This window comes from Pecten maximus, chromosome 13, assembly GCF_902652985.1.
Source record: "Pecten maximus chromosome 13, xPecMax1.1, whole genome shotgun sequence".
Classification (NCBI taxonomy): domain Eukaryota; kingdom Metazoa; phylum Mollusca; class Bivalvia; order Pectinida; family Pectinidae; genus Pecten; species Pecten maximus.
Window position 1 is genome coordinate 31223750 of NC_047027.1, and position 144179 is coordinate 31367928.

A 144179-nucleotide genomic window follows, 5' to 3' on the forward strand; every position below is an offset into this window, starting at 1 on the left:
GATAAACAACAAATACCAAAGTTAGCATGACAATAAATCAGTCCGCTGTTCATATGTGTCCATAAACAGTAATACAACATAATGACAGTTTAAAGAGGCTTACCCGCAGAAGGACCGGTAAACGGCACATCTCCGATCACTAAATAAACTTCAGTACATGTTTCTATGTGACAAAATTAGAGGCTTTCCGACTTTATTTCTTGAAAACAATTACAGAATATGTATTTAAAAGACGTTTTAAAACTCAACCTGAGAGGGAAATGTATGGAATATAACGGCAAATCTTCTTTGTAAATCGCCGCTGCCTTTGAAGTTATCACTGTGCGGCACTGTGCATGTGTTTGTTTCTTTGATGTGTCAATCAAATTAGACTCCACTTTATAGCGGGGACTTATTGCGGGTTGCGATTAAATAATAATATTTAAAAAATGAGGTTTTAATATCACTTTTCAGCGTTTTATAAGGAAAATAAAATGAAAAACTCAACAATTCCGACAATCTGTCATGTTTTAAAAAATCTTTTTCTATTAGCCAATTTTTCTGATCTCTCTGCGGGCAAGCCTCTTTAAACCACACGTTTACAGCTACAACCCGTTACTAACCAGTCTAATGCATGGCAGTCATAGGTTTACCAGTGGAAACCTCCAGATAATTATCTCCAAATCTCACATTTATTACATATATTTACATATAACAAAACATAAAAAATTATCACACAGTAATTTAGAATCTCTCTGTCCAGACCAAGAATATGAAAGTACTTCTCTTTGTTACAAGAACACCTTTGACAACACGTAAACAGTAGTGTAAATTAAGTCCATGTGATATAACTACCGATAATGAACATGGACGTGGAATATTTTCTTGATTATTAAATTCCTCTGCTGGAAGTCCAGCTCCCTGATCAATGATTGTTAATTTTCATGACAAGTTCAAAATGCAGAAACTCATTTAGGAAGTTCCAGTAGACAAGTGACAAAGGGTAAAATCAAATCTCTCATTCAGCATTATATTTAAATATACATCATCAATTATAATTAACTTAATTTGTACATTTACAGTACAAAATAAAACAGAGTAAAAGCTGTGTACAATTTAGGGCTTTTCCCACCAGATTTACTGGTAGATTAGAACAATAAAACCAGGATTTCCACAGTGATCAAACAGCAGGGTGAATGAGCATAAATGAAATTGTTATGTGAGCTTTGTGAAATATAAACATTACTTGGTAATGAACTCTAACAGGAAACTGTTGTACTTGATAACCACCTCCCCAATATCTCGTAATGGAACCACCCAAGCTTCTATTGGCTGAATCATTAATTAGATAGTTTTAGGGGTGAACTATACAGTCCAAGTGTTTTAATCATAGTTTTAGGACTAAACAATAGGTTGAATTATCAATTATATAGTTTTAGGTTGAATTATCAATTATATAGTTTAAGGGGTGACCAATAGCATGAACCATTAATCATATAGTTTATGGTTAAACAATAGGCTGAACTATTAATTATATAGTTTTAGGGGTGACCAATAGGCGGAGTCTTTTAATTACAGGTTTAGGGAAGAAAAATAGTGTGATTCATTAATTATACAGTTTAGGGGTGACCAATATAGCCTGAGTCCTGTAATTATAGTGGTGCACAGCTTACTGTTACATCAATTTTCCTTTTAGGAAAGCAGACTTATAATTAAATAGAAGTGATAATTTCTTATTTTCTGAAATTTCATCGAATAAGTGAGCTTATTACACATTTATGAAAAGTATAAATTTCACAACTTTGTAACAATGTAAGCTATTGTAATTAATAATCTAGGCTACTGATCATGAAGTGAAATGTCACTTTATTGTAGTATGACAGAAATTTCTATGAATTTTGATGTTGGCAAAGTGTCGAATTCAGTATGTACATTTTCATTGCTTTCATTGAGGTGTACAGATCTGAGTCATCTTAACAGCCACAGACACATTTCTGGTACGGTATCAGAATTCAAACTAAGACATACTTCTCACGAGAAAATTAAGGCATATCATTTTATTACAAAATATTATCTTTGTCTCAGTATCATCCTATTGAATGAATAAAAATGTCAGCCATCTTATAGGACACCCTGATTTTCGCAATGCTCTGGAGTTTCAATAGAAACAGCCAATTAAAGGTAAGTTGTCCATTACCACATAGTGGAAGAGTATAGATATTTTTAAAAAATTCACTAAAATGAGGAATTAAATTAATATTCAATTTCCTCAAAATATATTCACTAGTATGCTATGTGTAAAATTGTAATCACTATTAGAATTCCTTAATACGTCCTACATCTCTGTGCTGACATTTCTCACAAACGTTTTCAGGATCTCCTCTGCCATCTGAATGTTATTTCTGGCAACACGTAGAGCATCCACAACTTGCAGTCTGTCATAGCCTTTAGAGATGAGAAAATCCACACGCACCTCGTCAACACTGTTTTCATTCATACTGTCTGAGAATTCGTTGGCCTTATCACGATTCCGCACAGGAAGTGGTATATCACCACGGATAGTAGCACCACTGTCTAGCTTCCTGCAAACATTACACAAAATACACCTTTAATGCAAAAGAATTTCACTAACATACAAGGAAAACTTCAATCCGAGCTATTTTGTTTACTTCTCAGGAAGCTTACCCACAGACCCTTAAAGGTGTCATAAAACAATGAAAAACACTTTTGTATCTGACAAACTGTTGTGTAACATATATCTAATAATTGAATTTATCAATGTTATGTTTGCACTGTGTTTACAGTGAGGGGCACCCGTGGGGTGACTATGGGGCATTGAGTGTATTGGGTAACGTAGCGCGAGATGCGCGTGCTTTACCTGTGATACAGGTGAGTTCTACAGGTGTACTAGGTACGTGGGTCATTCAAGCTTTTGCAGCGCACCTCGACAGACCAGCGTACCTCGACAGACGTTATAGTGACCCCCCCCCCCTCCCCCTCCCCGCAAGGTCAATAGGTTCCAAAGTCAAGGTCAAATTTTGTTTTTGACACTATGGAGCAAAGTTGGTTAGAATTAATAAAGGATCCAGTTGACTAAGGGTCACGATTAGATCAAAGGTTTTTAAATGACTTTTTCTTTTTAATTAATGAAACAGAATTAAACATCTTAACTTTTAAATATATCAATCTGATATTGTAAAGATATGATAAAAGAACACAGGGGATGTCATTTACAGTGTTTTTCACCCTGATCCTCAGTGATAAAAGAACACAGGGGATGTCATTTACAGTGTTTCTGACCCCGATCCTCAGTCATATTTGAAAGTTGGATTTGGCCCTGTGGTGGGGATTTGGTGAGGTACAGGTAAATGATACCCCCTGTGTGAAGACCTCTACTTGAGAGTAAAGACAGTAAACAGACATTGGAACATCTCAGACAGAAAAAGTGAAAACAACACTGGCCCTGTTATCAACTGAGTTTCTAACATGACAGATTACCTATTGAAATGTTACCTACATTTAAACGTTGGCTTAATATAAATTCACAATAACGACCATTTAGACCAAAGGCCTGGCTGCCAGTAAGCATGTCATTTCAATCACAATATCATCATGATCAGCATTCCTGGTATCAATTAGCAGAGACTTATTTTGGTAGAAACTAGATATTTTTTGTGGAATTTTAAGGTATCTTGTTTTGAGAAATAGCAAATAACAAACTCTCACAAAATTCAAAGTGGCCACATGGGCCCAGTTGTTCAAAAGGTGATTAGCTTAATCACTTGATGAGTGAAAATTTTATTTCTTATTTGTTGCGAAACCTGTGAGTATATCATCTTTTAATTGTGCCAGTTGGAAGATAATTAAGAATTACAGAATTTCATAATGTTTTGTCAAACAAGTTCTACCAGAAATTATAATATCAGGATTTGTAAAATGTTGTTAAAATGTGATTAGCCTAATCACCTTTTGAACAACTGGGCCCTGTTGGCCATATTATATTATACATTCCAATCAGTCTCCATATGGAACATACACAATTGGGGGCTATTAGGAACATGTGATATCTTCAGGTCTGACCAGTACCAAAATTGACCTTGCACAACCAGGGGCCGGGATAACTTACTATTAAATTTGATAATGGCTGATCCAGTGCTTCTCCAGAAAAGGGAGATAATCAGATTTTTTTAAGGGACATGTTTTTTCTCTTACCGGTTGTTTTCTGGTGGTTTCCTAGGTGCAGGTAACGGTGGCAAGTCATAATCTGTTGGGACACGTCTCAATGGGGCGTTAGCTCCGGAACCTGTTAGGGAAAAAATAGTTCCTGTAAATACAAGACCATGAAAAGAGGTAAGCCAAGCAAGGGTTATAGTTCAAGCAACCAGACCAATATGTTGAAGGTGAAACAGCTCATTAGTTCTGATTCTTTTGTTAATTTTTAACGACAGAGGACCCAAATCAGTTAATTACAAGTGTAAACAAACGGGCCCATCTTGTCGTCTGAATTCCCAGTCAACTGATATGCAGCTCATGAATAATTTGTTGGAAGATCAATTCAATCTATGTGAATTTCTAAGCTCATTTAGAATATAGAGCTTCATCTTATATAACATTGTATTTATCTACTGAATACTGTTAGGTATATATAGCAGTGTTAAAAACTCGCCAAATTTCCCGGTTTGACCTGGGTTATTTTTAGATCACCCAGAGCAAATAATAACCTAATTGACCTGTCTGGTTTTCACATAACACACATTTTAGATTCAAGACCCTTGATGATCTGGATTTACAGAACTTGTTGAAGGTAATCTTTATATACAGGACAAATGTACAATGTACTGGTACAAATGTTTGCCTGAATCTATAACATTACACACGGACTGTTGTAATCACCTAAATTACGTTATTGGCACCACATCTGTTTGTTGCACCGTTTTTAAAAGCCTGTGACCCAATTTTTTATTATCAGAGGTTGGCAACAATGATATATATATATATGGTGTATTGGATCACTAATGAAGTACTAAGGTGATTGAATTGTTTAGATGTGCAAGAGATGGTAGTTGTAAGTTCATGGAGTTTCAGGAGAATTGAATCATTAATAAGCAAAGACATTGTAAATCTATTTATAGTAACCCTGTGACCTCATCTTAACCACAGTGGTTGAATGCAAACTTGAATTTATTAGGATTTATTAGGAAACATTATGGACGCAGGCTGAAACCCTCTATATCCATATCCAGTAAATTATAAAGAAATAATAACTAAATAATATCAGTCCGGTGCAATGTACATGTAGCATTTGGAGATTATTGTTCTTTATATATAAATCGGTTATTTTTCCAATAATTGTCCAACAGGATTTCAAACTGATAAACAGTTTCTGCATTTATAACATGTTGGGGAAGACTGTTCCAGAGATCAACAATTCGATAGCTAAAGAAGTATTTCCTTGCATCCCGTCGACATCGTTTTTTGAAAATTTTCTGGGAGTGACCTCTAGTTCTGTTGTTATTGTCCATTTGGAAAAAGTTTTTCGTTACTCGACTATCATATATATTGTTCATTATTTTAAAAACATTGATGACATCTCCTCTAGTTCTCCAATGTGAAAGTGTTGGAAGATTTAATCTTTCCAAACGTTCCGAATACAATAGCGTTTTAAGTCCTGGGATGAGTTTAGTTGCCCTCCTCTGCACATTTTCAATCAGATCAATATCGTTAATTCTGAAAGGGTTCCAGACACTCTCAGCATATTCAAGATGGGGCCTTACTAGTGCTTTTAATAGTAATGCAAACATTGATTCATCTAAATACACAAATGATCTCCGTATCAATCCAACTATGCTTGAACAAGAGATGAAAGTCCTGATTAAGTATATAAATTTTTCACGAAAATAAAAACATTAATGGAGCGAGAAGAGAGAGGACAGATGTTTTATATTCATCGTGAAGGGATGATAAAGGTGAATAAATACGGGTCAACGTGTATAAAAACTATTATGTGTAGTTATAGTTATAAATGGTGCACATAACGCAGGCTGTAAGATATGAATGGTTATCTTTAACAAATGGTGTGCTATATTTGATTGTGGTGAGTAGAAATCAGCACCAGTAGAAATGCAGAGTTTGGTCTGGAGGGCAAGAAAGCATAATATTGACACACAAAATATAAAATAGCATGTAGATAAGAGATACAATATATGCATTGTGATGCAGTTCCCATCATATACGAAAAGTACATGTAAGTGTTAAGTGATACACATAATCTAGAATATATATAGTCTATGTGCTACACATAAACTGGTGAAAAGTACACGTAAGTGTTAAGTGATACACATAATCTAAAATATATATAGTCTATGTGCTACACATAAACTGGTGAAAAGTACACGTAAGTGTTAAGTGATACACATAATCTAAAATATATATAGTCTATGTGCTACACATAAACTGGTGAAAAGTACACGTAAGTGTTAAGTGATACACATAATCTAAAATATATATAGTCTATGTGCTACACATAAACTGGTGAAAAGTACACGTAAGTGTTAAGTGATACACATAATCTAAAATATATATAGTCTATGTGCTACACATAAACTAGTGATATCATACCTCCTTTGTGGCCAGACAACTCATTGTGGTTTTGCGTGGTGTCTGAGCTACTGTGTGGAGAGTTTGCTGTGTGGTGTAATTCAAAAGCTGAAATGGAGTCAGGAGGGAAGGAAGAGGGAGGAAAATGTCCACCATAGTTCTCGCTCACTGGAATAGCATTTGTTGGAACATCGTAGCGAAGCTCAGCATAAGAAATACCTACAGGAAGAGAGAGCGGAAGGAAAACACTGATAATAAATAGAAAAGCAGCAGAGTACATTCAAGAGGTACATCCTCCTATCCAATTATCAGTTCATGCTCTCAACAGTGAAATTCTGTTAATAAAGAGTAGGATATCGAGTGATGTGGGAAGGTCACGTAACATACTAATATAGAATGTGAGGATGGTGATATAGAATGTGAGGGAGGATGGTGATATAGAATGTGAGGGAGGATGGTGATATAGAATGTGAGGGAGGATGGTAATATAGAATGTGAGGGAGGATGGTGATATAGAATGTGAGGGAGGATGGTAATATAGGAATGTGAGTGAGGGAGGATGGAATCTAGAATGTGAGGGAGGTGTGATATAGATGTTGAGGGAGATGGGTTGTTATATAATGTGAGGGAGGATTGTGATATAGAATGTGAGGGAGGATGGTCTATTGCATGTGAGGGAGGATGGGACATAATTGAGGACGGATGAATATAAAGTGAGGGGGTGGTAATATAAAGTGTGCGGGAGGATGGTATTATGTGCCTGCGGCTTGTTAGAATGTGGGGGTGGTGATATCAGAATGGAGGGAGGATGGTGATATGTGTGAAGGAGGGTGGTAATATAGATGTGCGGGAGGATGTATATCATGTGGGGGAGCGATGGTGTTTATAGAATGTGAAGGAGGATGGTAAATAATGTGAGGGAGGGGTATATCTAATGTAAAGGAGGATGGTAATATCCGAATTCGGAGGATGTGATAAATGTTGAGGGAGGATGGTGAATCAGTCCTGAGGGAGGTGGTAATATAGAATTTTTGAGGAGGATGGAATATAGAATGGAGGGAGATTGTAATGATGTGAGGGAGGATGGTAATTAAATGTTGAGGGAGGAGGGATTATAGAATGTGAGGGAGGATGGTCATATTGATGTGAGGAGGAGGTACATAATGTGAGGAGGTGGTATATATAATTGGGGAGGGTGGTAATATAGAGTGAGGAGGATGGAAAAATGTGAGGGAGGATTTATAGAATCGGGAGATGGTAATATAGAATGTGAGGGGGATGGAAATAGAATGTGAGGGAGGAGGTAAATAGAATGTGGGGAGGGATGTATATAGAATTGAGGAGGGTTTACATAGCATGTGAGGGAGGATGGTAATATAGCATGTGAGGGAAGATGGTGTATAGAATGTATGGCAGGTGGTGATCATATCGTGAGGGAGGATCGGTAAAAGAATGTGGGAGGATGGTGTGATATAAATGTAGGGGAGGATGGTGATAATAATGTGAGGGAGGGGGTGATATAGAATGTGAGGGAGGATGGTAATATATGATGTGAGGGAGGATGGTGACATAATGTGAGGGAGGATGGTAATATATAATGTGAGGGAGGGTGGTAATATAGAATGTGAGGGAGGATGGTAATATAATGTGAGGGAGGATGGTGATATAGAATGTGAGGGAGTGGGATATAAATGTGACGGGAGGATGGTGCTCATAGAATGGAGGGAGGGGGTATTAGATGTGGGAGGATGGTAAATAATGTAGGGAGGATGGTGATATAGAATGGAAGGGGGATGGGATATATAATTGAGGAGGTGGTAATATAATTGAGGGAGGAGGTAATTATAGATGTGAGGTGCGGAGGTGATCCAGATTTGTGAGGGCGGATGGCTGCTAGAATGTGAGGGAGGATGATATAGAATGTAGGGAGGATGTAATATAGAAGTGAGGGAGGATGGTAATATAGAATGTGAGAGAGGATGGTAATAGAATGTGAGGGAGGATGGTAATATAGAATGTGAGGGAGGATGGTGATATAGAATGTGAGGGAGGATGGTGATATAGAATGTGAGGGAGGATGGTGATATAGAATGTGAGGGAGGATGGTAATATAGAATGTGAGGGAGGATGGTAATATAGAATGTGAGGGAGGATGGTAATATAGAATGCGAGGGAGGATGGTAATATAGAATGTGAGGGAGGATGGTAATATAGAATGTGAGGGAGGATGGTAATATAGAATGTGAGGGAGGATGGTGATATAGAATGTGAGGGAGGGTGGTAATATAGAATGTGAGGGAGGATGGTGATATAGAATGTGAGGGAGGATGGTAATATAGAATGTGAGGGAGGATGGTAATATAGAATGTGAGGGAGGATGGTAATATAGAATGTGAGGGAGGATGGTAATATAGAATGTGAGGGAGGATGGTAATATAGAATGTGAGGGAGGATGGTAATATAGAATGTGAGGGAGGATGGTAATATAATGTGAGGGAGGATGGTAATATAATGTGAGGGAGGATGGTAATATAGAATGTGAGGAAGGATGGTAATATAGAATGTGAGGAAGGATGGTAATATAATGTGAGGGAGGATGGTAATATAATGTGAGGGAGGATGGTGATATAGAATGTGAGGGAGGATGGTAATACAGAATGTGAGGATGGTAATATATAATGTGAGGGAGGATGGTGATATAGAATGTGAGGGAGGATGGTGATATAGAATGTGAGGGAGGATGGTGATATAGAATGTGAGGGAGGATGGTGATATAGAATGTGAGGGAGGATGGTAATATAGAATGTGAGGGAGGATGGTGATATAGAATGTGAGGGAGGATGGTAATATAGAATGTGAGGGAGGATGGTGATATAGAATGTGAGGGAGGATGGTGATATAGAATGTGAGGGAGGATGGTAATACAGAATGTGAGGATGGTAATATATAATGTGAGGGAGGATGGTGATATAGAATGTGAGGGAGGATGGTGATATAGAATGTGAGGGAGGATGGTGATATAGAATGTGAGGGAGGATGGTGATATAGAATGTGAGGGAGGATGGTAATATAGAATGTGAGGGAGGATGGTGATATAGAATGTGGGGGAGGATGGTAATATAGAATGTGAGGGAGGATGGTAATATAGAATGTGAGGGAGGATGGTGATATAGAATGTGAGGGAGGATGGTAATATAGAATGTGAGGGAGGATGGTGAGATAGAATGTGAGGGAGGATGGTAATATAGAATGTGAGGGAGGATGGTAATATAGAATGTGAGGGAGGATGGTAATATAGAATGTGAGGGAGAATGGTAATATAGAATATTGATTGATGGCGTGTTTAAGGGAGAGGGAGGGAAATATTGATTGGATGTTTTGGGATGGAGAGGGAAATATTGATTGGGTGGTGTTGGGAGGGAGAGGGAAATATTGATTGGATGTTTTGGGAGGGAGAGGGAAATATTGATTGGGTGTTTTGGGATGGAGAGGGAAATATTGATTGGATGTTTTGGGAGGGAGAGGGAAATATTGATTGGATGTTTTGGGAGGGAGAGGGAAATACTGATTGGATGTTTTGGGAGGGAGAGGGAAATACTGATTGGGTGTTTTGGGAGGGAGAGGGAAATACTGATTGGGTGTTTTGGGAGGGAGAGGGAAATACTGATTGGATGTTTTGGGAGGGAGAGGGAAATACTGATTGGGTGTTTTGGGAGGGAGAGGGAAATACTGATTGGATGTTTTGGGAGAGAGAGGGAAATACTGATTGGATGTTTTGGGAGGGAGAGGGAAATATTGATTGGATGGTTTGAAAGGGAGAGGGAAATACTGATTGGATGTTTTGGGAGGTAGGGAAATATTGATTGGGTGGTTTTGGGAGAGGGAGGGAAATATTGATTGGATGTTTTGGAAGAGGGAGGGAAATACTGATTGGATGTTTTGGGAGGGAGGGAAATATTGATTGGGTGGTTTTGGGAGAGGGAGGGAAATATTGATTGGATGTTTTGGGAGGGAGAGGGAAATATTGATTGGATGTTTTGGGAGGGAGAGGGAAATATTGATTGGGTGTTTTGGGATGGAGAGGGAAATATTGATTGGGTGGTTTTTGGAGGGAGGGAAATATTGATTGGGTGGTTTTGGGAGAGGGAGGGAAATATTGATTGGATGTTTTGGAAGAGGGAGGGAAATATTGATTGGGTGGTGTTGGGAGGGAGAGGGAAATATTGATTGGATGTTTTGGGAGGGAGAGGGAAATATTGATTGGATGTTTTGGGAGGGAGAGGGAAATATTGACTGGATGTTTTGGGAGGCTACATACCTGTTCCATCACTGGCCTCTGTACATACGTTCTTTGGCACGGGTTGGGGAATAAGATGTTTATCCTGTTGAGCATCCTCTACTGGTGGTGTAGGGGGCAGCTGTCTGCGACTGCAATATACAATAACTTCCTGCTTAATTAATCACTAATTAATAACTAGGCTTTTGTTGAAGTCAATAACAAGGAAACCAAACTCAGTTATGACAGTAAAACTAGTCATGTAAGTCACGCCAACATGACAACAGTTGGATTTTCAATCCTTTTACGTTAATTTCATCACAAACATGTCCATCTGACCCTAATTTGTTTGATGTCTAAAGTATTCTGGTCTTGGACATGATAATTGTTCCAACAAGAGATCCCAGAGAGACCTTTACAGAAGTGTTATCGTGATCCTACATTATTGAGGCATATTTAGCTTAATTAGATCTAGATGTTGAATTGAACACTAGACGTGATATCAAATTTTAAAATAAAAATGTAGCGAGCCGCCATATTGTTTACATTAAGAACCTTAACATTAATCTGGTGCTGAGGCCAACGAATCAAAACTTGAATAATGTCAGCTAAGCCTGTCAACTATAGTTGACAATGGGGAAGAGGGAGCATCTTATGTTCCAATCAGTCTCAAAATAAAACATACACAAATGGGGACCGAGGGGAACCGACATGTGAAATTTGATAAAGATCCCTGAAGAACTATAGCAGTAATAGCAGTAATAAACTTCAACATGTCAAAATTCAAAATGGCCATCTGTCAGCCATTTTGGTTCGCATCAGTCAAGATGATTTTCCTCAAACAGCACACGACAAACTGGAGAGGAAACAGTTTCACAATAAGAACTGTAAAAATGTGGAACAGCTTATCAGAAGACATTTTATCAGCTCCAAATATTAATATATCTAAAAATAGATTGGATAAATTCTGGAGTAATCATGATATTGTATATAACCATAGAGCAACCATAACATCACCGGAAAATGAACTTTAAATGATATGAATTGTTTAAAAAATATTGAGTCCGGTGTAGAGGAACATGTTGTGTTCCTGTACTGGGAATATACTATACTAACAATACTATAAGACTCTATCATATGTGGTCATGTAGGATAGGGATATTCCACCCGAGGGGTCACAAAATGTGGTAAAACCCGAGGCTCCGCCGAGAGTTTTACCACATTTTGTGACCCAGAGGGTGAAATATCCCTATCCTACATGAACCACATATGATTGAGTATTTTTCTCTCATTCCCCAACCTAAAATATGCAAAAATAGGCACTATCTGTCGATAGCTTTTTCAGATAGACGCCTTTTTTTCTCAATCCAAACTTTTTTTTCTACTGCATATAATAAAAAAGAACAGCGCCAATCGATTTACCATACCCCATATATGCAAACAGTGTTTGCTGTTCTAAAAAGGAAGGAAACCATTCATTTCCACAGTCTAACGATGTTTCAGCAGCCCTGTCATTGCAAGCGAAGCCAAATCACTTGATGTCGGCCAAGCTAGTGTGTCCTTTCGCGTGAAAATATAGTTCCATGTTTTATTAATAAAAAACAATAAAAGAACGTGTTTTTTTTGACATAATTTATATCATAAATAAAAAAAATTATTATCTGATTACATCATTATCTTAATTCAATGTATTGTTGAAATGTTTAAATCACGGAGAGATTTAAAGTACCGGCGACCTACTTTTGTATCATTGTGCGTGCGTGGCTATCCTACACCGGAAGCGAGGTAATACACACACAGCAAGCATGGGTGTATTTACCTGGACAGACCAGTATGATACCGGTAGGGATGAGAGAATATACTATATTTAACATTAAACTATTAGTGACTTCACTCAAAAAGTACTTCCGTAAGTAAATTCCGGTTCAGAAGGTTAGCTTGTGTAATCTGTTATACCCTAGGGGTACTCCTTTAACATCAGAGACCGCTGGTCAGCTGATTTATTTCCTGGTTTTTGTGCTGACTGTGACCTTTAATATTTCCCAAGCACTCTTTCTTTGATGCATGTTCCGCCGTCAAATCAGTGCGGAAAGAAAGATGTGTTTATATCTCTATTTATAGCTAAATCTTGTAGACAAATACATGTGTACTTACAGTTTATGCATCAATTACTGTAAACGTACTTATTTTAGCGCAATCAAATTTTAGCTCATTTGCAGATTTTAGCCAGTTAGCGCAATGATGAATTAGCGCATCCACAGAACTTTCTATAGAAATAAAACGTACAAAAAGTAATTAGCGCAATCATAATTTAGCGCAAGGCTTCCAGCGTGAAATGCGCTAAAATAAAATTACTGCTAAAATATGTATATTTACAGTATCCCATTTAAATGTTCTAATCACTATAAAATAGCATCTAAATAATTAGTTATCACATGAGAATCTCTCAGGTGAAGTTCATGGCTGAGTTGACCTAACTTTCAAACATGGCCGTTTTGGTCAATGCAAAAGACAAATTTATGTTTTATACAAAACAAATACTAGTACAGAAAGGATCATGGCAATTCTGTTTTTATTTCCCATATGAGTACTTCCATTCCATTTTTATATAACATGACCTTTCTGTATCTCTTTGGTAGAGAGTGCCGATGTTCTGTCATCTTGACATTGGAAGAGCAAAAAAGTAATATTTATTCATTATTTTTGCGAAAGGATTTAAATTTCATCTTTGATTGGTAGCGAGGACTAAAACTCCATGATGATTTGCAGCATGCAGCAAACGCAAAATGTTATTGAAATCCAAACTTTAAAAATGTGACAGCTAGCATCGGGGTTAATCGCCATAGGGATGTTAGAGGTAACACAGCATCTATCATAAATTTCTCGCCGTGTCAACCTCTAACATTGCTGGAGTAACCGTAGGGGTTGACAGAGGAATTTCTCACATCTTAAACTGGAGATAAACCGGTGAACTGTGGGAGAAAGCATTATCAATGATATGGATATTCAAACCTGCCTTAGCAACCCCTCAATTTAGCAGCTCCCTGTCATATGTGACCATTTTTTTTTGCTCCAAATGTTAGTTATTTTACTAGCTACCTGGATAAGGCAACCACATGTCAAACACAACTAACAACCACCTGTCAAACACAACTAACAACCACCTGTCAAACACAACTAACAACCACCTGTCAAACACGACTAACAACCACCTGTCAAACATAACTAACAACCACCTGTCAAACATAACTAACAACCACCTGTAAAACATAACTAACAACCACCTGTCAAACACGACTAACAACCAACGGTCAGACACGACTAACAACCACCTGTCAAACACGACTAACAACCAACGGTCAAACACGACTAACAACCACCTGTCAAACACAACTAACAACCACCTGTCAAACATAACTAACAACCACCTGTCAAACATAACTAACAACCACCTGTCAAACACGACTAACAACCACCTGTCAAACACGACTAACAACCACCTATCAAACACGACTAACAACCACCTGTCAAACATGACTAACAACCACCTGTCAAACACGACTAACAACCACCTGTCAAACATAACTAACAACCACCTGTCAAACATGACTAACAACCACCTGTCAAACATGACTAACAACCACCTGTCAAACATAACTAACAACCACCTGTCAAACATAACTAACAACCACCTGTCAAACACAACTAACAACCACCTGTCAAACACGACTAACAACCACCTGTCAAACATGACTAACAACCACCTGTCAAACACGACTAACAACCACCTGTCAAACATAACTAACAACCACCTGTCAAACATGACTAACAACCACCTGTCAAACATAACTAACAACCACCTGTCAAACACGACTAACAACCACCTGTCAAACACAACTAACAACCACCGGTCAAACATAACTAACAACCACCTGTCAAACACGACTAACAACCACCTGTCAAACACTACTAACAACCACCTGTCAAACACGACTAACAACCACCTGTCAAACACGACTAACAACCACCTGTCAAACACGACTAACAACCACCTGTCAATTAAACATGACTAACAACCACCTGTCAAACATGACTAACAACCACCTGTCAAACATGACTAACAACCACCTGTCAAACATGACTAACAACCACCTGTCAAACACGACTAACAACCACCTGTCAAACACAACTAACAACCACCTGTCAAACATAACTAACAACCACCTGTCAAACATGACTAACAACCACCTGTCAAACACGACTAACAACCACCTGTCAAACATAACTAACAACCACCTGTCAAACACGACTAACAACCACCTGTCAAACACGACTAACAACCACCTGTCAAACATGACTAACAACCACCTGTCAAACACGACTAACAACCACCTGTCAAACACGACTAACAACCACCTGTCAAACACGACTAACAACCACCTGTCAAACACGACTAACAACCACCTATCAAACACGACTAACAACCACCTGTCAAACATGACTAACAACCACCTGTCAAACACGACTAACAACCACCTGTCAAACATAACTAACAACCACCTGTCAAACATGACTAACAACCACCTGTCAAACATGACTAACAACCACCTGTCAAACATGACTAACAACCACCTGTCAAACATGACTAACAACCACCTGTCAAACATGACTAACAACCACCTGTCAAACACGATTAACAACCACCTGTCAAACACGACTAACAACCACCTGTCAAACACGACTAACAACCACCTGTCAAACATAACTAACAACCACCTGTCAAACATGACTAACAACCACCTGTCAAACATAACTAACAACCACCTGTCAAACACGACTAACAACCACCTGTCAAACACGACTAACAACCACCTGTCAAACACAACTAACAACCACCGGTCAAACATAACTAACAACCACCTGTCAAACATGACTAACAACCACCTGTCAAACACTACTAACAACCACCTGTCAAACACGACTAACAACCACCTGTCAAACATGACTAACAACCACCTGTCAAACACGACTAACAACCACCTGTCAAACACGACTAACAACCACCTGTCAAACACGACTAACAACCACCTGTCAAACACGACTAACAACCACCTGTCAAACATGACTAACAACCACCTGTCAAACATAACTAACAACCACCTGTCAAACATGACTAACAACCACCTGTCAAACACGACTAACAACCACCTGTCAAACATAACTAACAACCACCTGTCAAACATAACTAACAACCACCTGTCAAACACGACTAACAACCACCTGTCAAACACGACTAACAACCACCTGTCAAACATAACTAACAACCACCTGTCAAACACGACTAACAACCACCTGTCAAACACGACTAACAACCACCTGTCAAACATAACTAACAACCACCTGTCAAACATAACTAACAACCACCTGTCAAACACGACTAACAACCACCTGTCAAACATGACTAACAACCACCTGTCAAACATGACTAACAACCACCTGTCAAACATGACTAACAACCACCTGTCAAACACGACTAACAACCACCTGTCAAACACGACTAACAACCACCTGTCAAACACGACTAACAACCATCTGGCGAACATGACTAACAACCACCTGTCAAAGATAACTAACAACCACCTGTCAAACATGACTAACAACCACCTGTCCAACATGACTAACAACCACCTGTCAAACATAACTAACAACCACCTGTCAAACATGACTAACAACCACCTGTCAAACATGACTAACAACCACCTGTCAAACACGACTAACAACCACCTGTCAAACACGACTAACAACCACCTGTCAAACACGACTAACAACCACCTGTCAAACATGACTAACAACCACCTGTCAAACATAACTAACAACCACCTGTCAAACATGACTAACAACCACCTGTCAAACACGACTAACAACCACCTGTCAAACATAACTAACAACCACCTGTCAAACATAACTAACAACCACCTGTCAAACACGACTAACAACCACCTGTCAAACACGACTAACAACCACCTGTCAAACATGACTAACAACCACCTGTCAAACATAACTAACAACCACCTGTCAAACACGACTAACAACCACCTGTCAAACACGACTAACAACCACCTGTCAAACATGACTAACAACCACCTGTCAAACACGACTAACAACCACCTGTCAAACATAACTAACAACCACCTGTCAAACATAACTAACAACCACCTGTCAAACACGACTAACAACCACTTGTCAAACATAACTAACAACCATCTGTCAAACATAACTAACAACCACCTGTCAAACATAACTAACAACCACCTGTCAAACACAACTAACAACCACCTGTCAAACACGACTAACAACCACCTGTCAAACATAACTAACAACCACCTGTCAAACATAACTAACAACCACCTGTCAAACATGACTAACAACCACCTGTCAAACATAACTAACAACCACCTGTCAAACATGACTAACAACCACCTGTCAAACATGACTAACAACCAACTGTCAAACATGACTAACAACCACATGTCAAACATGACTAACAACCACCTGTCAAACATAACTAACAACCACCTGTCAAACTTAACTAACAACCACCTGTCAAACACGACTAACAACCATTAACTTGACCAAATTTTAGCATTGCACTAATATTCATGCTGTACATAAATTAGTGCATTAATAGCAGAGCAAAAAGCACTAAAATAAGATTACTGCTAATAAAATAAGATTACGGATAAGATAAGATTACAGATAAGATAAGATTACGGATAAGATAAGATTACGGATAAAATAAGATTACAGATAAGATAAGATTACGGATAAGATAAGCATGTTTACAGTGTGGAATCCAATGTAATTACAAACTTTCCTATTCGTGCCATTTTGTTCCTTAAACCTGGATTAAAAGACAACTTGTCGAATGTAAACTTTTTCATTTGCTCCCTTGCAACGTCATATATATTCAAAATTAGAGAGCTTTCAACAGTAGCATATCTGGTCGGTAACGGGGCTCCCTACAGGATACCTACTGAGGAGGTTTTGGTGATGATGTAGGCGATACATTAGGTGATGGAGCTGGTGAGGCTCTCCGCGGGGGGACTGGTGGGGGTAAATCTCGTTTTGGAACACTTGGGGACTCAAACGGTGACCGGTTGTCTCGACACTGAAACATCAAAAAAGTCTGCATAGTAAATAAATAACTTTTTATTTCATCTAATCGGTTTTCATACAAATGAAAGTATATAGACAGTGTATTGTACAAAATTATTGGTATGGGTGCTTTGAATTTTTTTTTTTCTTTCCTTCATATTTATAGTATCAATGCAAGCTCATTGCAACACTAACTCATGAAATCTGCAAGTATGGTGTAACCCAACTTCATTGCTCGGGATTCTGTGGAGCATTGTTACAATATCATTGCTAAATGCTATACACATAAGACATAAGACTACATGGCACAGTTTAATCTATAAACAGAATACAACTTACCCTGTTAACAGCACTAAGGGCCTGGAGACTGTTGGACGCCCACTGACCGGAGTCCTGTACAGGAAAACAAGGACACCTTTGTGAATCAACTAAGTAATCAACAGTAAGCAGCAGAGTAATACCACTGACAAAGGTGATTTGAGGATGGTAGGCTAAAAATGATGGAGCTTACCAAAACATCTGGATCATCATCGTCATCCAAGTTAGTGTGGGTATTTATGGAGCGGTACATATCATTACCTCGGCAGTGGCCGTGTGGGGTGAATGGATCAACTACAACCTGTTCTGTCCCTTTGATCTCACACCGACAGAAAGGACACCCTTGACCATCGGAATCCTGATAAGGAAAACAAGAGATTCAAGAATCATCAAGACATCCACCTAATGAAGGATCTAAGAATGCCCAGCTTCCTGAGAAATAGCAAAAAGATTTTTAAAAAGCGGCCGTTTGTTCGCCATTTTGTTGTCGAATCAGTCTCAACGTTGATCATGCACCTATCTAAAAAATTGACAAAAATCTATCAAGAACTTTCTAATAAATATTAATAAAAAACTTTAACAGTAAAAATTTTCAATTTCGTTTTCCATTCAGTCTAAAAATTTTGACCATACACAACTATAAACCAAGCAGAACACAGCAAATTTCAGAAAGATCATTGACAAGGAAGAAATTACTGCGACATAACAATGACAGTATTTTTATGGACATGCAGCTGGCCAGATTACAAATATACCACCAACAGGTGGTTTTAATAGCAATTCATATATTATCTTATATTGGTGGACTATACAGCTCATAAAAACGAAATTATGTACAAAGTACTGAAACTATGTGTGCATTAAGCTGCTTTTCTACCAAACATTTATGTGTTTCAGGTCGTTATCCCAGTCATAAAGATTATCAAGAGACCCAAACTTTTTTTTTGTATCCAGGGGTCAAACAAACGTTATTTTTATGTATTATAAATTTAGTTCTGATGACATCACGCCTAAAGTGTTGAAACTAGTCAAGCATTTGATTAAAGCCGATCAACTCAGCACAATGTTAATATAGATGGTAGGAGTGTTTTGAAAGTGAAAGTTCATACATGACCTAATAACATTATCATACAAAACATCTTATTTTAAGTATGACCTAATAACATTATCATACAAAACATCTTATTTTAAGTAGAGTTTCATGAGTGTATTTTCCCACTCTAGGCTTTTGTGTTACATGACCAGCTGGACAAGTTTATTTTTCACCTGCAGCTACAACTATACAATGTTTATCTCACCCTGATTATACAGGGGCCTGTACCTTTTCCATTGGGAAAATAAGGCCAAATTTTTTTAATGTCCGAAAAAATGTACTTTCATCCAAGCTTAAAAAGAATCATCAAAACTATGCTTTAATATCATTTGAATATGCATACTATAGCAATGATCGATCTATTATAACATTGGCTTGTGAAAACATTATGTGAAATGTATTTCTTCATATTTATTAACAAACAAGGAAACTTACAACTTTTGATTGGGAAAATATGAACTAAAAATTGGGAAAATACAGCAAAATTTCTCTAGGGGAAGGGGCCTGTATTTGGTCCCCAAATCCACCCAAAAAAAATCACTGCTATAACAGAGGAAATGTTTTTCAAAAAGCATAATTTTAGGAAATTTTTTACTGGGTTAGTTACAACAGAAGAAAACTATCGGAAGTGTTGACAAGACCAGTCTAGGTGAACTACAATCTAGGCCAACACGTACAAGTCAAGTACTGTTCCTCATGAAGAGGTCAAGTGCGTAACCTACACCTACACACAATTATTACTCTGAACTCCGGCAACATAACCTTACTGGCATCAAATAACAAAACCCTTTAACAAAATCTTCAAGGCTAAGATAGCATAAGAGTATGATGGGAATGCAGAGAAAGTTAATCGTAATGACACACATTTAGTAGATCTAATTATATATATATATATATATAAGGAATAATAATGTGTAGCAAAGTTTTTGAAAGTGTGTTGTCAAATTGAGATTGTTCTTTTTTCTGGACAAATCCACAACAACCTGATTGATGAGTTCAGTATAGCTGACTACACAACAACCTGATTGATGAGTTCAGTATAGCTGACTACACAACAACCTGATTGATGAGTTCAGTATAGCTGACTACACAACAACAACCTGATTGATGAGTTCAGTATAGCTGACTACACAACAACAACCTGATTGATGAGTTCAGTATAGCTGACTACACAACCTGATTGATGAGTTCAGTATAGCTGACTACACAACAACCTGATTGATGAGTTCAGTATAGCTGACTACACAACAACAACCTGATTGATGAGTTCAGTATAGCTGACTACACAACAACAACCTGGTTGATGAGTTCAGTATAGCTGACTAGACAACAACCTGATTGATGAGTTCAGTATAGCTGACTAAACAACAACAACCTGATTGATGAGTTCAGTATAGCTGACTAAACAACCTGATTGATGAGTTCAGTATAGCTGACTACACAACAACCTGATTGATGAGTTCAGTATAGCTGACTACACAACAACCTGATTGATGAGTTCAGTATAGCTGACTAAACAACAACCTGATTGATGAGTTCAGTATAGCTGACTAAACAACAACAACCTGATTGATGAGTTCAGTATAGCTGACTACACAACAATCTGATTGATGAGTTCAGTATAGCTGACTACACAACAACCTGATTGATGAGTTCAGTATAGCTGACTAAACAACAACCTGATTGATGAGTTCAGTATAGCTGACTACACAACAACCTGGTTGATGAGTTCAGTATAGCTAACTAAACAACAACAACCTGATTGATGAGTTCAGTATAGCTGACTAAACAACAACATCCTGATTGATGAGTTCAGTATAGCTGACTAAACAACAACATCCTGATTGATGAGTTCAGTATAGCTGACTAAACAACAACCTGATTGATGAGTTCAGTATAGCTGACTAAACAACATCCTGATTGATGAGTTCAGTATAGCTAACTAAACAACAACAACCTGATTGATGAGTTCAGTATAGCTGACTAAACAACAACCTGATTGATGAGTTCAGTATAGCTGACTAAACAACAACCTGATTGATGAGTTCAGTATAGCTGACTAAACAACAACCTGATTGATGAGTTCAGTATAGCTGACTAAACAACCTGATTGATGAGTTCAGTATAGCTGACTAAACAACAACCTGATTGATGAGTTCAGTATAGCTGACTAAATAACAACCTGATTGATGAGTTCAGTATAGCTGACTAGACAACAACAACCTGATTGATGAGTTCAGTATAGTTGACTACACAACAACCTGATTGATGAGTTCAGTATAGCTGACTAAACAACAACAACCTGATTGATGAGTTCAGTATAGCTGACTACACAACAACCTGATTGATGAGTTCAGTATAGCTGACTACACAACAACAACCTGATTGATGAGTTCAGTATAGCTGACTAAACAACCTGATTGATGAGTTCAGTATAGCTGACTAAACAACCTGATTGATGAGTTCAGTATAGCTGACTAAACAACAACCTGATTGATGAGTTCAGTATAGCTGACTAAACAACAACAACCTGATTGATGAGTTCAGTATAGCTGACTACACAACAATCTGATTGATGAGTTCAGTATAGCTGACTACACAACAACCTGATTGATGAGTTCAGTATAGCTGACTAAACAACAACCTGATTGATGAGTTCAGTATAGCTGACTACACAACAACCTGGTTGATGAGTTCAGTATAGCTAACTAAACAACAACAACCTGATTGATGAGTTCAGTATAGCTGACTAAACAACAACATCCTGATTGATGAGTTCAGTATAGCTGACTAAACAACAACATCCTGATTGATGAGTTCAGTATAGCTGACTAAACAACAACCTGATTGATGAGTTCAGTATAGCTGACTAAACAACATCCTGATTGATGAGTTCAGTATAGCTAACTAAACAACAACAACCTGATTGATGAGTTCAGTATAGCTGACTAAACAACAACCTGATTGATGAGTTCAGTATAGCTGACTAAACAACAACCTGATTGATGAGTTCAGTATAGCTGACTAAACAACCTGATTGATGAGTTCAGTATAGCTGACTAAACAACAACCTGATTGATGAGTTCAGTATAGCTGACTAAATAACAAACTGATTGATGAGTTCAGTATAGCTGACTAGACAACAACAACCTGATTGATGAGTTCAGTATAGCTGACTAAACAACCTGATTGATGAGTTCAGTATAGCTGACTACACAACAACCTGATTGATGAGTTCAGTATAGCTGACTACACAACAACCTGATTGATGAGTTCAGTATAGCTGACTACACAACAACAACCTGATTGATGAGTTCAGTATAGCTGACTAAACAACCTGATTGATGAGTTCAGTATAGCTGACTAAACAACCTGATTGATGAGTTCAGTATAGCTGACTAAACAACAACCTGATTGACGAGTTCAGTATAGCTGACTACACAACAACCTGATTGATGAGTTCAGTATAGCTGACTAAATAACAACAACCTGATTGATGAGTTCAGTATAGCTGACTACACAACAACCTGATTGATGAGTTCAGTATAGCTGACTACACAACAACCTGATTGATGAGTTCAGTATAGCTGACTACACAACAACAACCTGATTGATGAATTCAGTATAGCTGACTACACAACAACCTGATTGATGAGTTCAGTATAGCTGACTAAACAACCTGATTGATGAGTTCAGTATAGCTGACTACACAACAACAACCTGATTGATGAGTTCAGTATAGCTGACTACACAACAACCTGATTGATGAGTTCAGTATAGCTGACTAAACAACAACAACCTGATTGATGAGTTCAGTATAGCTGACTAAACAACAACCTGATTGATGAGTTCAGTATAGCTGACTAAACAACCTGATTGATGAGTTCAGTATAGCTGACTACACAACAACCTGATTGATGAGTTCAGTATAGCTGACTAAATAACAACAACCTGATGGATGAGTTCAGTATAGCTGACTAAACAACAACCTGATTGATGAGTTCAGTATAGCTGACTAAACAACAACAACAACCTGATTGATGAGTTCAGTATAGCTGACTACACAACAACCTGATTGATGAGTTCAGTATAGCTGACTACACAACAACCTGATTGACGAGTTCAGTATAGCTGACTAAACAACAACAACCTGATTGATGAGTTCAGTATAGCTGACTAAACAACAACCTGATTGATGAGTTCGGTATAGCTGACTAAACAACAACCTGATTGATGAGTTCAGCATAGCTGACTACACAACAACCTGATTGATGAGTTCAGTATAGCTGACTACACAACCTGATTGATGAGTTCAGTATAGCTGACTACACAACAACCTGATTGATGAGTTCAGTATAGCTGACTAAATAACAACAACCTGATTGATGAGTTCAGTATAGCTGACTAAACAACAACCTGATTGATGAGTTCAGTATAGCTGACTAAACAACAACCTGATTGATGAGTTCAGTATAGCTGACTAAACAACAACAACAACCTGATTGATGAGTTCAGTATAGCTGACTACACAACAACCTGATTGATGAGTTCAGTATAGCTGACTACACAACAACCTGATTGACGAGTTCAGTATAGCTGACTAAACAACAACAACCTGATTGATGAGTTCAGTATAGCTGACTAAACAACCTGATTGATGAGTTCAGTATAGCTGACTAAACAACCTGATTGATGAGTTCAGTATAGCTGACTAAACAACCTGATTGATGAGTTCAGTATAGCTGACTAGACAACAACCTGATTGATGAGTTCAGTATAGCTGACTAAACAACAACCTGATTGATGAGTTCAGTATAGCTGACTAAACAACCTGATTGATGAGTTCAGTATAGCTGACTATTGATCAGGGTTCATACAGATTATGTCAAACCAAATTCAAGGCCTTTTCAAGGCTTTTTCAATGTCTTAATTAAATATCCAAGGCCCATTTTACCTGTCATCTTGAGAGGGAAAAAGAGAACAAAAAGGCAACTTATAACTATCCACTTGATCAAAATAAAATTTGATACGGTTATTATTTACATCTGTACGAGGGGCAGCATAAACAAAGTTGAATCCAAATGATCAGTGGCCAGGGTTTCACTTATCCTAATGAAACCTTAATATTCAAGGCTTTATCAAGGCTGTAAACCAATTATCAAGGTTTTTCAAGGCCCAGAATGAAATTCAAGGCTTTTCAAGGCCCAAGGTGAAATTCAAGGCTTTTCAAGGCCCAAGGTGAAACTCAAGGCTTTCTCAAGGCCCATGCTAACCCTGTTGATACTAAGTTATTTTTACCTGCCACTGCGTCAGACAAGGGGTACACAAAAGATGGCCACATGGCTCAATCTTTATATCTTTGTCATTCTCAGCACAGATTTTACACAGCTGAAATGTCGATCCCATCTCACAGTAAAGTTCATACTGTTCCTCTGTAACCTGGATATGGTCTTCTTGGCAGTCCTGGACCAGGAAACTCAGATCCGGGTTTAAACTCCGACCATCCGGATTCTTAAAACTGTCAAACATACAACATTTAAGTCTGAAGGCTTCATCCCAGGATAAAAATCAAATTAAATATCTCAGTAAATTCAGTAGTCTTCATACACTAACTGAAACGAAAAATCAATATTAATATTCACTTGGTATTGCTTGACATCATTAGCCTAGGACAGGTGACCATCCTTCCCTCTTGTGCTACAGTCTTATAGGGATTCATTGGTGCTCCAGTCTAATAGGAATTCATTGGTGCTACAGACCTATAGGAATTCATTGGTGCTACAGACCTATAGGAATTCATTGGTGCTACAGTCTTATAGGAATTCATTGGTGCTCCAGTCTAATAGGAATTCATTGGTGCTCCAGTCTTATAGGAATTCATTGGTGCTACAGACCTATAGGAATTCATTGGTACTAACAGTCTTATAGGAATTCATTGGTACTAACAGTCTTATAGGAATTCATTGGTGCTACAGTCTTATAGGAATTTATTGGTGCTACAGTACAGGGTGACATCGTTTGTCAATTTTCAACAGTACTCAATTTTTTATTGGTTTATTTAAGAAGTAACCATAAGTTAATTTGTGTTTGATATATGTGTATCCAATGTATATATATACTCCCTACATGTACAGTACATAGTTGGGTTAGTTAACGCCTTCATGTCTCTGTATATTGTTTGTAGGTTCCATCTAACTGGCTATATAGTAATTAGCTGTCAGGCCGATATATTGACACAATCTTTATACATTTCTTATGTGACCTAATACTGAAAACAGTCACTTTTCACTTTATGACAAACGACAAATAACAATGGAACTCTACCATGTTCGACCACACTGCTTGACGGCATCTTTCACCATATAATTCTCTAACCATGTTTACTTAAGTATCTGCATCAAAGTGAAACTTGGAAATCTATTTAATTATCACTCTGATAATCAATTTCAATAACTCATCCAGAAAAAAAAATCTTGATGCCTTAACAGATCTAAAGTTTGTAGCACTTGACCCCTAGGAGCTACTCGCCTTTTCCAACCTAACTCTATATAAATCTGGAAAATAAGGGAAATGTTACGTCAACATTACTTGAACAACAGTCTAGTGGGACGAATTATCTGGTGTTTAGTTGTAGTGCAATGTTTACAGGAAACCCTGTGGTCAGTGTCGGGTTCGATAACAAGCATGTGACATTCTCAAGATGATTGCTGTAATAGTTTGTGCTAAAAATTAGCAATTCATATATATATATGGAACAGTACATCAATGTAGGTGTATATTTTATTCTATGTTTTGCTCCTTACCACAAGGATTTAATCCCCATAAAATAGACGGAGTAGCTCTTTCAGAAAACTGTCAATGGAACTTTGTTGTAGTAAGCCAAAGACTTGCAGTGATGACATATCAAATTATTGAGCTTGTTTTAATTAGTCAGTTTTAGTCTGAACATATTTTATTGCCAGCAAAAGGATTGGGCACAAGTTATATATCATTGTCACCCGTTCCTTGTTTAATAATTCCATATTACATTGACACTCATGTAAAAACCTCTATATGCAAAATTTAAAGCCCTTTTTATTTGTCATCACAAAAACAATACTTGTTATAGTCAATGTTATAGTCATAACAGTTACAATCTTAATTGAAATTTCTGTGCCTCTGTCTATGGGGTAATACCTCTGTATACCAAATTAAGACTGCACACCGTACACGTGGAAGTCTGTTATTTAATTGGTAAATACTGGTACATCACAATACAAAATGATGCAGTCACAAAGGAACTGGTTCAAATTTTTTACATGAGTTTTTTAAAAATTAATTTACATATAATTTGCCAAGCTTTTCCTTTTATTTACTTTTTAAGTATGCTTAAACAGGCAAAAGAGATAAGAAATGAATTAAAAGGGTAAACAGATGTTATTGTCAACATACGCTGCTGTTTGGATCAGACATCTACATGTGTAATTCATTGCTGATACAATCGTAATCCACTTGTGATAACGGAAAATTGAATCACTTAAATATCATATTTATTTATGAAAAAGATAATTTTGTACTGAATTTGTGCAATAAATAGAGGAGATTGAATGGTTTCCCGTTTAATATAACATATATTTCACGAGCATGACAGAACATCGATATTCGCACGAGTGAAAAATATCGAAATATTCTGTCATACGAGTGAAATATATGTTATATTGAACATGAAACCATTCAATTTTCTTTTTATTGCATTTCATATACTTAAAAAAAATGAAATAATCGAAAATAAAAATTGTCAAAAAGTGCGGGAATCAGTAATGATGTCATCTCTTTGTGACGTTACTCCACGTCAACTTGACGGCGCCATTTTGAAAGGACTGATCAGCGCAATTTAAGCGTTTTCTGCTGTTATCGGAGAATCTGTGCATGATTGGCTAACGTCAAGTGAGTATTTTGTCAAAACCTAGTCAGAATATTTCGGAAATACAGCAAAATAACCCATTTATCTATCTCCGCTTCGACTGGAAAAATTGACAAGTTTCAACGAGGTGAATACAAAGGTCCCCTCTGATTGGTCAAAAACGGAAAACCTTATATTTTCACTGCAAAACTTATATTTTTACGTTTTATTAGTTTGATAATTTTCTATATTTCACTGGCAAAAATGTAATAACAAGATTTATTTATAATATGAAGTTATAAGATCTCTATTAAGACATCACGGAATCATTATTATATCATGATTGATAACAATTCCCTATCCTCAATTAATGGGTCATATGGCTTAATCTTGCAAGTGTGCTTTGAAATACTATAGTTCTTTTAATATCACAAACAGTACAGGAAATGTATTCCATAGAAATGAATCATCTCTTATAACCAAAACAAAGCCCCATTTGGAAGAATTTCAGGTTATTTGGGAGTATATGCCGCTTTGAGAAACCTGTCATATATGTCATTTTTATTGTCTCCCTTGGAAGGTCACAAGTAAAACTCAATGAATAACCTATTTTGACCATTTATACGAAACTCATTCCAGAAGGATGTTTGTGACCAAATTTGGCCAAATCCATTTAGGCCTTTCCCTCAAGCTCTGACAAAATTGGGTGAAAATCTATTCAATTATTTATGACTAATACCAGACTAAGTTTAAATGAATTATATTACCTTTAATTCCATTATATGCCCTTGCTCCTTCTACAGCACCAAAATTTGCCAACATCATTTGAAGTTATACCATTATATTAGCATTACTCATATAACCTACTTTCATTTTAGCAATATTTCATACTTACAAGCCTTCCCTCTGACCATCCAGGAGAGCTTGGCACAAGGATTTGTTTTGTGGAATAGTCTGCAGTATCTGTCCCTCAGCAGTGACATAGCCAATGGCCCACTGACCTAATTTAGTACAACTTGATCGGAACACATAACTGAAAATAAACAATTTCAGAATTTTAAATCACACAAAGATGTCTCCATGGTTACCATACGTATACTTGACCGTACATATCCACCGATCTCTCTCACTATACATTATATACTTTGGTTCTAGTTTGCATATACAATCATATTACTTTTTTTTGTTAATATCGAGTTCAATAGAACATATAGATAGCATGCACCCTTCACTGACATTCCTGTCGGTATAACACAGACACACACAGTCCTGTCAGTATAACACTGACACAACATTCCTGTCAGTATAACACTGACACAACATTCCTGTCAGTATAACACTGACACAACATTCCTGTCAGTATAACACTGACACAACATTCCTGTCAAGTATAACACTGACACAACATTCCTGTCAGTATAACACGGACACAACATTCCTGTCAGTATAACACTGACACAACATTCCTGTCAGTATAACACAGACACAACATTCCTGTCAGTATAACACAGACACAACAGACCTGTCAAGTATAACACAGACACAACATTCCTGTCAGTATAACACTGACACAACATTCCTGTCAGTATAACACAGACACAACATTCCTGTCAAGTATAACACAGACACAACATTCCTGTCAGTATAACACAGACACAACATTCCTGTCAGTATAACATAGACACAACATTCCTGTCAGTATAACACAGACACAACATTCCTGTCAGTATAACATTGACACAACATTCCTGTCAGTATAACACTGACACAACATTCCTGTCAGTATAACACTGACACAACAGTCCTGTCAGTATAACACAGACACAACAGACCTGTCAAGTATAACATAGACACAACATTCCTGTCAGTATAACACAGACACATCATTCCTGTCAGTATAACACAGACACAACATTCCTGTCAGTATAACACTGACACAACATTCCTGTCAGTATAACACTGACACAACATTCCTGTCAGTATAACACAGACACAACATTCCTGTCAGTATAACACAGACACAACAGTCCTGTCAGTATAACACTGACACAACATTCCTGTCAGTATAACACGGACACAACATTCCTGTCAGTATAACACAGACACAACATTCCTGTCAGTATAACACAAACACAACATTCCTGTCAGTATAACACAGACACAACAGTTCTGTCAGTATAACACAGACACAACATTCCTGTCAGTATAACACTGACACAACATTCCTGTCAGTATAACACTGACACAACATTCCTGTCAGTATAACACAGACACATCATTCCTGTCAGTATAACACAGACACAACATTCCTGTCAAGTATAACACTGACACAACAGTCCTGTCAAGTATAACACAGACACAACATTCCTGTCAGTATAACACTGACACAACATTCCTGTCAGTATAACACAGACACAACATTCCTGTCAGTATAACACAGACACAACATTCCTGTCAGTATAACACTGACACAACATTCCTGTCAAGTATAACACAGACACAACATTCCTGTCAGTATAACACAGACACAACATTCCTGTCAGTATAACACTGACACAACATTCCTGTCAGTATAACACAGACACAACAGTCCTGTCAGTATAACACTGACACAACATTCCTGTCAGTATAACACAGACACAACATTCCTGTCAGTATAACACAGACACAACATTCCTGTCAGTATAACATAGACACAACATCCCTGTCAGTATAACACAGACACGACATTCCTGTCAGTATAACACTGACACAACATTCCTGTCAAGTATAACACAGACACAACAGTTCTGTCAGTATAACACAGACACAACATTCCTGTCAGTATAACACAGACACAACATTCCTGTCAGTATAACACTGACACAACATTCATGTCAGTATAACACAGACACAACAGTCCTGTCAGTATAACACAGACACAACATTCCTGTCAGTATAACACTGACACAACATTCCTGTCAGTATAACATTGACACAACAGTCCTGTCAGTATAACACAGACACAACATTCCTGTCAAGTATAACACTGACACAACATTCCTGTCAGTATAACACAGACACAACAGTCCTGTCAGTATAACACTGACACAACATTCCTGTCAGTATAACATTGACACAACAGTCCTGTCAGTATAACACTGACACAACATTCCTGTCAGTATAACACTGACACAACAGTCCTGTCAGTATAACACTGACACAACAGTCCTGTCAGTATAACACAGACACAACATTCCTGTCAGTATAACACAGACACAACATTCCTGTCAGTATAACACTGACACAACATTCCTGTCAGTATAACACTGACACAACAGTTCTGTCGGTATAACACTGACACAACAGTCCTGTCAGTATAACACAGACACAACATTCCTGTCAAGTATAACACTGACACAACATTCCTGTCAAGTATAACACTGACACAACATTCCTGTCAAGTATAACACAGACACAACATTCCTGTCAAGTATAACACTGACACAACATTCCTGTCAGTATAACACAGACACAACATTCCTGTCAGTATAACACAGACACAACATTCCTGTCAAGTATAACACTGACACAATATTCCTGTCAGTATAACACAGACACAACATTCCTGTCAGTATAACACTGACACAACATTCCTGTCAGTATAACACTGACACAACATTCCTGTCAGTATAACACTGACACAACATTCCTGTCAAGTATAACACTGACACAATATTCCTGTCAGTATAACACAGACACAATATTCCTGTCAGTATAACACTGACACAACATTCCTGTCAGTATAACACAGACACAACATTCCTGTCAGTATAACACAGACACAACATTCCTGTCAAGTATAACACAGACACAACATTCCTGTCAGTATAACACAGACACAACATTCCTGTCGGTATAACACGGACACAACATGTACAGTCCTGCCAGTTTAACATTGACACCTGCCTTTAAGGACACCCTATATATATCAGGCTTTATTGAGAGAAACATCAAATAATTCTCAAGAAATAGTAATAGGCAGGTTTTGATTGGCCGATTTGAACAGCCCACCACCTAATGATAGTGACCTGAAACAATAATTTATCATGTAGATGTAGCTACATCAGTTTGTGTTTCAATGTTTAATCATATATTATCGCCTGTTTATCATGTAGATGTAGCTACAACAGTTTGTGTTTCAATGTTTAATCATATATTATCGCCTGTTTTTGCTTGTTATAATATACAACTACTTCCTTGGGTAGGTGAGCATGTAACTCAGATAACAAAAACATTTCCTCCAGATCGTTGATTAGTAAAAACTTCCTTTTAAAATTGATGAACAGGAAAAATGATAAAACTTGCTTTCGCTCAGATTATGAAGTCTATGCCTTTTTTACATGAACACAAAATAATCAGGGATAAATCAAACTTTAAGGGGAAGAAACCCCTTTAGAAAAATGGGATGTTGGTTCCCTCATTAGAATACAAACAATGGCCGACAATATGCTTCATACAGCCTATTCTTTTTGACATGCATATACTATAAACTTCTGCCCATCATTTCTTTACCAAGATTTCTTGAAGTTTAAGATAAATCCTTCCAGTACTTCTTAAAAAACAGCAATAACCTGTGAGATTTATATTCTGATCAAGAACTTTATAAACCTGTGAGAGTTTCTGATGTATTTCTATAGACCTTAAAATATCTTCTTGGGTGACATTTATGTCTGTAGTTTGACCTCAAATATCCTTAGTGACCTTTTTTACATACCTGCCAGGCTTGGTCACATATTTTTGTAGTCTAGCTTTGACCTCGTCATAAGTGAGAAAGGCAACATAGCCAGGATGTGTCACTGCCAGTACATTCCAGTTCCGCAGCAAATTTATCCACGGCTGGAATAACCTGAGGAAAGAAAATTCAGGTACTTCAGTTGCTCATCTGAATATTGCAGTGATAATGAAAAAATTCTTTCATTAAATCATATTGCAAATATGTTTCCCAGTTTAGAATTTGCCATTCAGTACCATATGCATTGCAGACCCTTCCTTCTATGAAGAATATTTGGTTCGAGCTTATTTGGGTCTTGAACCTGAAAAGAAGATTTTTGAAATTTCGGTTATTTTTTACCTCTCTTGCAATTTTGCAACCCCATATACCCCTCTGGAAACTTTTTCTGAAATTGGCCCATGAGATTCAGAATAGTGGAATATGTAAAATTGTTTACAGACTGACAGTCAACTGGAAATTCCTTTAAATCAAACAGAAGCCTAACACATTTTTTAAAGAATCGGCATAGATTATAATGTGAAAATGTAAAGTAATGGACTCTCCTATTTTCTAAAGATAAAGATCTTTTAAAGAAATAGCTTGACCTAAGTCAATAACTTTTGGAAAAAGGACTATTTTTACAATAACTTTCAAATAAGAAAAAAAAAACTAGTTATATAACAAGACAAGAAAAATTAAAGGACAATATATATAAAAGATGATAACAGAGGAAAATTAAACATGTTGCTTCCAACAGAACAAGATTATTTTATTCAAACATTTAAGATGGAAAATCAACTTATTATGTTGAAAGTTGCTAGAGATAAGTATTACCTTGTGAATACGTCAAAATCGAAGACTGATATGTAGTCGTTACATGTCAGATCTATCGTAGACTTCAGAGCCATAGCCTCCAGGGCTGAGCTGATAGGATGGGCCTCATTGAGTGTCTGTCGGAAAATCTTCCAAGGTACAATTGTTCTGAAAAGTGAAAACACTGACAAATTATATTCTTCAATCATTATAATTCAAACTAATTGCAGTCTGATCACAGAAATTTCTCCTTGTAAAAGTTCTTAATATTACAATGTTGAATACACTGAATTACACATATTTAAAATATGAATGTATATTATAGAGGATATCTAACAGTGTCAACTTCAGTCATACCAAATACATTTCATGAGTGGGGCTATAATATTTTGATATCTGTTATGAGTGGGCAGCACAAGTGAAAACCATCAAAATATGAGCCGCACAAGTGATATCTATTAGGTATTACTGAAGATACTGTTAGATATTATGTTAATTACATTTTTATAGCAAAATATACCAGGTCAGCTTTTAATTTTCCCTAATTTGTTTGTAAGCATTATTTTGATTGGTTAAATCAGTGAAAAAAAATCATTTTTATAGAATTAATAATTTTCGATAGTTCACTGGTAAAAATGTAACAAGAAGCCCAGAGGGCCTGTATACATATCACTCACCTTGTCTATTATATTATTAGAGCAAACATCAAAATAATGTTCAGGCTACATTTGTTAAAATGTCTAACAATGCTATATGTACAATTATGGGGTGGGGATCTCAACTATTTCAAAAATATTTATAACCGAGAAACGAAGTCAAGACTCAACATGATTGTGTTTAAAGAAACCTAAAGTCTTTTGGGGTGGAGAAAGACCCATTGGGTTATTTTAACATCAGGTGTGTATTCATCTCTTGATGAGCGCGCAGCAATGCTATATATGGTTATGGGGTGGGGATCTGAACATTTTCAAAGACATAAGAAAATAAATAAGTCTTCAAAGGTTCAATATAGATTTTGTACATTTCAATACACTGCAGATTTTCATGGAATGTTCAAATGCACTATATAGAGTATGTTATAATTATACAGCTCTAGGAGTAAACATACACATTTATATGCTACAGCGCTTCTAACCAAGATACTAATGTATTAAGCTGTAACACTGTATACAATGTTGGTCTCTACGAGATCGAGTATTCTAGAAAATATTTTACATTTAAAAAATTTATTTCATGAAATAAATTGTATAACTTTTTTGTATTTTCAATTATATATATGTACTCATTTTGAACGCAAAATAACAAAAACATACATTTATTGTTTTATATTATCCTTAAACAACGTTAGACCGATTTTGTTATCGGGAGCGCTGCGCCTTCTAATTACATATTACCACGTGCACACGCTCACGCTGGAAAATATCGGGTGTGAAACCAAACATGTGTTTATCCTGCTGCGACAACCCTAACATGTGTTTATCCTGCTGCGACAACCCTAACATGTGTTTATCCTGCGGCGACAACCCTGACACGTGTTTATCCTGCTGCGACAACCCTAACATGTGTTTATCCTGCGGCGACAACCCTGACATGTGTTTATCCTGCTGCGACAACCCTAACGTGTTTATCCTGCTGCGACAACCCTGATATGCGTTTATCCTGCTGCGACAACCCTAACGTGTGTTTATCCTGCTGCGACAACCCTAACATGTGTTTATCCGGCTGCGACAACCCTAACATGTGTTTATCCTACTGCGACAACCCTGACATGTGTTTATCCTGCTGCGACAACCCTGACATGTGTTTATCCTGCTGCGACAACCCTGACATGTGTTTATCCTGCTGCGACAACCCTAACATGTGTTTATCCTGCTGCGACAACCCTAACATGTGTTTATCCTGCTGCGACAACCCTAACATGTGTTTATCCTGCTGCGACAACCATAACATGTGTTTATCCGGCTGCGACAACCCTAACGTGTTTATCCTGCTGCGACAACCCTAACATGTGTTTATCCTGCTGCGACAACCCTAACATGTGTTTATCCTGCTGCGACAACCATAACATGTGTTTATCCGGCTGCGACAACCCTAACATGTGTTTATCCTGCTGCGACAACCCTAACATGTGTTTATCCTGCTGCGACAACCATAACATGTGTTTATCCTGCTGCGACAACCCTAACATGAACAGTGTTGGGAGAGTGATGAGCTTGGAAACAAACCACAAGATGTTTATTAAGTTAGTGTTGACAGGAAACCAAGTGTGCAAGCTAAATATAAGGGCGATATAACAACAAGAAAACAAAGCCGAATGAAAACAAGAAATTAAGACCAGGTGAGATCATACCAGGTGAGTTCAGACCAGGTGAGATCATACCAGGTGAGATCAGACCAGGTGAGTTCAGACCAGGTGAGATCAGACCAGGTGAGTTCAGACCAGGTGAGATCAGACCAGGTGAGTTCATACCAGGTGAGTTCAGACCAGGTGAGATCAGACCAGGTGAGTTCATACCAGGTGAGATCAGACCAGGTGAGTTCATACCAGGTGAGTTCAGACCATGGCCAGGTGAGCTAATAAATGGCCATATTCACTGAATTACACATATATACAATATGAATGTATATATATATATAGCCATATCCAGTCAATTTTGAAGAGCCAATGAAACGTTTCCATTTTATTTTTTCAAAAGAGTCCATGCATGGTACAGCAAGCTTTATCCTTTTGCAATAACCATTGTTGGTACAAACACTTAACCTCTGTCAGTGACAGACATCAGGATTTCTACTTCTTATTAACAACAGTACTGTAGACTGGAACAATATACGCCCCTCTTATGCCAAGTACATGTGTCATATATAATATCTTGCATTAAAATAAGATTTGCAACACCTTAAGAGTGGCTAGCTGGCATTCTATCAATCTTAATAAACTAAATTATATTCTGACAATAATTTATTCCATGTTTTGATGAAATCAGTAAAAAGGAGATCTCTAGATCTGCATGGACAAACACCAAATACAAAAATAAACAAAGAGCAATAATTATAACTATTGCAAAAATAGTTGAATTCACATCTTTCAGAGAATTACACAACTTCATTTCATAATTATGATTAATTATGATAAGTTATACTAAGATTCAGAGAGATCTTTAAAAAAATAGCGCCGAACAAACAAAAATTTATGGCGGATGGAATGATGACAATATATACCAGGCCATAACACATCATGATCAACTTCTGTTTAATTCCTATATGTTACGTATATCGTATGGTCTGAAAAGTACATTGACACTTACCGATTGTAATTATATATGTCACAGAGTATATATATATATATATCTTATATAATATAAGAAGCTAGCTAACAGCAGCCAGTTCTTAAACGAAGTCCCATGCAGTCGCACAGGTTTGTAGAACCATATATAAGACATTTTATTGTTCACCAATAAAATAATTTATTAAAGCAAAGTACATTTAATTTCTCTACAAATTATTTCCGGAATTTTTTGTACCGGTATTTTCCGGATTCTATAACTCCGGTTGAGTGGCATATTAGTCACTTCTGTCATGGCGACTTACTAGATGAGCGACATCAACGAGATCGGCAAATTCAATCCAAGTAATCGGTATTGTATACAGTGTGGTAAGGTAGTATCATTTCAATTTGTAATAGCTGATTAGCCTATATATCATTCTAGATATGTATTTTGGTTCAAAGACAAAGGATGTGGTCGAAACGAGTAAGAACATGTGTGCATATTCGGAATGGCATTTAAATGTCGTGGGTTGATGTTATGATTAATACACCACGGTTTAAAATGTGTCCTATACGGGGTCACGCCAAATTTCCAATATGCGAAAAGTGGTTTAGGCCTATTGATGATGTCATAGGCTACATGTAGGTTTCAGCACATCGGTTTTAGATTTAATCTGGAATATTGAAATAATCTTATCAAGTTTATTTAGAAGGGAAACATTTACACCGCACTCGTACATGTGTTGTACTGTTATATGAAATTAAACTAAATAAACAAAACTGTAACTTATTCATGGTCAGAATTATAACAAAACACTAATACTGTTCCAATTTCCTGATAATGTTTGCTAGAAAGGTTCGGTTAGCCAAGTAGAGCACGTGCCGTAAACAATAAACAACAACAAAACAGAATGCTCAAGTTCGAATTAATGCAGAAATCAAACACGCTAGATAAACTGATTCATCTCCTGGTCATTTAAGGGATTGTTATATTCTCTATACATATGTATATACTAATATGTGTCAAGTAGTAATAACGACAGTACAGACAAGTAAATTGTCGAATTTTCGAGGCAATCTGCCCCCTTATCAAGACACAAGTAAATTACATACGATCACATATAGACATAGTATATAATATATGATTTATATCAGATTCTAATATGGATATTTTTGAATTTCAACGAGGATTTAGATTCCATTTACCTATAACATGCCTAAGGAGCGTGGACGAAGGGCCTCGAGAGGCAATACAAGGTTGAGGAGAAGGTCAAGGCCACCTACCAGGGACGCTTTGCCTCGTGAACCGGAGGAGGTCCAACAGGAACCGGAAGACATACACCAGGAACCAGAAGAGGTCCCAGAGGAGGACCACCAGGGGCTAGAACAGGATTCAGCTAACTTTGGTATGAACCAATTATTAGATATCCCCCCACCACCAATGGTTCCCAGTGTCAGTGATCAGTTAGGGGATCATGTACATGCTTCTGTTAAGGAAAAAATTTGGAAAAATGAATATTTGGACCTAGGGGTACTATTAGATTTAGACCCTGAGCTAGGTATGAGACAAAATGTAGTATTCATTAATGGATCATTACAATTGAGGGTAGCCCAGGCAAAATCCAAGGTCAATAATATTGAAGAATGGACCAATGCATTTTTGATATACACTAGTATCTATTTGGTTAAATGGCCAGAAAGGGCCCAGGAGTTGATTAAGTATATGAGCACCGTGCGATTTGCTGCCAAAAACTTCAATGGCTTTGGGTGGAAAAATTATGATGTACAATTCAGACTACGCCAGGTTCGTAACCCACTAAGAACTTGGTCCAGCATTGATCATGAGTTGTGGCAAATGTTTGTGTCGGTTGCCTCTAGCACGGCTAGGTCTACTAGTAATACATCCAGTCCCGCACCTTCAAGCAAATGCTATGCTTTCAATTACGAGGGTGTTTGTCATCGTACACAGTGCTCTTACTCTCACACATGCATACGTTGCTCTGGGAATCACGCAGCAGTTAGATGTTGGGCTAGTAATAAGGCAGGTCCATCCCAGAACTTCCGTCCCCGTCAGAGCCATAATCCTCATATGTTACGGGGCGCCAACCAGAATAATTTTCGCTTTCGTTCCCCCGGCAGTTACCAAATGCGGCCCAGAACATTCAACCAGCAAAATATGGGAGTTAGGCAATTCCCCAATTAGGGTGTCCAATCTGGTACAGGCGCTTCACAATTTTCCAGACCAAGCTATAGCTGATGAATTAGCAGCAGGTTTTCATAATGGCTTTCGCTTGAATTATCTAGGCCCCAGACAGCATATCGAAACCCAAAATCTCAAGTCTGCTTTGGACAGTCCAGTTCAACTAGTACAAAAACTTGAGGAGGAAATAGAGTTAGGTAGAGTTGCGGGCCCTTACCCTAAGCTCCCCATTAGCAACCTTAGAATATCACCTTTGGGGCTAGTTCCTAAAAAAAGTGGTGACATGCGAATGATTACTCACTTGTCATACCCAGCAGGAAACAGTGTCAATGACTTTATAGATCAATCTAAAATATCAGTTAAGTACACTTCATTTGATAAGGCTTTGGAAATGGTGCAAAAACTAGGAAAAGGGGCTTTACTGGGTAAAAAAGATATAAAATCGGCATTTCGGTTACTCCCTATTCATCCTGGTGACTATTGTTTGTTAGGATACAAAGTTAGTGGGAATTATTACATAGACAAGTGTTTGCCATTTGGTTGTAGCATATCCTGTGCACTTTTCGAAAAATTTGCTTCTTTCCTAGAGTGGCATGTTTGTCAACAAGCTAAAACGTCAAATATTGAACATTATTTGGATGATTTTCTCCTGGGGTCTGTTGGTAATTCGGCTGAATGTGCTTGTTTAATGGATACTTTCGATAAGGTTTGTGCAAATTTGGGTGTCCCTATATCTGATGATAAAACTGAAGGTCCTACAACATGTCTAGTGTTTCTAGGTTTGGAAATAGACACAGTGGAAATGGTGGTTAGGGTTCCTTTAAAGAAAGTAGAAGAGCTGTGTTCCTTAATTACTCAAGTGCTTGGTAAGTCAAAAATTAAGTTGGCAGACCTACAGTCCTTTGCAGGTAAAGTTGCATTTTGTGCCAGGGCTATACCTAGTGCTCGTGCTTTCTGTAGACGGATATACGAATCCATGTCGGGTGTCAAAAAGGCGTACCATTACATTCGTCTCGGTGTAAACTTGAAGGAAGATCTTAGGACATTACACAAGTTTTTCCATTCTTTTAATGGTGTTTGTTATTTCCCAGATAAGGAATGGTTGTCAAACGTGAGTTGTGAGCTGTACACAGACAGTTCAGGCAACAGTGCATTAGGTTGTGGGGCACTCTTTCAGAAACAATGGTTGGTAGTGAAGTGGTCAGAATTTGACTTCTCGGCTGAGGTTTTTAGGGATATTACTTATCTTGAACTGATTCCAATATTTCTTGCTCTTCTTGTGTGGGGCCAGGAATTCCAGAACAAGAAAGTTATTTTTCATTGTGATAACATGGCCCTGGTGGAAATTTTAAATAAAAAATCTTCTCGATCCTGCAGAGTTATGTCCCTTATCAGACCCTTGCTATTAGAGTGTATGTACCATAATGTCCAGTTCAAAGCAATGCACGTACCAGGGGTTAGTAATGCTAAGGCAGATGCACTCTCTCGTTTGCAGTTTCAGCGTTTTCGGGAATTGGCCCAGGATTCATCCCAACAGGCTTGTGTCATTCCACAGGCGTTCTGGACAATTTTCATGCAGAATTCCACAGATTGATAGATAGTTCGGTAGCTGATAATACCAAGTCTACTTATAGAAACGCAAGATTATCCTTTGAGCAGTTCAGGTCACAAACAAAGCTCCCAGCAATTTGGCCTCCCCCTACTTCCCATATTGTTAATTTTATTCTATTTATGTTTAAGAAGGGAGTTGCTTATTCAACAGTCAGAACATACTTGGGTGGGATAAGCTTCTATGCTAAGACTCATTCTGGTACAGATCCAACTAACACATTTATTGTTCAAAAATTGTTAGAGGGGTTTAGACGAGAAAAATTTCGGCGGGATAGTCGTGCCCCTGTGTCAGTTGAAATGTTAGTTAAATTGCCAACAACTTTAATAAGGGTATGTAAATCAATATACGAGGCGAAGATGTTCACAGCAGCATATTTTCTGGCATTTTGGGGTTTATTGAGAGTAGGTGAGTTAACTGTCAATGGAAGAAATACAGACAGAGCTATACATATTCAGGATGTGCAGTTGTCACATGAAAAAATCATGCTTAGAATACGTTTTTCCAAGACTGATCAATCTGGCAACTCTGTGCAACTAGTTATAAGCAAGGCAAAAAACATAGCAGTATGCCCACTGCGTGCATTACAGGCTTATTTACAGGTTCGTCCCAAACTTGAAGGTCTTTTGTTTTGTCATTTGGATGCTGCACCATTAACACGATATCAATTTAGCTCTGTTTTCCGTAAGGCACTGGCTTTCAACAATGTTGATACAAACCACTACAAAACACATTCATTCAGGATAGGTGGTGCGTCACGTTGTGCTCAATTAGGAATGGATTCAGAGACTATAATGCAGGCTGGTAGATGGCGATCGTCATGTTTCACCAAATATGTAAGAACAAAAAGTATTGTTATGCCACAGTTGGCTTAAGTGTTGCACGGGTTATTCCATTCAGGGCACATAGCGGCATAAATGACAGTATATTTCAAGGGCAATAACTCGTTAATAATCGCTATACACCATGTATTAGTTGACTGTCATTAATTACTGGCTAGCTTCTCTTGTATCAGGAATTATATAGTTTATAATATGGTCTCTTTGTCCTGTTAATCTTTTGTTCGATAGGTTTTGATAACAGATTTGTATATGGCTGCAATGTGAGGATAGTAGGATCTTCCATAATACGCAGAGCGGAGGAGCATGCCCTAAATAGGCCTGGGGGTACCATGTTAGCTATGGAACGAATTGGGATGAACATAGAGTGGGTAGGCATTGGCGGTTTAAAACTAGACCGGCTTATACAGGTAATAGTTGAAAATGTGCACTTGAAAGGTCAACCTGATATGCTAATCATTCACTGTGGGGGCAATAGCATTGGGCAAGGCAGTTCTGTATTGGAGCTGTGCTCCTTTGTTAAGGATATTCTTGTGGATCTGGCTAAATTTCTGCCCCATACAATATTGATTTGGTCTCAGATATTACCAAGATTTCATTGGGGGGAAGAAGCTGACATTTCTGCATCAAATCAAGTGAGAATACGGATGAACAGGGAGGCTGCTAGTTTTCTGTTACATAGGCTGGGGGGTGGATATATTAAGTACCCAGACCTGAAACTGGACAACGATTTGTATCTTGAAGATGGTGTTCACCTAAGTGAAGTTGGCAATGAATTATTCTTAAATACAATACAAGGGGCATTAGAACAGTTCTATTACTGGGGAGGGGGGGGCATATCCCTAAACAACTTTCAATACAGGCATGGCTTTTGACGTGGACCTGCCACCCCCCTTTTTGGTGTGGCGGTGGTCACTGTAGCAGTTAAAGCTTAACCGCTACAGTTCCCTTTGGCGGAACCACGTCAAATCTGGATTATTTGACACTATCGATAGTGTCTTTTTGCAGTTATCACAGCTATTGATTTCTACTGGCACTTAGTGATGGTGCATAGTACTGGAACATTATCAATTTGTGTTTAAGAAATTACTATTTGCTTAGTGGCACTTATCGATAGTGCAATTAATTATTTGCTGGTTGGCACTTATCGATAGTGCAATCAACTATTGGCTTGTCGGCACTTATCGATAGTGCAGTTTATTATTTGCTGGTTGGCACTTATCGATAGTGCAGTTTATTATTTGCTGGTTGGCACTTATCGATAGTGCATTTAATTGATTGAAAAATTAATAGGCATTTATAGATAATGCTGTTTTCTTGATTATCAGACATATATTTGTGACAAATACATTTCAAGTAATTATCAATTTCTGATGAATTAATTAATAATAGTATGATCAATTAACAACTTTTCTGTTTCACTTAAGTCTCTGTGTATGATGGTTATCCTATACACCAATTTCAAATGTTGTATTGTTTGTATTATTAATGTTGTCGATTTTGCCAAGCACTCATCGATGAGGGCAAATCGAAAATAAAGCCATGACCTGAAATGTCTATTTGGTGTTCTAGTCTTTAATAAGACATTTTATTGTTCACCAATAAAATAATTTATTAAAGCAAAGTACATTTAATTTCTCTACAAATTATTTCCGGAATTTTTTGTACCGGTATTTTCCGGATTCTATAACTCCGGTTGAGTGGCATATTAGTCACTTCTGTCATGGCGACTTACTAGATGAGCGACATCCCACCCACCCAACCCTATATATTTAGGTCGTTATTTTGTCAGATACTGCTCTTGGTTTGGTTTTGTGTTTCAGAAATTGCCTGATTGATATTTCGGCTACATTACTTGGTGCATCAACATCTGGGCAACAGCATTGCATTCAGTTACGTGTAAATGACATTCCACATTGGAAACCTGAACAATCATTCGTAACTTACCAAGCTCAATTGTGGTAATTCCTGGTGCTTTGGGAAGGTATAGTAAGCAGACAATGTGAATTCATAGACTATTGGTATCTGCTAAAGTTTCTTCATGGTTAATTGGCTCGTTGGTGATCCTGAGCCCAATTTGTATTGTTTACAAGGTAAGGTATGTGTAACATGTTCAATATATCAGGACATTCGGAACCACGTCAAATCTGGATTATTTGACACTATCGATAGTGTCTTTTTGCAGTTATCACAGCTATTGATTTCTACTGGCACTTAGTGATGGTGCATAGTACTGGAACATTATCAATTTGTGTTTAAGAAATTACTATTTGCTTAGTGGCACTTATCGATAGTGCAATTAATTATTTGCTGGTTGGCACTTATCGATAGTGCAATCAACTATTGGCTTGTCGGCACTTATCGATAGTGCAGTTTATTATTTGCTGGTTGGCACTTATCGATAGTGCAGTTTATTATTTGCTGGTTGGCACTTATCGATAGTGCATTTAATTGATTGAAAAATTAATAGGCATTTATAGATAATGCTGTTTTCTTGATTATCAGACATATATTTGTGACAAATACATTTCAAGTAATTATCAATTTCTGATGAATTAATTAATAATAGTATGATCAATTAACAACTTTTCTGTTTCACTTAAGTCTCTGTGTATGATGGTTATCCTATACACCAATTTCAAATGTTGTATTGTTTGTATTATTAATGTTGTCGATTTTGCCAAGCACTCATCGATGAGGGCAAATCGAAAATAAAGCCATGACCTGAAATGTCTATTTGGTGTTCTAGTCTTTAATAATTAAAGACACCAAATTTCTCCAAATATGGAAAAAAAAAATTCACCCATCAAACTTATAATTAGTCAACATCTACATTTTGACCAATCACAGGACTTCATGGTGTTTAATTTGTAGTGTTATGATACAAGGAACACATATGCATGCAAATACATACACAAATGCCTAGACCGTATACGTATATCAACACAGTTTTTCTGGTAATGTTTTGAATATTCCAATCAATAAATTTTAATTTGCATGTTCACAACTAGTGATGTCACTTATTTTATAACAAATATAATAATATTAATGCAGATGACCTACACCTAAATTCTCTTCTCCCTATAATTATAAGCTATTGCCTAATGTGTGATGTTCTTCAATTTATTTCCCATGCCAAATCTATGTAATTAACTACAAATTGTAATACATGTACGTACACACATATGAAATAAATAAATAAACTAATAAACAAGATTTCTCTATAATCCTGTTCTTTCTGATAATTAGCAATTGCAATAACAACCTACAAATATCAAAATCCAATGATGGCTATCTTATGGACAGTCTCAAAACAAATGCAAGGAAAACCCAATTTTATACCGATATACTGGTATATCACAATAAAGGTCTGGTTTTATACCGATATACTGGTATATCACAATAAAGGTCTGGTTTTATATCGATATACTGGTACAGAGCAACCCGCTTATTTGCATAGCCCTTTTTCCATGACAAAATATGCAAATAACCGGAGTATTCGTATAGGCGGAGTTGGGTTTAGGCCCCTCTTATACACGTGTAGATCGTCAGGTAGGTACTCAAAAAGGGCGCTATATGATTGTTTACGTTATTTGCATTAAAAATATAAAATCTAAGAGTAAATACGAAATACATGGGTTGTTATTCTTTATAAATGTACACATAAAAATATTTGCATACACTTCATTATTTACTACTTGTCACTCTGGGTCCGATATCGGTCATACACACGTGGGTTGGCACTACGATGTACAATGTCATCGTTTCAATTAACATTCATTATCGTCTCGAGATGCGTTGTGTTCCTGCTATGAGTATATTAGTTGTTTGATCATAGATGATGAACTGCTGAAGCAATAGACTGTCTTAAATGACCGTGACATGCGTATTGCTGTTTGGGTTTGTTTTGGAAAATGGCGCACACACAAAAAGAGTTGTCGTTCATTACACATATGCCCCCACAATGCAACGCGCCTAGTAAACAATCATGGCGATCGCAACCTGTCTCAGCGAGTGTTCAAGTGCACAGAACACAGGTTTGGATCGATGCTATAATAAATAAACAAGATCATCAAAAGATGAGGCATATACAATTATATTCAGTAATTCTTCTGCACAATGCTACTGATATGGTCTGGATAATAACTAAATGTCGATTTCGATGCATCGAACGTAACCTGTAATGACGGAGTGTGAACCAATGATTAGATAACGTTGTATATCGTGTCGAATCAATATGTAAGTTAAAACACATTTCATCAAACTTTTATTACGGGAAAATCACAAAAATACCCTAAAATCAATTAAAATATTTCGATTTTTTGGAATTTTTATATGCATATAAGCGGGAGTCGGTGTTTTAGTCGATGCAAATACACGGGATTGAAATACAAAGATAAAGAGGAAGAAAATCGGGACCTGAGAATTTTATGCAAATAAGCGGGATATTCAAATAACCGATATGCAAATAAGTGGGCTCCTCTGTATATCACAATAAAGGTCTGGTTTTATACCGATATACTGGTATATCACAATAAAGGTCTGGTTTTATACCGATATACTGGTATATCACAATAAAGGTCTGGTTTTATACCGATATACTGGTATATCACAATAAAGGTCTGGTTTTATACCGATATACTGGTATATCACAATAAAGGTCTGGTTTTATACCGATATACTGGTATATCACAATAAAGGCCTGGTTTTATACCGATATACTGGTATATCACAATAAAGGCCTGGTTATATACCGATATACTGGTATATCACAATAAAGGTCTGGTTTTATACCGATATACTGGTATATCACAATAAAGGTCTGGTTTTATACCGATATACTGGTATATCACAATAAAGGTCTGGTTTTATACCGATATACTGCATGGTATATCACAATAAAGGTCTGGTTTTATACCGATATACTGGTATATCACAATAAAGGTCTGGTTTTATACCGATATACTGGTATATCACAATAAAGGTCTGGTTTTATACCGATATACTGGTATATCACAATAAAGGTCTGGTTTTATACCGATATACTGGTCTATCACAATAAAGGTCTGGTTATATACCGATATACTGGTATATCACAATAAAGGTCTGGTTTTATACCGATATACTGCATGGTATATCACAATAAAGGTCTGGTTTTATACCGATATACTGGTATATCACAATAAAGGTCTGGTTTTATACCGATATACTGGTATATCACAATAAAGGTCTGGTTTTATACCGATGTACTGGTATATCACAATAAAGGTCTGGTTTTATACCGATATACTGGTATATCACAATAAAGGTCTGGTTTTATACCGATATACTGGTATATCACAATAAAGGTCTGGTTTTATACCGATATACTGGTATATTACAATAAAGGTCTGGTTTTATACCGATATACTGGTATATCACAATAAAGGGCTGGTTTTATACCGATATACTGGTATATCACAATAAAGGTCTGGTTATATAATTATATACCGATATACTGGTATATCACAATAAAGGTCTGGTTTTATACCGATATATACTGGTATATCACAATAAAGGTCTGGTTTTATACCGATATACTGGTATATATATCACAATATTTACCATTGTATGGCACTGCCACTATATAACCCTACCAATTCAGTTGAGAGTTCACCAGCCTATGAACTGCCAACAGGAAGTGATCTCTGCTACTGGTAAGCGCGGGAAATTTGAATTTGAAAATTTCAAAACAAAAATCGCATGACAAATAAAAAATCGCAGATGGTAAATATAAGAATTGAACGGCTTTCAGTTGGCATTCATAGTCAATATGAATGCCAACTGGACAGAGGCAAATTCAACATGAAGCGCTAGCGCGCTTCATGGAATTAAAATGCCTCTGTCCAGTTGGCATTCGTATTGACTATGAATGCCAACTGAAAGCCATTCAATGCTTAAATAAAGGTCTGGTTTTATACCGATATACTGGTATATATATCACAATAAAAGTCTGGTTTACTGTATCTCATCATGAAATATTTATATTTTCACTCAATTCAGACTCAATGAACCTACCACAGTTAACTCGAGTCATTTTTCAATGAACTATATCAAGTCGGGCGTAGGAATACATTTGTCGAGCTTGGACTATATTTTTTAATTCCTTTTCAAAAATGATCATATTTATTTATATGAAATAAATTCCATTAAAAATCATATTTGTTTTAATTCGTTATCAAGTTTGTTCATGAAAGAAATCCTGAAAGTAATAACCATATGTAGACAAAGAGTGATGACGTACATTTCGGTAAGTTCGGTGGTAGACTTGCACAAGTCCCTATTTGTCAAGGACAAAATTTTATACAAAAATATCAAAAAATATAAATATAAGGATTGAATAAAGTGATGTTGAGGTGTATGGGGGTATAAACCTCAATAGTTCATTGAATTTGTTGATCAAGACTTATTGATCAGGTTTATACCCCCATACACCTCAACATAACTTTATTCAATCCTTAAATGAACACTGTAATTCAGTTTTTAGAGTAGTGCAGATGCTTGAAACTCCTTGAGGTCTATTCAAGCACTTTTATGATCCTGTTTAACATGTGCAATGGCGGCAGATGAAGAACCTTACGATTGTGCCAAACGAAAAGACAAAGTACCATTTATATGTCCGTGTAGTAACGAAATAACCTTGACTTTTCAAAATGTGTGCAGTTGTATTATTATTGCAAAGAAAAACAAAGCATGATAAAAGTAATAAAAGCTATATATATCATGGACTGTTCAGGAGTCCCTTATATAATTAACATAAAGTCTTTTGGGGGCTTTTTGGGGCCGTTAATGGACCTCATTCTCAATAGAAATGATTTCATATTTAAGCCAAATTCCCAAAATTTTACTCCTGGAAAACCTGATCTTCTCAAATTCACCAATTTTCTTCCCAAAATGAGACAAAAGGGCCCTTTCCCAAACCAGTGAGAAAAGGCCCTGGACACAATGTACATGTTATAGGATATCTAGTCCTCCGGTCACCATCTTCTAATAGCAAGGTATATATATACGTATACGTAGTAGACAATGACAGTCAGAGAGTGGGAACATTGAAGGAGGGGGACAATGACAGTCAGAGAGTGGGAACATTGAAGGAGGGAGACAATGACAGTCAGACAGTGGGAACATTGAAGGAGGGAGACAATGACAGTCTGACAGTGGGAACATTGAAGGAGGGAGACAATGACAGTCTGACAGTGGGAACATTGAAGGAGGGGGACAATGACAGTCAGACAGTGAGAACATTGAAGGAGGGAGACAATGACAGTCTGACAGTGGGAACATTGAAGGAGGGAGACAATGACAGTCTGACAGTGGGAACATTGAAGGAGGGAGACAATGACAGTCTGTCAGTGGGAACATTGAAGGAGGGGGACAATGACAGTCTGACAGTGGGAACATTGAAGGAGGGAGACAATGACAGTCTGACAGTGGGAACATTGAAGGAGGGAGACAATGACAGTCTGACAGTGGGAACATTGAAGGAGGGAGACAATGACAGTCTGACAGTGGAACATTGAAGGAGGGAGACAATGACAGTCAGACAGTGGGAACATTGAAGGAGGGGGACAATGACAGTCTGACAGTGGGAACATTGAAGGAGGGAGACAATGACAGTCTGACAGTGGGAACATTGAAGGAGGGATATAATGACAGTCTGACAGTGGGAACATTGAAGGAGGGAGACAATGACAGTCAGACAGTGGGAACATTGAAGGAGGGAGACAATGACAGTCAGACAGTGGGAACATTGAAGGAGGGAGACAATGACAGTCAGACAGTGGGAACATTGAAGGAGGGAGACAATGACAGTCTGACAGTGGGAACATTGAAGGAGGGGGACAATGACAGTCTGACAGTGGGAACATTGAAGGAGGGAGACAATGACAGTCTGACAGTGGGAACATTGAAGGAGGGAGACAATGACAGTCTGACAGTGGGAACATTGAAGGAGGGAGACAATGACAGTCTGACAGTGGGAACATTGAAGGAGGGAGACAATGACAGTCTGACAGTGGGAACATTGAAGGAGGGGGACAATGACTGTCAGACAGTGGGAACATTGAAGGAGGGAGACAATGACAGTCTGACAGTGGGAACATTGAAGGAGGGAGACAATGACAGTCTGACAGTGGGAACATTGAAGGAGGGGGACAATGACTGTCAGACAGTGGGAACATTGAAGGAGGGAGACAATGACAGTCTGACAGTGGGAACATTGAAGGAGGGAGACAATGACAGTCTGACAGTGGGAACATTGAAGGAGGGAGACAATGACAGTCTGACAGTGGGAACATTGAAGGAGGGGGACAATGACAGTCAGACAGTGGGAACATTGAAGGAGGGGGACAATGACAGACAGTGGGAACATTGAAGGAGGGAGACAATGACAGTCTGACAGTGGGAACATTGAAGGGGGGAGACAATGACAGACAGTGGGAACATTGAAGGAGGGAGACAATGACAGTCTGACAGTGGAACATTGAAGGAGGGAGACAATGACAGTCTGACAGTGGGAACATTGAAGGAGGGGGACAATGACAGTCAGACAGTGGGAACATTGAAGGAGGGAGACAATGACAGTCTGACAGTGGGAACATTGAAGGGGGACAATGACAGTCTGACAGTGGGAACATTGAAGGAGGGAGACAATGACAGTCTGTCAGTGGGAACATTGAAGGAGGGAGACAATGACAGTGGGAACATTGAAGGAGGGGGACAATGACAGTCTGACAGTGGGAACATTGAAGGAGGGAGACAATGACAGTCTGATAGTGGGAACATTGAAGGAGGGAGACAATGACAGTGGGAACATTGAAGGAGGGGGACAATGACAGTCTGACAGTGGGAACATTGAAGGAGGGAGACAATGACAGTCTGACAGTGGGAACATTGAAGGAGGGAGACAATGACAGTCTGACAGTGGGAACATTGAAGGAGGGAGACAATGACAGTCTGACAGTGGGAACATTGAAGGAGGGAGACAATGACAGTCTGACAGTGGGAACATTGAAGGAGGGAGACAATGACAGTCTGACAGTGGGAACATTGAAGGAGGGAGACAATGACAGTCTGACAGTGGGAACATTGAAGGAGGGAGACAATGACAGTCAGACAGTGGGAACATTGAAGGAGGGAGACAATGACTGGCAGACAGTGGGAACATTGAAGGAGGGAGACAATGACAGTCTGACAGTGGGAACATTGAAGGAGGGAGACAATGACAGTCTGACAGTGGGAACATTGAAGGAGGGGGACAATGACAGTCTGACAGTGGGAACATTGAAGGAGGGAGACAATGACAGTCTGACAGTGGGAACATTGAAGGAGGGGGACAATGACTGGGAACATTGAAGGAGGGAGACAATGACTGTCAGACAGTGGGAACATTGAAGGAGGGAGACAATGACAGTCTGACAGTGGGAACATTGAAGGAGGGGGACAATGACAGTGGGAACATTGAAGGAGGGAGACAATGACTGTCAGACAGTGGGAACATTGAAGGAGGGAGACAATGACAGTCTGACAGTGGGAACATTGAAGGAGGGGGACAATGACAGTCTGACAGTGGGAACATTGAAGGAGGGGGACAACGACAGTCAGACAGTGGGAACATTGAAGGAGGGGGACAATGACTGTCAGACAGTGGGAACATTGAAGGAGGGAGACAATGACAGTCAGACAGTGGGAACATTGAAGGAGGGAGACAATGACAGTCTGACAGTGGGAACATTGAATGAGGGAGACAATGAGTCAGGCTGCAGTAGGACCAGTTAATTTAAGGAGGGGCAGTGCTGAGAGCTCTATTGAAGTTAAGTACAAGCATTTTACAAATTGTACACATTCATTCAAATATGGTCTTTAAGATTTTTTTGTACATAACTTATATATATGCACCCATGCATGTCATAACTATGATGAGTTTTTACACAGCGAGCGTTACTTCTGTCAATTTCATGTAAAAGGAGAAATCCAAACTCCAAATTCAGAAGCATTTGTCTCTGTTAAATGAAATTATAACCAGCATGCCCCATTTATTTTTCTTATCAGGGGTAAAGTGTACCCCTGTACAGAAAATTTCAGGGGTACAGGCTGAAATCAACGGGTACAGGCAAAAATGCATAAATAAATAGTTGAAATGTTCTGTGAGCGCCATGTCTGCTTAAAGCTATTTAGTAAACGGGAATGATGTCACACTGTACGAACGTAACATATGATTGCGAAAGATTGCGACCTAGATGAGATGCAGCGTAACATTATTCAGGTTAGGAAATAACCGAGATATGTGGGTCGCCTTATATATATCAGCCAATCGAAATGGAGGATTCGCCGGAACCGGAAGCAATTGTGGCTGATAAAACATTGCGAGAATGATCGAAAACAATTCATAATGTGTTGTACTGTATCTTATCGTACTTTCTTCTGTTGACTGTTTATAATTTTAGTTTTCATACCCGATATTACGTGTGTGCATTGTACCCCTGTTATCAAAACTTTGTACGTGCATACTAATATTGATGCGTGAATCACGTACAGTTGTACGTGATGGGGCATGCTGTTATAACTGAAGTAACCTGGGCTTATTATAAGTGTAAACATGACAGATAAAAAAACTGGATCACTGGAACCCAACTTGATACCCTATGTATGTCAGGTGATGAATCAAATCATACACTTATATCAACTTGTAGCTTGTGCATCGATGTTGCTCAAGCTAAGAATGTGTTCACTATATATACTGGATCTTCAATAAATAACATGCCAAAATATTTTCTGGCTAAAACATGCTACATCTCCGACAGATCACTTTGTGGGAAAGACCAAGATAGTCAGACTGCAGTGAGAATATTGAAGGAGGGGGACAAGGACCTCTGCTAATTATAGGAAAAAAACCTACAGGTAATATTGCAAAAAGTCTTAAAAAAAAACAAACTTTTCAAACAAATAAAAAATGGTTATTACAAACAAGTTCGGATAAAGGATTTTCAGGGGGGGGGGGGGGGGGGGGGGGGGGGGGGGGTATGTGCCAAATTACAGGGGGTAGGGGGGTCTGGGGGAACTTACCCAGGAAAATTTTTTAACAGGTAAATGCAAAATCAGGCATTCTAGTGTATTTCACAATAGATTCATACAATTTTAGGGGGCATACACGCCCCACCTTAAATCCACCAGTGACAAATTATATCTAAATGCACACTTAATTTGACTTACACTGGATAAAGTATTCATAATTGAGATAGACATGGGTTTACACTGACGACATGTGTTTATATATATAGGTCATTATTCGTTAAGATGGAAAGTTATATAATTAGCTTCCTTTTAGTGAAATATCAGTAATTAATTATTATGTCACTGTGATATAATGCTGTCCTGAATATTTGTTAGCGATACTCAAAGTGTCAATGTAAAGCATATCAAGGGGATTCACTGGATCATATATATATATATGAGTATCAAGTACTGCGCAGCATGTTCCTAAAACACATTTCATGATATTGAATGTGCCTTGCCACAGGATCCTGCTGTGAAGTATGCACAACTATATTGAATAAGGCCAGTGGGCTCAGGGAATGGTGTATAGCGATATCCCTGAGGATAAATCTTGCCAAATGCACTCAGCCTACATACACAAGTGGTTTGGGTAGATTAATGACTAACTTCCGGTTGAAGAAGGCTCCTGCCAAGTCTACGTGAATTGTACCGAGTGTATATAACACTATCACATAATAGAACCCAGTTTTATAATATACTGTAGCAATAGCATAATACATAAACACTACAAATATTTGTGCATAAGTGAATAATGTAGTCACCAATGAAAACGATGTTCAAATCACTGAATCCGCATAATTATCGTTTTTTGGACGGTTTGACAGCTGCTATTCAGGAATCGGTGCATAAAGATCAACGGATACTTACTTATCCCCAAAAGACTTTTTCCACCAATCTGATGCATCACTTTTAGTAATCCTGAAGTTTTCACCAGTAAAAACTCCACTTGGATAAAGAGCTTTCAGTTCAGCCAACATGTGAGAAAATACCAAGGAAAGTTTTGTCAAATTTCTCCTGTAGTGTGAATTCTCATCGAACATTTTTTCTTTGCCTTCTTTAAATAACTTAATAGTGTTTTTGCACTTGTTCATGAGATTTTCGATAAAAATCCTAAAATACTCGCATTCATTGAGCGTCTGTAAACGGTCGTCGTGTTTACTGTAAATAAGTCGCAAGTGCTGGTAAGTATCGGGTAAAATGTCGAGGATGAATGGAGGGCTGTTTCTCAAATTCATTCGAGGATGTTGGCACAATTTGACGACTTTGTCCATAAGTTTCCATGACTTTTCTATCGTTTTTTTGTCCACGACCAGTTTCGGAGGAGCCAGCACTCCTTGAAGTAGACCTATAACGCCCCCAAAATTTTTGGTCGGGGCGTTCTTCCCTCTATTCGCCATTTTGGCTTCCTGGTTAAATTTACCTTATTTTTAGTAGTCCGAGTGGGGAATCCCCCGTCATAACATCTGTTGGGAATAAGGTAACATTATTATGAATGAAAGCAAAATATTCAATGAGGTGATCTTAGTGCGATACTTTTCATATTTTGTTTATATTTTGTAATAAAAAAATAATAATATTAAGAACAGAATTGACAATCACCACGTAAAATAACATTTTGTTTTTGTGAATGACTTTTCAGAATTTACGACATCCCTTTCCGCTTTATGTTATACACGTCAAACTTCACAAGATGGCGGAGTCTGTTGACGATACAAGCTGGTAAATGTTAATTATTTCGATTAGGTCGAATGTTTACGCTACATTTTATTATAATTTAATGCAGTTTAATTCATTGCTTTTTGATTTTATAGAATTGTCTTAGAGATATTGAAATATGATGCGTTATGTTATATACGATGGAAATCCCAGCGATATCGTGTTTACATATATAGATCTGTTTGGAATCTACTGTTGACAGCTGATATTGACTCACTGATATAGATACATATTTTTTTTTGTTCCCATGCAACGGATTTCACTATTATAGTGATATTTCACTATTATAGTGGTATTCCACTATACTAGCTTTATATAGCTATTAACAGTAGAAAATGGAAGTATTTCTGCCAGAAAATGTATACGTGATTAAAAGCGAGAGAGTTATGATCGGTAGGTGCATTGTAAACCTTAAGTAATATCAAATCAACATTACAAATGAATGGGTAACAAAATTACCTAAAAACTTAAATCCATCATTCGATGAAGTCAGTCACAACCTGTTACTCCACAAGCTCCATCACTATGGCATCAGAAGGAATGTCCATACCTGACTTTTAAATTTCTGTCAGACTGAACATGCACATGCAGTCAGTCCTAATTGAAGGTGAAAAATCTAGCTATGTGTACCAGTCATATCAGGAGTCCCCCAGGGGTCGGTCCTCAGGCCAAAATTGTTTGTGTACTATATATGTACGACATGCCACTGGGTCTCGCGTGCACCTCCTCAGTTAGGTTTTTTGCCGACGATACTATTATGTACATCACGGTTATATCCACTGAAACCTCAAACACCCTGCAGAGTAATCTGGATAAACTAGCAAGACGGGACAAACTCTGGAAAATGGAATTCCATCGGGGGGATGATCCCCAGAAGTGCAATGTCCTATCAATTACAAAAAATAAAACCCCTCTGAAATTTTATTATTATTTACACAGACATTGCCTGAACATTCTGCAAAATCTAAATACCTGGGTGTCACTATTCAACAAGATCTCAAATGGGACTCACACATATACATATAACAACTACAGTTCTATGATCGCACAACGTTCCAAGATGTGCACACAATATCTGCATGAAGTTTGCACTATGTGCGATACAGATCGTGCAGGAAAATGTGAGCACGATGCGCGATTGGAACAGTACATGTGTCATAGCTAAAATGAGTAATGCATCATCTAATGATTCAATTTGTGGAACGATTGTAAAAGATATGCAATGATTAACATTTTACGAGGCAGCTAATTACCATATTTTTGTTGAAATATACACAATAATTATTAGGAATGAAATTAAATACTGATGTATAATGAGAAAAGTTATCTTAATCATTTTAAAGAACTTTATATAATTTGCTCGCGACCGAACGTCGTCGAGGACAGCTTTAGGCCTAGGAAAGTCGAAGAAATGTGAACACTCTGAATCACGATGATTTCAAATTAAATATACTAAATAGTTATCAGGATTCTTGATACATGGAATTTGAACTTTGTTTTATCATTATGTAGCAACACCATATTTTATTGTGTACATGTGAATTAAGAAAATAATGTATCTATACGTGCATGTACATGTGTATACCCACATTTGACAGAACAGCGACCAGCAAGATTATATACAGGATATATAAGGGTGTATAAGATCACACATCATAAATTAAAGTAGCCATTAACAAGGGCCTCCATCTAATTATAACACCACAATTACCTAAGTCCAGACACTCACACACACTCTCCTATAGCTATCAGATCCCTCATCTAACACCACAATTACGTAAGTCCAGACACTCACACACACTCTCCTATAGCTATCAGATCCCTCATCTAACACCACAATTACGTAAGTCCAGACACTCACACACACTCTCCTATAGCAATATCAGATCCCTCATCTAACACCACAATTACGTAAGTCCAGACACTCACACACACTCTCCTATAGCTATCAGATCCCTCTTCTAACACCACAATTATGTAAGTCAAGACACTCACACACACTCTCCTATAGCTATCAGATCCCTCATCTAACACCACAATTATGTAAGTCCAGACACTCACACACACTCTCCTATAGCTATCAGATCCCTCAACTAACACCACAATTACGTAAGTCCAGACACTCATACACACTCTCCTACAGCTATCAGATCCCTCATCTAACACCACAATTACGTAAGTCCAGACACTCACACACACTCTCCTACAGCTATCAGATCCCTCATCTAACACCACAATTACGTAAGTCCAGACACTCGCACACACTCTCCTATAGCTATCAGATCCCTCATCTAACACCACAATTACGTAAGTCCAGACACTCGCACACACTCTCCTATAGCTATCAGATCCCTCATCTAACACCACAATTACGTAAGTCCAGACACTCGCACACACTCTCCTATAGCTATCAGATCCCTCATCTAACACCACAATTACGTAAGTCCAGACACTCACACACACTCTCCTATAGCTATCAGATCTCTCATCTAACACCACAATTACGTAAGTCCAGACACTCACACACACACTCTCCTGTAGCTATCAGATCCCTCATCTAACACCACAATTACGTAAGTCCAGACACTCACACACACTCTCCTATAGCTATATCAGATCCCTCATCTAACACCACAATTACGTAAGTCCAGACACTCACACACACACACTCCTATAGCTATCAGATCCCTCATCTAACTCCACAATTACGTAAGTCCAGACACTCGCACACACTCTCCTATAGCTATCAGATCCCTCATCTAACACCACAATTACGTAAGTCCAGACACTCACACACACTCTCCTATAGCTATCAGATCCCTCATCTAACACCACAATTACGTAAGTCCAGACACTCGCACACACTCTCCTGTAGCTATCAGATCCCTCATCTAACACCACAATTACGTAAGTCCAGACACTCACACACACTCTCCTACAGCTATCAGATCCCTCATCTAACACCACAATTACGAAAGTCCAGACACTCTCACACACTCTCCTATAGCTATCAGATCCCTCATCTAACACCACAATTACGTAAGTCCAGACACTCACACACACTCTCCTATAGCTATCAGATCCCTCTTCTAACACCACAATTATGTAAGTCAAGACACTCACACACACTCTCCTATAGCTATCAGATCCCTCATCTAACACCACAATTATGTAAGTCCAGACACTCACACACACTCTCCTATAGCTATCAGATCCCTCAACTAACACCACAATTACGTAAGTCCAGACACTCATACACACTCTCCTACAGCTATCAGATCCCTCATCTAACACCACAATTACGTAAGTCCAGACACTCACACACACTCTCCTACAGCTATCAGATCCCTCATCTAACACCACAATTACGTAAGTCCAGACACTCGCACACACTCTCCTATAGCTATCAGATCCCTCATCTAACACCACAATTACGTAAGTCCAGACACTCGCACACACTCTCCTATAGCTATCAGATCCCTCATCTAACACCACAATTACGTAAGTCCAGACACTCGCACACACTCTCCTATAGCTATCAGATCCCTCATCTAACACCACAATTACGTAAGTCCAGACACTCACACACACTCTCCTATAGCTATCAGATCTCTCATCTAACACCACAATTACGTAAGTCCAGACACTCACACACACACTCTCCTGTAGCTATCAGATCCCTCATCTAACACCACAATTACGTAAGTCCAGACACTCACACACACTCTCCTATAGCTATATCAGATCCCTCATCTAACACCACAATTACGTAAGTCCAGACACTCACACACACACACTCCTATAGCTATCAGATCCCTCATCTAACTCCACAATTACGTAAGTCCAGACACTCGCACACACTCTCCTATAGCTATCAGATCCCTCATCTAACACCACAATTACGTAAGTCCAGACACTCACACACACTCTCCTATAGCTATCAGATCCCTCATCTAACACCACAATTACGTAAGTCCAGACACTCGCACACACTCTCCTGTAGCTATCAGATCCCTCATCTAACACCACAATTACGTAAGTCCAGACACTCACACACACTCTCCTACAGCTATCAGATCCCTCATCTAACACCACAATTACGAAAGTCCAGACACTCTCACACACTCTCCTATAGCTATCAGATCCCTCATCTAACACCACAATTACGTAAGTCCAGACACTCGCACACGATCTCCTATATATATAGCTATCAGATCCCTCATTGTAAAACAGGCTGCCGCAAATTCTCCTTCTTTCCAAGAACCGTATCAGATTGGAACCAATATACTTCCATCTGACTTATATATAATTAGCTTCTTCTCTATCTATAGACTGTTTAAAGTCTAAACTCAAATCTCTAAATAATTTATCTTGCTTCCTTTTTGCACACACAATCCTTAATATTGACAAAATCTTCAACATGATGAAGAAGGTCAATTATACAGTAAAAGTAGAAATGTGTAATTTCTCAGTGTTTCATGCAAGAAGGGCTGTTAGTAAATATACACACAGTGCAATCTACCTATCGACCTGTATAGCTCGGTTAACCTATAATAGCTATTGTCGATACAAATTTCACTGTTATAACTTTATTTTCAAACTACTGCTACAAAGAGCAAATCAAAGATGCCTTCGAAAAAGGCCATTGAGAAAAGTGTACCAAGTTAATTGCAAAAAAATATATACAGTAATTTGTTATAAAGATAACCATGGACTTGGACCAAAATTTGTCTTTTTGACTTGGTAGCTTTTTCCAGATTATTCAGTATACATGTACATAGAAAGTGAAAACTCTTTTTCCAATAAATATGCATGTACAGGTTTTATGTAACATTCATTATTCTTTTTTCATATTTATCTTTTTTTTTTCAAACATTTTTGTCTTTTGTTGTCTTTACAGGGTAACAGATCTTGAAACTGCACTCATAGAAGAGTGTGACTTTGGAACACTTAGGAACATCTGTAAATGTCGCCCGGTGCCAGATCACTTAAGGGCAGAAGTATGGCAGGTTTGTGTCAATATGATAATACATGCTCATTATATGTACCTGGATGACATAAAGTATCTACAGCTTGACAGTCTAGCTTCAGTGGCTTATAATACTGTTACAGGGGTGTCCCAGACATATGTGTCTTTGATGCAAGTTTGATCTGCCGGGACCCCCCAAAAAACATATTGTGTCATATGGAACACACAATCTGAAAATAGAAAATAAAATACTGTCACATCTGTATTTGAAATGTATATGAAACAATAATTAGTCAAAGACTGATTATAGACTTACATATTAATTGGTCTTTGAAATGTGCTAAACACCTATGGTTTAAATATCATGTTAGATACCCCACAGCCTTGCGCTGTGATTGGTCAATACTATTAATATAATCTTTTTTTTTTGGTGTGTTTGAAAGATTGCACATATTACTGCAATAGTGTCAAAGCATGCGATTAACCATGGTGTAAAAACAGCCGGCTTGACAACACAATTAATACTCGATTTGTTCACAATGTCACCGCGAAAATTATCAAATGATTTAAAATTGACAGAAGAAAAAACTGAAGACTTGATTAATAGCAAAACCACTGACGATTCCAGGGTTACTTTCATTGATGGCACGGACAGTGAGGCGCTTAATAATGACAATCAGAACCTGGCTCAGCAAAGAAAATAAAATATTAACAAAATGGCTTTAGACATGTAATTACTTACAATCATATGAAAGCATTGAATCACTATAATGAAATATAATCTTTGTAAACAATCTGGACAAACAAATCCATTCACCACCGGATGAAAAAGCACAACACTAACAAGACACAGGAGCTCACAATTATTCAATGAAAAAAAAAAACATTTAAAAAAAGCTGTGTGAAATGTAAGTGATCGAAATGGAAAAGCTGCAAACAAGCATACAGATACGACATTTAACACAAATTAGGACAGATTATATTTATACAATGGCCAAAGAATATTTCAGCAGATAAATTTAGGAGCTTAAAGGAACATCAGAAATTAAATAGCTGTTGTAATGTTGATGAGTTGGTCACATCAAGCTGCCCCGAAGAACAAAGTCAGGGATCACCTCAAACAAAAAGGACTAAACAGGCTTACAATGTATCAATCATATCGGTCCTGCAGTTCAGGAAATGAAATTGGATGATGTAGTTAGGGCAAAATGATATTGTTGTTTTATTAGCTATTACAGTTGACTTGTATAAAAATCAAAGACCCAACCAGTTAACACAAGTCATAAAATTTACTTGATATAATATCTAAGCTGTCTGCTGAAGTTACTCAGGGAGACATAAATTTGACACTATAATATATATACATGTAGCTAGTTAAGAATAATTCTGAATTCTGGAAGTTCAATTGCATCAAAACTTGACCATTAAAATCAGGATTATATAATTACTGATACATTGATTCCAAGACAAATAGACAAGTATAGACTAACATAGCTTTATAATAGTACTTTTTATTGTACCAAATTTGAAAATGTAAGTGTCTCTCATCTGTAATCCTAATTAGCCAATTTCATAATTTACCAAAAATTGCTGTATTTCAAACTAAAAAAATATGACTTTAATTAATGATAACAAAATGCTAATTTCTATGCTTAAACTGTGTCCTTGCTACTCCTGCTTAGCGCTCAGCTAATTCGGAGTGGGACGACTGGTTCGCCCGTTGTCAGTATAATGTGACTGGGTGGGGTGTGCTGCTGGGTGTCTTCGGCAGTATGCTTCAGTGAGGTAGCACTATAAATCTGCAAAAGTTCCGGCCTATCACAAGGAGACTTAACACGAACATACCGCAGCCTCCCAAAACACACATACGCACTCACCACACGCATACATGTCGCACGCATGGGAGGCCGTCCTTAAATGACCTTAGCTGTTAATAGGACGTTAAACAAAATAAACCAAACCAAACCAAACCTTGCATCCTCATATTCAAAATTTCCCAGGGGATACCCACCGGACCCCTTCTTGTACTCTCCCTGTGATCCTAAAGCATGCAGAAGGGCCTTTGGCCCTTACCCATCTACAGGGCTCCCTTGGTTGGTGACCCAGGGAAACTCCTAGGTTCGTTCAATTGCCCAACTGTAAGGCATTTGACAAAAAAAACACCCATCAACTAGCTATATCTATATATATGTAAAGTCAAACTTGTAATAGCGGACACCCTAATGAAAATTGTTTTACTATGATAAGAATTATCTTTACTTTTTTTACAATGTTGAGTATTTGTCTGAATAGATATTCAGTATAGTATGATATTGGAAGATTTTTTTAGAAACTATAGGCTTAATATAAATTATTAAAAATATCAGCTCTAATTTTTGTGTCAGATGAATGATTGAAAATTAATTAATTAAGCATTTATCTTTAATTATTTGTCTTTTATTCATTTGTTTAAGTGTTTAAATATAATAAATCAGGAGACATATAGTGTACTATGAACAGACTTTGGTTTGTTTCTTCCTTTATAAGGGACATAACTCGTTGAACCTCTATATAAAGGACACCTCTCTATAAAGGACACTTTTGCCTTGTCCCTTAGGTGTCCTTTATAGACAGGTTCGACTGTACGTATAGTCATCTTCCTTGATAAACTGTACCTGGTAGTTGTCTCACTTGATCAGGTCTTGACGATGAATACTCTCATTTTTTAACTTTTCAGATTTGCCTAAATGTACAGAACAAAAGTGACAGCATGGGGACTTTTGATGGTCTGTATGACATGGAGGAGCAAGGACGAGTGAGGGAGGATTGCCGTACACTTGTTGGTATGTACCTAGGATCACTGTCCCAAGTATCATGGCTCTCTGTGAGTAAGATTGTAGGGCTCGGTTTGGAATAATAAAGCACAAAGTATTTCATTCTCATCAGAAGCTATCATAATAAAATATTACAGTAATGTGGATTTTTAAGTTTGTCCTGTTTCTTCTTCAAACATTTGAGGGATTATTACTGACATGGACCCTGGATGCGCTTGCAAACCTTTTGTTTTTTTTTCTGAAAACCATCAAAGATGGCTTCCAAAGCTTCTGATTGGCTAAAACATTTTGTCCACAAAATGGCTGCCCAGTGGAGGACAATTTAAAATATTGTTTTGTTTCGATGAAAGAGTGTTACAGTGGACCACGATAATCTGGACACTGATAGCCCGGGAAAAAATCTGGTCGGAAATGTCCGGGAATGGATTTCCGTTATGTTATTCATACTCACCATTCCAGAAATTCAGATTTTGAATCCAGAACTCCATATTGGGAGTGGAATGTAATTTCATTACAATATTATATATATGTAGTAATGTTCCGGCAGTAATCCGGATGATTTTTCTCACCACATGGAGAAAAAAAAGTCTGAGTCAGTCACTCGTGTCGACAGGTGAACAGCTAGCTCTCTAGACACACTGAGTAGACAAAACAACCGCTGCGAGGTCTCAGCCCCAGGCATTATGGTTGGCATTATCATGATTTGTGCAGCTCAGTTTTTGTAACTGTACTTTGCTTTTCTATACAGCAAATTAATTAAAGGATTATAGACTGGCCTAGTTTTTGTTTCAAACGTAAAGCATGTGATAATTACGACCTCAGCAATAGATTTATTTGCAAAGTCAGTGAAATTTGGCAGTCTGGATGACGGTTTGGCCTAGGAATGAAGGTGTCCGGATTATCAAGGCTCCACTGTTTATAAGTGTGGTATGACATGAGAAACACGATGGTGAAACCCATTTTTTGATTGGACAATTTTGAGGTTTCTGATTGGTCAAAATGGTGTACTCTTGTGGGAATTTTTAAAAATCTACTGAATTGTCTGATTTTTAGGTGATCAGGCCAAATGACTTACAGCCATCATGTTGCATCTATTGTTGTCTGCAGTCCACCTTCCATAAATATAACATTTTCGACAGCCAAAAAAACGGTCATTTCGTTTGAAATTTCAAAAATCTTCTCAAGATTCAGATATGGTAGAATCAAATTATCTTCATAGATAAAAGGGTCTTAAAGTGCTTTACTAAAGATGTGAAATTCATGGCCCTTGGGTCTCCCAGTTTCCCCTGGAAGGGGCTAAACTTTACTTTAGTTTATATTATGGGAAATCACATTCTTGAACATTATTTAATTTCCTGTGGAAAAGATTTAAACTTGGTAACAATTATCAGTATCAGAATACAGACCCCACTAACTAGCTGACGTAGTCCGGTATGTGTGCTTAGATTTCTACAGTTTCCTTTAATTTTTGAGACCCTGACCTAGCATCAGATACTCTTCAGCCTTCAAATCAGTAAGCTAGATTTTGATAAAGAAGTTCTATTGTTTTTTGACAGGTTGAATTTTGTTCGTGTCTTAAATCAACTAAAAGTAACTTTAATTTATATTTATGTATAGAACTCAGGTAACCGTTAAGGCCCCATGGGCCTCTTTAAATTTTGTTTGACAGATAAACTTGGCAATGAAGAGGAAGACAAAGTGTCTATAGTCAGCGATTTAGAGTCCATAGCAACATTCTTCTCCAAGTCCCGTAATGAAAAGTACACATCAGACAATGGATGGCTGGATATTCTACAACCATTGTTATCTCAGAAACTTGGACGAGGAGAGGTCTATAACTGTTTCTACTCACTAACCAACAAATACATCCCCAGGTATAAGATGTATTAACATGTAGGATATCATCAGTTAATGTATCTCTATATCGTACACACTGTCAGGTGATATCATCAGTTAATGTATCTCTATATCGTACACACTGTCAGGTGATATCATCAGTTAATGTATCTCTATATCGTACACACTGTCAGGTGATATCATCAGTTAATGTATCTCTATATCGTACACACTGTCAGGTGATATCATCAGTTAATGTTATCTCTATATCGTACACACTGTCAGGTGATATCATCAGTAAATGTATCTCTATATCGTACACACTGTCAGGTGATATCATCAGTAAATGTATCTCTATATCGTACACACTGTCAGGTGATATCATCAGTTAATGTATCTCTATATCGTACACACTGTCAGGTGATATCATCAGTTAATGTATCTCTATATCGTACACACTGTCAGGTGATATCATCAGTAAATGTATCTCTATATCGTACACACTGTCAGGTGATATCATCAGTTAATGTATCTCTATATCGTACACACTGTCAGGTGATATCATCAGTTAATGTATCTCTATATCGTACACACTGTCAGGTGATATCATCAGTTAATGTATCTCTATATCGTACACACTGTCAGGTGATATCATCAGTTAATGTATCTCTATATCGTATATCGTACACACTGTCAGGTGATATCATCAGTTAATGTATCTCTATATCGTACACACTGTCAGGTGATATCATCAGTTAATGTTATCTCTATATCGTACACACTGTCAGGTGATATCATCAGTAAATGTATCTCTATATCGTACACACTGTCAGGTGATATCATCAGTTAATGTATCTCTATATCGTACACACTGTCAGGTGATATCATCAGTTAATGTTATCTCTATATCGTACACACTGTCAGGTGATATCATCAGTTAATGTATCTCTATATCGTACACACTGTCAGGTGATATCATCAGTTAATGTATCTCTATATCGTACACACTGTCAGTTGATATCATCAGTTACTGTATCTCTATATCGTACACACTGTCAGGTGATATCAGTTAATGTATCTCTATATCGTACACACTGTCAGGTGATATCATCAGTAAATGTATCTCTATATCGTACACACTGTCAGGTGATATCATCAGTTAATGTATCTCTATATCGTACACACTGTCAGGTGATATCATCACTTAATGTATCTCTATATCGTACACACTGTCAGGTGATATCATCAGTTAATGTATCTCTATATCGTACACACTGTCAGGTGATATCATCAGTTAATGTATCTCTATATCGTACACACTTTCAGGTGATATCATCAGTTAATGTATCTCTATATCGTACACACTGTCAGGTGATATCATCAGGTAATGTATCTCTATATCGTACACACTGTCAGATGATATCATCAGTTAATGTATCTCTATATCGTACACACTGTCAGTTGATATCATCAGGTAATGTATCTCTATATCGTACACACTGTCAGGTGATATCATCAGTTAATGTATCTCTATATCGTACACACTGTCAGGTAAAATACGATTATTATACTCACAGTAGGAATATTCCATGACTTTTGATTAAACCTGGTTATTATGGTGAAAGATGTGATTTTCATGAATTGCATGCCATTAATTTCAGAGACTGTAAGAAGAATGGGAAGCCATTCCACTTGTTTCGCCTACTTTTACAGTACCATGACCCAGAACTCTGTTCTTTCTTGGACACAAAGAAGATTACACCAGATACCTACGCACAGACCTGGGTAAATGGACATTAGTTATTCTGGTCACCTAGTGAGGCTCTGATTAACTGGCTATGCCATCTAGCAAGCTTTGATTTTTTGAAAAGTAGTGATGTCACAATGATCAATTTGTTATTGAAAATCAGTTGGTAACCCTTCTGATTCACAACAATTGATTGCAAAATCTCTTATCAATTAACCGGTTCAACAAAAAATACATCTGTCAATAGTAATAAAAATGTCCTTTGTTAAGTTGTATTTTATTTCTTTGATTAAATTGTGTTTCAGTTCCGTAGTTTATTTGCTGCTACCTGTGACCTGCAGGTCATCAAGTACATGTGGGATGTGTACTTCCAGCACGGTGATCCTTTCCTTGTCTTCTTTATGGCGCTTGTCATTCTCGTCAATGCCAGGTATTTTGTTTAAAATTGTGTATGTTTAATTATTAGTTCACCTGAAAACTCCTTTTAATTATTTCTTTGTATGAAACATGATATCTTTGTTACAGAAGTTGATCATGTATTAATATAAACATGATATCTTTGTTACAGAAGTTGATCATGTATTAATATTAGATTTAGTAGATATATTTGTTGTAAATGAACGTTTTTATTTAAAGGGACCAATTGATGTCGAGTGAGGGAGAGAGTAAGCAAACTCTTATAGGTAAGTGAGTCCTTCATGCCCTGTAGATATATACGTCCTTCATGCCCTGTAGATATATACGTCCTTCATGCCCTGTAGATATATACGTCCTTCATGCCCTGTAGATATATACGTCCTTCATGCCCTGTAGATATATACGTCCTTCATGCCCTGTAGATATATAAGTCCTTCATGCCCTGTAGATATATGTCATTTAAGTCAGTGTATTCAGCTGTCTCAACTGAGAGACTGAACAATACTTATATTGAAATCAGCATTGAGGTCATACAGTAGGACGCCATGCTTGAATATTGAGCGTGTGCAAGTTTTATAAAGTGCAATGTATTTGCATCAATCAGATCTGAAAATAAAATGTGTAAATTACAACGGCATGCAACTAATGTTCATATTAAGTATTCATAGCTTTCTCTTTAAAGTTTGTAAATTCTGAAGCTATCAGTGATCCCTGATAGTTTTATTAAACTTGGGTCAAATGATATATAGATCATGTAGACTCTACAAACTTTTAAAAGTCATAGTATTCTGATATTGTCATCGTTTTCCAGAAATGCTGACAATGTTTCCTGGAGGATTGGAGGCTGAAGACATAGAAGATTTTTGCTCACTTGCCCAGTACTATGCATCTAAAACTCCTCAGTCATTCCGCAGGGTAGGTTTTATTCCTGATCCTGACCAGACAAAAGTAAATTGTGAAGCATTTTACTGTAAGGATTGTTTTAAACCATGATATGATATATTTGTCACATGCTTATTTGATACTTTATTGTATCAAATTATCAAGAAAACTCATTAATATCTGTACGAGGGGCAGCTGTTTCTGCAATAATTGAGTCTATGCCATGGAGAAGTGTCCGTCTTCTGACTTTCCATCCATCTGTCCACAATTTTTGTTTGACTGATAAGTATATATATTTAATGAACGATTTACCTGCAGTTTGGTCACGATGCTCAGTTTACAAAAATACACACAGGTAAAAAATCAAGGTGGTCAATGTCCAATTTTGTGTCTTTTTAATAAATGAACATTTTATAAGCTCACCGGTTATGAGTAACCGAGAGCTAATGCTGTCACCCGGTGTTGGCGTCGGCGTCCCACCCCAAAACTTTAAAGTTTTTGGAGTAAGTTTTTGGAAAGCTTGTAAGTCCAAAAGTATACACCTCATGCCCTTCTAATTTGGTTTATACATTCATTAGAGGTCTAGAAATGATGTTATGGCAAAATCATGCAGAAAAAAATTGTGATTTTTTCGCATTTAACCATTTTGTAGACTTTACTTTTTTGGCACCAAAACTCACTTTAAAGTTTTGGGGGTAAGTCAAAAAGTATACACCTATCACCCTTCTAATTTGGTTTATACATTCATTAGAGATCCAGGAGTGATGTTATGGCACAATCATGCAAAAAAAATTTGTGATTTTTTTCCCGGCATTTTACCATTTAGTGGACTTACTTTTTTGGACACAAAAACCCACTTTTATTAAGATTTTAGGGGTTAGTTTTGGAAAGCTTGTAAGTCGACACCCTTTTATTTGATTTATACATCCATTAGAGGTCTAGGTGCGATATTGTGTGACATACAATTTCAAAATGACATGCTTATACATACATAAAAAATGAATGCATAGTGTGATTGCTGCCCCCGGTGAGCTTTCGTAATCATTGATTGCACTTGTTTTGATATGGTAAAGTCAGATTTAAAAAAAAGCCAACTGATCAAAAGTTAAGGTTTACAGGTCTGAGTACAAGGTCACTCAATCAAAGGTCAAGGTCAAATTTTGTATATTTTTACTGATGAATATTGTGTTATGATATAATAATTAAAAGCAAAATTGGTTAGAATTATAAAAAAGGAGTCAGCTGACCAAGAGTCAAGCTCACCAGGTCAGAGTTCAAGGTCATATTTCCTATGTTTTTCCTGATGAACATTTTGTGATGACATGATGAAGCAAAATTGTCCAAAGGTCAATGTCATAGTGTCATAGGTCAAGATCAGTGGGTCAGAGTCCTAGGTCACATTTTGTATTTTATCACTGATTAACATTTTGTTAAGACATTATGAAGCAAAGTTGTTGAGAATCATAGTTTATTAAAGATTAAAACCACAATGCTGTGTGTATGCTGAATTGAGGGTTCCGATCTCACTCACTGTCAACCGTGTATACACACCCGAGCCCCACTCGATTTGCACTCTTCTCCTTCTAGAATATATCTTCCGGTCACTCGATTTGAAGCTCTTCTGCTTCTGGAGGATCTTCTACCTCTTCCGTCTCGAAACTGGAAGATTTCTCTTCCAAGATGGCGGCGACCATGTTTTAAGTGTGCGAGTGATGAGTTTCACTAGAGAAGGATATATGAAACACATGCATGTGTTTTTATCATAGTGTTTGAGAAAACTTAAAAACTTGTTTATTTTGGGTTATATTCTCCTGGTTTACTCGATTTACATCTAACGGAATGCGATCTTCTTAGAAGGCTTCTCTTGTGAGAAGAGTGCAAATCGAGTGGGGCTCAGACTAAAGTTTACTGATTTCATTGGTAAGGCCAATTAGAGAATACACATCTGAAACGTAAATTTAACATATTAACATATGGACAAAAACTTCCTATGTAAAAAATTCAATGTAATAAAGATGAATATATAAACCTACAGGATTACCAAGGACCACTTTTTGGCATGAGCATGATCCCGGTCAGTGAAGCGTTTGGAATCCAGGTCTCTCAGGCTCTTTGTTTACCTGTATCAGTAGCAGAGCTGTTGCAGGCTAACAAATCTTCCTTAGTAAGTACATTTATTTTATATTCTGTCTCAACATTTGGTTTGTTTTTGTTTAACGTCCTATTAACAGCCAGGGTCATTTAAGGACGTGCCAGGTTTTAGAGGTGGGGGAAAGCCGGAGTACCCGGAGAAAAACCACCAGCCTATGGTCAGTACCTGGCAACTGCCCCACATAGGTTTCGAACTCGCAACCTAGTGGTGGAGGGCTAGTGTTAAAGTGTCGGGACACCTTAACCACTCGGCCACCGCGACCCCGCTGTCTCAACAACATCCTGAATCAATCCCTAGTCAACCTTTCATACCAACCTAATATTTGATTTACATCTGTGAATTGTTAGTCCATCATCAACAGCTGGCCAGCTATTGAAATTGCCCTAAATTCATGGTCTGTCGTCTGTCTGACCATCAATAATCTTTGCTATCATTATTTCTTTAGAAGTACTTAAGGGATATTCCTCAAACCTCCCCTATATATTATGTACTGTTCCCAGTGGTCCATATTTGTGCCTGTTCAGTTTTGAGTATGATTAGGAAAAGAAAACGGCTGACCGGTAGTCATCATGGATTTTGACAGTTATTTAAAGAATTCTTGAGAAGTAATGGAGGTATATTTCTCAAACTTGATAAGTAGGTTCCCTTTGGTCCTTGGTTGTGCCCATTTAATTTTCTTCGAAAAATCAAAATGATCAACAGGCTGCAGTCATTTATAATTAAAATTTGGTATCAATATTTATCAGAAAGCTTTTCTTTGATCTTTCTTAGACTTCATATCTTTAAGGTCCCCTTGTTATGTAATGATAAGACAAAAAGATCAGTGATCTTTCATAGGACTGATAAAAAACATTTTTAATATTATAATATATTATGAGTATTTTGTTGCTGCTCCTGTCTGAAGTTAAAACATCTTGGTCCATTTTAAGAATATGTAGATAATTTACAATAACTGATCAAGAGTACATTTACTTATTAGAACAAACTTTTCTCTCTAATATGTCTTCTGAGGTCCTTGTTTGCAAATGTCGACTCTGTATTTCAGAGTGGAGATGGGGTGCGGTACTTCATTGTGGACTGTCGACCAGCAGAACAGTACAACCGTGGCCACCTTCCCACGGCCTTCCATTTAGATGCTGACCTTGTATGTAGACATAAAAAGACTATTTCTTTATACAAATTACGGATACAATACTTGATATATCTCAAATTAATGATAGTGTACACCTATACACCTATTGTACAGATACAATACTTGATATATCTCATATTAATGATAGTGTACACCTATTGTACAGATACAATACTTGATATATCTCATATTAATGATAGTGTACACCTATTGTACAGATACAATACTTGATATATCTCATATTAATGATAGTGTACACCTATACACTTATTGTACAGATGCAATACTTGTTATATCTCTATGATGTACACATATTACACAATACTTGATATACAGTGGAACTTCGTTAACTCGAACTCGGATAACTCGAATACCCCGCTTAACTCGAAGTACCTCGCCGGTCCCGGCCGAATTCTCTCTTTATCTTAGTAAAAAATACTCGGAAAATTCGAATTCGGATAACTCGAAAAACTCGGATAATACGAAGTAAAAATTTGGTCCCAACAATAAAAATCCTACTTGAAATGTTCGAATAACTCGAAGTATAATTTTCGTCGATCGGTGGCAAACGCCGACATTTTTAAAGAGCTAGATCTAAATTCTGTTTGTAATACTGAACATATCGGCACTACTAACCTACATGCTATTATAAGTGTTTCATAAATTCATAAAAGAAATTGTCGGTTGAATCTTATAACAACAAGTCTTGGTGATAAAAAGTACTGCTTTACTTACATCAGGTAATTTCCCAAGGCGGTCGCCGATATCAGTACACACGATAGTCAACAACTCATCTACCCGTTCGCTCAAGCGGAACTAATCTCTGACACACCGGTAGATCTACCCGGGTGATGTTTTTACAGGTGTAGAAATGACACAGTCACCGGCGCCTATTAAATCTTTAAACTGCTGAAACAATAGCGTAATTACTGCCGAGGTGTTCAGAGTACAACTGTAACGGTCAGTGCTGTCTATTAAATCGGATAAAACGCCAACTCAGTTACAGTAACATTTTATACGCACATGCGCAGCCCAACTTCCGGTGCTAATACACATGGAAATGGCGTGGTTATCAATAAAAAGTATTTTATATATGTCCAATAAAAGGTAATGGTTCTGTTACGTTTTGTATGCAATCTGTGTTAAACTTAAACGGTTATTTGTTTTGACATTAATAACTTGTTATTTTGTCGAATTCCGTTTTATCGTTTACCTTTTGCAAACATGACTTGCACATCAGATCGTTATTGAAGTGACTAAGTGAAAGAAACTTTATCGTGACTGTATATCGGCAAAACTACACCAAATTACAAGTGACATAACGAAACATTACATATATATTTACATGTATTGACCAGTCTTCACACTAAACTGATGAGCGACAGAGCGAAGTTATAATGATTATATAATGTTGACAAATATTGACCAAACTTTTCACCAAAAACGATAACTCGCTTAATTCGAACACTCGGATAACTCAAAGTTTTTTCGTGGTCCCGTCGACTTCGAGTTAACGAAGTTCCACTGTATCTCTATGATGATGTACACATATTACACACATACAGTAAATTTGTTATATCTCTATGATGAACACATATTACACACATACAGTAAATTTGTTATATCTCTATGATGAACACATATTACACACATACAGTAAATTTGTTATATCTCTATGATTTACACATATTACACACATACAGTAAATTTGTTATATCTCTATGATGAACACATATTACACACATACAGTAAATTTGTTATATCTCTATGATGTACACATATTACACACATACAGTAAATTTGTTATATTTCCTATTTCAGTATAATGCTTAATCTACATGGAAGTTTAAGCAAAAGGCGGGAATATAACAGACAAGACATGAAATTGATTACAGTATTTTTCTATTTCAGATGTTACAAAACCCAATGGAGTTCAACACAGCTGTACAGGCATTACTGGCAGCTCAACAACAGGCTATTTTATCAAGTAGGTCAGAAACTAGGAGTGGGGGTTGCATGTCAAATCTGACTTATTTTCATGCAAAGCACATTTCATTTTGAATTTGATAATAATAAAAAAACAAATAATTACAGTCAAACTAATAATTGATTTTCAATGTCATTTACTAGCTTTCTGTTCTGAACAAAAGTTATTTATCAACAAGAATGAAGTCTTTTACTTTATCTTCAAATAAAGAGGGTAAGTTATTATTTGTATGTGTGTTTAGTTTCGGGTGCTCTTTGCACTGACATGTCATCTGTAGGAATAGACAAAATGTGGAGAAAACTTGTGTTCCAGTTACTTAATTTGCTGAAGAAAATAGAACACATAAAGTAGCAAAACTTTTCACATGAATTATTACTTTTGAACACCATTTTGACACTCAGTCAAAGATTTATTTCCTTGAAAAAAGGTAGGGGCACCCTTATTAGGGCAGGCGCCCTTATTAGGTCAAATAAGGTATGTTTAAATGTCAGGTAACCGTTAAAGCCCATGGGCTTCTTGTTTCTGGTTATACATGTTCAATTTTGGTACTGATCAGAAGGAAAAGTCGATATTTTGTGAATATGACATAGAACAGATAATTATAATTTAAAGAGACAAAATTACACCAAAGATCATAGAGAACAAAATTACACTAAAGATCATAGAGGACAAAATTACACTAAAGATCATAGAGGACAAAATTACACTAAAGATCATAGAGGACAAAATTACACTAAAGATCATAGAGGACAAAATTACACTAAAGATCATAGAGGACAAAATTACACTAAAGATCATAGAGGACAAAATTACACCAAAGATCATAGAGGACAAAATTACACTAAAGATCATAGAGGACAAAATTACACTAAAGATCATAGAGGACAAAATTACACTAAAGATCATAGAGGACAAAATTACATTAAAGATCATAGAGGACAAAATTACACTAAAGATCATAGAGGACAAAATTACACCAAAGATCATAGACCCAATAAATAATGTTAGTGACAACAGTAAATAAATGTATACTTTTTATTAGATCGTAGTGATGACAACAATAAATAAATGTATACTTTTTATTAGATCGTAGTGATGACAACAGTAAATAAATGTATACTTTCTATTAGATCGTAGTGATGACAACAGTAAATAAATGTATACTGTTTATTAGATCGTAGTGATGACAACAGTAAATAAATGTATACTTTTTTTTTATCGTAGTGATGACAACAGTAAATAAATGTATACTTTTTATTAGATCGTAGTGATGACAACAGTAAATAGTTGTATACTTTTTATTAGATCGTAGTGATGACAACAGTAAATAGTTGTTTACTTTTTTTTTATCGTAGTGATGACAACAGTAAATAGTTGTTTACTTTTTTTTTATCGTAGTGATGACAACAGTAAATAAATGTATACTTTTATTAGATCGTAGTGATGACAACAGTAAATAGTTGTATACTTTTTATTAGATCGTAGTGATGACAACAGTAAATAGTTGTTTACTTTTTTTTTATCGTAGTGATGACAACAGTAAATAAATGTATACTTTTTTTTTATCGTAGTGATGACAAGACGTACTTTGTGGTGACATCAGAGAGAATTATACAGCCTTAATGTGTTAATGGTTATTGTTACAGAGTCGGTGGCTGGGGGAGAACACCTGTGTTTTATTGGGAGTGGCCGAGAGGAAGAGGACCAGTATGTACACATGGTGGTGGCCAACTTCCTTCAGAAACACTACCAGTATATCAGCATAGCCCGCGGCGGCTACGCAGGTACCTCTCTACTTTCTGTATTCTCTTGATCTTATAGAGTAACTGCCCAGTAAAGTAGAGATTTTTTAATCTTCATTTTACTGATGTGCACCTTCCAAGTCTTCATTTTTGCATCCTTTATCTGTCCATCTGTAACAATTCTAGCCACTAAAATTTATTTCAGCACTTATCAAATAATCTCCATGACTTGTAAAGGTCAAAGCTATTGATGCCTCATTTTTAACGTAGATCACCACTAAAGTATAGTTTTCAAGATTCGGTGGCCTCTCTATATTTTGATATTTTTTTCCCACTATTTCCACTAAGAATAAATTGAGGGATCTGTTGATTAAGAGAGAAAGTAGGAAATGTTCATTATCATTCCTGACTTTGATATTACAGTACACCTGTAGTAATATACTCTTGACTTTGATATTACAGTACACCTGTAGTATTGTACGTACTCTGACTTTGATATTACAGTACACCTGTAGTAATGTACTCTGACTTTGATATTACAGTACACCTGTAGTATTGTACGTACTCTGACTTTGATATTACAGTACACCTGTAGTATTGTACGTACTCTGACTTTGATATTACAGTACACCTGTAGTAATGTACTCTGACTTTGATATTACAGTACACCTGTAGTTATGTACTCTGACTTTGATATTACAGTACACCTGTAGTAATGTACTCTGACTTTGATATTACAATACACCTGTAGTAATGTACTCTGACTTTGATATTACAGTACACTGTAGTTATGTACTCTGACTTTGATATTACAGTACACCTGTAGTAATATACTCTGACTTTGATATTACAGTACACCTGTAGTAATGTACTCTGACTTTGATATTACAGTACACCTGTAGTATTGTACTCTGACTTTGATATTACAGTACACCTGTAGTAATGTACTCTGACTTTGATATTACAGTACACCTGTACTAATGTAATTTACTCTGACTTTGATATTACAGTACACCTGTAGTAATGTACTCTGACTTTGATATTACAGTATTTACATTTTATTAATTGATTGTGATAATCATACATAATCAAAGTTTTAAATGTTATATCCAGCTGTGGTACAGGTATTACGTGAGAATGTGATAGCAGACCTGGGGGAGGAGTATACAAGGCTATTGGAAGTTTGCAGTATGGACGTTTGTGGTAGTGCCAGTGACGTAGAAAATGGTGAAGATTTCACAAGCAGGTTAAAGGTAAGAAAATCACCAGCAATGTGGGTACTTCTAGATTATTGTTATGACATTCTATCAGATGTTGAATACCTCCCCGTTCAACCTTAAGTGTTAAGCTTGAATATAAAGGCGAGATTTCCGGCAATGCTAAATCCATCACATTTTTATCTCCAGTTCCTAATGTTTTCAGATACGTAACTTCTTGCTTTACAGTTGCATACATGATATCTAATCTAACATGTCATTATCAGCATGTAGATGCTTTTTCATTTTTTGCACAAAAAAAGGCACTATATTCTTGCGTAACCAATAGCACATACAGGCTATCATATTTGCGCCATTTTGAAACCCAACCTTAATGTAATAAATTAAATATAATTAATGTAAACTTTTAAATTATTTATTTTACAACTGTAAGTTACATCAACTTATAATCAATTTTTGTTGGCCTGGATGCAAGAGTGTGAGTGGTCTAACTGTGGGAAGAATCTATAGTACCCAGACTCATATCACTTGACAGGTGACCCCATACCTTTTGACGTCCGATTTGAACCCCAGTCGCCGAGGTGAAAGGCGAGTGTGTTCCCACTGCACAACAGACCACCTTAAATTTGTACTGTACCGACTGAGTTATGTCAGCTTCCGAGTGAGGATTCTTAACAAAAATAATGTGTTTTCTTATCTCATTTTAGGGTGAAACTGGAGACGGATCATTATTTGGGAAAATCTCTAGTGTAGTGAAAAACAAAGGTGCTGTGATGAAGCAAAAACTCACTGACTATATAAAAAATGAGCACCAGCTTCCAGAGAGGTGAGTCAAAATGTGATCACATCTAGCCCGGTTGGCTGTCGTAGGACTTACATATTATAACTGAGCAATTTAGGAAATTCTTTTCTATATCCTACCTTAAAGCAATTTGTATAAAACCACTTCCCATCATGATTACACAAATTTTGTTTTCTATGCTGTACATTTAAAGAAAAAAACATATTAGAGGACTGGTCAATAAGCCAAGTGGTCGATGAAGTTTGTCATAACTTAGCATAGAATTACAAATAAGCAATTGTGATATCCTGACTTCCATTCAACAGGCATGTTCTGTTGTGGTTTGAAGTTTGTTTATGATTTGCCGTCTTTTGTTTGTCAGATCTCCTACATAATTTTTAGACATTCTGTCTGAAATTTTGCAGGCTTTGCCTCATTATAATCATGATATATTGTTGTGTTCCTATTAAAGGAATTTTGATTTGACTTCTTTTTCATTTACAGAAGTTATTATCACCTTTCTTTAACTATTGGATTTTTGTCCAAAGATATCCTCCTGCAATTTTTGTGTTTTAGTTGTGTTTCCACAAGACACAATGCGATTCGATTATTTTTGCAAAAGTTTTTGTCCTTTGTCCGTCTGTCCTTGTCCACTGTGCGTTAACTTCGAACTTCTTCTCTCCACCAATGCGATTCAGCTCAAACTTGCTGGAGATGGTCCTGGTCATGAACAAGTAGTGTAACTGTTCGAGCCAGTTCAAAATCAAACATAGATGCTATGATTGCCCATTCATAACACCATTGTGCAATCATAGTCTTCATTAAGAACCCACATTTTAGACTTCTGATTGTATCAATTAGATTTAGATGAAACCTACTGATTATGATCCCAAGCTTAAAGAGGCTTACCCGCAGACGGACCGGTAAACGGCACATCTCCGATCACTAAATAAACTTCAGTACACGCTTCTATGTGACAAAATTAGAGGCTTTCCGACTTTATTTCTTGAAAACAATTACAGAATATGTATTTAAAAGACGTTTTAAAACTCAACCTGAGAGGGAAATGTATGGAATATAACTGCAAATCTTTGTAAATCTCCGCTGCCTTTGAAGTTATCACTGTGCGGCACTGTGCACGTGCTTGTTTCTTTGATGTGTCAATCAAATTAGACTCCACTTTATAGCGGGGACTTATTGCGGGTTGCGATTAAATAAATAATATTTAAAAAATGAGGTTTTAATATCACTTTTCAGCGTTTTATCAGGAAAATAAAATGAAAAACTCAACAATTCCAACAATCTGTCATGTGTAAAAATTCTTTTTCTATTAGCCAATTTTTCTGATCTCTCTGCGGGCAAGCCTCTTTAAGCTAGTCATGACCATGTGTTGTTATTTTCAATGTTGACCTTGTGGGTGTGTGACCAGAGAGAGAGGACATCATTTAGGTGGTTTCAGTAAGTGTCATAACAATGATATCTCCGATGGCTTTCCTCTGGACCTCTAATTGTAGGTATAGATAACATGATCATGATTCTGTCAATGATGTAAATACATACTCTGTAATATCTCTTTTATAGGCATGTAAGTAATACAGACAGAGTGGGCAAACGATATCGCAACATGGAGAATGTCTTCTCTATCGACGACGACGATGATGGTAAGTTGTTTCAAAGTTAAACCATACAAAAATATCCTGACTTTAATCATTTTAAACAAGAATTTTTTTTTTTCAAACCAATAACACAAGACAGTTGTACACATAAACCAGTCCAAGATGGTTGACAGTTAGCTCCTCCTGTTAACTTTACTGGTACTGACCCTGACACACAGTGTTATCTTTGGGTGATGTTAGCTCTTCCTGTTAACTTTACTGGTACTGACCCTGACACACAGTGTTATCTTTGGGTGATGTTAGCCCCTCCTGTTAACTTTACTGGTACTGACCCTGACACACAGTGTTATCTTTGGGTGATGTTAGCCCCTCCTGTTAACTTTACTGGTACTGACCCTGACACACAGTGTTATCTTTGGGTGATGTTAGCCCCTCCTGTTAACTTTACTGGTACTGACCCTGACACACAGTGTTATCTTTGGGTGATGTTAGCTCCTCCTGTTAACTTTACTGGTACTGACCCTGACACACAGTGTTATCTTTGGGTGATGTTAGCTGCTCCTGTTAACTTTACTAGTACTGACCCTGACACACAGTGTTATCTTTGGGTGATGTTAGCTCCTCCTGTTAACTTTACTGGTACTGACCCTGACACACAGTGTTATCTTTGGGTGATGTTAGCTCCTCCTGTTAACTTTACTGGTACTGACCCTGACACACAGTGTTATCTTTGGGTGATGTTAGCTGCTCCTGTTAACTTTACTAGTACTGACCCTGACACACAGTGTTATCTTTGGGTGATGTTAGCTGCTCCTGTTAACTTTACTAGTACTGACCCTGACACACAGTGTTATCTTTGGGTGATGTTAGCTCCTCCTGTTAACTTTACTGGTACTGACCCTGACACACAGTGTTATCTTTGGGTGATGTTAGCTCCTCCTGTTAACTTTACTAGTACTGACCCTGACACACAGTGTTATCTTTGGGTGATGTTAGCTCCTCCTGTTAACTTTACTGGTACTGACCCTGACACACAGTGTTATCTTTGGGTGATGTTAGCGCCTCCTGTTAACTTTACTAGTACTGACCCTGACACACAGTGTTATCTTTGAGTGACAGTTAGCTCCTGTTAACTTTACTGGTACTGACCCTGACACACAGTGTTATCTTTGGGTGATGTTAGCTCCTCCTGTTAACTTTACTGGTACTGACCCTGACACACAGTGTTATCTTTGGGTGATGCTAGCTCCTCCTGTTAACTTTACTGGTACTGACCCTGACACACAGTGTTATCTTTGGGTGATGTTAGCTCCTCCTGTTAACTTTACTGGTACTGACCCTGACACACAGTGTTATCTTTGGGTGATGTTAGCTCCTCCTGTTAACTTTACTGGTACTGACCCTGACACACAGTGTTATCTTTGGGTGATGTTAGCTCCTCCTGTTAACTTTACTGGTACTGACCCTGACACACAGTGTTATCTTTGGGTGATGTTAGCTCCTGTTAACTTTACTGGTACTGACCCTGACACACAGTGTTATCTTTGGGTGATGTTAGCTCCTCCTGTTAACTTTACTAGTACTGACCCTGACACACAGTGTTATCTTTGGGTGATGTTAGCTCCTCCTGTTAACTTTACTGGTACTGACCCTGACACACAGTGTTATCTTTGGGTGATGTTAGCTCCTCCTGTTAACTTTACTGGTACTGACCCTGACACACAGTGTTATCTTTGGGTGATGTTAGCTCCTCCTGTTAACTTTACTGACCCTGACACACAGTGTTATCTTTGGGTGATGTTAGCTCCTCCTGTTAACTTTACTGGTACTGACCCTGACACACAGTGTTATCTTTGGGTGATGTTAGCGCCTCCTGTTAACTTTACTGGTACTGACCCTGACACACAGTGTTATCTGTGGGTGATGTTAGCTCCTCCTGTTAACTTTACTGGTACTGACCCTGACACACAGTGTTATCTTTGGGTGATGTTAGCTCCTGTTAACTTTACTGGTACTAACCCTGACACACAGTGTTATCTTTGGGTGACAGTTAGCTCCTGTTAACTTTACTGGTACTAACCCTGACACACAGTGTTATCTTTGGGTGATGTTAGCTCCTCCTGTTAACTTTACTGGTACTGATCCTGACACACAGTGTTATCTTTGGGTGATGTTAGCTCCTCCTGTTAACTTTACTAGTACTGACCCTGACACACAGTGTTATCTTTGGGTGATGTTAGCTCCTCCTGTTAACTTTACTGACCCTGACACACAGTGTTATCTTTGGGTGATGTTAGCTCCTCCTGTTAACTTTACTGGTACTGACCCTGACACACAGTGTTATCTTTGGGTGATGTTAGCGCGTCCTGTTAACTTTACTGGTACTGACCCTGACACACAGTGTTATCTTTGGGTGATGTTAGCTCCTCCTGTTAACTTTACTGGTACTGACCCTGACACACAGTGTTATCTTTGGGTGATGTTAGCGCGTCCTGTTAACTTTACTGGTACTGACCCTGACACACAGTGTTATCTTTGGGTGATGTTAGCTCCTCCTGTTAACTTTACTGGTACTGACCCTGACACACAGTGTTATCTTTGGGTGATGTTAGCTCCTCCTGTTAACTTTACTGACCCTGACACACAGTGTTATCTTTGGGTGATGTTAGCTCCTCCTGTTAACTTTACTGGTACTGACCCTGACACACAGTGTTATCTTTGGGTGATGTTAGCTCCTCCTGTTAACTTTACTGGTACTGACCCTGACACACAGTGTTATCTTTGGGTGATGTTAGCTCCTCCTGTTAACTTTACTGGTACTGACCCTGACACACAGTGTTATCTTTGGGTGATGTTAGCTCCTGTTAACTTTACTGGTACTGACCCTGACACACAGTGTTATCTTTGGGTGATGTTAGCTCTTCCTGTTAACTTTACTGGTACTGACCCTGACACACAGTGTTATCTTTGGGTGATGTTAGCCCCTCCTGTTAACTTTACTGGTACTGACCCTGACACACAGTGTTATCTTTGGGTGATGTTAGCTCCTCCTGTTAACTTTACTGGTACTGACCCTGACACACAGTGTTATCTTTGGGTGATGTTAGCTCCTGTTAACTTTACTGGTACTGACCCTGACACACAGTGTTATCTTTGGGTGATGTTAGCTCCTCCTGTTAACTTTACTGGTACTGACCCTGACACACAGTGTTATCTGTGGGTGATGTTAGCTCCTCCTGTTAACTTTACTGGTACTGACCCTGACACACAGTGTTATCTTTGGGTGATGTTAGCCTCCTGTTAACTTTACTGGTACTGACCCTGACACACAGTGTTATCTTTGGGTGATGTTAGCTCCTCCTGTTAACTTTACTGGTACTGACCCTGACACACAGTGTTATCTTTGGGTGATGTTAGCTCCTCCTGTTAACTTTACTGGTACTGACCCTGACACACAGTGTTATCTTTGGGTGATGTTAGCTCCTCCTGTTAACTTTACTGGTACTGACCCTGACACACAGTGTTATCTTTGGGTGATGTTAGCTCCTCCTGTTAACTTTACTGGTACTGACCCTGACACACAGTGTTATCTTTGGGTGATGTTAGCTCGTCCTGTTAACTTTACTAGTACTGACCCTGACACACAGTGTTATCTTTGGGTGATGTTAGCTCCTCCTGTTAACTTTACTGGTACTGCAGCTTTACAGTATTTACTTCATCATAAGTTATAGAACTGATAGTTATTTATAGAAATAAGTTGTTTCCTTCTTTCCAGCTGAAGATCAAACTGTGAGCTCCTCCGATGATGAGAGGAAGGAGACCATCAGTCTGGAGACGTGGCTAAAGAAACCTGACATTGTGTACACATGTAAATGTCAGGAAGTCCTATCAAGTGGCTACATGTATCCTACGTACGTATCTTAATACCAAGTTTACAAACAGCATTTTTCATCATTACTCTAGACTAGCATTTTCATTTTTTTTCCATTAAAAATTCTACAGATGAACAAGAGTTCAATAAATGATTTTAAATTGACATTAATGCCATCCACGCTTCATAATGTATCATGTCATCCTCACCTCATAATTAAAATGAATGTACTCCACACCTTGTAATGTATAATGTCATCCTGACCTTGTAATGTATGATGTCATCCTGACCTTGTATTGTATAATGTCATCCTGACCTTGTAATGTATGTAATCCACACCTTGTAATGTATAATGTCATCCTGACCTTGTAATGTATGATGTCATCCTGACCTTGTAATGTATAATGTCATCCACACCTTGTAATGTATAATGTCATCCACACCTTGTAATGTATGATGTCATCCTGACCTTGTAATGTATGATGTCATCCACACCTTGTAATGTATGATGTCATCCTGACCTTGTAATGTATGATGTCATCCTGACCTTGTAATGTATGATGTCATCCACACCTTGTAATGTATGATGTCATCCTGACCTTGTAATGTATGATGTCATCCACACCTTGTAATGTATGATGTCATCCTGACCTTGTAATGTATAATGTCATCCACACCTTGTAATGTATGATGTCATCCACACCTTGTAATGTATGATGTCATCCACACCTTGTAATGTATGATGACATCCACACCTTGTAATGTATGATGTCATCCTGACCTTGTAATGTATGATGTCATCCTGACCTTGTAATGTATGATGTCATCCTGACCTTGTAATGTATGATGTCATCCACACCTTGTAATGTATGATGTCATCCTGACCTTGTAATGTATAATGTCATCCTGACCTTGTAATGTATGATGTCATCCACACCTTGTAATGTATGATGTCATCCACACCTTGTAATGTATAATGTCATCCACACCTTGTAATGTATGATGTCATCCTGACCTTGTATTGTATGATGTCATCCACACCTTGTATTGTATAATGTCATCCACACCTTGTAATGTCATCCACATGCTAACTTTTTAAATATCATGTCAGTAATCAAGAGACTTGGATATTAGGCCAATAGTATGCTGGAATAAAAGGCCCCAAAACTTATTTATTCAATGAATAAATGTAGATTACTTCTGTATTTGAGAAAGCTTAGCCTAGATGAGCTAGGGCCTTTTATTTGTTTGTTTTGAAGAGAATTGTTGCAATGAGTATTTTAATGATTTCTTTTCGCAGATATCTATTTGTGACAGACTCCCATCTCTATGTCCTTCGAGAGATCACATCTCGTAAGGGCATGGCACACATCCAGGCACGACGGGCTCTTGGCAGCATTGTCAAAATCACATCCAAAAAGAGACATCCAGAGCTGATCACATTTAAATACGGGTGTACGGAGGACGATAACTCTATAACGGTGTCGGACTTGGAGCGATTCTTAATTCCAAAAGCAGGGGAGGCAACCAAAGTGATAAAGATACAGATAATGAAAGTGCTTGATGCACTTGAGCGGTGATGATGATTTACTCGGATTGGGAGTCATCTTGTGTGTATGAATTTGAGGGAAGATTGTTTTGTTGGTTTTGTATATAATAGTTATTATATTCACATCATGATGATTTTCCGAGGCTGTCTAAATGGTGGATATATATATCATTGTGGTAGAAACAGGTCACATGACTCCTGTTTTTTTTATATGGAATTTATTTCAAACTCATAAGTTATTTTTCAAAAGTTACAAAAGACACTTGCTAAAGCTCATGTCTTTTTGAACTTAAAAAAATTACTTACTCAAGTGAAATAAATTCCATATCCAACAAGCACTCGTTGTGTAACCTCTATATATATATGTATATGAGTGTTTTTTGGTGAATTTACAAACATTAGATATCAGTATGAAGTTTGTTAGAATTAATTTTAATTAATTTTGTGATAATTCTCGGAAAAGTCCTACATTCTCTACAAAACCATGTTTCTGGAGTTAAGTGATTTGCTGAGTTGACAAACTGAGAATTGTTCTATATTGTTATACCTGGTGCTGGTGGTAGATTTGCTGACGTACTAAAACCTGTCCTACACCTACAATATCACATATTTAGAATGAAGGTGATGTTTACATACCAGGTACCACATAGGTTACCAAATTAGTTTTCATTTTGATTGAAGGAAGAGTTAAATTTTCAAAGCAGTTATTTCAAAACGAAACCAGTGTTTTTGCAATATTCATGTCTTATTAAGGGAAAATACAGTACTGTAAAATTAATGTCTTCTTGAACAATATATAAGTACAGTGCTGCAATTGTTTTTGACTGCTATATGACTAAAGTTACATAGTGAAACTGTTGTTAAATAGTATTATTAGCTCACCTGGCGCAATTATTCTGACTTCTGTAGAAATGTTAGTACATATTCGATGCAATATGCAGGTGAGCCATACAGGCTTTTTGGGTCTCTTGTTGGTTTTGTTTGCATTTTGCTTTTTATAATTGTGTTTTTGTTGATTCCACTCTTTTCTGTTGACCTGGTATCTATTAAATCTGTGATAAAAGAAATTCTACTTCACCTTAGGAAAGTTATTGGACCTTGACCTGGTATTATTCACGATTTGTAAGTTAAACCACCGAACTTGTATTGTCAAATGGAGGTTAGTTTGACCTCTGACATTGTAATTTTAAAATTGAGGTTAAAAATTCTTTTTTTATGAAAAATATCAATTAATAACGATTAGAATAGGTTTTGTTAGGTTAGCTAAGATGAAGTCTCAAGTGACCTATTCTAATCAACTTTTATCTGTCGCCGTTCGCCATCTGTCGTATGTTAGTGAACAATTTTTATTTTCCACTTGAACCCCTGAACCAATTTCAACGAAATTTTGCAGAAACAAGGGGCTAATAGGCTGAGCCAAATTGATGAAAATTGACTGAAATTTCAAATATCTTATTCTTAATTCCTAGATATGGTAGAAACAATTACCCTTCATAGATATGAAGGTCTTAACTTAAAGGTGCTTTTATCAAAAATTTGAATTTCATGACCCTGGGGCCTCACATTTACCCTCAGGAAGGTAAAATTCAAGGAAAATAACATTTTAAGCCTCATTTGTTGAATTATCATTGGAAATAATTTGAAGTTGATTAGAATGATCAGTATAAAATTGCAATTTGGTAGTTTGCATGTAATTATGACTGATTCCCCACGAGGTCAAAATGGGTCAAATTGAGAGAAATATGTATTAAAGAACTACCAACAAGTGACTGTTAAGTCCCATTGACATCTTGTTTGTATAATATTTGTTATTTGATACCTGAAATGTTGACAAAGTCGGAAATCACCTGAAATGTGAAATGTTGACAAAGTCAGAAATCACCTGAAATGTTGACAAAGTCGGAAATCATATGACTGTTATTGTGTTAGTATTGGTTTGTGACTTTATTTGTTATTCATGAAATTCAGTATCAAAACAACAAGTTGTACATATCAGAGTAAAAAGTATCGGTATTGATGTATTTTAATGTTTGAAAATTGTGGGAGTGATAAATCTGAAATGGTATTAATATATTTTAATGTTTGAAAATTGTGGGCGTGATAAATCTGGAACATAACAATAATGAAACAATATAACTAAGGATAGTTGTTTGAGGGAAATTTACACGGTACTGTAGTCTGGGAAATGTAACGGGGTTAATTACAGTAAAGTATTATTACTGTTGTTTCATCATACGAGTCTTCTCTACTATTTTGGGTTAAATTATACATCACACGAGTCTTCTCTACTATTTTGGGTTAAATTATACATCAGACGATTCTTCTCTACTATTTTGGGTTAAATTATACATCATACGAGTCTTCTCTACTATTTTGGGTTAAATTATACATCACACGAGTCTTCTCTACTATTTTGGGTTAAATTATACATCATACGAGTCTTCTCTACTATTTTGGGTTAAATTATACATCATACGAGTCTTCTCTACTATTTTGGGTTAAATTATACTCCACACGAGTCTTCTCTACTATTTTGGGTTAAATTTTACATCACACGAGTCTTCTCTACTATTTAAGGATTAACATCAATTATTTTTTCTGTTATACAGTCATAACAGAAAAAACTGGAGTGTACTCTAAATAAACCGCGAAGCGGTTTATGAAGAGAGTACACTCCAGTTTTTTATGTTATGACTGTATAACAGAAAAAATAATTAATGTTAATTCTTATAATTTAATTTCGTCTTATACACACCAAGATATTTCACTTTCTTTGGTGAACTCTTTTCTGTGATAAATTATTACGCAACGTCACCAGCCAATAAAAAATGACGTTACATTTCGCAACGTCAATGGAGGTATAACAAAATTATTTCAGCCAATGAAAATGCGTGTTTCATACAAAATTAAATTATTTTGGGTTAAATTATACATCAAATATTCTCTCATTATTAATGGTACATTTGGCTAGTTAAAGGTTGTGTTATGTTATAATTGATATAAGTGTATGTAGCATTTATCGAGGTGTAACAAGTTACATGTATCTTATTAATAGTGAGCTTCAGTTTATTTGTGATGGAAATTCATTTTTTAGTTCTATAGCATTGAAGGTTGCTTGATAAAAAAATGAACAACCTATTGAATTTGCACTCTGAACAAATTTACTTTTTACACATAAATGATGAAATTGATTAGTTCTTGGAAAGAAGCTAGATGATCAACATTGGTCAATACTTATAAGGTATCGTTGGTGGGATGTAGTACACTGTGTTGTTATTGTTGTTTATTGTTTACAAAGATAAACAATGTAATTGCTGCACATCACAGGACTGCATAGTTAATTATCAAAACTTCTTACATATTTCTTTATACTCCTCATAGTATAGTGTTGAAAACAACTTATTGCCTCGTAGAATGGCAAAGGAGAAGTCCTATATATGTTTGAGGACTAGGTTAAACCTGAGGTTGTGTGTGTCCATGACTTGATGCACACACAATAGATATCATTAACATGTATTTAATTTGGTATTCCGGAGCTTGTATAATACTCAATGTTACTTGTACATATTCAGCATTCCATCCTTCCAATATTGAAGTGTCTATTGTGTGCTAGTGTGAGATATAATGGTATTTCTATACTTTTATTTACCCGTTCAATTTTATGTTTTGTAAACATGTCACTTTAGGTTTCTGTAATAACCACAATCATGATACATGGTGTTACATACAGGAAAGTGACTGTTATTTATAGGGTGTGTTGAGTCTGAAGTTGGCAAAACTAATTTGTTTCTGGAAAATCCAGTTGTCTTTTAGGCTCTTTTGCTTCTTGTGCTAAGTTTTAAATTTTAGTCTGAAATTGTGCAATATATAGTATGAAAGTAGAACATTCTTTATTTATTATTGAAATGCTGAGTTCTATACGAGTGTAGATGGCTGACCTCAGCCAGCTGTGTAGAGCCTGGTTAGCTTAATCATAGTTTATAGATGCTACATGATCGATAGCGTATGTCAGCATATATACTTCATAAAAATGAACATGATGAACCCAATTTATGGAAAGAACAGCAAAAACGATGGCTCCTAAAAGTAATCCCTTATAAGGCCGAAAGTTACATGCAGACTTAGAATGGTATAAAATTAGTATTCAATTTAGAAGATAGAAATAGAGCTCAAACTTTAGGAGGGTGTGATAGTGTAAGGTTTATAACTTTGTAGTGTAAGGTTTATAACTTTATAGTGTAAGGTTTATAACTTTGTAGTGTAAGGTTTATAACTTTATAGTGTAAGGTTTATAACTTTATAGTGTAAGGTTTATAACTTTATAGTGTAAGGTATAACTTTATAGTGTAAGGTTTATAACTTTATAGTGTAAGGTTTATAACTTTATAGTGTAAGGTTTATAACTTTATAATGTAATGTTTATAACTTTATAGTGTAAGGTTTATAACTTTATAGTGTAAGGTTTATAACTTTATAGTGTAAGGTTTATAACTTTATAGTGTAAGGTTTAACTTTATAATGTAAGGTTTATAACTTTATAGTGTAAGGTTTAACTTTATAATGTAAGGTTTATAACTTTATAGTGTAAGGTTTATAACTTTATAGTGTAAGGTTTATAACTTTATAGTGTAAGGTTTATAACTTTATAGTAAGGTTTATAACTTTATAGTGTAAGGTTTATAACTTTATAGTGTAAGGTTTAACTTTATAGTGTAAGGTTTATAACTTTATAGTGTAAGGTTTATAACTTTATAGTGTAAGGTTTAACTTTATAGTGTAAGGTTTATAACTTTATAGTGTAAGGTTTATAACATTATAGTGTAAGGTTTATAACTTTATAGTGTAAGGTTTATAACTTTATAGTGTAAGGTTTATAACTTTATAGTGTAAGGTTTATAACTTTATAGTGTAAGGTTTATAACTTTATAGTGTAAGGTTTATAACTTTATAGTGTAAGGTTTATAACTTTATAGTAAGGTTTATAACTTTATAGTGTAAGGTTTATAACTTTATAGTGTAAGGTTTATAACTTTATAGTGTAAGGTTTAACTTTATAGTGTAAGGTTTATAACTTTATAGTGTAAGGTTTATAACTTTATAGTGTAAGGTTTATAACTTTATAGTGTAAGGTTTATAACATTATAGTGTAAGGTTTATAACATTATAGTGTAAGGTTTATAACTTTATAGTGTAAGGTTTATAACTTTGTAGTGTAAGGTTTATAACTTTATAGTGTAAGGTTTAACTTTATAGTGTAAGGTTTATAACTTTACAGTGTAAGGTTTATAACTTTATAGTGTAAGGTTTATAACTTTATAGTGTAAGGTTTATAACTTTATAACTTTATAGTGTAAGGTTTATAACTTTATAGTGTAAGGTTATAACTTTATAGTGTAAGGTTTATAACTTTATAGTGTAAGGTATAACTTTATAGTGTAAGGTTTATAACTTTATAGTGTATAGTGTAAGGTTTATAACTTTATAGTGTAAGGTATAACTTTATAGTGTAAGGTTTATAACTTGATAGTGTAAGGTTTATAACTTTATAGTGTAAGGTTTATAACTTTATAGTGTAAGGTTTATAACTTTATAGTATAAGGTTTAACTTTATAGTGTAAGGTTTATAACTTGATAGTGTAAGGTTTATAACTTTGTAGTTTAAGGTTTATAACTTTGTAGTGTAAGGTTTATAACTTTATAGTGTAAGGTTTATAACTTTATACTGTAAGGTTTATAACTTTATAGTATAAGGTTTAACTTTATAGTGTAAGGTTTAACTTTATAGTGTAAGGTTTATAACTTTATAGTGTAAGGTTTATAACTTTGTAGTGTAAGGTTTATAACTTTGTAGTGTAAGGTTTATAACTTTATAGTGTAAGGTTTATAACTTTATAGTGTAAGGTTTATAACTTGATAGTGTACGGTTTATAACTTTATAGTGTAAGGTTTATAACTTTATAGTGTAAGGTTTATAACTTTATAGTGTAAGGTTTATAACTTTATAGTGTAAGGTTTATAACTTTATAACTTTATAGTGTAAGGTTTATAACTTTATAGTGTAAGGTTTATTACTTTATAGTGTAAGGTTTATAACTTTATAGTGTAAGGTTTATAACTTTACAGTGTAAGGTTTATAACTTTATAGTGTAAGGTTTACAACTTTATAGTGTAAGGTTTATAACTTTATAGTGCATGGTTTATAACTTTATAGTGTAAGGTTTATAACTTTATAGTGTAAGGTTTATAACTTTATAGACTAAGTGTAAGGTTTATAACTTTACAGTGTAAGGTTTAACTTTATAGTGTAAGGTTTATAACTTTATAGTGTAAGGTTTATAACTTTATAGTGTAAGGTTTATAACTTTATAGTGTAAGGTTTATAACTTTATAGTGTAAGGTTTATAACTTTATAGTGTAAGGTTTATAACTTTATAGTGTAAGGTTTATAACTTTATAGTGTAAGGTTTATAACTTTATAGTGTAAGGTTTATAACTTTATAGTGTAAGGTTTATAACTTTATAGTGTAAGGTTTATAACTTTATAGTGTAAGGTTTATAACTTTATAGTGTAAGGTTTATAACTTTATAGTGTAAGGTTTATGACTTTGTAGTGTAAGGTTTATAACTTTATAGTGTAAGGTTTATAACATTATAGTGTAAGGTTTAACTTTATAGTGTAAGGTTTATAACTTTATAGTGTAAGGTTTATAACTTTGTAGTGTAAGGTTTATAACTTTATAGTGTAAGGTATAACTTTATAGTGTAAGGTTTATAACTTTATAGTGTAAGGTTTATAATTTTATAGTGCATGGTTTATAACTTTATAGTGTAAGGTTTATAACTTTATAGTGTAAGGTTTATAACTTTGTAGTGTAAGGTTTATAACTTTATAATGTAAGGTTTATAACTTTGTAGTGTAAGGTTTATAACTTTATAGTGTAAGGTTTATAACTTTATAGTGTAAGGTTTATAACTTTGTAGTGTAAGGTTTATAACTTTATAGTGTAAGGTATAACTTTATAGTGTAAGGTTTATAACTTTATAGTGTAAGGTTTATAATTTTATAGTGCATGGTTTATAACTTTATAGTGTAAGGTTTATAACTTTATAGTGTAAGGTTTATAACTTTGTAGTGTAAGGTTTATAACTTTATAATGTAAGGTTTATAACTTTGTAGTGTAAGGTTTATAACTTTATAGTGTAAGGTTTATAACTTTATAGTGTAAGGTTTATAATTTTATAGTGCATGGTTTATAACTTTATAGTGTAAGGTTTATAACTTTATAGTGTAAGGTTTATAACTTTGTAGTGTAAGGTTTATAACTTTATAATGTAAGGTTTATAACTTTATAATGTAAGGTTTATAACTTTGTAGTGTAAGGTTTATAACTTTATAGTGTAAGGTTTAACTTTATAGTATAAGGTTTATAACTTTATAGTGTAAGGTTTATAACTTTATAGTGTAAGGTTTATAACTTTATAGTGTAAGGTTTAACTTTATAGTGTAAGGTTTATAACTTTATAGTGTAAGGTTTATAACTTTATAGTGTAAGGTTTATAACTTTATAGTGTAAGGTTTATAACTTTATAGTGTAAGGTTTATAACTTTATAGTGTAAACTATAACTTTATAGTGTAAGGTTTATAACTTTATAGTGTAAACTATAACTTTATAGTGTAAGGTTTATAACTTTATAGTGTAAGGTTTATAACTTTATAGTGTAAGGTTTATAACTTTGTAGTGTAAGGTTTATAACTTTATAGTGTAAGGTTTAACTTTATAGTATAAGGTTTATAACTTTATAATGTAAGGTTTATAACTTTATAGTGTAAGGTTTATAACTTTATAGTGTAAGGTTTATAACTTTATAGTGTAAGGTTTATAACTTTATAGTGTAAGGTTTAACTTTATAATGTAAGGTTTATAACTTTATAGTGTAAGGTTTATAACTTTATAGTGTAAGGTTTATAACTTTATAGTGTAAGGTTTAACTTTATAATGTAAGGTTTATAACTTTATAGTGTAAGGTTTATAACTTTATAGTGTAAGGTTTATAACTTTATAGTGTAAGGTTTATAACTTTATAATGTAAGGTTTATAACTTTATAGTGTAAGGTTTATAACTTTATAGTGTAAGGTTTATAACTTTACAGTGTAAGGTTTATAACTTTATAGTGTAAGGTTTATAACATTATAGTGTAAGGTTTAACTTTATAGTGTAAGGTTTATAACTTTATAGTGTAAGGTTTATAACTTTATAGTGTAAGGTTTATAACATTATAGTGTAAGGTTTATAACATTATAGTGTAAGGTTTATAACTTTATAGTGTAAGGTTTATAACTTTATAGTAAGGTTTATAACTTTATAGTGTAAGGTTTATAACTTTATAGTGTAAGGTTTATAACTTTTTAGTGTCAGGTTTATAACTTGATAGTGTAAGGTTTATAACTTGATAGTGTAAGGTTTATAACTTGATAGTGTACGGTTTATAACTTTATAGTGTGAGGTTTATAATAACTTTATAGTGTAAGGTTTATAACTTTATAGTGTAAGGTTTATAACTTTACAGTGTAAGGTTTATAACTTTATAGTGTAAGGTTTATAACTTTGTAGTGTATGGTTTATAACTTTGTAGTGTAAGGTGTATAACTTTATAGTGTAAGGTTTATAACTTTATAGTGTAAACTATAACTTTATAGTGTAAGGTTTATAACTTTATAGTGTAAGGTTTATAACTTTATAGTGTAAGGTTTATAACTTTATAGTGTATGGTTTATAACTTTGTAGTGTAAGGTTTATAACTTTATAGTGTAAGGTTTATAACTTTATAGTGTAAGGTTTATAACTTTATAGTGTAAGGTTTATAACTTTATAGTGTAAGGTTTATAACTTGATAGTGTAAGGTTTATAACTTTATAGTGTAAGGTTTATGACTTGATAGTGTAAGGTTTATAACTTTATAGTGTAAGGTTTATAACTTTGTAGTGTAAGATTTATAACTTTATAGTGTAAGGTTTATAACTTTATAGTGTAAGGTTTATAACTTTATAGTGTAAGGTGTATAACTTTATAGTGTAAGGTTTATAACATTATAGTGTAAGGTTTATAACTTTATAGTGTACGGTTTATAACTTTGTAGTGTAAGGTTTATAACTTTGTAGTGTAAGGTTTATAACTTTGTAGTGTAAGGTTTATAACTTTATAGTGTAAGGTATAACTTTATAGTGTAAGGTTTATAACTTTATAGTGTAAGGTATAACTTTATAGTGTAACGTTTATAACTTTATAGTGTAACGTTTATAACTTTATAGTGTAAGGTTTATAACTTTATAGTGTAAGGTTTATAACTTTATAGTGTAAGGTTTATAACTTTGTAGTGTAAGGTTTATAACTTAATAGTGTAAGGTTTATAACTTTATAGTGTAAGGTTTATAACTTTATAGTGTAAGGTTTATAACTTTATAGTGTAACGTTTATAACTTTATAGTGTAAGGTATAACTTTATAGTGTAACGTTTATAACTTTATAGTGTAAGGTTTATAACTTTATAGTGTAAGGTTTATAACTTTATAGTGTAAGGTATAACTTTATAGTGTAAGGTTTATAACTTAATAGTGTAAGGTTTATAACTTAATAGTGTAAGGTTTATAACTTTATAGTGTAAGGTATAACTTTATAGTGTAAGGTTTATAACTTAATAGTGTAAGGTTTATAACTTAATAGTGTAAGGTTTATAACTTTATAGTGTAAGGTTTATAACTTTACAGTGTAAGGTTTATAACTTAATAGTGTAAGGTTTATAACTTTATAGTGTAAGGTATAACTTTATAGTGTAAGGTTTATAACTTTATAGTGTAAGGTTTATAACTTTGTAGTGTAAGGTTTATAACTTTATAGTGTAAGGTTTATAACTTTATAGTGTAAGGTTTATAACTTTATAGTGTAAGGTTATAACTTATAGTGTAAGGTTTATAACTTATAGTGTAAGGTTTATAACTTTGTAGTGTAAGGTTTATAACTTTATAGTGTAAGGTTTATAACTTTGTAGTGTAAGGTTTATAACTTTATAGTGTAAGGTTTATAACTTAATAGTGTAAGGTTTATAACTTTGTAGTGTAAGGTTTATAACTTTATAGTGTAAGGTTTATAACTTTACAGTGTAAGGTTTATAACTTTATAGTGTAAGGTTTATAACTTAATAGTGTAAGGTTTATAACTTTATAGTGTAAGGTTTATAACTTTATAGTGTAAGGTTTATAACGTTATAGTGTAAGGTTTATAACTTTATAGTGTAAGGTTTATAACTTTATAGTGTAAGGTTTATAACTTTATAGTGTAAGGTTTATAACTTTATAGTATAAGGTTTATAACTTTATAATGTAAGGTTTATAACTTTGTAGTGTAAGGTTTATAACTTTGTAGTGTAAGGTTTATAACTTTATAGTGTAAGGTTTATAACTTTATAGTGTAAGGTTATAACTTTATAGTGTAAGGTTTATAACTTTGTAGTGTAAGGTTTATAACTTTATAGTGTATGGTTTATAACTTTATAGTGTAAGGTTATAACTTTATAGTGTAAGGTTTATAACTTTGTAGTGTAAGGTATAACTTTATAGTGTAAGGTTTATAACTTTATAGTGTAAGGTTTATAACATTTGGAGGGTGTAATAGCTCTAACAGCCAGTTTCTTTTTTCCTATATCTTAACCATAATTTCTCTTTGTCAGAGATATAGCATCTTTAATGTAAATGTTGCTTATTTATTTGTTAGTCATATGTGCATGTAAAAGTATTTAACATGATGGAGACAATAAGTCACATATTTATTATATTTCATTTATTTATTAAAAATTAATAAATAGAAAATTGAATGGTTTTCTTTTGAATATAACATATTTCACTCGTATGACAGGATATACCAATATTTTCTGTCATACTCATGAAATTTGTTATAAACAGGGGAACCATTAAATATCCTCTATTTGTCATATTATCTGCCTGTTATTCAATGAATTTGTCTGTGTGATATTTTTGTTTTTAATATTACATTATCAGTGTAATGTACCCTGTAGTGTTGATATATGGAATAAGAGATTTTCTACCACAATACGCTGTGTTAATCCACTCTCAAGCCAATATTTTATAAATATGCCGACTGTTGGATAAGTATATGTTATATACCATTAGTGGTATATGACTTTCTGGTCTTTTGATTGGTCAAGAATTTGAACTTTGACCCAAGCTGCAATTGTTAATGACGTCATCAATAATCGATTGACGTCACATCACTGGGTCCTGCACGTCACTGGTACACTTTATTTGCATACACAAAATTATACTAGCCTTGTTTCCCTTTGATTAAAGCTGATATTATTGTGGTAGAAACAGGTCACACGACTCGTATTTGTTGGATATGGAATTTATTTCACACGAGTAAGTTATTTTTTTAAAGTTGCAAAAGATACTTGCTTTTAGCGAGTGTCATTTGCAACTTTTAAAAGCGAGTGTCTTTTGCATATCCAACAATCACTCGTTGTGTAACCTCGATATCTCATTCATAGAAAATGGCTTAACAAAGTGACTGTCTGAATTTGACATTGCCCTTTGCAATTTTCATTCAAAACCTGTCAAAACATAAATTTTAAGTTTAAATTCAATTTGTTTCATTTCAATTGGGATTTTATGAACTTCTAAGTTATAATCAAAACATATTAAATTTATTCTATAAAAATGGAAATTTATTCAAGATCCTATGTATATTAGTTTATTAAGATATTTTAAAGAATTGTGTCTACTAAATAAGCTATTGAAGCAATGCCTCCCTGAGTACTGACTCAGCGTACAGTGTATTTGTACACATACCACGTATTTATAAATGTACAGTTACTAATATTCATTGTTTCATATATTATTTTGTTTTTTTTCATCAGATGTTCTGTTACCTATGAAAATAGCACCAGATTAAAGTGATACAATGTATATATTATAATAACAAATGTATCATAGACACATTTTCTCCAAATAAGTATTACTTTTATGTACAAATGAACATTTTGGTTAGCTGTTTCTTTACTATGAGAATAGCATTCCTTTCAATATTCTCACATGCAAAATACCTTCTGTTTTATGTATGTTCAAGATTGACTTATGTCTGGACCACATTCTCACTAATTAAAGCTTTCTATTTCAATGTTTGACTAGTTTAAGAACAGCAACAATATCTCATCTACAGCCATCATGTTATGAACAGACCTGATGGAATAAAGTGGCCCTGACAATTTAAGTTGTCTCCGTGTTGTTACTATCGTTAGCCAACTGTTTGTTTGTTTGTTTGTTTTTGTTTAACGTCCTATTAACAGCCAGGGTCAGTTAAGGACGTACCAGGTTTTGGAGGTGGAGGAAAGCCGGAGTACCTGGAGAAAAACCACCGGCCTACGGTCAGTACCTGGCAACTGCCCCACGTAGGTTTCGAACTCGCAACCAAGAGGTGGAGGGCTAGTATTAAAGTGTCGGGACACCTTAACCACTCGGCCACCGCGGCCTACTGTCAGAAGATGTGGTCCAATATCTGTGTGTTACTATTGTCAGCCCACTGTCAGACGATGTGGTCCAATATCTGTGTGTTGTTACTATTGTTAGCCCACTGTCAGACGATGTGGTCCAATATCTGTGTGTTGTTACTATTGTTAGCCCACTGTCAGACGATGTGGTCCAATATCTGTGTGTTGTTACTATTGTTAGCCCACTGTCAGACGATGTGGTCCAATATCTGTGTTGTTACTATTGTTAGCCCACTGTCAGACGATGTGGTCCAATATCTGTGTGTTGGTACTATTGTTAGCCCACTGTCAGACGATGTGGTCCAATATCTGTGTGTTGTTACTATTGTTAGCCCACTGTCAGACGATGTGGTCCAATATCTGTGTGTTGTTACTATTGTTAGCCCACTGTCAGACGATGTGGTCCAATATCTGTGTGTGGGTACTATTGTTAGCCCACTGTCAGACGATGTGGTCCAATATCTGTGTGTTGGTACTATTGTTAGCCCACTGTCAGACGATGTGGTCCAATATCTGTGTGTTGGTACTATTGTTAGCCCACTGTCAGACGATGTGGTCCAATATCTGTGTGTTGTTACTATTGTTAGCCTACTGTCAGACGATGTGGTCCAATATCTGTGTGTTGTTACTATTGTTAGCCCACTGTCAGACGATGTGGTCCAATATCTGTGTGTTGTTACTATTGTCAGCCCACTGTCAGACGATGTGGTCCAATATCTGTGTGTTACTATTGTTAGCCCACTGTCAGACGATGTGGTCCAATATCTGTGTGTTGTTACTATTGTTAGCCCACTGTCAGACGATGTGGTCCAATATCTGTGTGTTGTTACTATTGTTAGTCCACTGTCAGACGATGTGGTCCAATATCTGTGTGTGGGTACTATTGTTAGTCCACTGTCAGACGATGTGGTCCAATATCTGTGTGTTACTATTGTTAGCCCACTGTCAGACGATGTGGTCCAATATCTGTGTGTTACTATTGTTAGCCCACAGTCAGACGATGTGGTCCAATATCTGTGTGTTGTTACTATTGTTAGCCCACTGTCAGACGATGTGGTCCAATATCTGTGTGTTGTTACTATTGTTAGTCCACTGTCAGACGATGTGGTCCAATATCTGTGGTCTGTCATCTGTCCCCTGATCAGTAATTACAATAGACTGACATACGGACACCACAAGCAAAACAGCACTGAACCAAAGCCACACCAATTGACTTTCTGATCCTCCAGATGGTCTGATCTATAACTATACTAAATACGTAATTGGTAACCGTATCAAGAGGTTCGGGAATGACAAACTCGGGCACAGTGCTAAAGCCGAAATATACCTTTGTTCTCTTCTAAACTATCCAATAGGATAAAGAACACAAACACGAAAGTTGTATTTCCCAGCGACATAGGCACTGACTAACTGATGATATTTCCCAGCGACATAGGCACTGACTAATTTATTGTCAAATAACAATACATGTATTACAAAATAACATATTTCACACACACAGCTCCTACCCTAACCTAACCTATACTGTATTATAATACACCATATGGAAATTATCCTTAAAAGTTTAAAATTTACGTGTGATCTGGTATACCTGTGTCGCCTGAATGACACGTATAGGCTATACCTTACCCGATTTGCACGTGCAAATACCAGTAACGCCACCTATTGGCGTACCTCATACCAAAGAGAAAATAATTACATCATAATTCCTACCGTCAACCGGTTGAAATTATATTCATTAGCCTGGAGAGCCTATGCCACAAAACAGATCAATAGGCAACTCTCAAAGACACAGTTGCTGTAGCGAGACCTAATACCCCAACATCAAAACGTGTAGAATTTTCATCTAAAAAAATTTGTTCCCAGTCACCTGCGATAAAGTTGGCCCTGACTGACCCCCAGGGGCTTATGGGCAGGAACAAAAAGGGTCAAATTAACTGAAATTTCAAAAAAAAAATTGTTCTCAAGACACAAATAAGGTAGAATCAGCTATTCTTATTAATGGAAGGGTCTTAAAGTGTTTTAACAAAGTTTTTTAATTTTATGACCCTGGGATTTTATGTTTGCCTCGGGGAGGGGAGGGTACACTTTTACTATAGTTTATACAGGGAAATTACTTTTTTTTACTAATCATGAAATTGTATCATATAATTCTGAAATGTTTGCTGCAGAATTGCCTCCAATACATCCCTTGGGGGCTCCAACAACCTGTTACTCAGTGGAGTATCAGCCTCAGTGGAGTATCAGTCTCAGTGGAGTATCAGTCTCAGTGGAGTACCAGTCTCAGTGGAGTATCAGTCTCAGTGGAGTACCAGCCTCAGTGGAGTATCAGTCTCTGGAGTATCAGTCTCAGTGGAGTATCAGTCTCAGTGGAGTATCAGTCTCAGTGGAGTATCAGTCTCAGTCTCAGTGGAGTATCAGTCTCAGTGGAGTATCAGTCTCAGTGGAGTATCAGTCTCAGTGGAGTATCAGCCTCAGTGGAGTATCAGTCTCAGTGGAGTATCAGTCTCAGTGGAGGACCAGTCTCAGTGGAGTACCAGTCTCAGTGGAGTATCAGTCGCAATGGAGTATCAGTCTCAGTGTAGTATCAGTCTCAGTGGAGTATCAGTCTCAGTGGAATACCAGTCTCAGTGGAGTATCAGCCTCAGTGGAATACCAGTCTCAGTGGAGTATCAGTCTCAGTGGAGTACCAGTCTCAGTGGAGTATCAGTCTCAGTGGAGTACCAGTCTCAGTGGAGTATCAGTCTCAATGGAGTATCAGTATCAGTGGAGTATCAGTCTCAGTGGAGGACCAGTATCAGTGGAGTATCAGCCTCAGTGGAGTATCAGTCTCAGTGGAGTATCAGCCTCAGTGAAGTATCAGCCTCAGTGGAGTATCAGTCTCAGTGGAGTATCAGTCTCGGTGGAGTATCAGTCTCAGTGGAGGATCAGCATCAGTGGAGTATCAGCCTCAGTGGAGTATCAGTCTCAGTGGAGGACCAGTATCAGTGGAGTATCAGTCTCAGTGGAGTATCAGTCTCAGTGGAGGACCAGTATCAGTGGAGTATCAGCCTCAGTGGAGGACCAGTCACAGTGGAGTATCAGCCTCAGTGGAGTATCAGTCTCAGTGGAGTATCAGTCACAGTGGAGTATCAGCCTAAGTGGAGTATCAGTCTCAGTGGAGTATCAGTCTCAGTGGAGTATCAGCCTCAGTGGAGTATCAGCCTCAGTGGAGTATCAGTCTGAGTGGAATACCAGTCTCAGTGGAGTATCAGCCTCAGTGGAATACCAGTCTCAGTGGAGTATCAGTCTCAGTGGAGTATCAGTCTCAGTGGAGTATCAGTCCCAGTGGAGTATCAGCCTCAGTGGAGGACCAGTCTCAGTGGAGTATCAGTCTCAGTGGAGTATCAGTCTCAGTGGAGTATCAGCCTCAGTGGAGTATCAGTCTCAGTGGAGTATCAGTCTCAGTGGAGTATCAGTCTCAGTGGAGTATCAGTATCAGTGGAGTATCAGTCTCAGTGGAGTATCAGTCTCAGTGGAGTATCAGTCTCAGTGGAGTATCAGCCTCAGTGGAGTATCAGTCTCAGTGGAGTATCAGTCTCAGTGGAGGACCAGTCTCAGTGGAGTATCAGTCTCAGTGGAGTATCAGCCTCAGTGGAGTATCAGCCTCAGTGGAGTATCAGCCTCAGTGGAGTATCGGTCTCAGTGGAGTATCAGCCTCAGTGGAGTATCAGCCTCAGTGGAGTATCAGTCTCAGTGGAGGACCAGTCTCAGTGGAGTATCAGCCTCAGTGGAGGACCAGTGTCAGTGGAGGACCAGTCTCAGTGGAGTATCAGTTTCAGTGGAGTATCAGTCTCAGTGGAGTATCAGTCACAGTGGAGTATCAGCCTCAGTGGAGTATCAGCCTCAGTGGAGTATCAGTCTCAGTGGAGGACCAGTCTCAGTGGAGTATCAGTCTCAGTGGAGTATCAGTCTCAGTGGAGTATCAGTCTCGGTGGAGTATCAGTCTCGGTGGAGTATCAGTCTCGGTGGAGGACCAGTCTCAGTGGAGTATCAGCCTCAGTGGAGTATCAGTCACAGTGGAGTATCAGTCACAGTGGAGTATCAGTCTCAGTGGATTATCAGTCTCAGTGGAGTATCAGTCTCAGTGGAGTATCAGTCTCAGTGGAGTATCAGCCTCAGTGGAGTATCAGTCTCAGTGGAGGACCAGTCTCAGTGGGAGAAGTTGTTCTGGGTAATATTGATTGTATGTTTTGGTGTTCAGGTCTCGGGCGAAGTTGTTCTGGGTAATATTGATTGTACGTATTGGTGTTCAGGTCTCGGGCGAAGTTGTTCTGGGTAATATTGATTGTACGTATTGGTGTTCAGGTCTCGGGAGAAGTTGTTCTGGGTAATATTGATTGTATGTTTTGGTGTTCAGGTCTGGGAGAAGTTGTTCTGGGTAATATTGATTGTATGTATTGGTGTTCAGGTCTCGGGAGAAGTGGCTTTGGGTAATATTGATTGTATGTATTGGTGTTCAGGTCTGGGAGAAGTTGTTCTGGGTAATATTGATTGTACGTATTGGTGTTCAGGTCTCGGGAGAAGTTGTTCTGGGTAATATTGATTGTATGTATGGGTGTTCAGGTCTGGGAGAAGTTGTTCTGGGTAATATTGATTGTATGTGTTGGTGTTCAGGTCTGGGAGAAGTGGCTTTGGGTAATATTGATTGTATGTGTTGGTGTTCAGGTCTGGGAGAAGTGGCTTTGGGTAATATTGATTGTATGTATTGGTGTTCAGGTCTGGGAGAAGTTGTTCTGGGTAATATTGATTGTATGTATTGGTGTTTACTTGATCAGTTTGCTGTTATATAGGACAGACACTAATTTATAACAAAATGATTTAATGTACAGAAACAGTATAATGATGCAATGTACTAGTCTCATAAATTATATCGTGATTCTACTGACATACAAAACACTACCGTACATAATACTGCAGAATGAATAGTTAGTAAGCAATTGCCGAGTCTTCTCCAAAATACTTGAGCTCAATACTATATATAATCTCTAGAAAATAATACTGTAAAAATACCAGGTCATTTTTCTTACACGTATTAATCATTACAAGCCCAGCTTGCTCCTTCTATTATACTATAATAGGTATAACAATATTATTGTGTTTATAACACAGTTAAACCCAATATATAACCATCATTCATTCAACATCAGATATAGAACAATGAATGATGTATGTACACTCACCAACAGCAAGTAAAAATCATATAAAAACACATAAAACAATATCACAGATTTATAAATATTCTCTGTTCCTTAAAAGAAACACACCAGCAACGACTTTCTTTGTTCAAAAATTACTTTCCAAAATTATTTTGATACCTTAATTATTTGCTTTATATTTCACCGTTTTTTTTCTTTCCGTTATTTACTGTCACTATCTTTTTGATAATTAAAAAAAAATTCTTTATTTACCGGTACCTTTAGTAGAGTAGAAAAAATATGCATCCTGCTTTCTTAAAAGGTACAGGATAACTGTCTTCCTTTCATTAACATATAAATTTATAAACAGATAAAATTTTTCACAACCAAATCATTTAAGTGTTCTAACTTTTCTTTTGAAGCTTTTTTGCATGTTTTTTTTTTTTTCAAATAAAAGTCCAGGTAAACATAATAAAAACGGCTGGTACAGCCTTTCCACTTCTCTTTGTAGATATGTCATGAATGCAAGGTTTCTATAGTTTCTATGGTTACTGAGCAGCATTAGAACTCTCCTGTGTGGGTGGTTGAAGAGGTTGAACACGAATTCTTGGGTCAACATAGGATGACCGTGTTGTAGTCTCCCAGCTATTGTAGACAGCTTTAGAGGCATTACTATCAATTTCTGGTTGGTGCCCAGGAAATGCATGGCTGTGACGAGCTGAAAATAGAATTGTTCCTAAATAATAAATTCTTATTTGATATGATTTAAGCAATTATTGAATCCAATACGATCTTGTCAATAAACACATCTCCTGTGCACCTTGTTCTACTGCCTGCCTATGTGATTGTGATGGCAAAATACACTCATTTAAGTTTTGTTACAAATATTTTCCTAGTTTTTGAGCTGCCTTTGGAAGCTTCCTGCCAAATTTCATTGACTTTATTCCAGCAGTTTAGGAGAAGTCGAAAATGTAAATTGTTTACGGACGGACGATGCCAGACAAAAGGCGGTTAGAATAGGTCACTCAGGTGACCTAATACCGTAAACCAAACCAAACCAAACCAGTGGACTAAATCCTGTCATTATTAATATAAAGAAGATTTTAAAGAATTTGCACTTATTTTCCCTGTTGGGCCCCACCTATCCAGCCCCAGGGGTACCTCACTCCTCAATTTTTCAAGGCTGGATCTCGTTTGTTCAATAATGCTCCAGGCCAAATTTCATCAAAATCCATTGAAGCATTCAGGACTAGTAGCGATTTAAAGAAATGTTGACAGACGACAGGCAACAGACATCACTGATGCTAATGTCATGGCATCATGACTGTCTTTAGGTGAGATTAAAACCTGACCAAACAGTCACCTGTTAAGTGGAGTGTGTCATATCAGAATCTGCTTTGGTCAATTATACCACCACGGATTAGGACTAGGGATTCCTTTTTACTTTCATCAGAAAGATAATTTAAATCGAACTCTGTAACAAATTACTTCCATCATCCATTAGGTGACACATCAGAGCCTTCAATTTTCTGATGTGATATTCCGAGGTGCATAAAAGATATGTTGAGGCATTTTCAGGTTATCTTATGTTACTTTCAGAATTTCCAACCTTGACTTTCGATGATGTTTACATAGCTCTCTTTAACCTTATCAGAATGTAACCCTTGTACATGTATATAGGAGATGGTTACAACTCATAACCACCCTTAATATTTTATGGAACTTGCAGTCAAAGTCATTTCGTTTATTGCAGATTGGTCAAAACAGTTGGACCACAGTTGTTGGTTTATAATGACCTAATGATTTTATGTTGCTTTCTGACAAGCCTTGATAGAGGCCTTCAAGGCCTGTATCAACTGTTCACCTGTCAAGTTTTCTACCTGAGCCTTATCTAAATTTACCTTTCAAATGTTTTAGCTCATCTGGAACTTTGTAAGGCTGTCTGTTGTAGTTTGTACCATATGTTGACTCAAAGTAGTGATCATACTGAAAAAAGCAAAAGAATTGCACATAATTATGTATCTACATAGTCTCAAAGTCCAATCAAAGGCAAACTCTGACAAGAGGAAATTAAGAATCCAGGCATGCATCCAGTAATTTAGTGATAATGCTTTTTTGGCGAGGGGTCTGGGGGCCACGAAGGCCCCCATCGGGTCCAGGGTAGCGCCCCCCGGCGGAAAATGAATATAAAGCAAATTTGCAATCATTCGGGATCGTTTTCTAGAGAGTAAGTTGCACAAATTCATAGATGTATTCAAAGTTTTATCTGACGTGACTTTCATGTGCAAGAATATCGAAAGTTTGTAACTTGCTTGTGTAGAGAAAGTTATTGACTTTTCGTTAATACACCATATTTATAAAGTCAACATGGACTAAAACAAAAATAAAAGACTTTTAAAACATTTTTTTTCGCTAACAGATCAGAAATCGGAGATCGCAGTGTGTTATGCGTGCGTGACCGTTTATATATATTAAGCTTCAACTTTTGGCCATATTATTTTTCGATTTGATTACAACATGTTTTATTTGCATCAATATATACAAAAGTATTGGGCAATGGCTTGAACAGTTAAATGTATTGGTATATACATCACACCAATTAAAATCATCATCCATTTCTATAAAAGATTTCCATTTCTCTTGACTGTTTATAGGTTTTTTTACAACCTGTTGAACGAATTTCCAGTAAATTAACTTGCAGTCAGTTTTACTCAAAACAACTAGCTGGTACAATATCCTCTTTTCTAGAGGGTAATACAACTTCATTATGACCTACAGAAGTTCGGTATGCTTGTTTCCAGTGTTTGTCAATTTTGTTTATTATAGAATAATATGAAATGAAATCCAAAGAAGGTATAGTTTCTAAATTGTTAAATTCTCTTATCATACCATTTTGGAAAAGATCCTCAACTATACCGAAACCATATACTGTTTTCCACTGATTACAAAACTTCATCTTTTTAATTGGTACAAAATTTATCAAGCTCTTACCTAAATATTCTGACAAGTATCAGGTTCACTTTGGATTTCTGACAGTGTAGTGATAGCTAGCATCTCTCCAAAAAGGATTTTTAATGTGATCCCCTACTTCTTTTAGCTTTTTTCTGTCAAGGTCATATAACAGTTCCAATTCAAATGGTAAAATTTCTTTTAATATTGTAATCCAGGTTCTCCTAGAGCCCTCAAAAACTTTTCTAATCCATTTGACTTTCAGATATTTAATGAATGAGAAAACATGTGTCATGTTAAGTCCCCCATCTTCCTTGCGTGCAATTAAAGTGTCACGCTTTATCTTTTCAGCTTTAAAATTCCATATGAAACCAAACAAGATACGGTTTAGCTTATTAAGAAATGTTCTTGAAGGATTTGGGAGTGTAGAAAACAAATGCACAAATTTGGGTAATATAAGGGTTTTATAATTGTAATACGTCCAATCAAAGTAAGATCTCGGCAAGTCCAGTACCTTAGAAGTTTGGTAATATACTGTAGCTTATTTTCATAATTGATACGTTCCATATTATCGAGATTTAAGGAAAACATAATACCCAACAGTTTGAAATTAGCATTTGACCAATTAATACTCAAATCAGGACATATTCTTTGAAAATTTCTTATTTCCTATCCAGTAAAGGTTGGATTTTTGTAAATTTATCTTTAACCCAGATACCATGGCAAAATCTTCCAATAATTCAACCGCAGTGTATAGAGATTGACTACTGCCATCCAATAAGAGATAGGCATCATCAGCATATTGACCAAGAAGAAACTGACTACCTGCTATAACTATGCCTTTGATATTATTGTTGGATTTCAGAGATAAGGCTAAAAGTTCAACTCCAATTATAAACATGTACGGTGACAATGGATCACCTTGACGACAACCACGACCCAGAGTAAAGAAAGGTGACAAGTGACCATTGTTGATTATACAGCTTTTAGAATTTCTATAAAAAACTTTGAACCATTTACATAATGACTCCCCAAAATTAAAAGATTTCAATGCTTTATGTATATAACTCCATTCAATGGAGTCAAATGCTTTTTCAAAATCCAAGATAAATAATAGTCCACAGTGATTTTTTTCCTCTAATATTTTTTTGAGTAATAATGTCATGATGTCATAAAGAAGCCTAGTGTTATCCCCTGTGAACCTACCCTTAATAAAACCAGTTTGTGTTTCACTAATGATATTAGGAAGAACCTTTTTAATTTTGTTGGCTATAGATGCTGATGCTATTTTGTAGTCTACATTTAACAGGGAAATAGGTCGCCAGTTTTTTAAATAACGTCTATCTTTATCATCTTTTGGGATACATGAAATAATGCCTTGAGTTTGGAAATCTGATAACTGCCCAGTGCTATATGCATAATCCATAGATCTATGCAGAAAAACTCCAAGGTCCTTCCAATTTTTTTTTATAAAATTCCACACTAAAACCATCAGAACCTGGACTTTTCCCATTATCCATACATTTTAATGCATTTGCTAATTCCGATAAATCAAGTTCTCCTTCACAACTGTTCTTATCAGTATTATCAAGTTTAATATTATGGTTAAAAAAAAGAATTTTCATATTGTGCAAAATCATCTTGTTTCGAAGTATCTACAGATTCTTATAAAATTTAACCTCTGTTTCAATTATCTCCCCTTGATTATCCAATATGTCTCCATCATCTGTTATTAATTCAGTTATACTTTTATTAACATAATGACGCTTTTCCAAATCACAAAAATATTTTGTTGCTTTTTCCCAGTTTTCATACCAATTAGCTTTTGACCTCAACATTAGACCTTCAACTTTACTTTTCCTAATAGCTTCAAGTTCCTGCTTTTTGTTACTAAATTCTCCCCATAGGCATTCGCTTGGATTTAGATTCATCTGTTTTTCAAGTTCTTGTATTTTCAACTCTAAATCATTCTCTAGTTTTCTCTTATTTTTTTGCTTTTGAAATTGAATAGGAAATTGATAAAGAGCGAATCTTCACTTTCAAAATTTCAAAAAATAGCTGATCATTTACCCTCAAAACAATATTTTCCATGTTATTTCTATCACCTTCAACATAATACTCCTCTATAGCCTCTGTAATGTAGTCCTTAACCTGTTAAACATAAATTAAATCTTCTAAGAGAGAAGCATTATGTTTCCAGTATCCCCTACTACGTTCTACTTTACTGAAATTTAAATCTAATTCTATACAAGAGTGATCAGTTCTGTAGCCTGGTAGGATTTTTGAGTCTTTTGTCTTTGAATATATATCTTGCAAAATTAAAAAATAATCAAGCCTGCTTTGCCGAATAGGATTTTTTTGCCTCCAAGTAAGGTTTCTCAAATCCTCAGATAAATGTATGTGAGACAAAAGTCTTCAGTGGTTGGCCAAAAGTGAGTGTGAAAAATTTAATTCTACTATAATGTTTAATCTTATAGTACCAATTTTATTCAATGATTTTTCCTGAATTTGTAGATTTAAGTCGATTTTAACAAAACTTTACATGCTGAAAGATATCAATTTCCATTGCCATTAAACTAGAGAAATCAAGAGCTATTCACAACATGAAATGTTCCTCTCTCCTGTTGAATATAAGGAGTTTATTTTGTCCAAGATTTAAAAATTCTAAAAAAAAAGTCTAGGAATTAAGAGTTTTAATTTTTAAACCATCAAGTGGTGATGTTTGAATTTTCTATAAATCATTATTGTATTGAGGTATCTGAAATTAAAGAAAATTTCATTTCCAATATTTATAGTGTTAAATTGTACTGCTATATTACATCTCTGTCCAGCATTTGAAGTTTAATAAGTCTAAGACTTAGAGTTTTCATCTCAAAACACAAACTTGTTACAGTTTTATACCGAATCATATACAATTAAGCCTTAAGTGGGGTTTCCTCTTCTAAGCATTAATCAGAGAACTAAACTCTGTTGAGATCTCCATGGAGTATCTGTTGTAAGAGAAGGTGATGGATTGTATGTGTTCTGTCTAAGACCTTAGGAGTGAGAATTAACAGTTATTGTATGGATATTTCTGGAAATAGCACTTTTATTGTCACCCGAAACATTAACTATTTCCTTAGCTTCTGGAAATAGTGCTATTTCCGTCACATCTACACAGTAACTGTTTAATACATATTTTTGAATAATAAAATATTTTGAAACCAAAAAATGTATTTAAAACCCTTCAAAGTAATGAAGAATGATACATATTTATGTTGCACATAATCCTCTATTACCTTCACTTTGTAGAGGAAAGTCTGGTAACTCTGATCATTTATTGATCACTACTCCGTGGCACCTTTATACATGTATCGGTATTTAAGTTTTACACTGTAGAGACAATATAAATAATTTTGGGGAAACAATTATGTAACGAAAGGAATATTTAATCTTCCATTCACAGATGTTTTTACAATTTTTTTTATAAGGATGTGGTCAGAACCAAGCAAACCGTTTGACAAATGAGGGGTTAGAATAAGTGGCATTTTCCTGTATTATTTTTCACCTCTGGTACGTATACATGGCGATGCACTATCAAATGGTCCTCCCGAGGAAGCTGACCCAGATTGTTGGGCCATCAGTGCAACGTGACAGTCATATGTCAACGTAGGCCCAAGTCATATGTCAACGTAGGCCCAAGTCATATGTCACTCAACGTAGGCCCAATGGTAAAGTTAAGCTGTGGTATCTCGCCATTGGCCCAACATCTGGAAAAAGTTGAATATCAAACCACAACGCAACATGCGGGTCTCTAGCCTCGGTCTGCATGCAGCTATAGCTAGTAGGCCGATAGCGAGCCTGGGCTAATACATATAGGCCAGTAGCAGTCACTCACAAAGCAGTGTTCGAAAGTGAAGGTGGTCCTATGGCCAGAGGCTATTGAAAACCTGGTAGGTCTATGTAAAATTTCAAAGTGTTTGCCCCATTGGCTATATGCAAAGTTTGAGTCCTGACATGTACATTACAATTCATGTAAACACCATTCCTATATTTTCTAACAAATGATCATATGAAATCAGAGCTTACAATAGAGTTTGTTTTACCCATATGATAATTTGCTTGATGATGCAAGTGTTTGCATGACAGTTATGCTACTTTCAACAATATGTTTACAAAATGGGTCTATGGAAAAATGACTTGGGCTATGGGATTTCAATTTTCTGTAGACATATTGTCCAAGGAATTTTCATATATACTTTCATACACTGACAAAGACATTAAGTTGTTTCATTATCTATCTATCCATGAGAGGGAAAACACATACATGTGTTTACCGGTAAGACAAATACAATATAAGATGTATAGGCTATTTCTAGTGAAAACTTTAATTCATATTCTAATTGTTTGGACCATCAACCTATTAAGCCTAGTGATTACACAGAGGTCAAATGCTTTTGCGATATACATAACATCAGTTACTTTCACAAATGAAGAATGTATAAGAGGGCATATATGCAAAAACAGTCTCCATTATTTATTCACATTCATCTCCACTTTCATCAGAATCATATTAATGCAGGTCTCAAATTTGTCAGACATCTTTTGTAATTTTGTAGGGAGGCTTAAAGGGGTTAATCTGGTTTACTATTTTATTATTATTTTATATTTATATTTCCACTCAATTCAGACTCAATGAACCTACCACAGTTAACTCGAGTCATTTTTCAATGAACTATATCAAGTCCGGCGTAGGAATACATTTGTCGAGCTTGGACTATATTTTTTTTAATTCCTTTTCAAAAGTGATCATATTTATATGAAATAAATTCCTTTAAAACTAATATTTGTTTTAATTCGCTATTAAGTTTGTTCACGAAAGAAATCCTGAAAGAATTAACCATATGTAGACGAAGAGTGATGACGTACATTTCGGTAAGTTCTGTGGTAGACTTGCACAAGTCCCTATTTGTCAAAGACAAAATATTGTACAAAATATCAAAAAAATATAAATATAAGGATTGAATAAAGTTATGTTGAGGTGTATGGGGGTATAAACCTCAATAGGTCTTGAGACAAATTTATTATGAACTGCTAAATTTGTCTCAAGACCTATTGAGGTTTATACCCCCATACACCTCAACATAACATTATTCAATCCTTAAATGTATCTTATCAAAAAATACATCCTAACATGTTACATAAGACTCTCTCTAGAAATGTTTTGTGCTATTTTTTGAAAATTAGAATCATGAATTTTGCTGAAAATGTTTCACAATTTTAGATACAACATTAAAAATCATGAATCATACGTGCACAAGTATTTAGTACAGTCCCTAATATTTCTAGTATACTAAAAATATATGTTATTGGTTGACATACTTGTATTAGAAAAAATGGACTGTACAAGTATTTGTTTTATCTTCATATTACAGATCACACATAACTGGATTTTAATAATAGTTTTAAATTTAAATTTAAGTTAGAAGAATCGTATGTCTTTTTGGTTTGCAAAAGAAGATGAAGAAGTAATCTTGATTGAAAGATTTAAGAGAAAATTAATATATGTTTAGACAGTGGCCCAACGTTTAGCCAATGATAGGCTATCTTTTCCCACCAGCAACCCAGCATTGGGCCAATGGATAAAAAGCTGTTGGTTCAACGTTGTTGCCACTGTTGGCCCAACCGTGCAGTTACGTTGGGTCAACATTGGCCCATTGGCGGTGTGCTATCTGGGGAGTGTCCATGATCACCGTGGAGAAGGTTAACGGTCTTGGAGGGCGCAGGACTCGCGTCCCCTTGTATTAGGGGGCGCGGCGACGCACTCGGAGGGAGCACGAAGCGTGAACAAGCTTGAACAAATCGCGAACTCTTCACTGAAACCAACACCCCACAAGGATAGATTAGTTATTGCTGAACATGCAAAAATTAATCAGAATTAGATTAGCTATCGACATCTCTCTCAGAGATCGGATCGAAAAAGTTCTTGCTCGTATCTCTTGCCAAATTCATGCTTCGCGCTCCCTCCGAGTGCGTCGCCGCGCCCCCTAATACAACGGGACGCAAGTCCTGCGCCCTCCAAGTCTGTTAACCTTCTCCACGGTGATGATGCCTAATTAATTGCAGACTTTCTGGTGTATGTGTTAGTTTACATGTCAGGTCCTTGTTGATGAGCATGCCTATAAGTAAACCAGCTGTTAACTACCTCCAGCTCGTGTCTGTACATGTCGATCATTTACGTTTTCTCAATTGTAATCAAAATACAAATTAAGAAGTATCACAAAATCAAGATCGACTTTCTAAACATTTTGAGCGAGTTTCCAACATGTCAAGTTTCGACAAATAACAAAAATGTAAATATTCGATAATAAACATTAAATGAAAGTACTGTAGGAGGCGTTAGTCAGATGTAAAAGGAGATATTTGAAATAAAGCAAGAGTACAAATTAAACTGATATCAACATGACTAAACATTTCCACTTAAGTGTGTCAAACCAACCCGACATAATGGTTTTCACAGTCCTGATGAATGTAATGGTTTAGACTGTTCCGATATACATAATGGTTTTAACCATCTTAAAGTTTCAAACCTACTTCTAAAAGTAGTTAAACATTTCTTATTTCAATCAAACCTTTACTTAAGAAGTCAAACATTTTAATTTTTTTTCAAATCAACTTCTACTTAGGTACATGTCATTAACATTCATACTTTAAACCATCTTTTATACTTAAGTAGTTCAAAATTTGCATTTATGTGTTTAAAACAAACTTATATTTTATAGGCCTGGGTATTAGAAATGTCGAAACAATATGATATGCATTTCGATAAGTTATAACAATACACGATATGTATTGAAAATACAGGGAGTATCTGCTACTTTTTTTGTTGAAAGTGTGCAATGTCTTTCAATATCTTGTAAACAAAATTGTTTATTCCTTTCTATTTTGATCTTAGAATAATATCAAAATTAGATTGACGGCTTTTAAAAGTTATTACACTTTTTTTTCAACAAAGACCTCATTTGTTAAGGACAATTATTTTTAAATTAGATATCAATTCCATCTATTTTAATAGATCCAATGTCAATATTAACAATAAACTGTGATTTGTGATTTGTTGCTTTTTAATTTACCACCAAGATGTAGATAATAGCCTAGTAGCTATAGGTACTTATATAAATATACAGCGTTTTACATGCAAAATATTGAAGAAAACTTTCATATTTGATATCAATTCAATATGATTGTATAAGTCCCTTGGGGTGGGGAAAGAACCCTGGGCCTATTTTTACATCAGGATTGTGTTCATCTCTTGGTCACTTTGGCGTAATTGACATAAATAACTTCTTCTCTGAAACTAAGCAATCGATATAGCTCATACTTGACTGGTAGCATCATTTTGGGTAGGGATTCAAAATTGTAAAAATGGTGGGGTTGACCCCTGGGGGCAGGGTCAAAAGGGGTCAATTGGTTTCTCTGAAACTAAGTTATGGATATAACTCACATTGGTGTGGTAGCAATCCCTATGGGGTTGTACCCAAAGTCAATTTCATTTCATGGATTAATTGCACAATTTGGTATAAAACCTACATTTGTATGGTAGCATGGTTATGGGGTGGGTATTCAAAATTGTACGAATGTTGGGGCTAACCTCCCGGGGGCTGAAGGATGGGACCAAAATAGGTCTGACATTTTTAGAATAACAATAAACCAATGTACATGTACCCATATAAAATGCTTATGATATATTGACATAGAAATACCAGCGACAAATAAACTTAAGCATCATTCTTGTTTCATATCTCATAAAACCAGGTGAGCGATACAGGCCCTCTGGGCCTCTTGTTTTATCTGTGAAACCATTCAGATCCCAACTCCATAATCTTGCTGGACACCCCTTTTGAGCCAACAATTGAATTGCAATTTATGGATAATTTTTAATTTTGGCAAGAAAACATTCTTTAAAGGGCATGTCTGCATCATTTTTAATAATTTGCCCTTGAAACTTCGCACACACCTTCATAAGAGCCGGTTCTTTAAAATGTGAATGAAGGTCAAGTTCAGAGAGATAAACTCAATATTTGTAGCCAGTCACACATGTTACATGTATCTGTTTGCCAAATATCCAGCCTTCATGTGTATGTGCAGTTTTGGGTCATTTTTTCATTTTGGTAGGAATTTCTTTTTAAAAGTGCCATATCTGCGTCATTTTGATTATTTGACCTTGATACATTGCACACACCTTTAAAAGGGCCGATTATTTAAAATGTGACCCAAATTAATAATTTTGAAAGAACTTTGAATTTTTTTCATCATTTGACCCCCGTGACCTTGAATGAAGGTCAAGGTCAAATATAAGTATAACATTTGTAGCCAGCCATACGTTATCGATGCGCCAAACATCAAGCCTTCATGTGTATATAGATAAAAGAGCAGAAACCTTTATTCTGCAATTTTGGATTATTTTTTAATTTTGGCTGGAGAAAATAGCTTTATGATTCTTTTCCAAGTGCCATATCTTTCTGCCTTATTTTTATCTGATGACAATAAAATATGCACATTCTGTTTCAGTGGACTATGTTCTTTCATATGAAATGAAAAAAATAATCAATTTGAGATTTTTATTTTTGACATTCGAACCCATAACAAGTCGTTGGCCTTGACATTCTCTGACAATATGTCATTGAGAAAAGTTTGCCCTAACCACGTGCTAACCAATTTCCAATGAAAATGAAACAAATTATGCTAAAATATGTGTGATGAGTTTCCTATATAAACTATAGTAAAATGTATCCTCTCCCCAGGGAGAATGCGACACATAGGGGGCCATGAAATTAACAATTTTGATAAAACAGTTTAAGAACCTTTTGTACACCATTCTGCGATATCTTGGTCTTAAGAAGAAGACCGACGCATGACGACAGATCAAATTATAATGGTGTATATTATGAGCTGAATGTCAAAGGATTGTAAACTCTGTACAAATTGTATTATATTATCAGGCAGTCAGCCTAAATATATGTTTCATATCTACCATATTAGAAGTTTGATGTTTTGTACGATATATATATATACTTAATTTTTACACATACATTAAATGAGTTAGCTACTTTCATAAATTAAGATCTTTTTTCTAGAGTTTACTAGGCCGGATGAAATATGATCATGAGCAATCAGTATGGTCAATATGAGATTTGATAAAATGCCTCTCGTAGGTCAACCACTCATGATCACTCAACTTCTTTTTGTAGGAGTCAATATTATATGTACGAGAATTAAACTCTCGCGATGTCTGTTGCACATAAGTACAAAGAAATACATTATCACTTAAGCCTAAAAAATTCACACTTAAGTAGCAATAACACATAATAGTCGAAAACCTGATATATATGTGATCAGTGATAAGAAACAGTACTTATAAGCATTTTTGGCAATTTATCCTGAAACAGCTATAGCCTTCCATATTTGACATCTCACAGATTGTTGCTTGTATATATATATAGTTTTAAAGGTCAACATTGGAAAAAACCTAAATGGTTATACATGAATTCATAATAAATAGAATTATTTACAAAAAAGTTTCATTTATTTTCACACTTTCTGGAGACCAATAAGGAGATTGATGATTATTTTAAGGGATATGTTCGCGACATGAAAATCAAACATTTTTAATTAAATTTCAAAAGCAAATAGAGATTTATTTTGAAAGTTATGATGAATATTGATATTTGAGAAAGTCTTATATTATATGGATTTGATATCGATTGCCAATAGATATACATGTATTTATCATTTTACATGAAAACAACAAAAAGTTATATTACATGAAAACAACAAAAAGTTGTACTAATAGGTTAAAATGCAATTGGTATACATTTTGTTAATCTACAATTACTTTGTATTGTTTAAATATTCTATGTAATACAAACATTTCACAGCTTGGTGCATACAAATGTTTATATATATTACATGAAAACATTTGAAAAGGTTGAATCGTGAGCTGAATAATATATAAATAAGACAAGCTGGTTCAATAATAATTTAGCATTTTCATATATATTACGAGTGCGGGTAGCTACTGCAGTAAACCTTATCACAGAAATCCAGATTCTGTATATTGTCTCTGTCGGGGAAGGTACAGCACAAATGACCACCACGACAGATATGTGCCAGTTTTCTTAGTTTTAAAAAATAAACGATCGAATTCCATCACGCCATCACGTAGGTCTACCGATTCATGGATTTGAAACACAGGGACTTCGATCAGTTATCGCAGTAATCCGAAGGGTTCTGGGGTTGATATCGCCTTAAAGCTAATTAAAGTTTGCATATAGTATATAGCAAGATCGTCACAAAATTCGGACTATAATCGCAGTAGATATTGTGATTTTGTGGTCTGGCCAGGCTTGAACAACTTATCGTAAACAGTTCCGTCCTAAATAAACAAACACTTATTTCAGTGGGTCAACAAACAGATTTAAACTTTGTAAGCAACTTGCCTTTAATTCATGTTGATAGATATCAATTTCTAGCGACAAACATCATTTTAATGCTTCGTGTGAAGCCCGTGTCCACGTGCCTCCATTTTGACAGATTGCTCACTCACGTAAACAGACGAAACACGTGATCGCTAAATATCGGACTAAATCTCAAAAAATCTCGTGAACAAACTACCAAGTTGTAAACAAAAGAAATGTTGTTAGCCAAAACCTGGAGGGTATTATGAAAATCAGGAATTTGTTTGCGCTTGGTTGTTATGCCATCTTTATTTCTAGTAGTTAAACAAGTGTCCTATGTAAGGTAACGTCAGAATCTCGCAGTTATCTCCCTTCAAACAGTATTTTCAATATAGATTTGCAAAAATCGATGCAGGTGTAGATATTTACAAGACATTATTCTTATTGTTTATTTAAAATAGTTCCTGAAGTGTTCAAAACATTATCAGCATAGTTAATACATTTCTGTGCACATCTACTTTGAATGACGGACTACAATGACGTGCCTCATACTTGGAACTAATTATTAGCGAATCATTACCCCTAGTTACAGAAACTACCACCAGAGGTCTCAAATTCCGGGCTTCCGCCGAAGAGAAATTTATACTGAATATACCTTTTTCATGTAATAGCACTTTATTTGTAGTCTTGATAGTTTTCATAAATGTATATATAGTTCAACTACATCATATATGAACTGAAAGAAACTACAAAATGAACTGTGAAAGGAAATATAACGAAAATGAAAGTGAGAGATTGTGACGTCACAACTCGTAGGTGATTGTAATATGGCAGGCGTAAACGCCTCCATAAAAATCAGGATATGAATCTTCGAAGTCTTATATTTTAGGACTAACCCCAGCCCTGGTTTCCTCTGCCCCCGACACCGGACTTGGACATTCCAACATGCAGCTACAGCTACAGTAGATGTCTGTTGCAACTGTCAGGGCCAGAGCCAGGGTTTCCTCTGGCCTTGACCACAGGTCTACACCCGAGAGGGGAGTTAAGGTGGATCACATGACACTTGAAATCCCTATATTACGCCAACATAAATATTCGATATCGTCGATGTAATAACGAAATCCCAAAATAAAAGAGTATATATTTATGCCAACCTATGCGTCTGGCTAACTTGCACGCCTTTTTATGGATGTGTAATGTAAAACTGAAGAATTCAGAGAGCTTATCCAGAATGTTTTTTGCTGTTTTTTTTTAAAACAGTTACAACAATTTCATCTTCTAGATCTAATTCAAATAATCACATTCTAGATCTACTGAAATATTTTTTTTTAATATTTTTGAAACTGTTCCCTTAACAAGGATATCGCATCAACATATTAATCTAGTGGGTGTGTTAATTGAGTATACAGAACTGTTCAGAAGCGCGCGAACATTAAAAAAAAAACAGATTAACAAAACAAATACCTGAGATGGAAGTGCCTTTGCCTCTTTCACTTTTTCTACGTCGAATCTTTGCTCGTTCCAGTTTCCGACAAGTGTGTTATTTGCAAACGAGTTTTCCTTATTCGTGCATCGCCAACCGAATTGATCGAACTTTTCAATATCATGAGTGTGCGTCCAGACTTCGCCTAGTCCACTAGCTCTAACCATCGCACGGAATGGAGGCTCTTGTTCCATGGACATCTTAATTAATAGGTATGCTTGTTCAGTTTATCAAAACTGTGGAAGTGTTTATACTCAAACGTGACAACACAGATTCCGGATATCATGTGACAAAACGTGGTTTGTTGCTGTAGTGATTGGGGTTATGACCTATGGAAATCGGTGTCACCTAAAACGTTAACCCCAGAAAATATTCACCTGGATAAAAACTATCCGGTAAGATCTGAGTGGTTTTCCGACTACCGGCAGGCATAGGCCAAAAAGAACCATAAGATCTAAAACAGTTTCGATAATTAGATCTACATCACATCGAATATTGTTGAGAAAAATGGGTGGTAGAGAATTTGTGTATCCCGAGCCGAGTGGATTTTCATGAAATGTATTTTAACGTCCTAAATCCACGATTTTCATTTTCCAGGGGGAGAATTTGTGTAGCCCGCAATCAAGCGTGACTATTCATGTTTTTTGCTAATCATTTCCGATACATGCTTTTATTTAGATATATTACTAGATACAAACAACAAATAAACATAGCTGATTTTAAAAATATTAATTTCAACATATATTGAATGTGACTTGGTGTCAAATTTTGACATTTTTGTAACCGCGCCGACGATCAACGAACTCGCCGTGTTTACCGAGCTTTCACCGAGCCCGTGCTAAGGGCAGATAACTCTACGGATCCCGAGCTTTGTTACTGTACATTAGTAAAGCCGGGCCTTTAGTGTAGTGCCGAGTTATATATGTGAATTGATTGTGATTAAAACATAAAAATGGCTTGAGATTAAACTTTATTCAAATTGAGTGTTATTGTTCAGACAAAAAATACAATATGTATATTTATCGTACATTAAAGTTATTAACTCAAATATCAAATCACAAAAATCATCAAAAGAGGAAATTGCCTCGAGTGATGATGTTGTAAGTATAAACGAGCCTATTGTTATCAATAGTCCTAAGGTAAAACCTCATAGAAAAAGACTTTCGTTGCCAAAAAGACACAACCAAAGGTAAGTGATATATTAGAAGATCTTTCAGATGATAGACCGTCAATTTGTAAGCCAGTAGAAACAAAACGTATTTGGATGGATAACGGTAAGAGTACAATAAGTTTTAAAGAAAAAGATGATATTTTAAAGGATAGAAAATTATGCGGAAATACTGTGTGTTATGTTCAGGACATTTTAAAGAAACAATTTCCTAATATAAACGGTATGCAAGATACAGGCTACGCTCCAGTTTTGAGAAACGGTAAGTGGGATTATGCTTTACGAATGAAACCGACGACAGCATCAGCAGCGCAAATCCATCATACATGTGAGGATCATTGGGTAGAATCAGTACAGGAGGTAAGTGGTAACGAAGTTTATATTCTTGATAGTTTGATAGGTATAACTAAGCAGAAAGATCATTTGTCAGCGTCCTTAGAAATGCAGGTAAGTTCATCATATGGGGAAAATATTAAAAACAATTTTACCTAGCATACAACAGCAAACAAATGGGGTTGACTGTGGGGTTTTTGCCATCGCTAATTTAGTAGAGTTTTGTTTTAATGGGTTTAAAGGTAGTGAAGAATTAGAATTCGACATAGATTATATGAGACAGCATCTAGTAAATTGTATTTCAAATGGTAGGTTTTCTATATTTCCAAAGAAAAAATTTAGTAAATACAGAAAAAAGAAAGTTTCCCAAGCCTTAACTTATGATATTTTTATCGATTGTGAGTCAGATGGATGTCATATTTCTAATGTTTTTGATGATACGGTAAGTTGTGACGCTGGTTGTGATAGGTAGTTTCATAATAGATGTGTTTGTGATCAGTCAGATTTTCATTTTTCAAGAGACAGTTTCGTTTGGCATTGTACTAAATGTTCGAAAATTCAAACTAGAATACAATACGAAAATAGTACTGCAGTTGTATTAAAATCATGCATTGATGAAAATATTTTTTTTCTAAAAGAATTAGCTTTAGTAACAGATAAAAAGTAAACCAGTGAATTGGTTTATACCACAAATGAAAACTTTATTTTCTTCGTAAAAAAATACAAAAGTACATATGGTGATAAAAATATTTTAATGTGATAAGCAATAATGAAAAGATAGGTAAATATATATAAAATCATTAAAATAAAATCATATGGGCTCTTTGTAGAACTGCGTCCTCGTCGCAGAGCCCGGAAACATTCTTATACCAGAATGGTTAAAAGTTCTACAAAGCTCGGGATCGGTAGAGTTATCTGCCCTTAGCACGGGCTTGGTGAAAGCTCGGTAAACACGACGAGTTCGTTGATCGTCGGCGCTGTTACAAAACTGTCAATATATGTTGAAATTTATATTTTTAAAATCAGCTATGTTTACTTGTTGTTTGTATCTAGTAATATATCTAAATAAAAGCATGTATCGGAAACAATTAGCAAAAAACATGAATAGTCACGCTTGATTGCGGGCTACACAAATTCTCCCCCTGAAAAATGAAAATCGTGGATTTAGGACGTTAAAATACATTTCATGAAAATCCACTTACACGGATTGATTTAAAACATGAAATCAAATCTTGGTAGAAAAAATCACTTTAATCCATTCAGTAATGAAGGAGAAAAACGAAAATATCCAAAGCTCGGGCTCGGGTCAAAAGCTCGGGCTCGGCTCGGGATACACAAATTCTCTACCACCCCCAAAAACTACCAAATACTACCCAAAACCATCTCGCAACATGAACACATTACATGGAAACGATATGTATATATTAACATATCAAATACAGCTATTGATACCTTCTTTTGTTGACTTATCCAGTTATCGGCGAGTAGGGTTTTGACGGCGAGGGAGATAACTCTTACAGTCATACAATACAAACGACAATATGGGGCGCCGTTTTACTATTTATTAACAAAACTGGATATCCCTAATTCGAATTTTGGATATCCATAATTCATTTTTGGATATCCAAAATTCGAATTTATGATATCATTAAATAATTTTGGATATCGAATTATGGATATCCAAAATTCGAATTATGGATATCCTAAATTCAAAACATTTTAAGATATCATAAATTCGAATTTTGGATATATCCAAATATCATTTCTTGATATCATTAAATCGAATTTTGGATATCTTAAAATGCTTTGAATTTAGGATATCCATAATTCGAATTTTGGATATCCATAAATCGGGGAAATGTTCATATTTTACTGTCTAATGATTTCTCCCTGCTACATCCTGTTCCCGCGGGCGCGTTTTTTCGTAGGATCGGAAGTCCTCGGACTTCACTATACGAATCAATGCGAATCCAAGATGGAGCCAATGGTGTCAAGTGCTTTAAGAGCATTAGACAGTGAAATCGACAGAGAACCTATAGCTAGCAGCAGCGACTTGTCGGAGCACCCTAAGTAGTAACTTTTGGTAAATGTTGTATGTAAGGGCCTAACTGTCTGGGGAAGTTTGTCCTTTGGAACTCCTCTGCTGTATTCTATTTCGTAAACGTTGTTTTCGTTCCATTACGCGTATTTACAAGTTCGTAACAAGGGTCGGTTTTGACCGGTAGTCTAGTAGTGCCGGGAGCAATCCAATTTGATAACACTGAGCATTTTTGGATATCACAAAATCGAATTATGGATATCCAAAAATACATGGAATTTCGGATATCCATAATTCGAATTTTGGATATCCAAAAATGAATTATGGATATTATGGAGATCCAAAAATGAATTAAGGATATCCAAAATTCGAATTATAGATATCCTAAATTCAAAACATTTTAAGATATCCTAAATTCAAAACATTTTAAGATATCCTAAATTCGAATTATGGATATCCAGAAATGAATTATGGATATCCTAAATTCGAATTATAGATATCCAGTTTTGTTAATAGATAGTAAAACGGCGCCCCATACGACAACGTAGAAAGATAAGAAAGAGCTATACGTATCCAGTTGATATCATGTTTATTCCGTACATATTATTCCACAACAATTATGAAATAAATGAATTGCAAATGAATTGGCACAAATATAGTTACAGTGTGAATGATATAAAAATACTCATAATTACTATTCTAGTAGATATATCTATGTAGATATCGGTTAAGATCACAATACTACGATGGCCGATAGCAGCCGTCACAAAACAACTACAATTTACTACATTTATGTACATGTACACTTTTTAAAAACTGTACATACACAATGCAACTACAAGTGCCATTATCATTCGTTAAATTTCTGAGTCAATTTGATATTTCACACATGCCTGTTACAATGTAATTGTATAGACCAAATGACAAGAAAAGCGAGTGTATACATTTATCAGCGAGGGGCAGTATAGAGGTCATTACACAAGGTTGCTGCGTAGCCTGTGCAAACTATACACATTGCTTTCGACTTTAATGTTTGTATTTGTTTGTTGCTGGAATTATACATGGATACCTGAAAATGGATATACTAGAAAAGTCTGATCTGTGATTATAGTTGTATTACTTATTTTTTCATATAATTTAATTTTGCTTGTAACAAGCATTTTCATTGGCTCAAAAAATTATGTTATCATCTCATAACATAAAAAAAAATAAAAGGAACTACTTTCAGTTATACCGGAAGTAGCGGAGTAATCGTTGTTCACGGGATTTTGCATTTATCGATGTGTTTTTAAATATCTGGAGCAAAATAAACATGTTAAACTTAATGAAAATGTTTCTTATCGTTGTTGATTAAATTATAAGGGTTAACTGTAATTTTTTTTTTTACGTTATAGAGCAATAACACAAAAAACTGGGGTGTACTCTTTTCATAAACCGCTTCGCTTCGCAAAAAACTGGGGTGTACTCTTTTCATAAACCGCTTCGCGGTTTATTCAGAGTACACCCCAGTTTTTTGTGTTATTGCTCAATAACGTAAAAAAAATATTACAGTTAACCCTTAAGTACATGAAACCTTTATAACCTGAAATGATTTGGGGAAGTTGTACACTTTTCTCACACAGCAACTGATTAGACATTTTATGCATTTCAGGTTGTCCTCTCGTGCTTCAAGCAGATCCAGGAACTGAAAATGTCGTGATGGCTGCAATGCAATGCGTATTTAGACATGCTCACAAAGATCAATTTTCTGGAGCAAACATTTTTCGTGTCGTGAGATCTGTCTTCAATCAGGTATACAACAGAGTGAATTACATTGCCCTTAAGAAACTTAGGACTGTCGATATCCAAACAAATTATAATAATTCGCACGTTTTAGAAGGCCAACACCTCTTTTCGCTAAAGCCTGTGACACTTCACAAGATTATTCGTGTAATTCTGTATTCGGCAGTTACGGAAAACGTCTGTATTCTATAATTTTGGCACGTGCGTCAATTAGACATGTCTTCTTCTGCATGAAAGAATGTTTAAGAATGTATGTATTCTAAAATGGCTGTATGCATATAAGCTTATTTGTATTGTTTACATTTAATTCAAAATATAAAGCGAATCGAGGCATGGTGGAGTATGTTGAGAAGACGACAAACACAGTCTTGGTTACATACACTGAGGGATTTGGAATGCAATGGACATTTCCATCGCGGGAACGAAAAAGACACGTAAGTCAATCAAGTCTCCAGAATCGTATGAAATGTTTCAACGGTAAAAATGAAAAAGTCTTGCATTCAGTATTTTTTTTGCATACAAATCGCAAAGAAAAATGACAATCGATCGATGTCATTAATACATCTGATATATACTAGATATTATTGCAGGTATTGTTTTTTATTTTCTTACATAACATATTAAGGTGTGAATTGGTTAATTCACACTGTCTGTAATCCGCTAAATGTTTAGTCGCTGACTGTAAGTGACTTGATTAATAGTTGTTGTATATTTAACAAAATCGTCTAGATGACCGCTAGGCCGGAAAAAATTTGCAAAGCACAAGTATCGAGTTGATTTTCTCTTTAAAATATTTACAGCTAGCAGATGCACAATGTATTCAAAAATTATGTTTGCCTGCAGGCGCATGCTTGTGTGTGCGCGATTTAACTGAACATAATCATAGCATGTAATTGACAGATTATCTTTCCGCTTGGAAGGATATCAATATTCATGAATATTACCCGGACAGATAACGAGTCAACGTTCGATTCTGTTGACAGTTTGGTCCTTCTGGTTCATCTCAAAATTTTAAGCACATGTATCATACGGACTAATGAATGTTGATTTTTTTTGATTTTTTTTTTGAGAAATACTAATAATAACGATACAAATCATATAAAATGAACAATATATTTATGTTATGATATATAAAGAATGTAATCGGTGACAATGAACTGACAAAGCCTTTATACCATGTAATACAGGTGGGTCAGAGTGCATTCAGACTGGGCCATTACAGAGTGCGCGATATCCTCAAGAAGTGGGTCTTTCGACTTTGACGATATTACGTCAGCAATTCAGCGAAATGGATGGGTAAACAAAGTTTCCTCGTCCCAGGTCAATCCGAATTCATAAAGAAATAACATATATTTATATAAAATAATCGTGTTATGTTTATTAGATATTAAAGTAATATTTATATATTTACAGATTACATAAATAATATGATCGGGGCCACTGGTCGGCCTAAATGTTGGGGACCGTAAGTTTGGGACTTGGGGCTTTCCCCGAGAATGTTGGGGGAAATCCTCCTAATACGTCACTCCCATTAGGGGCATCCGATTGGAGAACTATTCGGGGCTCTACTCGGGGCTACTCGGGGCAACCCCTAGCAGACGGAGTAAATATATTACTTTAAATGATTTATAAAAATAAATCTGGTAATAATTATCAATAAATGTAACGTGCCTGGTGCCGTTTAACAATTTAAAACATTTAACAAAAAGATGGAGCTTCCAAAGGGGTAAAATATTACCTTTCTATCTGGCGAAACAATAATACTGCCACACAGATGAGTGAGTGGAAGAAGACTCCCCGATGTGACTGCTGAGACAACAGACATGCGCATCGGAGGTCTAGCGTAAAACCGACCGACCAATGACACGACGCGATAGATACAATTAACCAATGATATCCTACGTATGTTTTCCATAGGGTTTTGGACACATAGGGTATTTTTCCAATTTTCGGTTAGCCCGACCCCATAAATGTTGGCTGACACAGGTTTCACCTCGCCTTACAAAGCTGTTTATCTATTTTAGGCCAGTAGGGGGATATTGCTGCTGGCTGAAAAATTTTAATGAGCTAGGTGGTCACGTGGTCCGACACGTCATCTGGTTCACCTCACCAGTATCACTAGGCTAGAATCTGCCTTGTTATATGCATTTATAGAGGGAAACTTCAAAGAGCTCCATTTTTTTTTGTAAACATTGAAAGCAATGACAGTGTAACGCAGTTGCGTTCCGCTCGTTTATTTTTTGGACTCATTCCGGAAAATTGTAACATCCGGTTACGTAAGATACCCGTGCTGCTGTGGGGTTAATCACTTTTCGGCCGGGTGTCAGCAGGGTAAGTGGTGTTGACTTTTAATCTGTGAAATTAATTAGATAACCGTCGCCCATCCTTTCCTAAATTTCATATTAATTTGTCTGCTGGATATTATTTGCCACTATCGTACATGTATTTTTATTTTCACGTGTAGTATTTTGATGTATTTTCGATGTATAGAACTTGGTTTAATTTGAGTCTCGTGTGCCGGTGTCATGTCGGAAGTCAGGTTGTTGCTTGAAGGAGTTATTCCATTTTGAGAGCACTCGCGGAGTGGCTAGTGAATATTTCCGCCTCTCGGGCTGTTTCTATACCGGTTAAGCGAGGGATGGTTGTTGGTAACCTCGCAAGTAGATACGGGAGAAAAGACGGGTGGTAAGCAAATGTTGTATTCTGACCGGACATGCCACGTGCTTGAGACTCGGGGTAAACTACATTCATTTCATTTATATGGTTAGTTGTGATTAAACGACGGTTGGCATATGTTTTAGGCTAGACGTATATAACTGTAAATTCCTCGCTGTGCCTCACGGGTATTATTTTGGTACTTTGTTATTTTTACACATGTTAATAAATTGTTGAACTTTATATGACGAGTCTATTTTCTTTCTCACCAGTTTACTAAATCTTGTCTATTGCTTGAAAATTCATTTGTATCTGGAATCTGCAAGCGAAAGCGGCAGTCGAACCCTGGGCAAAAACTTGGTAGCAGTCCGACACACGTGGCACCCCTGCGGTACACGTGCTGCGCGTTACAACAGTGAATGTCCTGGTTTTATCATCTTACATGTTTAGATTTTCTTTCCACACCTAATGTCTGTAATTGTATAATCAAAATAGTAGACCAGCGGACAATATCATAACCTTGGTAATTTACTAATATCACATGTCATCTTTTTATTTTTTATTTTTTTTTATTTTAAAAACTCAAACAATGGCATATACACTTTAGGTCTACTCAGAGATGTAAATATCACATATGTGATATATACATCTCTGGTCTACTATACAGTGAGGTGACAAAATGATCTCACTTGTGCAGTCTTTTTATGGTGATTACTTTTCCTAGCCGTGTTAATCATTTTATTTTTGGCATAATTTGATAAGACTTTGTACACTTTTAAGAACATGTTTTACCCTTTCCTGACGTAATATTAACATAAAAATATCCATTTCTTAATTTTGCAAGATAAAGATTTGAAAAAAATGTAGTTGTTTGAAATACAGTTGTCTCATCATGATGTAATTTAATTAGATAGTACGTAATCACAGAACTGATTTTTTTTTTATCTAAGACGATACATGGGTTTTTTGTACATCGAACTTTGAGGATTTCCTTCGTACATATTAAATCAAGAATTTTTAAATATTGGTTGAAATTAAAGCGTCCAGATAATTTTTTACTCAAAGCATGTTATGATGACATGTTGGAAACTAAAGATCCTTGGATTCTTTATTTAAATAAGGACTTTGAACTGTCAGTCTTGGGTAAATGTTTGAAGAAATCAGTTACTGTTCTAATCAATTTTACAGTAATGTATTCAAACAACGTCCTTTTTTGACAATTTCCTTAAAGAATGTTTTATGAAGGTTATGAAGGAAATGTATTTGATGTGGTGAAAATGTTACGCAGACATTCGTATTGATTTGATTAGAACATATCATTTTAAATACTTTAGTATGTTTAAACGTATTCAGTTACTCAAAGTAGAAAATATAAAAGAACTTAACAATTTAGGAAAATATTTATCACTAGCAAATAAACTAAAGGAAAGATTTTTTTATAAGATTTTAATTAGAATATATTCATTTTTAATGATTATTTCTCTGTTTCCCTGTAACAAATCTGACAAATTAGCTTATTGAATTATAAATCATGTAAGAGTGGATGCCTTTGTCCATTAATGTTATATATGTGACGGAGCCACTGGTTTGCTGATCTCAAAACAATAATCCTCTAGTTTTCTATGTACAGTTTATTAACATATTTACAAGTTATATTTACAATACATGAGTCCAGCTTCCATACACTTTTCCCGTCTGTTCTACTCGTCCTTTCTCACTAGACTGACCATTCATGCTACATACCATTATCCTAATCACCCTGTCCAGGCACACCCATTCTCACGCCACTGGCTCCCCTTATCTGTAAAGCCGTAAACTTCCATTCCTCATCCGATAGAACAATTTCATGCATTAATTCACTTATAAACATAGCCTAATCTAAACAGTCTAATGATAAGTTCCCCTTTAATTTACTTAACGATCTGACACTTCAATTAAAATGTGACCTCACTTGACACTCGGTGAGGTGCCTAGGAGAATGTCCAGACTCATCAATTGGACATACATACATGCCAGTCTGTTTCTCTCCCCCCTACTCTGTCGCTGTCTCTTATCAAATTTATCACCCTGTCACATACCTCCCCTCTTAAGTGTGACGTCCCCGGAACACTCATACACATGTACACACACACACACCAACTCATCCAATTATTAAAGCACATAAGAATATAAACGTGGCATATCTATTCTAAGTAACAAAGCTATTCTACACACAAATGTATTCAGTTCATTGTTCAGTTGTCATCGCCTATTAGGGTTACCGGCTCAATACCTAAGGTTTAAGTCTCCGACTAGACGAATTCGACATCTCAAATTCATCACATAGTTTTGCATCCTTCACATCTGAAGCCTTAATCCAGTTAGTTGAATCGTCCTCGAATTGAACATAATAATGTTTCTCTAACCGGCCTGACTGGTTCCTACTCCACATAACGTCCAGTATTTTTACAACATTTTCCCTCACAGCGTTAGGTTCCCTTGTACCTTCAGATTCCATTGCACCTTCTCTACGTTTTTCACTAACTATATTCTCTGGTTCGACAAAAGGCTTTAGTCTATTTACATGAACTACCTGAGTTTTGTCCTTTCCATCACAAGTAGCTATCCTATAGTTGACTGTTGAGGTTATCTCAGTTATTTTAAATGGTCCATGCCACTGATGGGTTAGTTTTCTTGACAGACCAGGTTTGGTTTCCGGTGAAAATAACCAAACCTTGTCGCCAACCTCAAATGTCAAATCATGTGTCTTTTGATCATGATATGTCTTCTGTTTTTGTTGGACTTTCTGCAGATTTTGATTGACTAGTGTGAATGCTTCCTGCAATCTAACCGTCATGTCACTTTTATAATTGTCTGCAGTATCGTAGCGTAACAAAGGGGTGCTTAATGCTGCTTCTACCGGTAAAACCGGTCCGCGTCCATGCATGAGTAAGAACGGAGTCTCTTGAGTGCTCTCATGTACACTTGTCCTATACGCGAACATGATGTATGGCAGGAATGTGTCCCAATCGCGCTGGTGACTACTCACATACATTGATAACATGGTGGTCAACGTATGGTTGAATCGCTCAACGAGCCCGTCGGTCTCTGGATGATATGCCGATGTGAATACTTTTTCGGTGTTGACAATTTTGCATATTTCCTTGATTAACTTGGATCTAAAATTTTACCGTTATCAGACAACAGAACACGTGGTGCGCCGTGTCTACATACGATCTGTTCCACAAACACCCGAGCCGTTGTTTCTGCGTCTGCACTAGGAACAGCAAATACCTCTGGCCAACGTGTGAGATAGTCGCTAAACACAATAATGTACTTGTTTGAATTATACGTAGGTGGAAACGGCCCTAAAACATCGACAGCAACCCGATCAAACGGTCCAGAAACAACTGGTAACGGATTCAAAGGCGCCTTGATCTTATGTTTTGGTGATTTTTTTGTGGCACAATCTACGCATGAACGGCACCAGAATTCTATGTCTGAGTACATCCCTTTCCAAAAGAATCTCTCCTGCACTTTTCTGTACATTTTGTAGAGTGACAAATGACCTGCAGTCGGGTCATCATGGCAACAATGTAAAACTTCGTCGATTAATCCACGGGGAATCACTAGTTGCCTCCGCAAATTTTGTCTCCGTTTTGGTGAACCAGGTATCCAGAAATGATAAAGTATCCCGTCAATCACTTCATGATTCTGTGATGTCATTACAATTTCACGCGCCCTTGATGATAAATCCGGTAACTTGCCGGTCTCTAGATACACAATCATTTCCGATAGCTTTATGTCCTTCCTTTGGATTTCACGAACGCGATCATGTTTGAGCCCATGTGTTTCTTGGATATTTCTAAAATTTACACTTATTTCGGCACAGTCTACTGCAGGTATTCGCGAAAGAGCGTCAGCATTTTGGTGCTTCTTTCCTGGCCTATGTTCGATAACCATGTCGTAATCCTGAAGTTTTAGTGACCACCGAGCTAGCCGCCCTGCTGGGTCTTTAATGTTCATGAGCCACTTCAGGGGGTTATGGTCAGTGATTATGGTAAATGTCCTACCGAACAGGTAGTGTCGAAAGTATTTGACTCCCCACACTATTGCCAAGGCCTCTTTCTCTATCACCGCATAGTTCCTTTCATTTGTTTTAAGTGCCCTACTTGCATACGCTATTGTTTTCTCACCAGCATCGGACTCCTGGGCTAAAACAATGCCTAGACCACTATCACAGGCGTCTGTGTATAAACGAAATGGCAGATTGAAGTTTGGGAAAGCGAGTATTGGTGCTTCTGTTAGTAATTTCTTAAAGTCATTGAAGCATTTCTGACAGCTTTCCGACCAGATGAACTTGACACCTTTCTTTAAAAGTTTATGTAGGGGCACTGCGCGCAGCGCGAAGTCTGGCACAAATTTCCGATAGTAAGATATCAAACCAATAAAGCTCCTAAGTTCTGACACGTTTTTAGGGATAGGAAATGTTTCAATGGCTTTTACCTTCTCAGGATCAGCTGTTATCCCATTCCTACTAACTTTATGTCCCAAAACCGTAATTTCAGTTTGACCGAAATGACACTTTCTGGACTGCAGTTTCAAACCAGCACCCTGTAGTCTCTCAAGCACCTCACGCAGCCTTGCCTGATGTTCCTCAAAAGTTGACCCAAACACTACGATGTCGTCTATATACACGATGCAAGTTTTCCATTGCAGACCCGCTAATACTCTGTCCATTAACCGTTGGAAGGTTGCGCCGCTATTGCATAATCCAAAAGGCATGAAGTTATATTCATAATGTCCTCCAAAATAGGAAAAAGCTGTTTTCTCTACGTCTGACTCTTTCACAGGAACTTGGTGATATCCAGCGGCTAAATCTAACGACGTGAAATAGTTAGCCCCTCCGAGGATATCAAGGAGTTCATCAATTCTGGGAAGGGGATACACATCCTTCTTAGTGACATTATTCAGTTTTCTATAATCGACACACATTCTAGTACTACCATCCTTTTTTGGCACTAATACCACCGGTGAGGACCATGGACTACTAGAGGGGCGGATAATACCTTTATCGAGTAGGTCTGTCACATGTTTATCCACTAATTGTCTCTGATATCGGAACTCTGTAGGGCCTCTGATAAATAGGGAGGCTGTCACTCGTTTCAATACAGTGTTCTGCTTCTTTAGTTTTTCCCTAATGTTTGCTCGATATTAGGAGCGAACGCTGACGTTGATTCCTCTAATAGGTGCTTCAACTCCGCACGGTCACCATCAGCTAAGTTTTTGTTTATATCGAAAGTGTTATCCAATGTTACTACACATAAATGACTAGATAAGTTAGATCCAAATTTCACTGTGGGACCATCCTTGAAGGTAACTGAACCTTTCTCTGTATCTATTCTTGCTCCGCACTGCTGGAGAACATCAAGCCCTAAAATGCATTCATATGGAAAGTCTGAAGCTACATAGACAATAGAGTCAATTGACATACCTTCGATGTTCAAAGTAATTTGGACTTTTCCTTTGATCTTTATGCCATTTCCTGTAGCCGAGGTAACTCTTATATCATCTGGCATTACTAATTCATCCCCGACCAGCCTGTCACTTACTATTGTCACGCTTGATCCTGTATCCACCAACATGGATACCCCGTACTTGCCCACAAACCCCGAAATCCTGGCGACACAGAACCTTCCTGTTGTGGCAAAACACGATCCCATACCTTCCAGATTGCCCTGATCCCTGGTGACACAGAGATCTCCATCCAGCTCGTTGGTATTTCCCGTGTTTACCGGCATGAGCTCCTCCCTGTTGGGACAGAGACCCTCATCCGTACCAAGCTTTTCTGGCATGAGCGCGTCCCTGGCGAAACAGAGACCCTCATCCGATCTAAACGTTTCAGGCATGAGCGCGTCCCTGGCGACACAGAGATCCTCATCCAGCATAGGGCCATACCGGGCGACACCGATATCCCTACTTATAGGCTTAACACAAACAGGAGATGGTTTCCTCTTCACTGCCCCCTTTCTCCCCACAAAGGAAGCAGTCTCTAGTTTGACTGTCCTTCTGGGCACCTTATTGCAATGTGTCCCACCTTTTGGCAGCGGTTACACACCGCCTGGCCGTCCGTTGTCCTGAGATTTCGACCGCTGTAAATTGCCCGTCCTCGGCCCCTTCCTCGTCCTCTCCAGTCATTTGGGAACGACTGATTTCCCTGTCCGCCGTTGACTGCCATTTTTCCAATTTGAATTGCTAGCGTGCTGACTTGGGCCGCTAGCTCTTTAACATCGTCCCTTAGCGATGGTTCTTCTGTTATTGCGTTACAGGTAAGTTGATTGTTGCATTCTTCCCGTTTAGCTGTGTTAAAGGCCTCTTCGAATGTTCTGGGGTTAGATAACAACACAAATCGTTTGATGTTGTCATGGAGTCCTTGAACAAAATGTTCTTTGATAAGTGTTTGTCTTTGTTCATGAGGCATCTCACTGTAGGCTTTGATGGACAACTTGTTGATCTTGGATGCGAAATCATCGACACTCTGCCCAACAGTTTGTTTAGCCTGAAAAAGCGCACTGTAATACATTGACTTGAGTTCTGGGGGCATGAACCGCCTTGTTAGTTTTTCACATAACTCTGTATACGACAGGTCCTCCTCCAGTGTATCATAAAATTCTGCGGCTCTGTCCCGCAGATATGCCGGTAAAATCACAGTCTTTTTGGTATCATTCCATCCATTTGCTCTTGCAATTCTGTTAAAGTTTTTAATCAACGAATCTATATCATCCTCCAGGGTACCATAAAAGATTGATGGTTTAACATTGATACCAGTGTCAGATCTCATGATTTTTCCTTTTGGGCTGCTGACTTCTTCACAATCTTCTTCCGCAGGATCCTTTTGACGTCGTTGACTCTTGCGGGACATTTTGTATTAGTAGTTTCCGTTATAACTATATATCCATTATATCGTCATTTGTAATGTCAATGCTCCGTGTATCTTAGTTAATTATCCCACTGCTTGCCACCAAATGTGACGGAGCCACTGGTTTGCTGATCTCAAAACAATAATCCTCTAGTTTTCTATGTACAGTTTATTAACATATTTACAAGTTATATTTACAATACATGAGTCCAGCTTCCATACACTTTTCCCGTCTGTTCTACTCGTCCTTTCTCACTAGACTGACCATTCATGCTACATACCATTATCCTAATCACCCTGTCCAGGCACACCCATTCTCACGCCACTGGCTCCCCTTATCTGTAAAGCCGTAAACTTCCATTCTTCATCCGATAGAACAATTTCATGCATTAATTCACTTATAAACATAGCCTAATCTAAACAGTCTAATGATAAGTTCCCCTTTAATTTACTTAACGATCTGACACTTCAATTAAAATGTGACCTCACTTGACACTCGGTGAGGTGCCTAGGAGAATGTCCAGACTCATCAATTGGACATACATACATGCCAGTCTGTTTCTCTCCCCCCTACTCTGTCGCTGTCTCTTATCAAATTTATCACCCTGTCACATATACTATTTTATCCAATAAGTTGTAAAACTTATGGAATAAAGTTGAATAATTGAATACAGTTGTTTAATGGATAACGGAATCATCACTGGAGTACATGTAACCAATTCACTGTTGTAACCCAATATATTAATGTATTCCCACATCACAAAACCTTTGGTAGATAGTGTGTAAATAGTGATTTAATGCGACTCACATTTGGGTGTTTATAACGTTAGTTATACTATCATCTCGGCGGCAGTGAACCTGTGACGTAGGAGGCTGACCGACCTCGTTATCAGAATGAATTTTTGCATATAGGTCAGTTGTCCAGATGGGCCCATGCTGTGTCCTTTATCTCAGCGTGTATATTACACAACCCCAGGAGTGTGAGGGTAATTTGACTGGCTTTTCAGAAAACCAACCTATAGACAACTTTAACCTTTTTGTGTCTAAAGCCCTTTAACACAGCCGATGCCACAAAATGACATACGGCTATTGGACAGAAGCGTTATCCACTAAAAACCTGCATTTATCGACGATATTTTCCTGATTTCTATGTTATAATTAAAACCCGGTGTGATGATATTGATATTGGCGGTATTAGTTGTTCTTATTCAAATTTGAGAATAAACATATTAGATATGAAGTATTTAAGATAATTATAATCAATTGAATAAATTTTAAAGCGTTCTTTTAGTGTGTGCAAACAGATTTTAAAACGGAGAGAGAAAAAAAAATCGTCGAAAATTTCTCCAAGGTATATGCCCACGAGGAATTCGTTACAAATTTGCATCGATCGCGGTTAGGAATAAAATGAGTACATATTCAGAAACAAACATTGTACAAACTTGCAATATAATCATTTAGTCTAAATGACATCGAAAAAGTGGGAAATAAATCGACTTTAGCCACTAACCGCGGGGTCACTATCGAAATCGTTACAAAATTTCATTTGCTAATCCTCCTGTTAAAAACTAAATAAATCAGAAGCATTTTTGCATATTTTCCATCGTTGGTAATGCCTTAAGATATGCCAAATTAGTTGTTGTTAAAATCTCGTCGAATAAAGTTTTTGGAATATTTTCATCCCTTACGGCCGAGTTTTGAATTCGTTACATAATTGCACATGGTCAGGGTCAGTATAAAAAGGGTATTTTTCATGATTAAAATTATCTTTCCTGTTAAATAAAATATGTTTTACCTATTTCTAAATTATCTCAGCATTACCAAAGGCTTAAAATCCACGCAACATGTAATAATACATACAAGAACATCGGAAAATTAAAGAAAAACTACATTAAGCACCGTTTTTCTAGCTATTGGCAAATGGAATGATACATTAAAATAATTTGTAAGTTCAATATATAGATTAAAATACAACAGATGTTGTGTAAAAGCAAAATAATGCAAAAAATACAACAACAAAATTTCACAATTATAAATGATTGTCAAATGTCATCGTGTTTTTAATGGTTTTTTAACATATAAGAGTTATCTCCCTTTATCACACAATACCTGTTTTAATTAGATTTCAATTAAGAATAAACTGTTTGATCGAATAGAATATTATTTCATGCATTTGTAAATTATCATTGCACCAGACGATCCTTAAAATCAACTTAAGAAGTAATAAAACATTAAATGAAAACTGAGAATCAAACAAATAAAATAATAAAACGCACATTATCTAGGCGAAATTGCTAAATATTGCAAGAACAACGACAATAGCTATTGATGTTAAAAAATCTTACCCTGAATATGTGCAATTATGAAACAAATTCGAATTCGTTACATAATTGCACATGTTCAGGGTTAGATTTTTTAACATTAATTACTGTTTATTTTTTATTTTAAAACACGAAAGTTAAGTTTTATTTTATGTTTTATGTTTTTTTTTTTTGCAATATTTAACCTTTTTCACTCTAACCGCGGTAAAATGCAATCATGTGAGATTATAGTTACATACAATATTTAGAAATCCGATTAGAGAGACAAGTTTTATTTTTACCCATATCATAATAAACAGCTACTTATTTCAAACAAATGCTACGCAAGCGAATTCTCTAGTTTACACAATAACAGTTCTGTCTATATTGTGAGTAGGAAATGAAACAGTTTTTCATGCAAACGTGAAAAGTGCCACATCAGTTCATGCGACATATCGTTCTTTCTTGCATGGTGTCTCGAAGAGGGAATGCTTTCCATCGAGGCTCATATTCTTTCAGACAGGTAACTCTGAAATAGAAAACATATTTACAAACGATATACCTTAGATAATAAACTGATGGTTACGTTGATAATCTTATTTTCAGTTGGATCATGACTTAAATTTAATAAACATGTATTATAATAATTTGTTGCTAATTGCCATGACTTACACTGGGAAATATTAATTATCATTAACTAAAATTAGATGTTTTTTTACAGAACAAAATAAGACATCAGTATATCCCTCACCTCTGTAATGCACTGAGTAACAACGTTTCGGAATTCCTGTAGAAGCATCTGTATTGTGTCGTCAGCCGCTGTCCAGGGATTCATAACTGTGTTCTTCAGGAATATTAGCACATCATCGGACTCAGTCGATATCTAAAATACACATGTATAATAAGAGAATATGAAATAGATTTTTATTCGTAGACCAGATGTGCTACTCATTATTTAGACCTCATACTGAAAGCATAACGCAAAAATATGAACAGCAAAATCAAGGACGAATTTTATTTCCTTGGCTGCTTTCCTAGGTAGCTAAAACATATTATAAACTTCCTTCTTTTGATGTTACTAGTATATATAATAACATTCCACATGATCCGGGGATAGACTGTCACATATTGTTTGGACAATAAAAGGACAACAGTTTGGTTTGGTTTGGTTTATTTTGTTTAACGTCCTATCAACAGCTTAGGTCATTAAAGGACGACCTCCCGTGTGTGCGACATGCATGCGTGTGGTGAGTGCGTATGTGTGTTTTGGGAGGCTGCGGTATGTTCGTGTTAAGTCTCCTGTGATAGTCCAGAACTTTTGCCGATTTATTGTGCTACCTCACTGCAGCATACTGCTGAAAACACCAAGCAGGACACCCCACCCGGTCACATTAGGACAACAGTTACTTTATCATATTGTGTATTGTGTATTTATACGATTTTCAAAACAATACCAATTAAGATATACATATTAATTATTTATTAGACGAGCTATGATGTTGTAAATTGAATAAATATATTAAATAATAGCTTTGATGACCTATTTCTTTTATTTTTTGATAAAAAAGTATCCTTATGAGAGTTGTCTCTCTTGGAAAACGTAAAACCGTATAAATTGTCTAATGTGAGCATTTTTACATTGCTTTTTTCAGTATTACTCCAGAGGGACTCTATTGCCAATTAATTATAGTACAATTAAAAAGTGATGTTAATAGCTTTCAACACTTGCACCAAAAACTTCACACAAAAATAAGTCCACAAAATTAAAAAAAAACACTTTTCGAAACAAAAACTTTAGTTTAACTCCGGCAGGGGATAGTTAAACACTCCCTCACAGGGACCCTTATACCATATCTCGATCAGGGGATAGTAGAACTCAAGAGGGATTCTTTTGCCAGAAATCAACATCCCAGTACAATTATAAAGCTATGTATTAATACGTTTCAACACTTGCATCAAAAATTTAATGCCAAAATATTTTCAAAAAATATGTTTTTTCCCCGAAAAATTCAATTTTAATTAAACCCACACAGGGGCCGTATTACCATAAAATACGATGCCTTTCAACACTTTCCCCACAAACTTAACATTTGAAAAACCAACGCCGACATCGAGGTGACAACATAAGCTCTTCCTTTTCTCCGAAGAGACGAGCTAAAAATGATTAAAATTTCACTGTACGAAGGAAATATGAAATTCTAAATCAATATGCTGCAATGCTAAGATTTAAATATGTACAATGTACATTGACAACAAACTTAAACTGACTCTATACGCAGCAACGAAGCCAGTAAGCATATTTATATTTGTGCTGGAGACAAAACTTTTACCTTGCCTTATATGTAATTTACATACATGATCTACATTTGTTCTTACATCTTTTTGAATGTTTGCTTCGTGAAAACATTTACATTGTGACATCACGCAATTTATGACACTATTGAGTTGAAAAAGCGCCATCGAAACGTAGTTTTGAAATAAAGTGCAACAGTGTTATATAGAATACTGGTTAGTAATCTGGTAGATCGTGCGTTCGAGTTCTGTTCAGGGCGCATATCCTTTAATTGTCTTTCTTCTCCATGTGTGTTACTATGTTATTTTTCTACGTTTTAACACCCCGCACTTCGTGATGCTAATATGAAGAGTAACAGTTTGAATTATTTAATTCTAATGAATGCTATATATGTAAGAGGGCTGATTGATAAGATGTGAGCCTCGTATTGAAGGATTTGAATTTTGCCGGACATATTGTTTTATTTTTAACTTAATCCCCTTCAGTATCTATGCACTTTCGACAGCGGTTTTTAAGTTCAATGCCACTTTTAAAGAACTCCTTTTCTTGGCTGTTGGAAAAGTCTACCACTGTATGTTAGGTTAAGAGTTAGGGTAAAGGTGCTTGGAATAGCTGTTTTCAGTTTTGGAAATAGATGAAAGACTGATGGAGCGAAATCAGAGGAAAAAGGTGGATACTTGATCAATTTAAAGCTCCAAACGTGAATGGCAGCCATCGCAATGACAGACTATTTCACCTTAACCCTAACCTTAACCGATTTTGTCCATTTTGCAAAAGTATTTTTTTTTTACTTTAGCTACCTCGTCGACATAAACTAACTAAATGAGACCAGTCCTTTGGGTACACGGCCCTATATAATCAGAGAATAGTAGGACTTAAAAAGAATCCTTGAGTACCTCCTTCAATACGAGGCTTACAACTAATCAATCAGCCCTCGTAAAATGTGCATCCATATATGTATAATCTAATATGCGAGTTTTCACTATAAGCATGTCAAGGTATAGGGCCGGCTTTCAATGATTTATATTTTAACATGAACATGATGCAGTGTTACAATGAACGGGCATTTTTTACCTCGTTGATTTGATGTCATAAATCGTGAGTTCGAAACCCGGCCAGGTTACAAATCTTCCTTCGCCATTATTATCACTGTTTTTATATGACTATAGGATTATATGTCGTCATAATGACAGTACAGAGAAGTAAATTGCCCTGCATTGTCATTGTAGTTACTATATATTTAAGAATGTAACTTACACCAAGGCGTTTTCGAAAGCTGTCAAATATCTGTCCACAGTTTGTTTTCGAAAGGCTTGATTTTGTAAGGAATAGTGGTACATCGCAAACATTCTTAACCTTGGAGTCAGTGTGAGACAGAATGTTCAAAACTGCCAAGTTGAGTCGGTTACATCTGTCGGCATGAGTGTTATCCTTAACATTAACAGCAAAGGCGTTGATGGGTAAATCGGGACCGATCTTGGATAGGAAATGCATGACCTCGGTATCCTGACATAAGGCAAAAGAATGTAAAACGTATCTCTAATGTCTTTTAACATTTTAAAGTCGTTAAAAGTATGTACAAAGCATTGTCTGCTGGAACAGGCTATATACCGTGTTCATTGGATACAATGAGCATTGTACATCTATATCATTTTAAAGTGTAATTTTCTCGCAGGTTTTTTCTTCTTCAATAAAAGTGTTATAAAGAATATATCATCTTTCAATCGACTGAAGATGTATTGTTTTAACAATCTCAAATTATGCAAAGTAAAACATACCAGCGAAAGGTCTCCATAAGATTTTCCAAGAATTCTATCTCGGATGAACTGTTTCGCTAAATCCTCCTCGTAGGCTTCATCAAGGGGGATCAAAGGGATGCACACGAAGTTGTCATCTGGTTTGGCCACTGTTAACCAAGCACAGTAGAACAATTTGGCACCGAACACTGATTGTCCTAGGATACGCCCGTAGCCAGAACTGTGAAGCCCTATCACCTGCAAAATGTATGCGAATAGAAAAGTTACGATGATTAAAATAAGAAGAATCTGTTCGATACAAGAGGACCTTTTTATAGTATCTGTAGCGTTGAGGATTCCAATGCGAAGTCATGGCGTTATATTTACATTTGCTCCCCACTTTCCAATTGACACAATGCTAAGAGGCAGTTGCCACCATACGCCTATAACACACAGTGCCTCAGGCTATAACACCCAGTGGGTCATATGACATTAAAAAAGGCGGGATATTATTGTGTTGGTTTAGTTTTTTTTCAAAGTTGACGAAAACGGTAAGGCAATGTAAATACAAGTATTGAACAGTGGTTTTAATGTTGTTATAGTCGATATGGCAGCAAGATGTATGTTGGGCAAATGGCATGGGAACCCGTTAGGGTTTCCATGCTACCTTATATAGCTATATTTAAATATTGCTTAAATATTTGATGTAGACCTCTTTATAATGTAAATGCCATTCTAGTTCCACATAACTGTAAATGTTTTCCTACAGTATGTAAGCAACTTAAATACAACACAGGTTTTTCATTGTCTTTATTCAGGGTTAGGGGTAAGGGTTACAATGCTGTATTAAGACGGGCGTTTTAGGTCACTCGCATATTTAGTGAGGTCACGTGACTGGTAAATACAACAACATAAACCCCGTTAGATATGTTTGCGACGTCTAAAACAATTTTGCCAACGGGGTAACTGGAATCATTTAAAAAATAGTATGTCAATAATCATCTGAAAAGTCCTATGCATCTGATTGATTCTATCGATTTCCTTTAAAAAAAGTGTATTTGTTGTCGAGGAAAGGCCCAACTACGGTGTTGTTTGCTTTATAATCGAAATGTCCCTTATTTGTTGCGAATATCACTCAGATGCACCGCAAAATCTGCATTAATGGGTAAATTTCCTTTCCCAAAATCATCGTTTAATCATTGTGTAAGTTTAATACAAAAAAGACCAAACTTCCATCGATAATAATGTCCATTATGGGGATTTGTTTTGTTTCTTATTCTTCTGTTGTAAGTATTTGTTTTCCGGATTTTGTGGAGTAAATTATCGTTAATTGAAAAGAGATAGGTTTACAGTATTTTAGTGTGTTATTGTAAAGGGAATGAAGGTGTAAAAGCAATATTTTCATGTTGGTCACGAAATCCAATATGGGCACCATGGCGTTATACCAAATTTAGAATGGCCATAACTAAAAAAATGAATTCATGATACAAAGGTCATATTATTTATTATTGGTAGATAATGTCTAGGGCTAACTTTACAAGTTAAGCTCAGATGTCAAATAAAATAGCTAGTTAAGGGGTCAAGTTTTACATTTTTTGAAAATTTTCATTTTTCAATATTTTCGAGAAGTTCATTAATAGATCGATACAGCATGTCATTTTAATGATCTCAATGTCCTTTTTAGGTAACATTTGCTGTTAACATGGTACGTCATATTGAATATTTCCTTTGATCTTTTGGGTATGCCGACCATTCACTTTTTAATTTCTGTTGAAGTGCCATCAGTGGTATTCAACACAAGCTTAATGACTATGTTAAGGTATTGACCAAGATTGTAATATGAGGGCGGTCCGACATCCAATATGGCCGCCCTGACGTCATTTCAAAAACGTTTAAAATGGCAATAACTCAAAAAGTGTTTATTATACAGATGTCATGCAGTTATATTATTTGTAGATAAAGTCAGGGGTTAACTTTTCCTTTGTATAAGTTTTAAGGTCAGAGGTTAAAAAATGGCGTGAAAGATCACCAAATTTTCAACTTTTATATATTTTTTATTTCATTTTATTTTTTCATATTGATCGATACAGTATGGCATTCTAATTATTTTGTATCATCGGATTTTCGATAGCACGTCTGGTTCATGTTGTACGCCATATTAAAAATTTCCATGAATGTGATACCATTGCTAAATCCTAAAACGACTATTTCTAAATTATCCAAAAGGCCGACTTGATATTTTGTCAGTAGCATGCTTGGATGAGGGGCTGCCAAGTTTGTTCAAATGAATGTCCTTGACCTTTATTTAAGGTCAAATAGTTTATCTTTATACGAATTCTCAAAAACGAAGAGTCCCAGAGACTTGATATTAGGCTGGTATGCTTGAGTGAGGGGCTATCAAGTTGGTTTAAATGAATGATCTGGACTTACATTCAAGGTCACAGGGGGCCAAAGAGTCTAAATTATGTAAAAGACTTCTTCTCGATAACCAGGAGGTTCAGGGACCTGATGTTCGGCTTTTTTACATCAGCTTATTGTCATTACCATGCAGAGTCCACATTTCTCGAGTCTTGTCTCTCAAAACCTGCCCACAACTTCCAAAAAAAAAACATTTAATTTGTTTGACATTTAAGCACGCGAAACATGTAACTGTCAATAGCTGACACAGCGGTACATCGCTTGACTTCTGTACCTAAGGTGGTGTGTTCGAGTCCCATTGCAACCTATTTATTTTATTTATTCATTTTGTTTCATTTGTGTGTTTTTTGGTGTTTTTTTCCAGTTAATCAATTCATTATAGAACTGGAAGAAAATGTTATCTCATATTAAACAAAATATCCTTAAGGCCTTATGTGTGATGTTCGTGAAAAGGCCCATCAAATTGACCATGACAATTTCATTTTTTTTGATTGTTTGTAACTAAATGTCATCAAAAACCAATTTTCATCCAAACCCTCCTTTATGTTCTCGTTGATCAAGTCAGACATGCGTATATATATGCTCCCCTTGAGTCTTTCCCTCGGATGTTTTTATTGGAAATGCTTTTTTTTTCGTCTGTAAACCTCATCAGTATTTTAAAGTTAGCATCAGGTAAGCTGAATCTTTTTTGGTAGAAACCAGAAATATGCGAATGAAAACTGAAGAAAAGAGATTTACGTAAACCTAACATATATAAATGAGCTGCGGAAAAGGATTTGATATTTACCCTGTGTGCCAGGTAAACTCCAGCGGATGCCGCTCCTGGCTTTGATGCTTCAAGTCCAAAACAGTTGGTATTTAGGTAAGATGCGCTTTGCAGCATATCAGTAGAGAAAGCCAGAGACAATTTCATCTTCCCGTTCCTTCATTAAACAATAAGAGTTTAAAGATGTGAAAAATGATAGTATTCAACGTTAATATATTCATTGTTAACCTTATCGGCAACACCAACCATGAATGTCATAAATTGGTACTTTTTCCTTATGACAAAAGTGTGAACAGCCTTGAACGATAAATATTCAAATCAAAATTAAAGGAAGGTAGGTCCATCTCTGACTTGAAAATTATCGCTACTTAACAATGCAGATTCTTGGGATAACTGTGTCACGTAGTGAATCTATTCATCAGTAGAAAATGTGGTACAGGACCAATAAATACAACCAGAACTGACGGAATTATTATTTCAAACTGCGATCAAGGTAGTCCATCAATGATACGCAAATGGCTAAATTTGATAATGTATTGTATAATTTTAATTGAAAAGGACGTCTATTTCCTTCAATTTTACCTTACCTATAACACAAACATTTTGCTGAATAATACGTTCCCAGTGGTTATATCCTTTAAATTTAACTCTTCCTACAGCACATATTTCTAGCTGGATAAGAACGGTAACAGTTGTCAATTTCTTCAAACATTATTACCTATAACACAGACCTCCTGCTGGATATGGACAGTATCCTGATTTGTGTGGATCAACGGTCACAGTGTCAACGTCTTTCAGGCAGGAAAGCTGCTTACGCACGTAGTCGTTGATGGGAAATGGGGGTAGCAACTGGTCATCTTCAGGTGGATTTCTTATTATGGTCGTATAGTACCCACCCCACGCTGCGTCTGCCAGTAGGTAAAAATTTAGGCCCTGTAACATAGAAGCTGTAAAAAGGTAAGACACCTAGACAATGTTGCACTCGTCCGTCTACGAAGAGTCATTCATCCCAAGGCATAGCATACAACGAACCGTTTTACAAAAAAAAACCCACCTTTTGATGGACTGTACTGTCCTTCAACGAAAAACGAGTTTTTGTCATAACTCCAGACTGAAATATCACACAGACATACATAAAAACAGGGCCTGTATCGCTTACCTGTATTGCAGTGATTACGGCAAAATATTATATTTCTACAGAAGAATCTGATTTCAAAGACTTTGCTATATTCACAATATTGGGGCTTCATCAGGCTCCTGGCGGATCAGACTCAATCATTATTCAAAAATGGTTTCAATCAAAATATAGACCTAGGTCAAAACTAACTATCATTTTTATGAAAAGCTTGTTTCAAAATCCCCATTGACAACTCTTACTAGGTCGAACTTTATTCAACCCTCTGGTAATTAAGGGGACTTACCTCTGTTATCTCTAATGGGCCCTTCTCTCCGGCCAGAGAGACTCCTGTTGTGTTCTAGATTGAATGTCACAAAACGTTCCAGACAACATATAAACGAGTGTCCAAATGATAGGTAATACAGAATTCCGTATTACAGATTATGACTTCGACTGGTCATTAAACAGGTGAGTATAATGTACATTCAGCCGACAAACTTGATCATCTGTAATATTAAAGTCCTTATCAATGCAGAATTCATAAAAAAAATGAACTTATCAAATAAGTACTAATACTTATTGTGAGCGTATGCTTTAATTACATTATTTCACTAATCATTTCACAATGTTGTTTTCGGCACTGAACCATTTCGAGTATGTCGCAACGCCTCTGTGCTTAAGGGGCACGATAAGAAATATTTGTTCTATCCCAAAATGAAATTGTTTTACAAATAAATAAATAAACAAATACATCTAAATACAAAAAATTAAAAAAAAAATCGATTTTAATTTCGTATGTAATTTTGTCCGCTGCAAAAATAAAACCGTTTAGAGAACCATGCGAATAAGATGCGAAACTCCAGCTGTCCAAGCCCTGCTTGTTTTCTTACGATTACATTGCTTAAATGACGCGTGGTGATTTTGTTTTGCCTTGGCCGTTTTGATTAGTACACAATTGAATCATAATGTTTTTTTAGTCATTTACGTGACACACGTATGCCCTATGACAAAGATACCGCCAACAATCGCCACGTGGTCGGTGTGCCGAGCATCTGTCATATTCGTTCAGGCAAGGGCAGTGAACAGAAGAAGTTTTAGGTATATTTAACCGTTCTGGGTACAAATACAGTTCGGTATTCGGAATTCATCAAGATCAGTATTGGAACGATTTTATTACTATAAAGAAGAAGAATCAATTCTCACAACGGACACAACTGACCTGAGTCACACCTGGATTAACAGTTACAGGTAGACACCAACCGTTAGATTGTAAGATTACCCCCCCCCCCCCCCCCCAAAAAAAGAAATAAAATAAAATAAATGAATAAATAAATAAAGCCGAATAAAGACAAACCTATGCGATAGTTAAGGGACTTTATTGTCTGTCCAAAGTAAAAATTAAGATAATGACTAACGTGTGATCGTTGTGGATACAGCCACTCTTTATCAGTCAGTTAAGAATTGCGTTTGTTTATCCCCTCATTAGATATTTAAGTATGTTATTTAGTGCTACTTTATTACTGTCATCTCAATTATATTAGTAATCGCATTAGTATACATGTTACTCGCCTTGGTCCGATACTCTGCTTGTAGGTTCAGCATAGCATCGACTGGGTCCACGGCTCCATGCTCTGTAGTACCAATAACACACACGACGGCAATAACGGGCACCATTTTAGCCAGGCATTCCTCGAGGATTTTCTGCAAAGCTGATACGAACAATACAACAGTGGCAAATAATTCATTTAACACCATGATAGTTCAAGACTATATGAACAGAACTCAGAAATAAATTTAGCGGGAATATGGTGTACGTGAGACAGCAATATCCCGTTTAGTTGGACATCTCAGAGCCACAGTTAGTGTTGAGTCTGTCGCTCGTCGCCCGTCCACTGTATTTTGTCTACTTTAACGACTTCTTCTCATGAGCCAAGAGGCCAGGAGTTATGATATTCGGCTGATATGTTTCTAAAACTGAGTCCACAAGATATGCAAAAAATAATTACTTAATCATATATTCAAGGTCACAGTGATTACATTCGTTCAAAGATTGAAATGACATCTCACAAATCAAAAGGCCTAAACTAATAATGATTTTGTGGTAGGTTTCTGGGAAATGCATTTAGCAGGGCTGCCCTGTAAATTCTCACAATTAAACATCACTAGCAATGCATCCATACTTGAACAGGATAATGGGAAAGGATGAACTTAGAGTGATGGGTTGGGTTGGGTAGGGGGAGGGGGTTGGGGGTTGGGGGGGGGGGTAATATTCCATTGACCTGGTGAAATGACTGTTACTCATCACTTACCTTTCTTATATTTTGCCATATACGCTAGCGGGAAAAAAACTACTTAGGTTTTTCTATGATAGCTTTTAAACATGTGGTCTTTGCTTCAATTTAATTTCACACTAACCCTAACCCTTACCACACTGAGCTACATCTGTGCACAATGAATATGTTCTCCACTCTAAAATTCATACATATTCAAAATGTTAATTTGTATTATTATATAAAATAAAAAGATGATTTTGAAGAAATTCTAGGCTTGAAAATGAAACACAAATAGTGAAATTCCTAAGAGATATCTGCACTTAATGTCGGTGTTTTATCATATAGCGACTCACCTACGGCATCCATCCTAGTTTTGTTGTCGAAGGGGATGCATACCAAATGATGATTCCCGATACCCAAAAGTGTCGCGGCCTTTTCCCAGGAAAGGTGACTGGCAGCGGATGCAATCACCACAGGCTCCCTGGTCAAGTTATGTAATTTGAAGAACTGAACAAAACCATTGTAGGTCAGACTGTATCTTAAAAATAATCATGAATACCAATAACATTAATTTAACCTGAACATTTCACTAATGTATTTATCCATTATATTTACATTTCGGTACGTCTAAGATATCGAGTGCTTTTTACACAGAGCCCACTTCAAATGTTGAGATCGATATGTAAAAGACAGAAGTAAGAATGTAAGAAATTATTATATGAGCTGAATAGTAGAGGAACGAATATACGACGACTTTTTACGTGCGAATAAGTTCATGTCTTCAAGAATATTAGATTTATTATATCATGTCAGTATCAGAAGAAATTTGTTGTAAATATACCCATGCATTAGGATATTCTTACTTGTTGATGTGTGCGAAATCAATATCGTCGTTTTTGGTCAGCAGGTCGATTTCCTGATGCAGTGCGATGACATCATCAAGGTTTAAATTCAGTAGATCCCATGTTGATGTGGATAAAATCTTCTGTTTTCGGTCCAGCCTGGGAATGTACACGCTCAACTCCTTTTCACCTGCTAGTTCCGCCTCATTTTTTATGGCGTTTTGGACCGCCAATGGGAAGAATTTTACATTCCTCGATGCCCATAAGGCCTCTATGTTTGCAGATGACCCTCCGGTAGTGATGTATCCGCGTGGATCATTTGTCAACTCAAAGCCAAACAAGTCACACAGCTGTTTCCCCACCTCTATCTCCAATTGCGTTGTCACTAGACCAACCTCAGTGGCCACATTATTAGCATTTGTCATCCAAGCAGAAAGAAATCCTAGTCTGGCTGACAAAATTGTATCAGATACCATGTGCCCCTGTTGATATACGGCAAAGCATTGTAAACAAAATATACTAAAACTAGGGAATATATCTGACAGATATTTCAAATCATTAATATTAAAAAACAAAATTAGCTTCGTTCACAAAAAATGCACCATGCACATTCAAACCAGCAAAACCAATATAGTCTAAGAATACGATATAGTGG

At 36.3% G+C, this 144179-nt stretch overlaps 5 protein-coding genes across 8 annotated transcripts in view; 2 read left to right on the plus strand and 3 right to left on the minus strand.

Annotated features, from left to right (window-relative positions):
• Nucleotides 1-1825: 1825 nt before the first annotated feature.
• On the minus strand, nucleotides 1826-53287 carry LOC117340223 (E3 ubiquitin-protein ligase CBL-B-like). Of its 4 annotated transcripts, none has more exons than XM_033901975.1 (12): nucleotides 52741-53287; nucleotides 32888-33034; nucleotides 32057-32188; nucleotides 28196-28333; nucleotides 24717-24936; nucleotides 18519-18683; nucleotides 18347-18400; nucleotides 17887-18020; nucleotides 10895-11004; nucleotides 6598-6795; nucleotides 4192-4282; nucleotides 1826-2561 (listed from the first exon to the last, which is right to left on the minus strand). In XM_033901975.1, the coding sequence occupies exons 1-12, from the start codon at nucleotides 53268-53270 to the stop codon at nucleotides 2315-2317; spliced, it is 2166 nt and encodes a 721-aa protein (XP_033757866.1). In that variant the 5' UTR covers nucleotides 53271-53287; the 3' UTR covers nucleotides 1826-2314. The 4 variants fall into 4 exon arrangements, with proteins under 4 accessions (XP_033757866.1, XP_033757865.1, XP_033757868.1 ...); XM_033901974.1 differs by having other exon boundaries at nucleotides 4192-4303; XM_033901977.1 differs by lacking the exon at nucleotides 6598-6795.
• A 232-nt stretch (nucleotides 53288-53519) lies between these two features.
• LOC117340225 (TBC1 domain family member 23-like) lies at nucleotides 53520-84231 on the plus strand. Its single transcript, XM_033901978.1, has 17 exons — nucleotides 53520-53592; nucleotides 58490-58598; nucleotides 61275-61380; nucleotides 63041-63245; nucleotides 64869-64992; nucleotides 65260-65384; nucleotides 65591-65637; nucleotides 66183-66286; nucleotides 68289-68417; nucleotides 69451-69549; nucleotides 71449-71524; nucleotides 73171-73308; nucleotides 74380-74519; nucleotides 75191-75309; nucleotides 76846-76925; nucleotides 80656-80791; nucleotides 82052-84231. Exons 1-17 carry the CDS (start codon nucleotides 53564-53566, stop codon nucleotides 82329-82331), a joined length of 2046 nt encoding a protein of 681 aa, XP_033757869.1. The 5' UTR covers nucleotides 53520-53563; the 3' UTR covers nucleotides 82332-84231.
• Nucleotides 84232-97018: 12787 nt separating this feature from the next.
• Nucleotides 97019-100478, plus strand: LOC117340662. Its single transcript, XM_033902427.1, has 4 exons — nucleotides 97019-99151; nucleotides 99188-99259; nucleotides 99311-99358; nucleotides 99394-100478. Exons 1-4 carry the CDS (start codon nucleotides 97019-97021, stop codon nucleotides 99709-99711), a joined length of 2571 nt encoding a protein of 856 aa, XP_033758318.1. The 3' UTR covers nucleotides 99712-100478.
• Nucleotides 99705-115203, minus strand: LOC117340226 (UPF0686 protein C11orf1 homolog). Its single transcript, XM_033901979.1, has 3 exons — nucleotides 114887-115203; nucleotides 101939-102023; nucleotides 99705-100755 (listed from the first exon to the last, which is right to left on the minus strand). The coding sequence occupies exons 1-3, from the start codon at nucleotides 115103-115105 to the stop codon at nucleotides 100586-100588; spliced, it is 474 nt and encodes a 157-aa protein (XP_033757870.1). The 5' UTR covers nucleotides 115106-115203; the 3' UTR covers nucleotides 99705-100585.
• Nucleotides 115204-132517: 17314 nt separating this feature from the next.
• Nucleotides 132518-144179, minus strand: part of LOC117340663 (L-tyrosine decarboxylase-like) — a 16485-nt gene continuing 4823 nt past the window's right edge. Inside the window, exons 2-11 of the mRNA XM_033902428.1 lie at nucleotides 143546-144006; nucleotides 143036-143220; nucleotides 141979-142118; nucleotides 140714-140767; nucleotides 140011-140225; nucleotides 139314-139449; nucleotides 136151-136366; nucleotides 135729-135878; nucleotides 132799-132962; nucleotides 132518-132608 (exon numbers count right to left, since the gene is read on the minus strand). Of these exons, the coding sequence (XP_033758319.1) occupies nucleotides 132518-132608; nucleotides 132799-132962; nucleotides 135729-135878; nucleotides 136151-136366; nucleotides 139314-139449; nucleotides 140011-140225; nucleotides 140714-140767; nucleotides 141979-142118; nucleotides 143036-143220; nucleotides 143546-144006 (1812 nt within the window). The remainder of the gene's footprint in view (nucleotides 132609-132798; nucleotides 132963-135728; nucleotides 135879-136150; nucleotides 136367-139313; nucleotides 139450-140010; nucleotides 140226-140713; nucleotides 140768-141978; nucleotides 142119-143035; nucleotides 143221-143545; nucleotides 144007-144179) is intronic.

What these genes read in the sequence shown, in the direction of transcription:
- LOC117340223 (XM_033901974.1), bottom strand. Translation starts at nt 53,270, where the DNA reads ATGGCGAATAGAGGGAAGAACGCCCCGACCAAAAATTTTGGGGGCGTT. An exon ending in AAAAAGTCTTTTGGGGATAA is followed by an intron (nt 33,035 to 52,740) that starts GTAAGTATCCGT and finishes TTCACTTTTCAG; the next exon opens with AACAATTGTACCTTGGAAGA. An exon ending in ATGATGATCCAGATGTTTTG is followed by an intron (nt 18,401 to 18,518) that starts GTAAGCTCCATC and finishes TTTCCTGTACAG; the next exon opens with GACTCCGGTCAGTGGGCGTC.
- LOC117340225 (XM_033901978.1), top strand. Translation starts at nt 53,564, where the DNA reads ATGGCGGAGTCTGTTGACGATACAAGCTG. An exon ending in ACCAACAAATACATCCCCAG is followed by an intron (nt 63,246 to 64,868) that starts GTATAAGATGTA and finishes CATTAATTTCAG; the next exon opens with AGACTGTAAGAAGAATGGGA. An exon ending in ATTTCACAAGCAGGTTAAAG is followed by an intron (nt 74,520 to 75,190) that starts GTAAGAAAATCA and finishes ATCTCATTTTAG; the next exon opens with GGTGAAACTGGAGACGGATC.
- LOC117340662 (XM_033902427.1), top strand. Translation starts at nt 97,019, where the DNA reads ATGTTTGCTGCAGAATTGCCTCCAATACATCCCTTGGGGGCTCCAACA. An exon ending in TTGTATGTTTTGGTGTTCAG is followed by an intron (nt 99,260 to 99,310) that starts GTCTGGGAGAAG and finishes ATTGGTGTTCAG; the next exon opens with GTCTCGGGAGAAGTGGCTTT. An exon ending in TTGATTGTATGTATTGGTGT is followed by an intron (nt 99,359 to 99,393) that starts TCAGGTCTGGGA and finishes GGGTAATATTGA; the next exon opens with TTGTACGTATTGGTGTTCAG.
- LOC117340226 (XM_033901979.1), bottom strand. Translation starts at nt 115,105, where the DNA reads ATGTCCATGGAACAAGAGCCTCCATTCCGTGCGATGGTTAGAGCTAGT. An exon ending in CAAAGGCACTTCCATCTCAG is followed by an intron (nt 102,024 to 114,886) that starts GTATTTGTTTTG and finishes TGCTTTTTTCAG; the next exon opens with TATGATCACTACTTTGAGTC. An exon ending in TGAGCTAAAACATTTGAAAG is followed by an intron (nt 100,756 to 101,938) that starts GTAAATTTAGAT and finishes TTCTATTTTCAG; the next exon opens with CTCGTCACAGCCATGCATTT.